Source organism: Microcebus murinus, chromosome 12, assembly GCF_040939455.1.
Source record: "Microcebus murinus isolate Inina chromosome 12, M.murinus_Inina_mat1.0, whole genome shotgun sequence".
Classification (NCBI taxonomy): Eukaryota; Metazoa; Chordata; class Mammalia; order Primates; family Cheirogaleidae; genus Microcebus; species Microcebus murinus.
This window is the reverse complement of record NC_134115.1, coordinates 72965031-73103540: the sequence shown is the minus strand read 5'-3', so window position 1 is coordinate 73103540 and position 138510 is coordinate 72965031. Positions and strand designations below refer to the sequence as shown.

Below are 138510 nucleotides of genomic sequence, written 5' to 3'. Positions count from 1 at the left end.
TTGCAGTGAGCTCTGATGATGCCACGGCACTCTAGCCTAGGTAACAGAGCAAGAGCCTGTTCCTACCCACCCCCTACCAAAAAATAATGATAAAAGAAAAAAAAAAAGATTAGGCTATGAGGGCTCCTCCCTCAGTAATGGGATTAAGGTCCTTATAAATGAGGTCACCACGAGTTCTGTAGCTTGCTCTTCTATTCTCTCTCTGGTCCATTTACCTTCTGTGCCATGTGAGAATGCAGTAAGATGCCCCCACCAGATGCTGGAGCCTTGATCTTGGACTTCTTAGCTTTCAGAACTGTGAGGAAATCAATTTCTGTTCTTTATAAATGAGCCAAAGCTGTGTGTGGTGGTGCACCCTTGTAGTCCCAGCTACTCGAGAAGCTGAGGCAGGAGGATCACTTGAGCCCAGGAGTTTCAGGCTGCAGTGAGCTATGATCCTGCCTGTGAGTAGCCACTGCACTCCAGCCTGGGCAACATAGCAAGATCCCGTCTCCTAAAAGTAAGTAAATAAATGACCCAGTCCCTGGTATTCTTTTTTTTTTTTTTTTTTTTTTGAGACAGAGTCTTGCTTTGTTGCCCAGGCTAGAGTGAGTGCCGTGGCGTCAGCCTAGCTCACAGCAACCTCAAACTCCTGGGCTCAAGCAATCCTGCTGCCTCAGCCTCCTGAGTAGCTGGGACTACAGGCATGTGCCACCATGCCCAGCTAATTATATATATATATTAGTTGGCCAATTAATTTATTTCTATTTACAGTAGAGACAGGGTCTCGCTCTTGCTCAGGCTGGTTTCGACCAGCCTGCTCCTGACCTTGAGCAATCCGCCCGCCTCGGCCTCCCAGAGTGCTAGGATTACAGGCGTGAGCCACCTCGCCTGGCCAGTCCCTGGTATTCTTTACAGCAGCACAGAACAGACTAAGATAGTGATCTCTCCATTTACCATTCTTTTTTTTTTTTTTTTTTTTTTGAGACAGAGTCTCACTTTGTTGTCCAGGCTAGAGTGAGTGCCGTGGCGTCAGCCTAGCTCACAGCAACCTCAAACTCCTGGGCTCAAGCGATCCTCCTGCCTCAGCCTCCCGAGTAGCTGGGACTACAGGCACGAGCCACCATGCCCGGCTGATTTTTTATATATATATCAGTTGGCCAATTAATTTCTTTCTATTTATAGTAGAGACGGGGTCTCGCTCTTGCTCAGGCTGGTTTTGAACTCCTGACCTTGAGCAATCCGCCCGCCTCGGCCTCCCAGAGAGCTAGGATTACAGGCGTGAGCCACAGCGCCCAGCCTCCATTTACCATTCTTGCCTGCTCCTTCCACCTCCCCTGCTCGGCTGGATTTTCCTACCAGCCTTTTACACATGCATAATCCCCAGTGCTCCTTTGCTTACTTCTCTATTTCTCCTCTTACCCCTTCCAAAGGAAATTATCGAACTTCCAAAGAGAATTATCTTTGTGTCTTTATCTTCCTACCTTCATCAAAGCCCCTCTTTTTTGGCCATGTTGTAGCAACTCAAAATCAGAACTTGCTATAATATAAAATGTCCCCTTAAAACAGAAGACACTTACTTTGCATTTGCAGTAGGAATTGTGGCACATATGGCACCAAATATACAATCCATATAATACTCTTTGGCTGACAAATCTGTGCTGAGCGCCCCCTTGGTCTGGCAGCTTGCTCAGATGCTTTCTCATGCCATATTCTCCACATGCATTTTAGTCTCTGGGTTTTTTTTAGAAAAGAGAGTTTTTTTAAAAAAAAATAAAATCAGGTCAGGCACAGTGGCTTACATCTGTAATCCTAGCCTCCAAGCGGTCAAGGTGGGAGGTTCACTCAAGGCCAGGAGTTCAAGACCAGCCTTAGCAAGAGCAAGACCCTGTCTCTACAAAAATAGAAAAAAATTAGCCAGGTGTGGTGGCACGCACCTGTAGTCCCAGCTATTTGGGAGGCTGAGGCAGGAGAATGATTTGAGCCCAGGAGTTTGAGGTTGCTGTGAGCTATAATGACACTACTATACTCTAGCCCAGACAATAGAGCAAGACTCTGTCTCAAAAAGAATAAAGGATAAAAATAAATAAATAAAAACATTTTTTATGTTTTTCCCATTTTGAGCTTCTGATATGTGTCTTCCCCACCTCCCTAGTTGAGAATCACTGATCTCAAGGTAGTAAATGTTTAGGGAAACAGTATTCCCTCTTTCTCCTCAGTAGACTGTGGATCCAGCCTTTGCACCAGTGGCAATGACATCCCCAGGAAGTACAGATGATTAGAATGCAAACACAGCCTTGCCATTAGGACTTCTCAATGCCAGGTGACCTTTTCTCTCACAGTGGAAATGTCATTGTCATGTTTCCCTTTTAATTTGTGACTAAGAATGAATGTCATCACCCACAATCTCTTTCTCTTCTGATTACCAGCCACTATATAAATAACACAGCAACATGTAATTGAATTTCCAAAGACTTCAGACTTATTTAAAGGGAGGCGAGTCTTTATTTAAGGAATAGTGGAGATAACACCTGGAGAGGTGACGACTTTTGCATGACCAAGGCACTTCCACCACAAGTATCTTCAGAATGAAAAGAATTTGAAGATAACTCCTGGTAAACACAGGAAATTATTGGTCATTCGTTCATTACATAGAACTTTATTTTTTCAGACTCAAAACTGGCACAGAATACACAGAACTTTCATGTGTGCTATGGTCACAAAGTCAGTAACATAAGGCTCCTGTGCCCTAGTTAGTGGGAGAAAGATAACTAAGCAGGCACTTATTACGCATTGTAAGAGAGGAGTTTAGAAAACACTAGAGGAGGCCAGGCATGGTGGCTTACCCCTGTAATCCCAGCATGTTGGAAGGCTGAGGCAGGAATTGCTTTAGTCCAGGAGTTCAAGACAAGCCTGAGCAACATAGTGAGATCCCATCTCTACAAAGGAAAATAGAAAAAGCAGCTGGGTGTCATAGTGCGTGCCTACAAGGCCCAGCTACTTGGGAGGCTGAGGCAGGAGGATCATTCAAGCCCAGGAGTTGGAAGATGCAGTGAGCTACCATGATGCCACTGCATTCTGGCCAGGACCACAGAGACAGACCCTATCTCAAAAACAAAAACAAAATTTAAAAAACACAAAAGGCGCACAAGGGATGGGGAAGAAGCCAGAGTGAAGTCTGGACAGGATCTTGAATGATATCTTAGTCAGAAGAGTCTAGGTGATGCTGTGGTAACAGATAAGTGTGAAAATCCACAGCTTATCATGGAGGAAAGTTCATTTCTTTGGGTTGGGTGACAACCCTCTACCTTGTGGCTGTACCATCTAAAAGACACAGCCTAGCTCACAGCAACATCAAACTCCTGGGCTCAAGTGATCCTTCTACCTCAGCCTCCTGAGTAGCTGGGACTGTAGGCACGTGTCACCACGCCTGGCTAATTTTTTCTATTTTTAGTAGAGATGGAGTCTCACTCTTGCTCAGGCTGGTCTCAAACTCCTGACCTTAAGCAATCCTCCCATCTTGGCCTCCCAGAAATAGGCATGAGCCACCACAATGGTTCTTAAATACCCCAGTTTTTAAATACCATGTCTGAGAAGTGGCATATGTCACCTTTGCTCATGGTCCCCTGGCCAGAATTATATGGCCCTAACCTAATTGCTAGGGAGGCTGGGGGAGGTGGGAGAATAGACCACTCACTCTGAGCAGATGATAAGTTGGAATTCACCTGGAAGAGAAGCGGAGGGAAGAAACACAATACGCCAAGGAAGAAGATTAAGGACTTGGGAGGTTTGAGGGCAGCAGTGAATAGCTGCTAGACAGGAGGCAAGAGAAGGACTGGGCCTCAGAGGGGTGAGGACTGCCAGCGCAATGGCAGACTCAGGAATTAGGACCTCGCCTCCTGGAACTGCGGGACCACTACCACGCAGTGATGTAGCTTTCATCTGGGCCCCTCCCAGTCCCATTCCTGACACGAAGTCCCCATAGACCAGCAAGACACATTTTGAGCCACCCCCCACCTCCAGGCCCTGGTGCTGTCTCTGAGAATTGTCACAGCAGGGTGGTTGCAAGCATGGAGTCTGGGCTTTGGCTGCTCAGGTTTGAATGCTGCTTCTGCTGCTTACCAGTGAGACTTTGGCTAAGTTACTTTCCCTCTCTGTCACTTTGTTTACTCATCTGTAAGATCAGAATAATATTAATAGTAGCTACTATTAGGTGGTTGTACAGATTAAATGAGTTAAAATGAGTAAGGTGCTAAGAAAAGTGCCCAGCATAGAGAAAGTACTATGTAACTTTTAGTGGTTTTCCTTATTTCAGCATTTGCCATCTTCTTTCCTTCAGAGCCTCATTTTCTTTTTTTTTTTTTTTTTTCTTTTTTTTTTTTTTGAGACAGAGTCTCGCTTTGTTGCCCAGGCTAGAGTGAGTGCCGTGGCGTCAGCCTAGCTCACAGCAACCTCAAACTCCTGGGCTCGAGCGATCCTTCTGTCTCAGCCTCCCAAGTAGCTGGGACTACAGGCATGCGCCACCATGCCCGGCTAATTTTTTATATATATATCAGTTGGCCAATTAGTTTCTTTCTATTTATAGTAGAGACGGGGTCTCGCTCTTGCTCAGGCTGGTTTTGAACTCCTGACCTTGAGCAATCCGCCCGCCTCGGCCTCCCAGAGAGCTAGGATTACAGGCGTGAGCCACCGCGCCCGGCCCAGAGCCTCATTTTCTATACAGCCTGTGAGATCAAATGTGCAACTAATGGCAAAACAAAAACTTCATTCTCTGTTAATAAAATTTTAGGCCAGAATCTCAGCAGCTGTGGAGTATGCTTGGAAGACCTTTTGCATCTTCTTGAAACTCTAGCATAGATAAAACTCCTCTTGGCATGATGAATTGAGCTGGAATTAATGTTGTCAGATAAAATAGAGAATGCCCAGTTAAATTTGCGATTCAGATAAACAATAATATTTTAGTATTGGTATATCCCATGGAGTATTTGTTACAAATGGTTATAATATTGTATGGAATATACTGATGCTAAAATATTATTGGTTGCTTATCTGAATTCCAAATTTAAGTGGGCATTCTGGACTTTTGTTTGGTAAAGCTGTCACTAGTTAAGGAAAGGTTTCCAATATTTTAGGAATGGTTGCCACCCTCAGCAGCAGAGATGGGTGGGTGCTGGGCATCAACCTGACATTTCCAGGTGCACAGTTATCAAAGGCACTCAGAGTTCTTTCTGGGGTGTAGGTTCCCAGACAAAGCAGAAACCTGGCAGTGGCCAGAAGGCCACAGGTATTATGGAAATGTGGGGCTGCTGATATGGCCGGGAGAGCTCTCTCTGCACTGACCGTCCCTCAGGAGCCCTTTCCCAAGGCCAGAGCCTTCCATGCACCTGGCCTGGAAGCCCAACTGGGCTTCTAGGGTCACAGCTAGTCCCACCTGGGCAGTTGCAGGAAGAAAGAGGAGTCCTTCTGGGCACTGTGTCTGTCTGAATGTATTGGTGGCCAGCAAATCTGAAGAGGGGCACAAAATGAGGCATGTTCTACTCTGGGACTGTTCTATCTTCACAAACTACCATAAGAGGCACGAGGGACCATCTCCCCAGCGCCAGTATTCAAGTTCAGCACTCAAAGCACCAGAGCATGGCATGGTTAAGAGCACACTCCGCAAATCTGCCCCTACATTTGCAGAGCTTGGGGCAGGAGTAAATGAAACATATTGTGCATTGGAAAATACATCTTCATAAACACAAAACTGAAAAATACGTGAAAAGCTCTGACTATTATATGGCTAAAAGTTGGCAGGCTATTAAAGATGACTGAATTTAATGATTGCACAAGTCTGGGCTTTCTGTTGAGAAGTCAGTGCTGTTTGTATGAGTAATAAAATACATACATGTTTATAAAATATATGTGTATATTCCATGAAATTCATTTTTCTTGTATTCATTTCTGCAGAAAATTTGTTGCTATGTTAAAGATTTTTACATAGTTTGTATTTTATTGGATGTAATCATCTAAAGCAGATGTTGGCAAGCTTTTCTATAAAGGACCAGATAGTAAAAATTTTAGATTTTGTGAGCCATATGGTTTCTGTGAAAGCTACTCAATTCTGTCACTGTAACATGCAAACATTTATAGACAATATGTAAATGAATGAGTCGTGTGGCTACTTTCCAATAAAACTTTATTTACACACACAAAAATCTGGTGGGCCAGATATGGTCTGTAGGATTAAACATAAAATGTGGTTATTTCACAGGGTACAAAATTTGAAAACATTTTATCAAAATATGTAAGTTAAGATAAAATGAAAAAATTAAATTATTTTAATACATTTTCAATAAATTATCTTTTAAAATACTCAAAATCACATAAATTGTGATTAATGAATATAAATCAAATCACAACTTCATTTAAAATCAAAATCATTTAAATAAAGCTGACTTTAATTCTATAAATATTTAAATCTTATTAAGTAATTTTATAAAAACTATTTATAAAACTATTTATATAAACTATTCACAATTCTAGCCTTTAATATTTATTTAGTTGCTAATGTGAAGAACTGGTATGATGCTTCATAAGCATTATATCTAGAGCGACATAGTCACAGTTTAAGAGTAATATGAGGCTGGACATAGTGGCTCCTGCCTGTAATCTGAGCACTTTTGGAGGCCAACGCATGCTCGAGCCCAGGAGTTCTAGACTAGCTTGGGCAACAGAGTGAGTCCCCGTTTCCATAAAAAATAAAAAATTAGCTGAGTGTGGTGGCACATGCCTATAGCCCTAGCTACTTGGGAGGCTGAGGCAGGAGGATTACCTGAGCCCAGGAATTCAAGGCTGCAGTGAGCTATGATCATGCCACCGTAGTCCAGCCTGGGCAACACAGCAAGATCCTGTCTCAAAAACAAGAAAAAAAAAAGAGTAATATGAATTGTTAATGTTGCACAATGTTCCTCAGCTGTTCTGAGCAATTGTTGCAAATACTGTGAAAATTTGTGACTACCTCTGGAGTCATGAATTAGATAGAACATGAAGAAAAACAAGAACATCAGCACTACTAGGAAATAATACTTCATCATGCAACAATGTGTTCCATTCTGTGCTATGTCAGAGGAGGGATTACTTCCACTTAATAAATTAATTAATCTCACTTTTCTCTTTTTAAATGTACTTCACTTCTCCATCCTCCCTATACTTTAAGTATCTATCTCTGATGTTGGCAATGATCCAATGAGAAACTTTTTGGGAGTTTGGAAGCTGTCACCTTTTGTTTCAAAAATGTGGGGCAAGAGATGTGGAGTCAAGATGGGTCAAGATGGAGTTTGTCGTGAGGGTGACAGTTCACAGTTGCAGGTTGTTTATGCCAATACTAATGGGATTCTGAGTGACAGGGCACTCATGTGATTTTTGATAAATTAATTTTTTATGTTCATAATTATTCATTTTCTTCTGTAACATTTTTCTTTACTAAAATGTTTCATAATTCACTTGCATGGCTTTACAATCAGATGATGAACCTAAAAGTGCTATTATGTGCATTAATAAGTTTATTTTAAAAAATATATCTGTAATATACAAGGCCCTCTAAAATGCATAGTTCAGGGTGGGGCTCCTCTTGCCAGATTTTAAGAGCATCCTGGCTTGGAGACCTTTCCTGGGACAAGGTTTTGGGAACATAGAGGCTTGGGGGTGAGCACAACAAGATTTTCCCTTTTAGCTTCCTTTTAATTCCTGACTTTTTTCTCTGAGTGTCCATTGCAAATCAGATACCTCTATCCTCTAGCAAATATCTTCACGTGCAGTTGTTTCAGAAAAAAGCCCCCCCCTTTTTTTTCTATCTTATATTCTTTTGGGGGTCTCCATTTTTACCTATTGAAAACCTACTCATCCTTTAGGGTCTAACTTGAGAGCCTCCTCCTTAATGATATCTCCCAGATCTTGGCAGGTGGAAGGATCTTTCTCTTTTCTGAGGCCCCATAGGCCTTTTGTGGTGTGATACAGGAAAGTTTCTAAAAAAACTAGATTGATCTAGAAGCCATAATCCTTTGTATATCTTCCTGTATCACCAGGAACTGGTGGGACAGTGAGCTGGTAATTAATTAATGAACTACAAACATCTGCCCCCATTTTCTGTTTTGGAAGTGGCTAGTTGTAAATTATTTCCCCAAGTGAAAAATTTAAGTGAAGCTTATTGCTTACCAAATAAGATGAGATTGTGAAACAAGAGGCTGCCAGAGAAGGGGCTGGGGCCAGAGAAAGTAGCCAGTGGCCCAGCCCAGGTTTGCTACGGCAGCCAAGAGGGAGGCCTGAAGTGCACCCCCTCCCTCACCCCCACCATCTGCCTTGTGCAAACTTTGTTGCTGGAACCACCACGGTAACCCAATCTCTATTCACTCCTAAGAAAGCTGGGATTCTCACCAGGCCTGGGGAAATACAGCCAAACTAACAATTCTAAACAGATGAGACCCTCATGTAGAAATAAGAAAAGCAAAAATCATGAAACAGTTGAGGAAAACCAGCAGAAGAGTAATCACACTCAACAAGTAAATGAACAACTTCCTGATGAAACAGAAGTTATCACAACTGCAGAAATAAAAACCAGTATATAAATAGAAGCAGAGCACTTGGAAATTAAAAGCATGATTGCTGCTATAAAAAATATTTCAACAGATGAATTGGGCCGGGTGCCGTGGCTCACGCCTGTAATCCTAGCACTTGGGAGGCCGAGGTGGGCGGATTGCTCGAGGTCAGGAGTTCGAAACCAGCCTGAGCAAGAGCAAGACCCCATCTCTACTATAAGTAGAAAGAAAATTAATTGGCCAACTAATATATATAGAAAAAATTAGCCAGGCATGGTGGCACATGCCTGTAGTCCCAGCTACTCGGGAGGCTGAGGCAGGAGGATCGCTTGAGCCCAGGAGTTTGAGGTTGCTGTGAGTTAGGCTGACGTCAGGGCACTCACTCTAGCTTGGGCAACAAAGCGAGACTCTGTCTCAAAAAAAACAAAAAACAGTTGAATTGAAGAGTAGAATTGCATGGATAAATGTCAAACTTGTGAACAGGACATTCAGTCAATGATTTAGGGCAGTCTCCCTTATTCAATACATACAGGCAAAGAAAGTGAACAGTATTAAGAAAAATACTAACAGTCATAGAAGCTAGAGGCAAATTTCTTTCTTTTTTTAGAGATGAGGCCTCTGTCACCTGGGCTGGAGTACAGTGGCAGGGTCATAGTTCACTGTAGCCTCTAACTCCTGGTTGCAAGTGATCCTCCTGCCTCGGCCTCCTGAAGTGCTGGGATTACAGGCGTGAGCCACCTTGACAGGCCTAGAGACAAGTTTTTTAAAATTGTTTACCATAAATTCTAGAAGGGACAAATAGAAAGAATTGAGGGAATGAGATAATCAAAGACTTAATAGAAAAAAACATGTTTCTCCTGTAGAAAGTCTCAAGACTATAAACTGAAAGGGCCCAACGAGTGCCAGACAACAGTAATGAAACACTGTATCTTTTTTTTTTTTTTTTGAGACAGAGTCTCTCTTTGTTGCCCAGGCTAGAGTGAGTGCCATGGCGTCAGCCTAGCTCACAGCAACCTCAAACTCCTGGGCTCAGGCAATCCTGCTGCCTCAGCCTCCCAAGTAGCTGGGACTACAGGCATGCGCCACCATGCCCGGCTAATTTGTTCTATATATATTAGTTGGCCAATTAATTTCTTTCTATTTATAGTAGAGATGGGGTCTCACTCTTGCTCAGGCTGGTTTCGAACTCCTGACCTCGAGCAATCCGCCCGCCTCGGCCTCCCAGAGTGCTAGGATTACAGGCATGAGCCACCGCGCCCGGCCTGAAACACTGTATCTTCATGCTTTCTGAATTTCTAGGATAAAGAGAAAATCCCAAAAGCTTCTCAGGGGTGGTTGTGGGGGCAGCACATCACCTGGAAGAGATTGATAACCAAATTATTAATAGCATAGGATTCTCTATCATCTACAACATTAATGCTAGAAGATAAAATTCTGAGGAAAAATTATTTTGAATCTAGAATTCTAGACCCCATTAACATATCACTTAATTATTATTATCATTATTTTTTAAATAGAGACAGGAGTCTTACACCATCACCCAGGCTGGAGTGCAGTGGTGCAATCACAGCTCACTGCAACCTCGAACTCCTGGGCTCAAGCGATCCTCCTGCTTCAGCCTCCCAACAGCTGGGACTACAGGTGTGCACCACCATGCCTGGCTAATATTTTCTCTCTTTTTGTAGAGACAGGGTCTCACTATGTTGCCCAGGCTGGTCTTGAACTCCTGGGTGATACTCCTGCCTCAGCCTCCCAAGTAGTTGGGATTACAGGCATGTGCCACCATGCCCCACCACTTAATTGTTTTGAATCCAGAATTCTATACTCAGTTAATCTATAATTAAATTATGATGGCAAAATCAACATGTATTTGGACATGTAAAGATTCAGAAAGTTAACTGCTCAGGAACCCTTTCTGAAAGAGATACTTGAAGGTATCTCTTCGAGTATCTTCAAGAACATGGAGGAGGAGAGGGAGGAGAAGAGGAAGGAGGAAGACACAGGGCACAAAAAACTGGTGAGCAAAGAAACCAATAAAGCCTGTAGCTAAGTCCTTTGCAAAACAATTGAGTAAAGTCTTTATATATTGAAGACTGTACTATTTGCCAAGGTCAGTGATATGGGACTTCTCTGTCAGCTGGTGTTGATCAGCGGAGGTCCAGCACGTCAGCCCCCACAGCTGTCGTGGCTTCCCCAGCAGTCTTGCTGGTCACGCTGTTTCCCCGGCTGGCTGCCTGGCCTTCCTCTCCTCAGGGCCTTGGTGGCTGCCAGCCTCCTCGGGCTGATCCCGAGGCCGGAAACGGACTGCCAGCAGGCTTCCTTTCAGGGTTTGTGGAACAAACCACAGACAGCTGAGCCCTCTTCAAGTGAGGCAGGTGACACTGTGTACATGCGTGACACAGAGACAGAGAGTTTGGCTGACAGAGCCTCACTCTCATTTGGCGTTGTCCCCACCAGCCCAACCACCTGAGGTCAGGGGGAGGACAGGTGACTACTATGCCAGCCACTCCCTGAGCTTCTCTTGGAGTGTCTCAAGTTGGCTCCCAAATCCAACCCACATCTTCCTGCTGCCCCAGCTTCTGCGGTGGGACCCCAGGGGGTCCGAGTCCATTAGCATGTACTTCCGGTGTCAATAAAGTGAGGAGAGAGGGCACTACTGTAAAAATAGGGAATCTAGGAGACTTGCCTGCTATGCTGAGCCGAACCTTCCCGACCATGCTTGTTTCGCTTTTCTGAGAATGCTGGTGTTTTGGGTGGGGTACACATCACTGTATCCCTGAGACAGTCACATGCAGTAGCCAATAGTGCATTTGCTGCCCAAGGCCCACAGACTGACTCTAGGAAGGGTGTTTGATGTGTGTGTCTGGGGAGGCCGGGGTGAGTTGGAGAAGGCAGAGTAATCCTACTGTTTCTCGAGTGGCAACAAAGTGTCTGCGAGTCATTGAGCTTCCAAAAATGAGAAGTCTGTCTTTGTTTGACTTAGAGATAGTCATCAGCAGGGTATTTTTCCAGAGGGACGGGTGGCTGTGACCAGCTCTTACAAACCTGCTGGAGATGATGACTTCATTCTGGGAGAGGCAACGTGGCTCCTTTCAAGATGGCCTTGGAGTGTTCTGAGATGCAGAGCCAGCTCAGGATGGATGTGTGTGTGGGCGGACTGGACTGCTACACAGGGACTGTTACTTTTATCTGTTTCAAACACGCAAGTTTCCAGCCAATATAATTCAAAAGCTTCAAATATTTAAATCATTCCTGTTAATGCAAGCTTCAAGCAATAAGTGCAACGCGAGTATATCAGACTCATTACAGTTAGATATTCAAGCCATTCCTGAAATTCCCACAAATAAACAATTTCTTTATAATTTGCAAGCCTGCTAGTGGCCTTCCCAAAGCAGCCTCTGGGAAAAGCAGTACTGTGCATCATTTCTGGTCAGGAGCGTGGGAACCAAGCAATGGATTTTTCCAGGAGTGTCCCAGGATATTTGCCCCTTTCTCCTTCTGGCCTTATACTAAGATAGGCATCCACTGGACAAACCCCAAACTTTACAGTGGGAGCCGACACTGAGAAGGGCAGCTTGGCTTCCCACAGCCCACTTAAGGCTGTCCTGGGATCCCCTCCACTTATGCTTTAGGGATTGGGGGATTGGGCTTTCCAAAGAAATCTTTCCTATAAATCTCATCTTTCTTATAAATCTGATCCTGGCAGGATCCAAAATTGATTTGGAAATTTATACATACATTTATGTCCAGAATGTATCCAGCCACTTTTATTTTATTTTTTATTTTTTAAACTTTTTTTGAGACAGAGTCTTGCTTTGTTGCCCAGGCGTCAGCCTCGCTCACAGCAACCTCGAACTCCTGGGCTCAAGCGATCCTCCTGCCTCAGCCTCCCGAGTAGCTGGGACTACAGGCATGTGCCACCATGCCCAGCTAATTTTATATATATATATATATATATACATATATATATATTAGTTGGCTAATTAATTTCTTTCTATTTATAGTTTCTTTCTATTTATAGAGACCGGTCTCGCTCTTGCTCAGGCTGGTTTTGAACCCCTGACCTCAAGCAATCCACCCGCCTTGGCCTCCCAGAGTGCTAGGATTACAGGTGTGAGCCACTGCACCCGGCCTCCAGCCACTTTTAATATAAGGAGAATGGTTTGCATGACAACGGTGAAACCTGGCAGCCAAGGCGAGTGGACTGGAATGCGCGTGCGTGAACAATGACGCCGGCACTCTACTAGTCCTAGGGGCGTAGACTGTTGAGTGAGCATGTGTACTGTGTGGCCATGGCGTTCAAAATGACTAAGCAAGTACAGCAAAGAGGCTGCATCGCATTTTGCTTTAAGCTTGAACATTCCTCTGCTGAAACTATTTGGATGACTCAAAAGGCTTTCAGGGACGATGCAATGAGTGCAGAGCAAATAAAAGTGTGGCACAAATGCTTCAAAGATGGTCGAGAATCTGTTGAAAGTGATCCATGTTCTGGAAGGCCTGCAACAAGCAGAACACCTGAGAATGTGTGCCGGTTGGGTGAAGAGATGCTGGGAGAACTGTGTGAGGTTCCAGGGTGCCTACTTTGAAGGGGACTGAAGCATCATTGTCCTACGTATGATGTTTCTTGTATATTCAATAAATGTCTCTGTTTTTCACATTACATGGCTGGATGCTTTCTGGACAGACCTTGCATATGTATATTTTTTAGAAGGCAGAGTCTCGCTCTGCCACCCACGCCAGAGTGCAGTGGCCAGATCATGGCTCACCGCAGCCTCAAACTTCTGGGCTCGAGCAATCCTCTCACCTCAGGCTCCCAAGTAGTTAGGACTATAGGTGTGTGCCACCACTCCCTGCTAATTTTTTTTAAAAAATTGTAGAGATGAGGGTCTCACTATGTTTCCCAGTCTGGTCTTGAACTCCTGATCTCAAGTGAACTTCCTATCTCAGCCTTCCAAAGTGCTGGGATCACAGGCATGGGACACTGCACCTGGCCTGAAAGTCCTATATGTTAGTGCCTGTCTGATAAAATAAAAATTGGTATGTAAATTTTTTTGTCTTTACTATTTTAAGCATTTTTAAGTTTATGCCTCAGTATTAGGTTCATTCACATTGTTTGTTGTACATCCATCACCACCCTCCATCCACGGAGCTTTTTTCATCTTGCAAAACTGAAACTATATACCCATTAAATCCTAATTCCCATTCCTCTTTCCTCTCAGTCCCTGGCAATACCATTCTACTTTCTGTCTCTATGGGTTTGCCTACTCTAGGTACCCCATATAAGTGCAATCACAAAAGTCTTTGTCCTTTTGTAACTGGCTTCTTTCACTTAGCTTAATGTCCTCAAGGTTCATCCACATTGTAGCATGTGTCTTCCTTTTTGAGGCTGAATAATATTCCTTTGTATGGATATACCACATTTTGCTTATCCATTCATCTGTCAATAAACACAGGGCTGCTTATACCTTTTGGCTACTGTAAATAATGCTGTTATGAACATGGGTGTACAAATACCTTTTATGTCACTGAATATTTTGATGATGTAGCAAGATGCATTAAGATAGACCTGTAAATATTTGTGCGTGTAAGTTTTGGTAATTTTAACTTTTTATGATAGATTTGTATACATTATATGGTAGCACATAATAAATAGACTACTATCTAGACATATATTTTATGCATTCATGACATACCTTTTTCTTAATTTTTTTGATATTTCTAGGCTATGACATATCTTTTTCTTAATTTTTTTGATATTTCTAGGCTATGAGATTCATTTGCAAGATTTTTCAAATTGTCACAAATCTTCAAAAAATACTCCCAAATGTTTATTTTAAAAAGTCTGCATATAAGTGGACATAGGCAGTTCAAACCTGTGTTGTTTAAGGGTCAACTGCATTTCTTATTATACCACTTTGTATCTTTGGCCAGTTCACCAGGATTTGGGGAGGAGGGAGAGAGAAATGTCAGGGTTTAGGATGCCATCTTGAAACCAAAAGTCAAAATTCTAGATGCCATAGAAGAAAGAGCTTCCTCCAAATTCTGTCTCAGAAAATGCTGGTGTAGGCCAGCCATGGTGGCTCGCGCCTCTAATCCTAGCATTCTGGGAGGCTGAGGAGGAAGGATCGCTTGAGGTCAGGAGTTTTAGACTAGCCTGAGCAAGAGCGAGACCCTATCTCTACTATAAATAGAAAGAAATTAATTGGCCAACTAAAAATATATAGAAAAAATTAGCTGGGCATGGTGGTACATGCCTGTAGTCCCAGCTATTTGGGAGACTGAGGCAGGAGGATGGCTTGAGCCTAGGAGTTTGAGGTTGCTGTGAGCTAGGCTGATGCCATGGCACTCCTGGGCAATAGAGTGAGACTCTGTCTCAAAAAAAAAAAAAAAGAAAGAAAAGAAAAAAGAGAGAAAGTAAATGCTGCTATATTAGCCATGCACTCTTAAAGAAGAACTTTTTATTTTTGAGACAGTGTCTCACTCTATTGCCCGGGCTGGAGTGCTGTGGTGTCAGCCTAGCTCACAGCAACCTCAAACTCCTGGGCCCAAGTGATCCTTCTGCCTCAGCCTCCCAAGTAACTGGGAAAAGAAGAACATATTTCTTAAGCCAAATATTTTCTCAGCCATAATCTCACTGCTCCAGATTTAACACTGGTTCAATATTCTATTTTAATTCTTTGACAAATACTGATGGATGAGGGGACAGTTTTTCATTCAGTGATCCAATGAACTCACTGTTGAGTAACAAGTAATTTTTTTTTACAAAATATATTTGAAAGCAAAAAAGGAGTCAATAAAAATAATTGATGAAAGTCACACAATCTAATGTAGAATATAGAGTAATGTGGATTGTGCTAAGGCAAATTTTTGAAAAATTAAAAATACAACTCATACAAATATAAAGTCCAAATCTAAGAGTCTATTAAAGTAATTAATTAATGAGGGACTCAGCAAGATGTTGACTTCAAAGGAGAACTATTAAGATATTAAAGTTCATAGGAAAATTTGAAGTCAGAAATGATAAAATGAATTTGCTAATAGATGCCAAACTGGCTAACTAGTTAATATCATATAGGATAAAATGCAATTATTGGGTTTATCTTATTTTTACTTGGCAGAAAAGAATTAATCATCTTTATTTCTATTGGAAAACATTCATTTTCATTGGTGTGGGCAAGAATCTTTTGCATTATCACCAGTTGTCTAGAAGTTATAATATCTTCTACCCCTGTAGTGCTGTAAAATAGCTGAGTCAATGGGAAGTCCAATGAAGGTACACAACACTATCGAATCAGATAAATGTCCTGAAGGTCTACTCCACATCACTCCACTGAAAAGATATCCTGTAATTTTTTTTTGTCCATTTATAAGTTTTGGACACTTTTCCCTGATATTACCAATTTTAAAAATATATGTATATATTGTTGGGGTTCAGAAAACAATATCCCAAAATAAAGGCCTCACAAGTAGCCTCAGAAACAAAAGTTTTTCTCTAACCTTGTTCTGCCCTCCCATCTTCCATTTTCCCAGAGGCTAGCCATAGAAACTAGGATCCCTCTTCCCTAAGGTGGGTCCTAGAAACCAGAATCCCTTTTCCCCAAAGCCAGCCGTAAAACCTAAAAGTTCTACTCTAACTTTCCCTTCACCTTTTTGTGTAAAAAGTGGCCATAAGGAAATTATCTGACCTATCTCATTTGACTATAGGTCATAAGACCCCCATTCCAGAGAGGGCCCTGCCTCATACCCAGGAGGAGGGCCGGCATGCTCAGAGAAGCCAAGAAGACAGGCCTTGCTGGGTTTCCCTATTCAGTCTAGTAACTTCAGGTCATAACTTTTCTGTCCAATCATATTTCTACATCACTTTCCACACTATGTTGAACCTAAGTATAAAAATAGAGAGTTTCCTCTATATCCTTGGGTCTTCATTCTTAGGGCTCCTGTGTATACACATGAAATAAATTTGTGCACATTTTCTCTAGTTAACCTTTTGCAAGTTGCTTTTTCAGAGACCATTTAGAGTGCCAAGGGGAACTTTTCCCTACAGTTTGGCCCCTACAATGTACACAAATATATATATATATAATATATATATAATTTATATACATATATAAATTTATTTATTTTGCAAGGGGATGTGGTGGAGATGGAGAGATATAGGTTGGTTAAAAATGCCTTAAATGGCCGGGCGCGGTGGCTCACGCCTGTAATCCTAGCTCTTGGGAGGCCGAGGCGGGCGGATTGCTCAAGGTCAGGAGTTCAAAACCAGCCTGAGCAAGAGCGAGACCCCGTCTCTACTATAAATAGAAAGAAATTAATTGGCCAACTGATATATATAAAAAAAAAAAAATAGCCGGGCATGGTGGCGCATGCCTGTAGTCCCAGCTACTCGGGAGGCTGAGGCAGAAGGATCGCTTGAGCCCACGAGATTGAGGTTGCTGTGAGCTAGGCTGACGCCACGGCACTCACTCTAGCCTGGACAACAAAGCGAGACTCTGTCTCAAAAAAAAAAAAAAAAAAAAAATGCCTTAAATGAATGGTATATTTGTTGAAACAGTGACATGATTTCAAAGATCATGGAGAGCTGGGCTTAACAAAACATGTGTCTAAAGACTAGAAACTGCAGCACCCACACTGCAGGCCCCAAAGCAGGCCCCTATCTTGGTTGAACAAAAACATTTTGCAAGAAAGCCTGCTACAAAAGAGCCTAGGAAGTTGATTTTTAACTACTTTTTAAGGGTGCACAACAAGTTTAGCCCTTATATGGGTGTGTTCACATGTGGTTAGATTTAGGTCAGGCTCTGGGTGGCTGGCGAGAGGAAGCAAGTGAAGATTGGGGTGAAGGGGGGGGGCATGTGTGCCGGACAGCCCCGCAGGCAGCGCCAGCTCAGAGCCTTCACACTGGATCTCATTCCTCTTCCTGCTCCCCCACATTCCGGTAGTCATAAAGTCCAGGGACCCTACCCCTAGACACGCCCTCCCCTCCTCCTCGTGCCCGCGTGCCAGTGCCCTGCTCCGGGACTCGCCTCTCTCGCCTGACTCTGGCGGCAGCTCGGGGCTGGGCTCGGCAGTCCCAATCCCACGGAGCAGACAGAGAATCCTCCCCGGCGAAGTCACTCCCGGCTTCAAACCCTGCTACAGCTTCTCAGCAACTTTACTTCGTTTAAGGGACTTATTTACCTTTGCAGCTTAGTGTCTCCCTCCAACCATCTGTTCCCGCCCCGAGGAGGTCTCGCTCTCCATTTCTGGGACAGCCGCGGCACTGTGGCACTGTCGCTGTCACGCTTCCTCACCCACGCCCTTCTCGCCCTGCAGGCCTTGGTTTACTGCCTCCCTGACGCCCTGAGCTGCGTGTCCTCGGGGCAGCGGGGACTCCTGCCAGCCGCTCCCGCCACCACAGCTCTCCTTTCTTAAGCTCTTGTCACCCGGTCAAGTCTGTCGCCCGTGGTGGCCTGGGCCCGAGGCTTCCTGCCCTCTCACGTCCCCTCGGAGGTGCAGCCACCCCCTCCAGCTCTCCTTCACATCCTCCAAGATGCCCACCCCTCCGGCCCCATCCGTCCTCCTTCACCCTCCCGAGCCCCCGACGGGCTCGGAGCCCCGTGCGCCACACGCGCGGCGCATGTCCTCCCCGGCACAGCCCGGCCTCTCAGTTCAGCCGTGTCGCTATCCGATCCCGGTCTGTCCCCCCGCTGGAAAGTCAGCGGCCACAGGGCCGACCCGGGTCTGCGCGCCCGCTGCGCGCCGGGCACGCGGCCGGGCTCGGAGCAGGGAACGAGCGGGCGCACCCCGGGCGCCCGGGCCGGCGGGAGGGAGGGGGCTCCGGCCCGGGGACCCCGCGGCGCCCTCCGCTGCCCGCGCGGCGCCGGAAGCGGCCGGGCCGGTCCCCTCCCCGCGGCACCCGCCGCCTTATCTCCGCGCCTCGAGGGCCGCAGGAGGAGTCGCGGGCGCGCCGGGAGGGACGCGGGGCGGCATGGGCCCGGGGCCCTGGGGCGCTGGCCGCCCCCCTGGCCGCCTGCTGCCGCTCCTGCTGCTGCTCGGCCTGGCCCGGGGCGCGCTCGGAGCGCCGCGCGCCGACGGTGAGTGCGGGCGGGCACGGGCGCGGCGCGGGTGCCCTGCGGGGTCCCCGCTGGATCCCCAGGCTGGGCCCTCGAGGACGCGGGGCGCACCCTGCCGCTTCCCCGCCCCTGGGCAGGGCCGGCGCGGAGCCGGGCGTGGAGCGCAGGTGCGGCCCCTCCGGCCCTTCGGGATCGGGAAGGCGGAGCTCAAGGCAGCGGGAGGTTCCCCGCCCGGGCTTCCCCGCCCCGGCCCGGCCCCGGGATCGCGGCGGACGCCCGTTTCAAGGCGGCCTTGCCCGCGCCCCTGGGACCTGCCGCTGCCCGGGAGACGCGTGGCAGGTGGGGGCTGGGCGCCGGCGCGGGCTCGGGCAGCAGCGCCGGCGGGGCGGGGCGGGGAAGGGCGTTCCGCGGCGCTGTCACGCTTCCGGCTCTGCGGTCGGTTGGCCACGACAAACTCTGGACCCGAAGCAATTTTCTTTCTACTTTTAATTTTTTCACTATGATGAAGAACTGGATGTTAAACATGGTGGGGGAGAAAGAAGTGTAAGGAAGTTTACAAGAGTAAAGAGTTCATTCATTCACTCATTCATTCAGCAGGCGGCTCTTGACCAGCTTCCCTGTGCAGGATGAGAGCGGGCTGTGCTGGCTCTCCCGGGCTCAGTATGCAGGAGACAGATAAGCCAGTGACCCATTTGCAGACAATTGGGGTAGTTGCTGCTTTCTTTCTCCTCTGCAAAACAGTGTTGAGCGTGGTAGGAGTTACACAGAGGATTCAGACAAGTACGGGAGGTGACATTCACCCAAATAACTAATAAAAGCAGAATGCCATAAGTGCTCTGAGAAGGTGTGGGGCGTGGGGGTGGGGGTGGGGGAGGAGATTGCTTCCAGCTGGGGGAGTCGGGTGGTGTAATGGATAAGGTGACCCTTGAGCTGGGTGGTCAAGGATTGGTTATATTTGGATATGGAAGATGAGGAAAAGGCACCCCAGCTCATAGCAGAAGGCACAGTCAGCTTTCCGCAAATGCCTGTAGAATGAATGAATTCCAGACAGGGGACGACATGAGGAAGCACATGGAGGCCCCAAAGGCAGCGGTCAGAGTGCCTCGATTGGCAACCCAAGGAGTTTGCACTAGCTGTTCCTGGGTAGTGGGAAGCCACTGGAAGTCACGGCAGGTTTTTGTACAGGGAGTGATATGACAAGTGGGTCTGAGGAACTTCCCAGCTTCCTAAATAAAGCCAAACACTGATCCTGAAGTGGAAGGGCATTTCCATGTGAGGACATATGGGGGGACTTTGCTGTTCAGATTCCTGCCCCCTGTAAATTCTCTTTGCTTTGGGCCTTTTACCATCTCTTGATGGCTCAACCTTCTGGAGGGGCCATTTTTGTAACATCAGATGATCTGGTTGGGCTTCTTTCCTTGACTCGGTCTCCCCCGGCAGTGTGCACAAGCGCTTGTAACAGCAGCTTGGAGCCTATTTCAAGATCTTTGCCGTAGACTCTGTAGGGTAGGAAACCGTCCACTGTGGTCCCATCGAATCACTAGGCCAAGATGGCTGAACACAGCTATTAGCTGCCTAAGGTTATCTGCAACTACTGAAAGGCTGTGGGGTGAATTTTGGAAACTAGCAGTCAGGGCTGCCTGAACCTCTTCTCCTTATGTAGACATTCTCCCTTCGTTTTCAACCTTGGAAAATCTAGTTTTATGAAGGGCAGATTCCCTGACAGTGAGGAATGTAGGGAAAGATAGGAGGCTTTGAGCCCATTGAGAAGGTTGTTGCAATAGTTGGCCTAGAAGTTCTGAGGACTGGGCCCACAGTAATGACAGCTGAGGAGGACTGAACGTGGATGATAAAGTGGAAGTGAACTGGTGGAAGAACTTTACAGACATGAAGGTGCAAGGGAATAGAAGAGGAAAGATAATAGTAAGCTTTGGGGACTGGGTGGCTTGGATATATGATTTCACAGGAGGAGAAAAAAAAATTGGGAAGAAATGTGATTAATTGTTTTGGACATCCTGAATTTGAAGTACTGTTATGGCTTTTGGAGAGATGAAATCAATAGGGAGTTAGGGCTGTGAACAATAGGCAACGTAGACTTCATGGTCATTGGAAACTTTGAGGTTGACAAGATAAAGAGAACGAAGGACAGATTATTGGGGAAGACCAAGTTTAGATGGTAGATGCAAGTGGAGGAGAAAGAAGCAGCAGCCAGCTAGGCAGGAGGAAGACAGGGCTAGTAGCGTTAAGGAAACCAGGGAGGGGGAAGCTGGGGTGGCGCTGGGGGAGAGATTGAAACAAAGGCTTTGGATTTGATGGCTCTGGTCCCTGGTGATCCAGAGATAGTGGAGCGGTGACAGGGTGAGACCCAGATGTGAGGGCTCTAGAATGGGGACAGACATCTTGGCAACAGAGAGAGTAGTTACTCTTTAAAGAAGTCAAAAGGAGGCTGGGCATGGTGGCTCACAGCTGTAATCCTAGCACTCTGGGAGGCTAAGGTGGGAGGATTAATTTAGCTCAGGAGTTCGAGACCAGCCTGAGCAAGAGTGAGACCCTGTCTCTACCAAAAATAGAAATAATTAGCTGGATATGGTGGCGTGTATTTGTAGTCCTAGCTACTCGGGAGGCTGAGGCAGGAGGATCGCTTGAGCCCAGGAGTTTGATGTTACAGTGAACTATGATGACGCCACTGCACTCTACCCAGGGTGACAGAGCAAAACTGTCTCAGAAAAAAAAAAAAGTCAAAAGGAAAATGAAGGTAGCATTCAGTCAGGCTGGCCAGGTTAGTATAGGAGTTTTGCAGGGAGCAAAGCAGACTCAAGCTGTTTAAACTGAGGGATGTCATTCACTAGAGAGGGAAAATCTGCAAAAGCAAAAAGAAATGAGATGTTTAATGAATAGAGCAGATCAAAAATTAATGTTGGGCTACAGGTGGGAGAGGTCAGTCTCTGGCTTGCTGTAGCAAGGGAGTCAGCCGCCATGCCACCATCACTCATGTTTGGCAGAGGCTCAAAGGCAAGCAGGGGGTTGGGAAAGCTTTATTGTGAAAAAAGAGGGTAAATATGCCCAGCTTGGGGAAGCTGGGGGCAAGGCAGGCTTACTAGCAGCAGGGGTCCTATGCAACTGATTGGGAGGGGCACATTTCGCTTTTTCTCATTGGTTCTACCTTGGAAGTGGCGGCAAAAATGAGGGAAGCTGGTAGTTATTGACGGAGTCCTGACCATTTGGGGCTGATTGCTACAGAGTTCCTGAACTGGTTGCTGCAGGTTGTGGTTGGGAGTTCTGTTTTCATGTGTGGTCTGGCCGTTGTCGGTTTGTATATTCAGTCTTTCCCCTGGCAACGTAGGCAGAATTACATTAATTGGTGTTGAAGGAGTTTTGGAGGAATAGAGCCAAGTCAGATGGCCAGGGTCTGAGGAGAGTGTGAGGCGCATAATTGGTAGAGCAGGAGGGTGTTGGGGCTGGGTGGGGTGCTGGGCTGGGAGAATGGAGAAGTAGGAAAAGGCAGGAGGGTAGAACCAGTCAGTCCTGTTTCCTAACCTTTCTCTGGCATTGCTTGAGTCGGGGAGTGGCTGTGGGACTTGTTGGCTCAGGCCTGGCTGGGGGTTGGGGAGGTCAGAGGGAGGATGAGCAGAGAACTTGAAAATCATGCAGGCAATGGTGGAGATAGTTGGGGAAGTTGTTCTCACTGTATAAAGTGCATCTGGCTTCACTGATTGTTCATTTCCTAGGCTTGGTCTTCACTCTGTCTTCATAAATCACACTAGCATATTCACCATTCAGCATGGGGAAGAGGAAGAAAGAAGAGAAATGGAGAGAATTAATAATTTTTTTTTTTTTTTTTTTTGGAGATAGTCTCACTCTGTTGCCCAGGCTGGAGTGCGGTGGTGTGATCATAGCTCACTGCAACCTCAAACTTCTAAATCCTGGGCACAAAGGATCCTCTCACCTCAGTCTCTGAGTAGCTGGGACTCTAGGCATGAGCCACCACATCCAGCTATTTTGTTTTAATTTTTTATAGAGATGGGGTCTTGTTATGTTGCCCAGGCTGGTCTTGAACTCCTGGCCTCAAGCCATCTTCCTGCATCAGCCTCCCAAAGTGCTGGGATTACGGGCAGGAGCCACTATGCCCTGCTGACAGTGGATTGTTCTGGAGTGATTTAAAGTTGCTTAGAATAAGGGAGCAGGATTAGAGTTGAAGATTCCCCACCATGGCTTGTCTTACACCTCCAGGAACTCGGCCCTGGGGTATCCTTAGTTTTCTGGTCAAATCCTAAAAAGGGATCCTAGCAGCTCAAAGCAGCAAATGGTCTGTTGGCCTCAGCTCTGTGGAGGAGAGAGGGGAAATGAATTGCATGGATTAAAAAGAAAGTGTAAGGCCTGCTTGGGAATGAGTCAGGTGTGAGACAATGTGTGAAAAGAATGGGTGGGGGTTAAGTGGCTGACAGCCAGGTGTGAACCCTGGGGTGTGGCCTAAATTAATGGCTGTTTCATTCAAGACTCAGCATTGAGACTGGGGCACTCAGGGGCACTCAGTGTGGGTTGGTTTCTGGTCTGGAGGCCAGGTATGGGGGCTCCCACTGCCTGTTGATCCTGGTCACACAAGAAAGTGAACAGAAGAACCTATGAAGCATTTAATACAAGGAAATGTCAAGCCTTCTTGGTGTGCAGTGTCAGTCCTGGCTCTGGGTGGGGGTAGGAAATATATAATGGTTCCCATTGCCCTATAGGGATGACATTGCTGGAGAGGGTAGAGTGGGCTCTTGTTTGGAGGATTTTAAAGCAGAAGCTATGCTTTTGTTTGTGGAGAAAAGAGACTATGAGGTTTCTCGGGGTCCTTCTATCTCTGGAAGTTGATTGAGTCTCTTAAGAGCAGTGCAATTTCACGTAGTGTTAGAGATGACTTGAGAATGCTTTTTATTCCTGAGTTTTGGACCTTCTTAGCTTATTTCTTCAGGTCATTCAATCTGTCTGCACGAGTTTGAGAGACAAAATCGCATGAAGGTTGTATAGTGATTTGTTTGGTCTGTGAAAGGTTGGGGATTAGGTGGAAACATTTAAATTCAGGCACTGCCTTCTTCCCTTGACTGTTAAAATCCATCAGTTATTGTCTCAGAAGTGCCTTTAAGTTTTTGCTCAAGAACTGATATAAAGAGTGAGAGTAGCTTGTGGGGCTGGTGGCTTCCAGCGGCTCCTGAGTTCCAGCTCTCCTTGGTTGCTGTGGAGAGGAGGGGCAAGGTGAGCAGGGCTGGACAGGTGAGGAAGTGAACTTTCAACTTCTGAGTCAGGCATTACCCAGAAGGCTGGGAGGGTGTGGGGAAGGCGGGGAGTGATTATGCAAATTTGGATATTATGGTTTCTAGACCATCAGCGCCACGAATAGGTAGGCATCTGTCCACACAGAGATACACTTTGACTTTTGGTATCAATGCTTTTCTCCATCACTCTTCCCGATAGTATAATTTGGGAGTTGGCCAGCCATCTGTCCGTGGTAGTGTCCTTGTTTGTTCATTAACAAAGAGTTATTATAACGAACGTCTAACATATTCTAATTACTTTATGCGTATTAACTCACTCTTTACTCCTCACAACCACCATATGAAGGTTTGCTATTATCCTCATTTTACAGATTTATGGGAAGCTGAGGCACAGAGATTATCAAGGATTACACAGGTAGTAAGTGGCAGAGCTAGGATTATAAACCAAGTACTCTTTTTTTTGTTTTTGTTTCAGCACATTATGGGGGTACAATTGTTTTTTTTTTTGTTGTTGTTTTTGAGACAGAGTTTCACTTTGTTGCCCAGGCTAGAGTGAGTGCCGTGGCGTCAGCCTAACTCACAGCAACCTCAATCTCCTGGGCTCAAGTAATACTACTGCCTCAGTCTCCCAAGTAGCTGGGACTACAGGCATGCACCACCATGCCAGCTAATTTTTTCTATATATATTAGTTGGCCAATTAATTTCTTTCTATTTATAGTAGAGACGAGGGTCTCACTCTTGCTCAGGCTGGTTTTGAACTCCTGACCTCAAGCAATCCGCTCACCTCGGGCTCCCAGAGTGCTAGGATTACAGGCATGAGCCACCTCGCCCAGCCTATGGGGGTACAATTGTTAAGGTTACATATATTGCTCCTCGAGTCAGAGCTTCAAGCGTGACCACCCCCAGACAGTGCACATCTCACTCATTATGTATGTATATACCCATCCCCTCCTCCCCCCTCCCACCTGCCTGACACCGGATGAATGTTACTCCTATATGTCCACTTATATGTTGATCAGTTAATAACAATTTGCTGGTGAGTACATGCGGTGCTTGTTTTTCCATTCTTGAGATACTTCACTTAGTAGAAAGGGTTCCAGCTCTGTCCGGGAATATATAAGAGGTGCTATATCACCATTGTTTCTTAAAGCTGAATAGTACTTCATGGTATCCATATACCACATTTTATTAATCCACTCCTATTGATGGGCACTTGGGTTGTTTCCACATCTTTGCAATTGTGAATTGTGCTGTTATAAACATTCGAGTGCAGGTGTCTTTTTTGTAGAGTGTCATTTGATCTTTTGGGTAGATGCCCAATAGTGGGATTGCTGGATCAAATGGTAGATCTACTTGTATCACTTTAAGGTATCTCCATATTGCTTTCCACAGAGTATTGTTAACCACCATGCCAAATACCAGGCACTGCATCTTGCAGACTGTTTCTAACAAGAATAACAAGATCTATGGAAATAGACATGAATATTCATGTAAATTATCTCTCACACTTGCATAGCACTTTAGCATTCATGCAGCATTTATATTTCTCATTTAATCTTTTAATTTTTAAATTTTTTAAATTTATTTTTATTTTTTGAGACAGAGTCTTGCTTTGTTGCCCAGGCTAGAGTGAGTGGTGTGGCGTCAGCCTAGCTCACCAGCAACCTCAATCTCCTGGGCTCAAGCAATCGTCCTGCCTCAGCCTCCCAAGTAGCTGGGACTACAGGCATGTGCCACCATGCCAGCTAATTTTTTCTATATATATTAGTTGGCCAATTAATTTGTTTCTATTTATAGTAGAGATGGGGTCTTCCTCTTGCTCAGGCTGGTTTCGAACTCCTGACCTCGAGCAATCCTCCCACTTCGGCCTCCCAGAGTGCTAGGATTACAGGTGTGAGCCACTGTGCCCAGCCCTCTCATTTAATCTTGATCACATGATCTCCATCTCACAGATTAAAACTGAAGAACTGATAGTTTAACTTGCCTAAAATCACATAACCAGGGAGCAAGAGGAAAAACTCCAATCCTGGCTGAGACGCCAAAACCTGTCTCATCGTCTCTGGTTTTAGCTGGCTTAGTCACTGCAGAGCTGCGAAGAGAAGTGAACCCAAGTTGCAGCCTTAGCTGGAGGATTTCATGAGAGTAACAAAGAATACTTGTTAGGCTTTCCCTCCTTCTAGATTTTGGGCTCTCCAATTCTCCGGTTTCTCTGCCAGCCATTCTAGGTGTCCCTGGGGGCCCTCGCCCCTGCAGTAGTCCCCCAGTTACTACCTGCTCTCTGCTTTCAGGTATGGAGTCTGCTGATGACAGAGCTAAAGCCATCCTTGACGCGGATGCCAAGCTCCCCTGACACAGCTCTCCCAGGGGTCATAGCAAAGTCCTAGCCATCTTTCTATTGGCCTGGAGAATTCCTCTCCTTTGGGTTACTCTGTCACATGGGTCCCATTGCTGTGCTATGCATCAGTCTAGACTTAGTGGAAGATTTCTTTCAGTATTGCCTTTTCTCTCCCTAGGATTCTGACCCAAGTCCTTGAAGTTGAACTAGACTTGCTACTCAGGGTGAGGTCCACCTGGGAGTGGCTTAGAAATGCACGTTTTCAGGCCCCACCCCCTCACCTACTGAATCAGAATCTCTGGGGAGTCTGCGTTTTAACAGGCTCTCTGAGAAGGTAACTGACTTTGTTTTCACTGAGTTGACAGGTTCCCAGGGACATGGGACTTTTTATAATAAAACCAGGACAAGTTGGTCACTCTATCTTCAGGTGATTTTTTTTTGGAGACAGAGTCTCACTGTGTTGCTCAGGCTAGAGTGCTGTGGCATCAGACTAGCTCACAGCAACCTCAAACTCCTGGGCTCAAGTGATCCTTCTGCCTCAGCCTCCAGAGTAGCTGGGACTACAGGCATGCGCCACCATGCCCGGCTAATTTTTTCTATTTTTGGTAGAGACAGAGATCTCACTCTTGCTCAGGCTGGTCTTGAACTCCTGAGGTCAAACAATCCTTCAGCCTCAGCCTCCCAGAGTGCTAGGATTATAGGTGTGAACCGTGGTGCCCGGCCTTCCAGGTGATTCTTAGCTGCAGGCTATTGAACAATGCACTCTGTTCTGTGGTCAGAAGCAGTCCCCTTGGCAGTCTTTTGGCTGAGGTTATGCTCCCTGCCTCTCTCTTTAGGATAAGTTTCTTCCTCCGGGAGGCTACTTGGTCTCTCAAGCTGTTAGAATTTAGAAAGCTGTCCTTCAAAGCCCAGCAGAATAGGCTAATCATGGCTGAATAAAAAGCTTCAACTGAGGTACCTCCTTCCCCCACTCCCTACCTTTCTATGGGAACCACTTTCTCTTCTGCAGGCAGTCTAGCCTTTGGTAGCCTGGAACCCTGTCTTTTTTTTCCAGTATGGGAAACAAAGATTTATTGAGCCAAATTCTACTGCATGCCAGGTACTGTCCTTGGAGTTATACTTATGCTAAATTATTCTTAATAGATCATTAAAGCAAGTACTTTAAGGAGGAAATGTCAGAACTTTAGGGAGAAAGTACTTTAAAGGGCCGTGTAACCCCTGCTACTCAAAATGTCTACCTCTGAGCTTATTAGAAATGCAAAATATAGGGCCCCACTCCAGACCAACTGAACCAGAGCCTACAGTAGGGATCTTAACAAAATTAAGATCCCTAGGTAGTTTGAATACATCTTAAAAGTTGCGAAGCTCAGGCTGGACAGCCAGGTGGCTCATGCCTGTAATCCTAGCACTCTGGGAGGCTGAGGAGGGCGGATTGCTTGAGGTCAGGAGTTTGAAACCAGCCTGAGCAAGAGCGAGACCCCGTCTCTATTATAAATAGAAATAAATTAATTGGCCAACTAATATATATAGAAAAAATTAGCCGGGCATGGTGGCACATGCCTGTAGTCCCAGCTACTCGGGAGGCTGAGGCAGAAGGATCGCTTGAGCCCAGGAGTTTGAGGTTGCTGTGAGCTAGGCTGATGCCACGGCACTCACTCTAGCCTGGGCAACAAAGTGAGACTCTGTCTCAAAAAAAAAAAAAAAAAAAAACCCCCCGAGACCCAGAAAGGTTAAGTGATTTGTTCAAGGTCACACATGAATTAGACTCAGCTAGATTTAGGATCCAGTTCTGAATAGCTTTCAAGTCCAATGCTTTTCCCCTATATCTGGCTGCCTTCCTATAAGGCCATATATAGAACAGTTTATATTCTACCCATCACTAATTAGGACTGGACTTCCTTTACCTAATTGAGTTGCACCTCTTTGCAATTTTTTTGCGTTTATTATTAATAGATTTACTCAAAAATTACCTGAAATAGTCATTTTCCAGTTTCCAGTTTCCATTTACAAGTTTCTGTAAATGGATCTATATAACTGCTGCATCTTTATAAAGACAAGTATTTCATATAAGAAAAAAGTAACCGTTTTCCCATTTGTCAACCTATAATAATGAGATTTAGAAAATATGATTCAGTATAGAGTTTATTTGAGTGCAAAGCTTTGAGGATGGGCACCTGGAAACACCAACTCCAGACTAATGGGGCCAGCATTTCAAAGTGGAGAAGTTAAGGTTTCACTTATACAGAAGTTTTAGCAGGATTACATTTTCCATACAAGACCAGTATATATGCCACAATGATTTGATTATAGATTGCTACATTCCAAGGAAGTTTATTTGATTATTCTGTGAGGAAGGGTAGTGATCTGAGGGGGTCTTATCTCTGGTGCCATTTGGTCTTAACTATATACAGGAGAAAAAAGACAAAAGTTGCAGCTACATGCCATATGACTCATGCTGCATAGCCACATTCCTTTCAAGGCTCAGAATAATTTCAAATTCTAACAGCTTTAATTCCAACAGTTTGAATTATTTTAAGTTCGAATTATTTAATTTAACACGTTTTATTGTTTTTCAATAGTATAGTGTTAATATCTATTATTTTACTACACTCATATTTGTGTGTGATTTCAGTGTCTATTTATGTTTCTTAGCTTTTGGACAGTGTGTTCATGTTGTCTGTCCATTGGCGAATTATCTTATAACAGGACTGTTTGGTTTTTAGTGCAGGAGTCTTGTAGGCTTGGGTTATTTTAGTTACTTGTTCTCTGAAGCTGTTATCTGCAGTCTCTCAGTGGCATCATGAGAAATTTGTGATCCAGAACAAAATGATTTCCCTATAAAGATTTGGGTTTCCCTCCTCTCCTCCTTTTTTCAATTATAGATTTAATTATATTAGTCCACAAATGAAAACAACCCAAATGTTTATCAACAGATGAATGGATAAACAAATCATATATTCACATATTCTGTATCTTGATTGAGGCAGTTATTTCATGATTATATACATTTGTTAAAACACATGAATTGTATACTTAACATGAATTGTATACTTAAACATGGGGGCATTTTATTGTTTGCATATTATTAATATATCTCAATAAAGTTGATTTTAAAAGCAAAAATGTAATTTGTTTATCAATTTTTTTTTTTTTTTTTGAGACAGAGTCTCCCTTTGTTGTCCAGGCTAGAGTGAGTGCCATGGCGTCAGCCTAGCTCACAGCAACCTCAAACTCCTGGGCTCCAGCGATCCTTCTGCCTCAGCCTCCCGAGTAGCTGGGACTACAGGCATGCGCCACCATGCCCGGCTAATTTTTTATATATATATCAATTGGCCAATTAATTTCTTTCTATTTATAGTAGAGACGGGGTCTCGCTCTTGCTCAGGCTGGTTTTGAACTCCTGACCTTGAGCAATCCGCCCGCCTCGGCCTCCCAAGAGCTAGGATTACAGGCGTGAGCCACAGCGCCCGGCCTGTTTATCTTTTTATTATTGTGGTAAAAAATAAAATTTTACCATTTTTTTTTTGAGACAGAGTCTCACTGTGTTGTCCAGGCTAGGGTGCTGTGGCATCAGCCTAGCTCACAGCAACCTCAAACTCCTGGGCGCAAGCGATCCTTCTGCCTCAGCCTCCCGAGTAGCTGGGACTACAGGGACATGCCACCATGCCCGGCTAATTCATTTTTTCTATTATTTTTAGTTGACCAATTAATTTCTTTCTATTTTTAGTAGAGGCAGGGTCTTGCTATTGCTCAGGCTGGTTTCGAATTCCTGCCCTTGAGCGATCCGCCTGCCTCGGCCTCCCAGAGTGCTAGGATTACTGGCGTGAGCCATCGTGCCCGGCCTCATTTTAGCTATTTTGAAGTGTACCATTGAGAGGCATCAAGTACATTCACAATGTGGTGCAACCATTGTCACCATCCATCTCCAGAACTTTTTCATCATCCCAAACCGAAACTCTGTACCCAAGATGTGGGACTTTTAATAGGATTGCGTTCATCCGTGAAATTAAATTGGGTAGAATGTTTGTCATTGTGTGGTTTGATCACAACTGGGCTTTTGGACTTGACCCAGGATCCATTATTTAAGAAATAGTTACAAGATTTTGGCTGCATATCATTATGAATTTACCATATCTTTATGGCACTGTTTTAAAATGTTGTGTGTTAAAATGGTTAAATATATTTGACACATATTGATGGAAATTTAGGTGTGGGGACTCATTCTGACTTCAACTTGGCCTGCTGTCCTTCTAATCTGGAGCCTTTCTGGTTCATTTCCCCAGGTTGTACAACTTTACCTTGTGCCAGCATCAGCGAGAGAATCTGGGCATCTATCTCTTCCTTGTAGATATTTTCAACCTGTTCCTTGAACTTGCATTCCTATCTCTTAGGCCTGTCTTCCAGGGTACTCAGTGACTCTGATTCCTGGGCCTTTCTGGACTTGGCTTTTAGTTCTTCCTCTCTGCTAAGATAATTACCATATGTCCATCTCTTTCCCATCATCTGAGATATTGTTAGCATCTTTCATCAGCTATCATCTTCTCTCCCAGGTTTTATCCTTGTCTAGTCCTTTATGTATTTTGGGGGGTGTGCTGTGGTTTGGGTGGATATTAACTCTGCAGTGTTTAACTGGAAGTCTTTGTAATTAAAAACAATTTTTTGTATATTTTTTGTTATAAACCCTTTCTTCCTAACATTGTATGTTTGTGCATGCTTTCACTTTTAAAACAATTTATTTATTTTTGTCAAACAGTTTTAGGAACTGCTTTAACTTTTTTCTTCACTAGGCTTAACTTGAGTTTTGGCTACTTTACTAGGTTTTTACAATGCACTGACTTTAGAGAAAGTTTTTTTTTTTTAATGGATTTGACGGTATTTTCTAATTCTTTAACATCTTTTTTTTTTTTTTTAATCTCTACTATGTCCTAAATCCCCATTTTCTTTTATCCTTTTCAAGCTTGTAGCATTAAAGTTCTCAGTTATTTTTCCTGGCTGCCTGTTTTTTCTTTTTGTTTTGTTTTGTTTTCTCTCACTTTTAAAGTATAAAAACACATAAAACTCAAATTTCCTGGAGTATTTGTTTTCATACCTAGTGTTAAACATTTTGATATCCTCTTTGTCTCAAGAATTATTTAGAAGAATGTTCTGTGGGGTTTGCAAGTAGGTTTTTTTCTTTTTTTCAAAACCCATCTTGCTGCGCACTGAGCATGTATATAGGTTTCTTTTGGGGATGCTACTCTTTTGTTTTATAGGTTTAGCATACCATTTCATGGTGGTCAGATAATGCATCCTATACAATTTTTACTTTTTTGAAATTTGTTGCATTTTTCTTTATGGGCTGAGATACGATCAATTTTATAAATATCCCATGGTTAATTTGGTATTATTTAGTGATGACTAGTGGTTTGTCTCATTTTTGTGTTATCTTTCATTTAAAACTACAACAGCAACAAAACAACAAGTGTGGTTAACAGTATTTAGAAACCTCCCAGGCTCAGTTGGTTTCCTGCCTGCAGCAGCCTAAGGGCTTGGCTGCATTACTTAGGTAATAATGGGGCCAAGACTAAACTGAAATTCAATGCTGGGAAGGTTTTCTTTACTAGGCCACTCCTGAAATTACAAAGACACCGAGAGTGAAACACAATATACCACACAGCCTTGGGTAGGAATTCTTATTTGATCTTGAGCCATATATCACCATCTGGTACATTTGGATGTTTTAGGAGTTTTAGCCTCAAACACTTCTGCTGTTTATCTAAATAATTGGGATGTGGTCATCCTGCTGGGACTTGGCTGTTATCTCATTATTATCTTAAACACATTCACTTTTTCCCTAAAAGAAAAATGGTTAGAGTGATAGCAGATGCGTTCCTCTCCCCTCCACTTGCTTTTTGAGATGTAGTAAGTAGGATTTCAGATTTCTCTATCTATGCGGTCAATAAAGAGATATTGTCTTGTCCTGAGTCAGAATGACTTATGGGCAAATGACATCATCCCTGTTCTCGATTGGCTCATTCATAATATCGAGCTGGGAAGACAGAGCTGGAATCAAATATAATGACAGGTTGTCATGATTTATATGGGAATGTACAAGTGTCAGGGGAGCACAGAGGAAGATGCATTCAATTTTCCTTAAAAGTATGGAGGAATGGGGAAGAACCCTGGGAGAATGTGACATTTAAGCTGGGTCTCGAAATACGAACAGGTGCTAGCTGGGTAGAGAAGGAGGCAGAGGCATTTTAAGCAAAGAGGCATCAAGACTGTGGCGTGCAAGTCTGACTACAGACAGTCCTTTAGGGAAAGAGTAGTTGGCCTCTTTTGCCTGGAGGGTGCTGTGTGTGTTTGGGGTAGACCGTTAAGAGCATTGATTATCACACAGAGAAATTAGCACTTTCTTCTGTGGGTAAAAAATAGCCATCGAAGGTTTTAAAGGATGAGATTGGATCTGTCCTGTTTTATTTTGGTATTCAAATTTTGGTTCTCCTTTGTAAATGTCCACTAACTAAATGTATCTCATCTTGCGTTTTTTTTCTTCTCTGAAATATATGCCATATGATTCAGGTTTAGATGTCTGTGCCACTTGCCATGAACATGCTACCTGCCAGCAAAGGGAAGGGAGGAGGATCTGTATTTGCAACTATGGATTTGTGGGCAACGGGAGGACGCAGTGTGTTGGTAAGTTCTGAATCCTAAATTGAGAAGTTGAATCAAGAAACAAGATTCTACAATGTTAAAGAGTTGTCCTTGGGGAGAAACATTGTTATTTTGTTCACATGTTTTTATTACAAGAAGTTTTGTCAATGATAATAAGTCTTCTAGTGTTTGGATATGTCCTTTTTCTAGTGTTTCCAAGGAAGTACCCTCAGGTTAGAGGTCATTGAACTTGGCTCTCTAGAGACTTCTCTGATATAACACAAATTTGAAATCTGTTTTAAGTCTTGGGTTTAAGTTAACAACTCGAGTGAATATTGCATTTCTTAATTTCTCTGGTTATTTTTTTCTTTTTAAAAATTCTTTTTCTCATTGTATTTGGCACAAATCTCTGGTTATTTTGATATAAAACTATTTATATGACTACCATGAGGAAAAACAAAACACAATTTCCTATTGGATTTTTTTTTTTGTTAATTGGTGAAATATTTTTGCTTTGGGTCTTATGTCTATCAGAATTCATTTTCCAAATTTTTTTGTAGTTGTAATCCTTTGAGGATGCATCTGAGATTGTTCTTTGCTTCCTGGCATCCACCATACCATGGCAGTCAGACAACATCCAGGTTCTAAGCCTCTTCAAAGAGAGGGAGAGAGTTTTACAACAAATTTAGAATAGTAGATTGTTACAATAATCTCCCAGTTTCCTCCCAGCAACCTTGTTACATACAGTAAAAATCTTCATAGTTTTGTCTTGCTGATGTGGACAGACAGTGCGTACGGCCTTGCTGTGATATCATTGTGTGCTTTTTCTTCCTCCCTAAAGAAAAATAATAATTCAGTCTTATGTTCAAAAAGTCATATTCCACTTCACAGATACAAGCTTTTACAGTCGCACAGTATTCTGCAGGCTGGGGTTGTGCCTTCTTTGACCTTTGCTTTTTTAGGATTCTACCCATGAGAAGTATGGCTGCTCTGAAGTCTGAGGTTCCTGATGAAGTTTCTCCTACCCATCCTCCATCCCTTACCCCCACTTGTTAGCAGTGGCATGGAAATGAAATTGGAGTTGAGGAGACAAACTTTTCTGTCCCCTCCCCAAATGAATTCTTCCTCTCATGGATGCTAACTGCATTCTTGTTTGCCCTTTGACTTTTAAACATCAGAAACTTCTCTTAAGTTTTTTTTTGAGACAGTCTTACTCTGTTGCCTGAGCCAGAGTGTTGTGGCATCAGCCTAGCTCGCAGCAACCTCAAACTCCTGGGCTCAAGCAATCCTTCTGCCTCAGCCTCCCAAGTAGCTGGGACTACAGGCATGCACCACCAAACCCGGCTAATTTTTTCTATATATTTTTAGTTGTCCAGCTAATTTCTTTCTATTTTTAGTAGAGATGGGGTCTCACAAAGTTCAGGAATATCACATTTTATGGACAGCTGGACTTGTGTCTGAAACCACTGTGTTCTGTAATCTGGGCTGGACTCTTGGGCTAGCTATGGCCCGAGGGCCTGTTCTGTCTCTCTAAGCTCTCATGCAGATCTTACCACAGATAAGTTTTAATATGAATTATGTTCCAGGGTCAGTTAAATTTTAAAAAGTTAATACAATCATGTGCCACATAGTGACACTTTCGTCAATGATAGACCACATATGTGACCCTGATCCCATGGAGCTGAAAATTCCTATCACCTAGTGATGTCATAGCTGTCATAATGTTGTAGTGCAAAACATTAGCCACGTTTGTGGTGATGCAGGTGTAAACACACTTACTGTGCTACCAGTTGTATAAAAGCATAGCACATACAATTATGTACAGTATGAATACTTGATAATGATAAAAAAACTATATTACTGGTATATGTATTTACTATATGGTTTTTTTTGTTTGTTTTTTTTTTTGAGACAGAGTCTCACTTTGTTGCCCAAGCTACAGTGGGTGCCGTGGCGTCAGCCTAGCTCACCAACCTCAAACTCCTGGGCTCAAGCAATCCTACTGCCTCAGCCTCCCAAGTAGCTGGGACTACAGGCATGCGCCACCACGCCCCGCTAATTTTTTCTATATATATTAGTTGGCCAATTAATTTCTTTCTATTTATAGTAGAGACAGGGTCCCGCTCTTGTTCAGGCTGGTTTCGAACTCCTGACCTTGAGCAACCCGCCCACCTTGGCCTCCCAAAGTGCTAGGATTATAAGCGTGAGCCACCTCGCCTGGCCTACTATATGTTTAATCATTATTTTAGAGTGTATTCCTTTTGCTTATAAAAGGAATTTAATTGTAAAACAGCGTCAGGCAGGTCCTTCAGGGGGTATTCCAGAAAAAGGCACTGTTACCATAGGAGACGACAGCTCCATGGGTGTTATTGCCCCTGAAGACCTTCCAGTGGGACAAGGTGTGGAGTTGGAAGACAGTGATATTGATGATCCTGACCCTGTGTAGTTCTAGACTAATGTGTGTGTTTGTGTCTTAGTTTTTAATAAAAAAGTTTAAAAAGTAAACATTTTTAAAAATAATTTTTTTTTTACCTTAAGATCTGCTTTATTAGAATTTTCCAGTGCCTCAACCAGTAGGTCTCAATAAATCCACCAGAAATATGTTTGTTCTGTCAGCCAGGCATGGCGGCGAAAAAATAAAAAAATGTAAAATAGAAAATATAGAATAAGGATATAAAGAAAGAGTATTTTTGTATAGCCGTACAACATGTATGAAAGCTAATGTGTTTCAACCTAAGTGTTATTACTAACGAGACAAAAGTTAAAACAAATTAAAAGCTTATTAAGTAAAAAAGTCATGGTAAGCTAATTTTTTTTTTTTGAAACAGAATCTTGCTCTGTTGCTTGGACTAGAGTGTGGTTGTGCAGGCATAGGTCACTGCAGCCTCAAACTCCTGGGCTCAAGCAATCCTTCTGCCTCAGCTACCCAAGTAGCTAGGACTACTGGCGAACACTGCCATGCCTGGCTAATTTTTTTTTATTTTTTGGTAGAGATGGGGTCTTGCTCTTGCTCAGGCTGGTCTCGAACTCCTGAGCTCAAGCAATCCTCCTGCCTTGGCCTCCCGGATGGCTAGGATTACAGGTGCGAGCTCACCTGGCCTATTTTAAAAATAAATTTAGTGTAGCCTAAGTGTGTAGTGTTTTTCAAGTCTACAGTAGTGTACAGGATTGTCCTAGGCCTTCACGTTTACTCACCACTCACTGACTGACTCCTCCAGAGCAACTTCCAGTCCTGTAAGCTCCATTCATGGTAAGTGCCCTAGACAGATTACAAGTCTACCTTTTTAAAATCTTTCATACTTTATTTTTACTATACCTTTCTATGTTTGGATACACAAATACATGCCATTGTGCTACAGTTACCTACAGTATTGTGCGCAGTAACACGCTCTACAGCTTTGCAGCCTAGGAGCAAAAGGCTATGCTGTATAGACTAGTCGTGTAGCAGGCTGTACCATGTGGGTTTGCGTGGGTACACTTTGTGATGTTCGCACAATGGTGAAATTGCCTAATGACAGATTTCCCAGTAAATATTTCTGCTAAGTGACACATAGCTATAAAAGAAAAATGAAAAAAACCAAAACTTAGATTTTTTGAGGGGCACTTTTGAGTTAGTGGGAGTTGAGGGCAATGGTGAGAGTCTATTAAATTGATTTGAGGAACCAATGGTGAAATAAAACACTAAAATAACAAACAAGCTACCAGTTTATAATTTTTCCCCCTCAAAAAACTAGCTGGGTAGATCAACTCTAAAAGGATGCATAAGCAATTGGTCATTGGAGTTTCCTCTGAAGTTAGAGGCTTGGGCAGGGTCAGCAAACTGTGGCCCGTGGGCCAAATTCAACCCACTGCCTGTTTTTGGACGTGGGTTTTGTTGGAATGAAGCGTCGATCATTAGGTTACCCATTATCTGTGGCTGCCTTCATGCTCCAAAGGCACAGGGGAGTCCTTGCACCAGAGACTCTGAGAAAAAGTTTGCTGACCCCTGAGCTAGAGGACAGAGATGAGAAGGGAGATTTGCTTTTATTTTACATCTTTCAATTTCAAATTAGTTAATGAAAAATGCTCAGGGCAGGCTTCTGTGGACTCACCAAGCATCCACGTTCCAGCCTCTCCTCCCTGGGTGACTCACATTTTTCACACGGGTCACTGGCGATTAGCATGAGCTGTTCCTGCTGCAGTATTAGCCCTGCTCCCGGATGGGGCTTTGGCACTAATTCCATTGTGTTTCCTGGTAGCTCAGAAGGAACAAATTTTCCAGTTAATCACTGGATGTAACATTGTCCTGCTCTGGCTTTCGTGAAAACCCTGGGATTGTGCAGGGTTTGTTTCCCCAGGCCTCTGACAAGATCTCTTTAAGCGTGGAAAAGTTCAAAAAGAATCCCCTCTCCCAATCTTTGGATCAGACTGAGATGTTAGGGTTCCCTTGAGGTTTCCTAGACTCCCGGCATGCAACTACAAGGGCCAGCGCCCGCTAGTCTGGGGGGCGGAGTGAAGAGGAAAAAGGCCGGGAAATAGGTCATTAAGCTGTTACCTCAGAACTTTGGTTCCGGGAGTCCACGGCAGGGGAGGACAGCCTGGTTGTTGAACGTGGTGTGGACTGAGAGCCTGTCAATGCCTTGTCTCAATATGTCAACAGATAAAAACGAGTGCCAGTTTGGAGCCACTGTGGTCTGTGGGAACCACACATCTTGCCATAACACACCCGGGGGCTTCTATTGCATTTGCCTAGAAGGATACCGAGCCACGAACAACAACAAGACGTTCATTCCCAACGACGGCACCTTTTGTACAGGTACTCGAGAAGGGGGCTGTGACCTTGGCACTTTGGTAATGGCAGGACGGTATCTGGGCTGTGGAGCCAGGAGAGGGTAGGGCCGGCACAGGTGTGATTTAAGGGAGGGACTCTCCTTTAACAGCAAATGTGAGGGAAATATGAACATGGGCCGTGTATGTGTTAATATTAGGGAGTTAACGTTAATTTTGTTAATGTGTGATAATGGTATTGTCGTATATAGGGTAATATTCCTATTTGGGGAGATGCATGCTGAAGTATCTAGGGTTGTTATTATGCAGTATCTTGTATTATGTTAGTCTGTAAGCTACTTAAAATGACAAAATGTAACGACTATTGTATTAAATCTTTTTTTTTTTTCTTTATTTTTTGAGACAGAGTCTCACTTTGTTGCCCAGGCTAGAGTGAGTGCCATGGCATTAGCCTAGCTCACAGCGACCTCAAACTCCTGGGCTCAAGCAATCCTCCTGCCTCAGCCTCCTGAGTAGCTGGAACTACAGGCATGCGCCACCATGCCCGGCTAATTTTTTGTATATATATTTTTAGTTGGTCAATTAATTTCTTTCTATTTTTAGTAGAGATGAGGTCTTGCTCAGGCTAGTTTTGAACTCCCTACCTAGAGCAATCCGCCCTCCTTGGCCTCCCAGAATGCTAGGATTACAGGTGTGAGCCACCGCGCCCGGCCTGTATTGAATCTTGAGGGGTTTGTCGGTCTATGGGAATGCATTGTAATATTCTCTTTCCAGTTCTGTGTGATTGAACTTTTTCTTTTAGAGACAGAGTCTTGCTCTGTTGCCCCAACTAGAGTGCAGTGGAGACATCATAGCTCACGGCAACCTCAAACTCCTGAGCTTGAGCAATCCTCCTGCCTCAGCCTCCCAAGTAGCTGGGACTACAGGAGCGTAATTGAACATTTTATAATGAACAATGTGACGGGACTTTCTGGACATGCAGGTTTCTGTAACTGCAGGTGGGGTGTCCTTGGAGTGAATGGCACTCGCCAGCTCTGAGCACACTACCCCTAAGGGCCTGGGGATGTGGACAGTGCTGTTGGCCTACAGGAAGTCAGACTGCTGTCCTGGGACAGACACGGGCTTACATCCTACCTGAACAGGCTGAGTGAGGAGTGGACCTCAGTAGCTTTGTGGGTCAGATTTCTAGGCATCTGGTGATTCAATTCAAGGGGTGGATAAGACCCTCCTAATTTTCAGTGGCCCCTCTATCATCCGAACTCTTTTTACAGCAAGTCATAATCATATAGCTTTTTGGCTTTCCAGGAAAATCTTTGAACAGTAATGTAGGGGAAAGGCAGGAAAAGACTCCTGGTTCTGAAATGGTTTTGCCTAGACTTAATGACTCTGCTTAAAAGCTTTGTGATATTTAAAGGTTTTCAGGGAAAAGAAAAGGAGATGAGAACATGTTTTATCTTCTCACCTACCAGGAACCACAGGTTCTGATGCTCTCATTCATCCTCCCTCTTGCCTTGTGCCCAGGTAGAATCTTTTAAAGGGTATGTTTGGATTATTCTTGGCTTGAATGAACATAGTCCCTCAAAATCCTGTTGTTTTAGGTAGCAAATTATTGGCTGCATGGTTGCAGAAGTGCAATGTTGCAGTATTAAATTAGACACACGTAAGAGAAAAGATACTGATTTTATTTTTATTTATTTATTTATTTTAGAGGCAGGGTCTTGCTCTGTCACCCACGCTGGAGTGCAGTGGTGTGATCATAGCTCCCTGCAGCATCCAACTGCTAGACGCAAGCGAGCCTCCTGCCTCAGCCTCCCAAGGAGCTAGGATTACAGTCATGCACCACCCTGCCCAGCAAATTTTTTTAATTTTTTGCAGAAATGGGGTCTTGCTATGTTGCTGGTCTCCAACTCCTGGGTACAAGCGATCCTCCCATCTCAGCCACCAAAGTGCTGGGATTACATGTGTGAGCTACTGTGCTCGGCCTAAAAGATACTTTAAAAAAAGAACCTTATAAGATAATGATCTAGTGTTCAGTTCATTCAATACATATTCTTAAGCATTTCTTACATGCCAAGGCTGTGCTAGTGGGAGGTGACAGGCAGACAGGTAATTTCAGTATAAAGTGTTAGTCATAGGTAAGCAAAGGCATTTATTAGAATCTAGGGGGTCACTTTTCTTGGCAGTGGGGGAGGGATCAGGGGAACTTTCTGGAGGATGTGATATCTGAAATTGTGCTTGTAAGGCTGTGGGAGTTTGCCAGGAAAACTTATAACTATACATTTATCCGCATATTTTTCAGTTCAGTTCTGAGGAATGCATTCAACTTTTAAAAGTTAGGAAGAAGGAGGAGGAGGATGTAGGAGGGGAAGTGGAAGGGGTGGTGGGAGGAGAAGGAAAAGGGAGGAGAAGAAAATATTTTATGCCAGGGCCAAACAGGTGTCAGCCACACAAGAGCCAATCTGCCTGGAACAAAATCTTGATCTAGGCTCTGCTTCTGTGTATTCTACTTCTTGCAATTATTTAGTGATCTTCCCTTATTTTTTTAAAAAAGAAAAAAGATTGAAGTGTAATTTATATATTATAAAATTCATCCTTTTGAAGTGTACAATTCAGTGGTTTTTAGTCTATTCACAAAGTTGTGCCACCATCACTACTATTTCATTTTAGAGCATTTCCATCACCCCAAAGTGGAGCCTCTGATGCATTGGCAGTCCTTCCTGTGACTTTTCCTTTTTTCTGAGACAGGGTCTTGCTTTGTTATCCAGGCTAGAGTGTCACGGCATGATCATAGCTCACTGTAGCCTTGAACTCCTGGCTTAAGGGATCTTCCTATCTCAGCCACCTGAGTAGCTAGGACTACAAGGCCATACTGCCATACTTGGCTTATTTTTAAAATTTTTATTTTTTAATATTTTGTAGAGATAGGGTCTTGCTATGTTGCCCAGGCTCATCTTGAACTCCTGGCCTCAAGGGATCCTCCACATCGGCCTCCCAGAGTTCTGGGATTACAGGCACGAGCCACTGCACCCAATCTAGTTTTCCTTTTGAGGTCTCCAGTTTCACTTTGTGAAAGCTGATGGACCACTTTTCTTGATGATACTGTTTATTTCTGAATCATAGTTGCCAGAGAAACATCCCTGGACTTCAGCTGAGGCAGAGCTTAGCAAATTTGGGGTGTCAGCATTTAGTCAGGGTTTTCCTGAAACCACAGGGTGCAGTCTGCAGGTGTTTTTTGTCCTTTGCAGAGTTGAAGACAGGTAGGCCTCTCTGGATGGCACCAGTGATAGAGGAGGAATGAGTTGCCGGGGTTCTAGTGTGGGACGATACCAGCCAGTCCTGGAGAACCGGCCGATGTTCTAGCCCCCAGATCTGACCCCGAATGACTCCTGGGAATCATGGAAACTTTGCCCTGAGTCACAGTCCAGGGGAAGAAGCTCTGTGACACTTCCCGTGTGAGGGTGATTTGACTTGGGTAGGCGGGGAGTGGGTGGAGAGAAATGGGACTGACGTGGGCGCGAGGCCGGGCTGTCATCTCCCCACCAACATGGCTCCAGGTGGGCACAGCCCTAGGAGGGTCTGCCAGAAAACATGAAATGACTTTTCTGTGGCTTTCAATTCTGCAAGTCTTGGGAACCCATCCCGACTCTGATGGCAGTGGCCATCTTCTTTTTCATAAGTTCATTTCCTGCAGTCTCAGGGCCTGATGCCATTTCTTCTGGAGAAATGTAACAGTATGTCATCCTTGGCCAAGAAGTAAGATAAAGGCAAAACAAAAACAAAAACAAACCCAAACACAAAACAACTACCACCAACAAAAAAACCCCAAACAAACCTTGAAGGAGTGCATGTTTTTTGCCATTCTTCAGTTCCTGGAACCTCCTGCCCAAAGCTTGTCTCCTCTAGGTCTGCCTGTGGTCAAGTAAACGCCTTCATTCCTGGGTGTGTAAGTCCTTACTCCTACCAGGCTAGCTTTAGTCTGTTGGTTTCTCTCCCAGGTCAGGAGCCTCATCCCCCACGTGAGCCATTGCCCACAAGCTTCTCAGCCGCCCTGCGGTCTTGGGCTCTGAAGCAGCCTGCCGTGGCCTCAGACACGAATGTCTAGTCCCAGCGTGATTCTGCCTGCTCCCTGCGGGGTGTCGTACCATAGCCCGTGGCTGTCCTGAGGTTTCTCCAGGTGCTTTCTCCAGATGGAGCTGTGCTCTCCAATTCCCGGGCCTTTGTTTTAACTGGATTTTATTCTTAGAGAGTCAGGTTTCTTGGCTCTGAAAGAAAGAAGCAAAGAAAGACTAATCCAAGGAAGACACACTGGGAGGAGTTGTTCCCTGCTGCCCAGAGCAGCGCTCAACACCACTTAGGAGCTCCTTGCCCACCTCCCTGGGGAGTCCCCTGACTCCTGCTTAGGTCTCCAACTGTGGTCGGTGAAGGTGTCAGACCCCTGCACTGCCCCAGCTCCTGGGAAAGAGAGAGGGGCCAAAGATTCTCAATCAAAGGATGGTTAAACCAGAGCTCTGTCCCACCAAATGCCAGAGGCCTTGACGAAGGCGCTGCTGCTCCTCTTTGGGAGTTGGGGGGAGATGCCTGAGCTCCCCCTGCAGGTTGACACCTCCCACTCTTGCCTCATATTACTTGCTCAAGCCCCAGAATGCGTGGCTCCTTCAGCAATTGAATAGAATTACTGGTTCCCCAGTAATAAGCAGTGTGAATGATGTTCATTGGTCCAACAACAATAACAAAAAAAGAGTGAATTTTTATAAAATTACATTAAACAAAATCAGAAGAAATTTTAGATGATTTTCTTCTTTCGTTTGGGGGCTAAAATGTCCTTTCTTTTAAGAAATGATGATGTTAGTAGTTTTTCAGTTTTTTGGAGGTTTTTTTGGTTTGTTTGTTTAGAGATGGGATCTTGCTATGTTGCCCAGGTTGGCCTAGAAATCCTGGACTCAAGTGATCCTCCCACCTTAGCCTCCTGAGTAGCTGGGACTCCAGGCGGATACCACTATGCTCAGCTGATGGGATTGTTAAAGTTTAAAAATCAGTTATGGGGGAGGAAAACTGCTGTTAGAGAGATTTCTTCTCCAGCCTCTGAATTATTTTGCAGTTTTTACCTTGTACCCATTATCTCTGGCAATCTCCAGTCAAGTGGAGAAGTCTGCAAAGGGGCATGTCTTGTCCTTGAAGGCTGTTTTAAAGCCCTTCTAATCTTGATAAATTTACCAAGACCCTTTTTAATTGAATTACCCCCTTACTACCTGACTCATCATCGTGTGCTCATGAGCTAGAAAGCTGTCAGTTCCCGGCATTTTCACTCTTATGTAAACTGTTTTACATTTGGAGCTCTACTTTAGATATTTTAATATGAGGCTGGGACCATTCTTATTTTATAGTAATTGTATACTTTTTAACATACTTTTTTGAGTCCATTTTGCTGGGAGTCAGGGAGCTGGTGATGGTTCCTGGTTTTTGTCAATTCCCAGAACACACTGACAAGTGTTAATTGAACACTTCCTATGTTTTCAGTGCCTATAAGGTGAGGGATTTAGGAGAAGAACCCATAAGGCATAAAATAAAATTCATGATAGATTGCAAACAAGTGCAACCATTTATAAGGGTGGATTGAGGATGTGAAAAAATGGCTGTTACAATGTCCCACCTTTTTTTCCTTTTTCTGTTTTTTTCTTCTTTACTTGTATTTGGGATGGGCTGCAAGACATAGATGAGTGTGCGGTTTCTGACCTGTGCGGGCACGGAGGGCGGTGTGCGAACACGCATGGGAGCTTTGAATGTTACTGTCTGGACGGGTACTTGCCACAGAATGGGCCTGAACCCTTCCACCCAACCAGAGATGCCACGTCGTGCACAGGTGGGTTTCTGCCAAAGAATGAAGCATCTCAAGGTGAGATTCTGTTGATGGTGATTTTCTCCCACTCTGAGCCTGTGTTTGTAGGTCTTTGTTGGGGACGCGGGTAGAGATGATCTGAATCTTTGCACGTTTGTACAACCGTGCAAATAAAGCAAATAGTGTAATTAGGATAGAAAGGGCCATGTTAAAAAAAAAGCTAAAATTGTTAAACTTTAAGGAATTTTTAGCAGGCAATAAATATTCTGATATTAACTACTATGTTAGATAGTAAACACTGCTGATCTGATAAGGACCCAGGATTTCAAAAGTGACCCTGAGAATTATAAAGGTACACATATCTTAAGGTATTTTTTTGCAATTCAATTTTTTTTAGTTCATTCGACTAGGCCTCTCTTTAGTTAGTATGAATTAGCAAGGGTTGCTTGCTAAATTCAATCAGCTTTGTGCATGGATAGCTGCTACTGCTGATGGAAGGCCAGAAGACTGAATAAGGACAATCACTGGAAACGTGCCCACAAGTCATGTGGAAATGAACCAGTGTACTTAAAATATGGCTTGGGGGTGTGTGTGAGAAATGGGGAAGAGGTAGAGAGAGTTTATGAATTTTGAAAATTTGTATTCACATAATAATGAATTTGACATTAATTTATTTTCAGAAATAGACTGTGGCAACCCTCCTGAGGTTCCAGATGGCTACATTGTGGGAAATTATACCTCTAGGCTGGGCAGCCAGGTTCGTTACGCTTGCAAAGAAGGATTTTTCAGTGTCCCAGAAGATGCAGTGTCCAGCTGCACGGTCCTGGGCACATGGGAGTCCCCAAAATTGTATTGCCGAGGTGAGTTTTCAAAAGGTTCAAGTTTGCAGCTCACACCATCTTGAGATTGTTGTCATTTTTCTCTCTAAATTTCACTTTGGGGTAGTGAATGAGTTAAATCTAATAAATTCTTATTTGTTTCTAATAGGTTTTCAGTTGATTCTCTTGGCATTTCCAGTATCTTATTATCTGCAAATAATGATAATTCCATGTTTTATTTTTCTATATTTTATAAAAGTTATATTTTTCTCCTGGCTGGTATTTTCAGAACAACTTAAACAGTAGTGTTAACTTTCAATATTATTTTTTGATTCCCAACTTTCATGGAAATGGTTTGGGCGTTTCATCATTCATGGTCTTGGCTTTTTGATGTTATGTATATCCAATTATGTACACGAATGTAGCGCTATATGCCAAGTACTGTTCTAAGCACTTTATACACAAAGACAGGCCATACGTACAATGGTGGTCCCATAAGATTATAACAGAGCTGAAAAATTCATATCGCCCAGTGAAGTCGTAGCTGTTGTAGCGTTGTAGTGCAACACGTCACTTTCATGTTTGTGGCAATGCTGGTGTAAACAAACCTATTCCGCTGCTGGTCGTGTAAAAGTGTACAGTAATGTTCTAGGCCTCCACATTCACTCACCACCCACTCACTGACTCACCCAGAGCAACTTCTAGTTCTGCAAGCTCCACTCATGGTAAGACCCCCTATACAGTGATACCATTTTTTATTTTATGCTGTATTTTTACTGTACTATCTATTTATTTTTTTATTTGAGACAGAGTCTCACTCTGTTGCCCAGGCTAGAGTGACATAGCATCAGCTTAGCTCACTGCAACCTCAAACTCCTGGGCTCAAGCGATCTTCCTGCCTCAGCCTCCCCAGTAGCTGGGACTACAGGGGTGCACCACCATGCTCAGCCAATTTTTTGTATTTTTAGTAGAGATTGAGTCTCGCTCTTACTCAGGCTGGTCTTGAACTCCTGAGCTCAAAGTGATCCTCCTGCCTCGGCTTCCCAGAGTGCTAGGATTACAGGTGTGAGCCACAGTGCCCAGCCCTTTTTCTATGTTCACATACGCAAATACTTACCATTGTGTTAGGTTGCCTACAGTATTCAGTGCAGTAACATGCTATAGAGGTTTGTAACCCAGGAGCAATAGGCTATACTGTATAGCCTAGGTGTGTAGTAGGCTATAGCGTTTAGATCTGTGTGAGTATGCTCTATGATGTTCAGAGAACAGAGAAATTGCCCAGTGACCAATTTCTCATACACATCCCCATTGTTAAGTGACACATGACTTGTTTGTTTAAGGTCATACAACTAGTGGTAGAGCTGAAACTGGAACCCAGGAATTCTAGTTTCAGAAGTTGTATTTTCAATCACTGTATCATACATACTGCTTCTGTTTTTATGATGATGTTGGCTTTTGGTTTGTTTTTCACTTTTGGCTTTCTCTCTATCTTCAAATATTACCATTTTACCAGTTTTTGGAAATATATATATAATCTTAAGGAAACAACCCTCTATTCCCATTTTACTAGTTTTTTAAAATTAGAAATGAGTTATTTGTATCATGTCTTTTATGCAAGTATGAAAGTTATTATATATTTTTTCTTCTTTTAAAGAGTAATGTGTGGATTACATGAGATTTCCTGATAATGATCAGTACAATTACTGGAATGAATTATTCTGGGTCTTTGGTGTTTTATTATTTTAATCTGGATTATATTTGCTAAATTTTACTTAGAATTCTCACATTGATGTTCATGAATGAGATTGGTGTGTTTTCTTTTCCTGGGCTGTCTTTGTTGGGTTTGGCATCAACATTATTCTGAATTTTAAAAAAAAGAATGTACAAATATTTCCTTCTTTATTCTCTGGAAGACTATAAATAGAATTTTTAAAGATTTGGGAGATTTCACCTGAAAAATCATCCTGATGTGGCACTATTGGAGAGGTAGCCCTTGGACTATTTTCAAAAAGTCTTCTTATACTTACTGGTATGTGTAAGTTTTCTTTCCCTTTTAGAATCAATTTTGGTAATTTATGTATTCCTAGAAAATCATCTATTTCATCCAGATTTTCAAATATATTTGTAGAGAGAAGTGTCAAGGATTCATAACTTCTAATTTTCTGTAGTTATATTAACTTTTTGTTTGTAACTTTATAATAGTGAAATACTGGAAACAATCCCAAATGTCTATCAACAGAAGATTGCTTAAATAAATCACAGCACATCCATAAAATGAAATACTATGTAGCCAATAAAAATTATGTTAGAAAAGAATATTTACCAACATAGGTAAGTATTAACAGTATATTTCTGAATTACAAACTCTATGAATAACACAATCTCAAATTGAAAGTTCCTATGTATAGATAAGCTTGGCAAAAAGTTTAGAAGGCTATACATCAAAATGTTAATGGTGAAAGTTTCCACTGGGGTATATCCTGGATGATTTTTATATTTTATATACTTTCTGTAGCAAAAGAACTTTTTTTTTTAATGGAACGCTTCATGAATTTGCATGTCATCCTTGTGCAGGGGCCATGCTTATCCTGGTATCATTCCGATTTTAGTATATATGCTGCCAAAGCAAGCATGAAGGAATTTTTTTACATATTAGACAAAGTAACAAGCTGTTTTCATTTTGGAAAAAAGGAAAAAACCAATTTTCATTGAATTCATTGCATAGCTAAGAAACCCCAGTGATGGTGCTTAGCTAAATTAATCCTTTTCGTATTCTGATTTGCTGTTCAGGCTCTAAACACATTTTGATAGTTGACTATCATCTTTGTGGGGTTAAGAAATTCTAAAGGTACATTTTAGTTCTAAGATTATCTTTCAATGGATCAATTAAAATGCAGAACTTAGATTAAAATATGCCATAATAGGCTGGGCACAGTGGCTCCGTCCTGTAATCCCAGCACGTTGGGAGGCCAGGGTGAGAGGATCACTTGAGCCCAGGAGTTCAAGACCAGCCTGGACAACACAGTGAGACCCCATCTCTACAAAAAGTAAGAAAAATTAGCTGGGCATGGTGGCATGTGCCTATAGTCCCAGCTGGGGAGGCTGAGGCAGGAGGATCGCTTAAGCCCAGAAGTTTGAGGCTGTAGTGAGCTATGATTACAACACTGCACTCTAGCCTGGGTGACAGAACAAGACCTTGTCTCCAAAAAAAAAAAAAAAAGTTCCATAATGCCTATCAAAGAACCCTCTAAGGATTTATATGGGAAACTCCATGTAAGCAATTTATATTACTTTGAAAATTAGCAGTCATCTGCATTATTGGACTGAGAATGTAGGAAGTTAATTTAGAGGAGAGTGCTTGCTATGTTCTCCCGAAGAACTGTTATTTAAAAGCTCTTTGCCTCTGTTTTCTTCCTCTAATAACTGCTCCCTCTGCCTGCTGACACCTTCCTCCTCCCCCTCCCCCGTGTCACCACATGGCTGTGGCTGGTTTCTCACTGCTGTGCCTGCTCCTCTCTGAGCACACTCTCCCCTTCTTATTTACCCTTCAGCCTTCTCTGGGACTCCAGAAGCTGGGCCATGTGCCAGCTGACATTGTGTTTTTAGCTCAGAGTTATAAAGCCACAGGAATTGGGGATCCCATTAAAAACACCAGCAAACTGTGAACTCGGGTGCCGCTGGCGAGCAGGGTGTTTGTGAAGGGGACAGCTTTTTCGGCTGATGATGGGCTTCCCCTGCCAGAGAAGGTCCAGGTGGGGGGTCCTGTTGCCTGCTTTCTCCCAGGCCCTGTGTCCCCAGAGGCTCTGCTGCCTTGGCAGAGGTGCCTGTGACCCAGCCCCCCATCCCAGTGGGCCTCAGAGGTGGGGGCTGGAAGTGAGGCCTGAAAGCTGCCACCGGCAGGTGCCCTCCATGACCCCTCTTCCTGTTTAGGTTGGAATGCACTGAAATGGCAGTCATACCTTTCCACCAACTCGCTGGAAAAGATAGACTCTCTACGTTGCATTTCCAATACGTTTATTGGATTTTTAATTTCCAGAGAAGATGCAAGCTGACAGTGGCAGCTTGAAGAACTTAAATTTTTGAATTTCAACCAAGCCAGGAGCAAGGTGAGGGAAGCGTTTTAACTGTGTTGTCATTAACAACAGATCCAGAGCCCAGGCCTGACGCTCTGTATGCTAGAACCAGGATCGAGGAAGTCTGGAGTCTGGGAGGAGAGAAGAGATGGGTGAGAGCCCAAGCGTTATGTGAGAAGAATGGGTAAAAGACTGAGAGGTCCCAGGGGGAAATGGGCTGGTCACACGCAACAGGCTACTCTTGTACAAAGGCATTTGCCTACCTGCAGACGAGTCCAGTGAGGAGTGGTTTCCAGTGTTGGCAGCCCAGTTGGATGGTTCTGGGAGCTTCTGTCTTCCAGACACGCTTCCCTACCTTATGGGGAATTCTTGTCCTTTCAGGCTGGAATTCTCACCATCCGTGTGTCTGGCACTGAACAATCCCTTTAAGATTCTACTTTTATGCTTGAAGTATAAATTAGATTATCCTCTTTCCTTGCCTAAAACTTTGCCAGAAGCATTGCCCTTGCATGTGGAATAGCATCCTGTGCTTGGCCTCTGACACCAACAGGGGTTTGGCCCTTTTGGCTTCTCTTTCTCTCCAGGTGGCATCTCTCATCGCTCTCCCCCAACCAGCACATCAAGCTCTTACCAACTGCAGGGCCTTTGTCCTGGCATTTGCCTCTACTTGAAATGCTTGCCTCCCTGCTTTAAAAAAATTTTTTTTGTATTGTGGTAAAATATATATAATATAACATTTACCATTTAACCATATATAAGTGGACAATGTCATGGCATTAAGTCTTAATACATTCACAATGTTGTGCAACCATCTCCACTACCCACTTCTGGAACTTTTTTATCATCCCAAACAGAAACTGTACCCATTAATTAATTAAACATTAATGTCTCGTTCCCCCTTCCCTGCAGTTTCTAGTAGTCTCTATTCTACTTTCTGCCCCTATGAATTTGCCTACTCTGGGCACCTCATATATATGGAATCATATAATATTTGTCTTTTTTTTTTTTTTTGTCTACTTTTTGAGACAAGGTCTTGCTCTATTGCCTGGGCTAGAGTGCAGTGGCATCATTGTAGCTCACTGCAACCTCAAACCCCAGGGCTCAAATGATCCTCCTGCCTCAGCCTTCCCAGTAGCTGGGACTATAGGTGTGTGCCACCACCTCCTGCTAATTTTTTAAATTTTTTGTTTAGTTGGGTCTTGATACATTGCCCAGGCTGTTCTGGAACCCTTAGCCTCAAGCAATCCTCTTGACTCAGCCTCCCAAAGTGCTAGGATTACAAGTGTGAGCTACTATGCCCAGCCAGTATTTGTCTTTTTACATCTGTCTTCTTTCACTTAGCATAATGTTTTCAAGGTTTACTCATGTTGTAGCATGTGTCCGAACTTGACTCCGTTGTTTTGGTAATGAATAATATTCCACTGTATAGATAGATCACATTTTATTTATCTATTCATCTATTGTTGGAGCCTCCCTGCTTTTTGCTCAGCGAGCTCCTTTTCGTCTTTTAAGTTTCAGCTTAAATGTCACCTCTGACATGATTCTCTTTCTTAGTACCCAATATGTAAGTATATTATTTCTGATTATTTTTATGGTTTTTGTTAGTGTCCTCTACCGGACTATAAATCTGAGAGCTCAGCGCCCATATAGCCTTCTTCAGCACGATCCTCCAGCACCTGACACAGTGCCCGGCATATCTAAGGCCTGTGGAAGTGCCTAGAAGCCCCTTCAAAAGGTGCAGCAAACAATGGCAGGCAATGGAATTGGCTCCTGAACAGCCATCCCGGGCTCGTCCTGTGGCTAAGCCTTGTTAAAATCTTGGCCTCCTCTTTGGTTTCACCCTCAAGCTTCATGTACTTTCCTGATTCTGTTCCTTCTTGCCTGGTCTTCTGGACTTGCGCACTTGCTTCTCGCGTGGCGTGATGTCGCCATGCTTTGATAAAGCAGGAGCCGTGGGGCTGAGTCCTGCTTCCCCCGTGTCTGTGCAGATGCCCTTACACTCTGCAGTCTTGCCCGGTGGTGACTGCAGAGGCAGATTTCTCCTTTGAGTTGGTCAACAAGGATGGGACATGGTTTCTACAGTCCACTAATACAGAGCTGACCAGCCCTGGAGAATCAGGCTCTGCAAAGGTGTAAACAGATCGGTGTTATTTCCCTTTTCACAGAGGAGTTTGAGAGCCAGGGTGAGGCAGTGTCTTACCTTATGTCACTAGCTTATGCACCAAGATGGAAACCCGAAGCACTTTTCTAGAAGGGAGATTCCATGTAAAGGGAGCCCTAGTGCACCCTGGAGGTGGGAGGCCAGGGTGAAAGGGCTGGAGGGAAAGGGACACTGGGGCAAGCATACCTTCATGCTTCTGGTGTGGTCTAGGACCCAGCTAGAAGGGTACTGCTGCCGAGTCAACTCTTCATCTTTTGAGATTTTCTTAGTGGAGCCCAATCTGTCTCTACAAAGGTGGAAAAGGTTTGAAAAAACTCTGACATAAATCGGGACACAAATTAGGGCGTTGAGGTGAGGGGTGGCAGGTAAGTTCCATTGCCTGACTGCCTCGATTTTTAGTACTGGTATGGAAAGGATTCCGAGAGCGCTGTGACTGACTAGTGATGCCACCGTGGGTGAGGGAGGGCGGAGCAGGGGCACATTTACCTTGTGTCATCTGTGTTCCAGGTGATGGGACATTTGCTTATTTGAAATACATTTTCTGGTGCCTCACTCAATACCGATCTTTTAACACATTTTAAAAAAACCTGTATTTGCTGTATGTGACAAATCTCTTGGGTTACCCTTTTGCTAAATAAATGCCATTAATATATGTCTCCATATTTGTAAGTGGTCAATGTCATTTTAGTGTGCAGAATGAGCAGTGATGTCGGTTATGAGACTGCCACAGAGTGGGGAAGCAGAAATTTTAGAATCCAAAGACCTGTGTGAGTCTTGCTTGGGCCGCTTACTAGTTGTGTAACTTCTCTGAACACCACTTTCCTTCTGTAGATGGAAATAAAATGGTGTTCATCCCTGAGAGTTATTGAGAAGATTTAATGAGATGACGAATAAAGCACTTGGCACTGTGCCTGATGCTGAGAGCTCTGGGATCAATGCTACTATCGTAAATAAGGGGCCATTCTCCAGTGGGGAGTGGCAAATAGACCTTTAACAAAAATTTAAGACCTTTCTGAAACTTCATACCATAAAACAGGAAAATCTAAAATTCTTCAGTTTTCACTTTACCTTGTTTGTTTTCGATTCAAATATTCTATTTACAACTAGAACATTAACATGCAGAGTTTTAATATCTTTTGAAATAATAAATATTCATATGCAGCTCAAAACATCAAAAACCATTATCACCTCTACAAATAGAAAGATCCTTATAAGAGATAGGCTGATAAACCCTTTTTTTCTCCTAACACTCAGGCTTTTACCCACCCTATCACCTCCTCTGCAGTTTCTGAAGTGTTCAGATTCTAGCTGCTTCCATACTAGGCACTATTTATTGACAATAAGTGTTGTTATGTGAAATGGAAAATTCTTTTTGCCTCCAAATGAGCTTTCTCTATGAATACAGTCTGAAAAAAAATATATTGTTAATCAAGGCTAACGTTCATGGAAGACATTAGAATACAAAATACATCAAAAAGTAATTTTTAAAATTTCTACTGCCTTAAGGGCAAGTAGACTTTTGGGTACTAATGAGCTCATTAGTTAGAGAGCAGTTAATAAGCCACTCTTGAGAATGTGCTTCATGGCATACTGTAACCCTCCCATTTTCCTTTGATGGTTATAATAACATTTTCGAAGTTTAACTTGCCACATATTGAGACATTAGATTCTAACCCCCGACATCAATGATATATGTAATTTAGTGCCCAAATGATCCTGGAATGAGGGCCTAACTATATATGTAGCCAAATTCAGAACATGCTGCAAAATGCATGGAACCCTGTCAATAGGTTATACTTTCCAGTCCTTTTTTTTTTTTTTTTTTTTTTTTTTGAGACAGAGTCTCACTTTGTTGCCCAGGCTAGAGTGCCATGGCATCAACCTATCTCACAGCAACCTCAAACTCCTGGGCTCAAGCAATCCTGTTGCCTCAGCCTCCTGAGTAGCTGGGACTACAGGGATGCGCCACCATGCCTGGCTGATTTTTTTCTATATATATTCGTTGGCCAATTAATTTCTTTCTATTTATAGTAGAGATGGGGTCTCGCTCTTGCTCAGGCTTGTTTCGAACTCCTGACCTCGAGCAATCCACCCGCCTAGGCCTCCCAGAGTGCTAGGATTACAGGCGTGAGCCACCGCGCCCAGCCCTCCAGCCCATTTATTTAGGTCATATGACGTATATGTGACTATCACAAAGATCAATGTTCATAATAATGTTTACAATTCACATGATTGCAGGGGATATTTTAAAAATATAGGATATAGGCATAGCCCATAAAGAGCTTGTTATTTAGTGGTGCAGAGAACACTTTCACAACTGAAACAAATGAAGAAAGTGTTAAGTATTGTGCTGAATTGTCTATTTCAGAACAGGAGTATAGTGTAGAGTGACAGAGTCCTCAAACTTTTTAAACAGGGGGCCGGTTCACTGTCCCTCAGACTGTTAGAGAGCCAGACTATAGTTTAAAAAAAACTATGAACAAATTCCTATGCACATTGCACATATCTTATTTTGAAGTAAAAAAACAAACGGGCAAAACCACCTGCATGTGGCCCGTGGGCTGTAGTTTGAGGACGCCTGGTGTAGACCCTGGCGTCTACATCAGGACACCTGGTCTAGGCCGTTTGGGCCCTCACAACCCACCACATTTCATTAATTGCTGGGTGATATCTTCACTACCTGATTTGATTCTATAGCGTGATAGAGATTTATTTCTCTTACTGTTGGGTAACGATGAAAACTGACTTGAATGTGATTTTCTTCAGCCTTCACACTTGTTTCTGCTCTTTTGCAGAGATTTACATCTCGTACTTGTTTATTTTTCTGGGACGATATTATTTTTGGGTCAATATCAATAAGTGGGATAGGTCTATCATTCATTTTCCTGGCAGGTGGCAGAATGTCAGCTGCAATTTATAGGCATTGTGGGTCATTGTTTTTTCCTTTTTCAGCTTGTTATTTATTGATCTCTAGAACAGCCTTAGATGAAGGCTTATATTACCAAGTTATTTCTGTCACCACCCTGTGTTATTGTGCTGATGTTTATGATAAACAGCAGCCAATGTGTGTGACATTTGCGAAACATTCGGTTGTTGATTAGATGCTATAAATTGTCTATACCTTTCATCAAACAAATTTCCTTTTGGAATATTTTCTTGGGCAGAATATTAAAGCTAGCAGTGTGGAGAAACATTTTTATCTCCGAGATATGAGATAAAGTTACATTATAAACTTGGCCCTTGAAACCAGCACAACACATTTTACCCCCAGGGAGGCCTATTTTGAAGTTGATTATTTGAATAAAATCACAGACAATGGGAGAGTAAGGAAAAATTCCCAGCCATGCTCATAATTAGCTGACTGTATTTCTGTTGCAGATTCAAACGTGGTTACTTAATAATGTAATTAGCCGGAAAAACATGTGCTTTAATGAACACCCCTATGCATATGCAATGCAAATTTATGCTGCTTAGTTTTTCCTTTCCTCTGGGTATAAACTGTTTTTAAAGTTTATTTCCTTGCAATAGTAAGAGTTCTGGGGGTTTTTTCACATAAAATTATATTCTTATTACCCACTGTGGCCTCTGTTGGATTTATTTTTGGAGTCTTAGTAGGAACTACCTACTTGCTCGGGTACCATTCGGTCTGAGAAGTGGTGGCGGCTAGGAATATCTGTGACAGGGTCGTGTTCCAGGCAAGACCCAGGCCAGACCCTCATATCATGCAAAGGGTTAAACATTAGTTCTAGGAAGGTTTCATGGGGTCCCACAGCTAGAGAGAGGAGTCTGTTTCCAGCAGTTCCCTTGCTCTGGGAAAGTTCTTGCAGACAAGATTGAGCAAGGTTGTCATAGAACCCTTCCAGACTGATGTGAATGAATCTTCCATCATGCAACCTTTTCTCCTCAGATTTTAGCTAACCTATAAGGTTATATGACCTAGTCAGGGTCTAGATGGACCCCTTCATTGTGAGGCTGTCCAGATTTATCAGAGCCAGATTTTGGGGTCACACAAACCACAGTTTGAATACTGGCTCAATCTTTTATTAGTTGTATGACTTTCGAATGTGACTTAAGCTCTTCCTTAAGAGAAAAACCCATCTACCTTGCAGGGGGTTTTGTTTTGTTTTGTTTTTTTGAGACAGAGTCTCACTCTGTTGCCTGGGCTAGAGTGTGGTGGCATCAACTTAACTCACAGCAACCTCAAACTCCTGGGCTCAAGTGATCCTTCTGCCTCAGCCTCCCGAGTAGCTGGGACTACAAGCATGCGCCACCATGCCCAGCTACTTTTTTCTATATATTTTTAGTTGTCGGGCTAATTTCTTTCTATTTTTAGTAGAGACGGGGTCTTGCTCTTGCTCAGGCTGGTCTCGAACTCCTGACCTAGAGCGATCCTTCCTCCGTGGCTTCACAGAGTGCTAGGATTACAGGCGTGAGCCACCACGCCCGGCCACCTTGCAGGGTTTTCTGTGAGAAATAAATAAGATTGTGTATACCTAGTAGACTTCCTTATGTTTAGTAAAATTTCAATGAGTGCTATTATTATTAAAATTACTGAGGCCTGAATAAGTTTCTTAGAATTCTCTGGTATAAGATTGATATTCGTTTTTTGATATTCGTTTTGAGGGGTTTTTCTCAGCTCTCGTCTATTTGATGTTTGATAGGTGTGAGTTGCCTGTCTTGGATAATACATATAGAAGTAATGACTGTCTTTTTATTTGGACTTAAAATGCACTGATGTCTGTTTCCTCAGGGACTATCATCATAACATAGTAGCATTTATTGTATCTCAAACAATAGTAAAGTAGTAGCAAGCTTTCAATTAACGGCTATGTAAAACATGCTATTTAAAATGGGCATTGTGGGGGTATAAGAATTATGAGACAAAGATTTTGTCCTTTAGGAACTGCCCATATATTTAGGAAGACAGACTATGTTCACAAAAAGACACTAAATCCTCAAGACAGGAAATAAAGGTGAAATGAATAGTACAGATAATACTTGTGTAAGTAAAGATAATATTTTATACTTACATCTGTAAGTATGTTAGTACTTATTCTTGATTCTACCCCCTTTCTCACCCTCATATCCAATCCATCACCAAGAACGTTCATTTCTGCTTCCAGAAAACATCTCAAATCTGTCCTTTTCCCATCTCCACCATCACCTCCATCCAGGTCCATCCAAGACCTCGTCACCTGTTAGACTGCTGCTGTGGACCTGGACTGATCTCTCTCCTTTTATTCCTGTTCTTCTTTCATCCATTCTCCACCCACCAGTTAAAGTGGGTTTAGTCTTAAAAACCTAAACCAGACTATTTTGATCCCTTACTTAAAACCTACCAGGAGCCTTCGGTTGCTTTAAAAATAAAATCCAAGATTTGCAAGGCCCTGTGTGATTCAGCTCTGCTTTTTTCTCCACTTTCATCTCATGCCAGTCTCCCTCTCACTCACTATGCTCCAGCCACACACGTCACTTTTCTTTTTCTGGAACACGAAGAGCTTCCTCACCTCAGGGTCTTTGCATTGGCTATTTCATTCTATTGAAATGTCCTTCCTCTGGTCCTAAACATGGCTGGCTCAGTATCCTGCTTCAGGCCCTAACTCATGTATTACCTCTCTGGAAAGGGATCAAACCATTCTGACCACTCTATGTAACAGAACTCCTGCCTCAGCCTCCTGGGTAACCGGGACTACAGGCATGCATCACCATGCCCAGTTGGTGTTAATTTAAATAAATCTTGTGGACCCAACTAAAGCTATCATGCATTCTATTATTCTTGGACATGCCCAGGATGGAAGCCAATCTAGTTACCTTCCATACTCCCATCCCTTTTGTATCTGTGCTTCTATCCTAATCTAACTACCTGTTGCTGGGTTCCCTCCCAAACCTGTCCACCAGGCTTTTTAGAATTCCAGCTTCAAGGCACACAAACCTACCCAATAAACCTATACCTTTGACCTCTTTACTGATGTTCCCTCTACTTCCTGCTGTAACTGAACCCTGGCTTAAACTAAATGTTTTAGACGTCAACAATGACTGGGCAGTCTTATGAAACATTAACCATCTGTTTGGTTGGTTGCTCATGTACACATAAATATATTCGTGTCTTGGGATGCCTTGGACCATTAAATATGTGTAAAGGTTTGATGTTGGCAAAACATGAGGGCCAAGGGGGTCCTGTGTCTCGTAAACATGTATGGAAAAGGAATGAAGTCTGTGAGCAAACGTGGGACATGAGAGGTAGATAGGGTTGGAGATTTGTGAAATGACTACCTCATTCTGGTCTCCTAACTGCTCTTGACTTGAGCTGTACTGACCAGAAGCTTTTTTTTTTTAAAGATCTCAGAGCCAAATGACTGGCCAGGTGGGTTGGGCTGTTGTATTAAGGGTCTTACAATAACTCCAGTGCCAACAGATGAGACCCCACTCTGGGAAACCTCCTTTAGGGAAATAACTCTGGGGTCCTGCAATAGACCAAGCATTCATAACGGGATGGAGAAGAGTGCGTGCCCATGGCATCCATTAATTCTGTATCTGAGGCTCATTTAAGAGAAGCCACCTATTCATAGGGCCAAGAATGGTTGATGGGAAGATGGGAACAGATTATACCATTTTCTCCATTTTGAATGCTATATCTCAATAAATGGACTTCTGTTTTGAAAGCCTGGAAGTCAGGAGCACTAAATTGTCTTTGTTTTCACATTGGGGAGAAAAATAAAAATCAGAATGAATGCCAAAAATTGTTTTTTTCTTTCTGTTTTTAGGTATAACTGAAACTATTAGATACATTTAGAATTATTTATATTATGGGTATTCTTTCTATTATATTTTCTATTCTATTATACTTTCTTAAGTAACATTATATCTATGAGCTTCCCATGATTGCATAATATGAAAACTGTACCTTTTTTACTTCTTCCCCTCACCTCACTGCTCTGGTTTTATTGAAATAATGTGGAATTTTATTTTTAAAAAAAATATTTTCAGCTTTGTTTCTAGAATTCTATACTGGTAGTTACATCAAAATCTACAATCACATTTAAATGATTATGGAGACTTACTCATACAGGTTGTCAATTTTATTGCTTTATTAGTGTTTCTTCTAAAACTTGTCTTCCCTCCGCTCCTTTTCTTAGGATATTTATTCTGATTCATTTTTTTTTGTTGCACAGGAGTTATTTTTGAATTTTTTCAGAAAAGATTTACATATGGATTTTTAAAAATTCTGAAGTATCTGAAAATGGCTTATTTGGGCTCGTAAGTGAAGTATAGTTTGGCTGGGTCTAGAATGGTAATGTTGTAATCTTTCACCTTCATATAGTTCTCTATAAACTTTCCTTTGTCTTTTAGTAGTCAGAGTTGTAGAGAAGAAATTTTATGTCAATTTTCTAATTCCAGGTTTGTTTCCCTCTATGCAACTTTTCTTTGAAAGGTACATATAAATTGAGTGTTTAGAAGATAAATACTTTATCTGTTAATTTGCTTTAAAAAGTTCAGGGATTTTACATATATTTCATTTAATATTCAATTGGCAATAATTGCTACAATTGCATTATCATCTACTCAGGAGTTACGATAAGGTACCAGAAAATTTTAATATTTAAAAGAACCCTAAGACATTATTTCATAGACAAAGAATTTTTTATATAATCTCATAATTTGGCTATTCTCTATGTGTACGTGTTTAGAAATTTCATTAAATTCAGATATGCCTATTTTCTGTATATCTGAACAACCTTATTTTATATACCTACATTTGGATTAGTTGATGGGCTTAGTGTTTTGTTCTCTTTTTCCACATGAGTGGCCTCTATCCTTATTACATGTTTATTTTTAAAATACTGATTGTGGGGTTTGAAGCTGGAGCTCATACCCAGTGACGTGTTCCTTCCCGTTGCAGAGATTGACTGCGGCCGCCCTCCGGAAGTGCCACATGCCACCTTGGTGGGGAATCACAGCTCCAGGCTGGGCGGTGTGGCTCACTATGTCTGTCAAGAGGGCTTTGAGAGCCCTGGAGGAAAGATCACTTCCATTTGCACAGAGAAAGGCACCTGGAGAGAAAGCACTTTAACATGCACAGGTACAGATTCTGTTCTGCTGGGCTCCTGTCCCCTGGGAACGAAACAGCCCGCAGGAGCCTGGGGCATAAAACCATCTAATTGCTGCCTTACTCAGTGTACCGTGCCTGGCTCTGTCATTTACCTGAGTGGGCACCTGGCTTTATACTTGTCAGCTAAATCCTGAAGATTTAGAGGGTGGATTGGGAAAATAAACTGAATAGAAAATATTTTGCATCCATCTTTTGAAATTCACCTTAAAATCGCACTGATTCCTATCTCCTCTGCTTGGCTGGCTGAGATATTTTTCTTTATGAACCGTGTTCTCAGAAGAGCATACTCCTAACTTGACATGTTGACAGCTTTTCAGAGAAAATGTAGTGTAACAAAAAATAGTTTTTCAGTGTTTATGTCTATTAATTGTGGTAAAACACACAAAACATAAAATCTACCATCTTATCTATTTTTAGGTATACAGTTCAATAGTGTTATATGTATTCATATTGTTGCACAACCAATCTCTAGAACTTTTTCATCTTGCGAAACTGAAACTTCATACCCATAGAAGAACAACTCCCCACCTTTCTTCTCCACAGCTCTGGGAACCCCAGCATTCTTCTTTCTGTGTCTTATAAATTTGATATAAGTATATTAAGTACAATCATATGATATTTGTCTTTTGAGACTGACTTATTTCACTAAGTATAATGTCTTCAAGGTACAGCCATGTTGTAGCATGTGTCAGAATTTCTTTCCTTTTTAGAGCTGAATTACGTTTCATTGTATGGATATACTACATTTTTTTTTTTTTTTTTTTTGAGACAGAGTCTCACTTTGTTGCCCAGGCTAGAGTGAGTGCCATGGCGTCAGCCTAGCTCACAGCAACCTCAATCTCTGGGGCTCAGCGATCCTCCTGCCTCAGCCTCCCGAGTAGCTGGGACTACAGGCATGTGCCACCATGCCCGGCTAATTTTTTCTATATATATTTTTAGTTGGTCAATTAATTTATTTCTATTTTTGGTAGAGACGGGGTCTCACTCAGGCTGGTTTCGAACTCCTGACCTTGAGCAATCCGCCCGCCTCAGCCTCCCAAAGTGCTAGGATTACAGGCGTGAGCCACCGCGCCCGGCTACATTTTGTTTTTATATTCATCTGTTGATGGACACAGATTTATATATGGATGTAAAACATCATATGTGTACATGTATGTGCAGGTCTTTGAGGAAAAGGTCTGTTTTCCCTAGTATACTGTAACTTCCAAGAGGGTAGTGCCAACAAGGTCCCTCACACATAGTGCACACAAAATAGATACCTAGTGAGTGAATGGATAGATCTCATCAAATGCCTGTCCCCAAAATGGTTATGAGACATTGCTCTGTAGATAAATAATCACCAGAGGTGATTGCTCCTACCTTTTGGCTATTGTGAATAATGTTGCTATGAACATGGGTATACAAATATCGCTTTGAGACCCTGTTTTCAATTCTTTCTTTTTTAATTAAAACAAAATTTTTTTGTATTTTATTTTAGAGACAGGGTCTCATTCTGTTGCCCAGGCTAGAGTGCAGTGGCATCATCACAGGTCACTGTAACCTCAAGCTCCTGGGTTTAAGCAATCCTCCTGCCTCAGCCTCCTGAGTAGCTAGGACTACAGGCTATGCCATCACACCCAGCTATTTTTTAATTTTTTTTCTAGAGACAAGGTCTTGCTATTGCCCAGGCTGGTCTGGAACTCATGGCCTCAAGCGATCCTCCTGCCTTGGCCTCCCAAAGCACTGGGATTACAGGTGTGAGTCACCACATCTGGCCCTCTATTCTTTCAGATATTTATCCAGAAGTGGAATTGCTGGTGAACAGGGGTTTTGAGACTTCACATTCTGGCAGTGCCATCAGGCTAGGCACCATGAACCCCAGTTTCCTCATCTATACAAGGGGGAAAGTAAAGTCTGCCTTTCCTACTTCCAAGAGTGATGAGAGAGGGTGAAATGAGATAATCGACGGGGAAGATTTTGGAAAGTTTAAAGGACCATGCACATGTTAGTCTTTTTCCTGTAATTATTAGCCTCACGTGAAAATCTTCTCATGAATCAGAAGTGTACCTATGCTTCACTTCATACCTCTGCCTTCAAGAGACAAGGTGGGAAAATGCAATGATTCTTCCCATTTGTGATGGTTGATCAGGGATGTGTGACAAATGGTTGTCACATGGTCTCTGGGAATATATTTCTGGATGTTGACTTGCTTGACTCTGAAGACAGATCTCTGCAGAGTGGAATCTCCAGGTAGCTTTGGCCTGGGTCTCTGGTGTGACTAGCAGCAGAATTATGGTGGAATGTCTTGGATCTTGCTCATCAACATTTTCCTCGGTGTATTTTGTTTTGCCAGAGGAAGCAAAACATATGCCCTCTGGTGATTATTTGTCTACAGAGCAATGTTTCATAACCATTTTGGGGACAGGCATTTGATGAGATCTATCCATTCATTCAATAGATATCTATTTTGTGTGCACTATGTGTGAGGGACCTTGTTGGCACTGCCCTCTTGGAAATTACAGTATACTAGGGAAAACAGACCTTTTCCTCAAAGATAATGCACATACATGTATACATATGATGTTTAACAAATAAATTCAAAGCATTCATGGACCTCTGAAGTCCTTGGGTAAAGCAGTTTTAGAGCAGGTGGAAAACTCAGCTCTGCTACTGAGGCCTTGTCTGTGCCATGCAATTTTTTTTTTTTTTTTTGGAGACACAGTCTTGCTCTGTTGCCTGGGCTAGAGTGCCGTGGCATCAGCCTAGCTCACAACAACCTCAAGCTTCTGGGCTTGAACAGTCCTTCTCCCTCAGCCTCCCAAGTAGCTGGGACTAGAGGCATGCGCCAGCATGCCTGGCTAATTTTTTCTATATATTTTTAGTTATCCAGCTAATTTCCTTCTATTCCTAAAGCAATCCTCCCGCCTCAGCCTCCCAGAGTGCTAGGATTATAGGCATAAGCCACTGAGCCTGGCCATGTGCCATGCAATTTTTACATTCAGTTATCTCCAGTACAAACTCAAGGGGTTGTAGGCAAGAGACTGCCGTGGATAAACAAAGAAGGGTAGACCTGGGTGAGAACCCAGAGATCTAATTCAACCTTCTCTTAGAGAGGTCGCATTGATTTGCCCAACTTGCACAGGAAAGCAAGAGCAAACTGGAACTACACCCTAGACTCCACGGTCGCAGTCTTAATGATTGGGGAAATTGAGAAGAGCTAATGCCAGACTGAACTAGACTGATGGCCACTCCAACCTATCATTGCATCCCTAATAGCACCTCCGAGAGTTATTTGGAGGAGGCGAGGCAGCTGCCTCCTGGGGTACTGACTTCAGCATTTGGAGAAGTGTCCCCAACACAGGGCTACCTATGGAGTCACTGGATAAGATGGCTGGACGTAGCTTCTGGACCCTCAGCCGTTTGCTTCATTACTCAAGCTACTCTGCTGCCACCATTCAGATTTCAATGGGGGTACAAGGATTAGTCACCGCAGGAAAAACCAGTATCTCTGCATGGGGCATAGTAAGCTATTAATTAGCTGATGCTTGTAGAGCACTTTGAAGAACAAACATGTTATGTAACTGCTAATTATAATTACTGTCCTCAGCCTGCTACCTTTCACAAAGTCTGTGGCTCCAGCTGCAGCTGTTTCCATGGGTTTATGCAAGCTTTGATTTAAGGAAAGAAAAGGCATTCTCCCTGAGAGCTGTGATCTTTCTGTGAGGAGGCCTCTATGCCCTCAATCAGGATTGGCAGCTAAATTCAATTTCCGCAGATAAAGGGGGTGATTTACATGCTGATTAATTCATAGCCCAGTGCAGATGATCTCTGGGCGGGTAGGTAGGAGAGGCTTCTGGAAATGGTGTGAGAGCTGCTCATTACCATGGCTCTTGCTCGGCTGCCTCCTTCTTTCCTCTTTTTCCTGTTTTTTTCACCCATTTCTTTAGACCCCCCCCCCTCATCCCAGCTCCCTCGGTGTATTTTGTATTTATCTTCCTCCATGTTCACTTTTGGTTTCCCCTCTATTGTTTTCTCCTTTTCTGCTACTCCCTGACTGTGCCTCTACCTCTGTTCTCTGTTTTAACTCCATCCATTTACCCCTCTTTCTCTACTTGGACATTTAGTTTCAAACTGGGTATCTTTATTTTACCTGGGTTGTTTTTAATTACCATAAGAATATTTTTGGAGCCTTTAATCCTTTGGATTAGTAGCAGAGATCTGTGTATGTTTTTAATGGAGTGTGAATGCTACTGAGGTGGTGGGACTTTTTTTTTTTCTCCTTAAGGCCAGTTTGAACTGGAAACTCCAGACAGCTGGGAATTAGGCAACCACTTCAGTGTCTGGAAAAACCCCAGGTGGAAGCTTGATGTTAATGAGTCAGTTTACCTCCAGATCAAAGAGGCTGATTCATTCTTGATAAGACTTTCCCTGGCTTCCACTCTGCACAGGTCATTTGGCTTTTTATGTTTAGAATCTGAGTTAATAATTATAAGGTTAACGTTCACTCACTCCGTGCTCTCAGAAGGGAAGCATCTCTGTGGGAACACAGGCGGTTTAGCTGCCAGGGTCCTTTCTGTGTCCCTAACCTGCCCCAGGCACTGCCCAGATACCTGCAGGACTCCTGTCGGCCTCTGTTCCTTCTGTTTGCTTGTGGACCCTCCTGTCCAGCTCAGCGGGTGCTCACTTGCAGCTACACACATTTCAGAGGGAACAGAAAGGTCAGCGGGAATAAATGGACACATTTATATGAATAGCCACATGGCTGGGATGTATCTGGATATGTGTATAATGTTTGGACCATAAAGCACTATAGCTACCACTGACTGAACACCAACACACATGCCTGGGGCTCTGCTAGGGGCCTTAATGCTTGGTTGTGTAGTAAGTATTATTTTCATTTCATAGATGAGTAATCTACGACTCATAAAGGTTAAGCAACTTTCACAGGGTCATTCAGTAACCAGCAAATGATAGAGTCAGGATTTGAACTCTAAGGTCTGTAATCCTTGAAAGTCCACATTGTCTCTTGTATGCCAGTGTCTCCCAAGCTTGAATTATTAATATTTTTGTACCCCACCCTGACAATGTTTGCTATAATAAAAGTATTATTTACTTAGTATATTTCTTTTTTTTTTTTTTTTTTTTTGAGACAGAGTCTCACTTTTGTTGTCCAGGCTAGAGTGAGTGCCATGGCGTCAGCCTAGCTCACAGCAACCTCAAACTCCTGGGCTCAAGCGATTCTCCTGCCTCAGCCTCCCAAGTAGCTGGGACTACAGGCATGCACCACCATGCCCAGCTAATTTTTTGTATATATATTTTTAGTTGGTCAATTAATTTCTTTCTATTTTTAGTAGAGACGGGGTCTCGCTCAGGATGGTTTCGAACTCCCAACCTCGAGCAATCCGCCCGCCTCGGCCTCCCAGAGTGCTAGGATTACAGGCGTGAGCCACCGCGCCCGGCCTACTTAGTATATTTCTTAAAACAACTTAAATTTATAATTTAAATTTACTGATTAGGGATAACTTGTCCTATATGTGATATCATGAGTTTGATGAACTAGGTGTATTTTTCCTAATATACACAAAGCAATACATAGTGAACATATAAAAATTTATTCATGTGCCACCAAAAATCATCCTAAAGGGTATAATACATTTTAGAAAAGCCCTGTTCTAAGCCAGGCTATGTCTACGTATTTTATGTGGCTCTAAATTAGCCTTAAAGTAAAGAAAGGATACATGTTAGAACCTTTATAGCCAAACATGCATTTATTCAAAGTAGTCACCTTTAGAAGCCATGACTTGATTTCAGTATTGCTGCCATTGTCACAATGTGTTTGCTCTGGAATCCCCGTTTGGGAATGGCCTTTGGAGGGAGTTTGTGAATTGTATTGGAAGATCTGTCATGTTACTTTTGAAGTCAGATGCTATTTGACTAGAAGTGACACTGAGTGACCATCTCCTTGGGTCACCTGAATTTATTCTCTGTGACCTTTTACTGTTTCCAAACATAAAGAAAAAGGATATAAAGTTGGAAATGAAGAGAGTACATTAAACCAGCCCCTGTCCTTGCACAGTGGGACTTCTGAAAGTGTAATCTGTGCTCACTGTCTGGATTCCCTCCCTCCTTTCTCTTCCCTCCCTCCTTTCTCTTCTCAGCCTACGGAAGGGGGATCAGGCGTCCAACACCCCCTGGGGCTCTCTTGCCAAGGTCACAGTGACCACCTAACTGCCAACTTCATGCCCTGGTTTCAGTCCTCATCCCTCTTACCCTGTCCACGGCAGTTGGCATTGTTGATCACTTACCTCTCCATTCGCCCATCCATTCAAACAAGCGCACAGATAATGAATATTTGTTGAGTATCTATGTCTCAAGCACTGTACCAGGGCCTGGGAATAGAGAGATAAACATGGTCTTTGCCATCATAAAGTTGCATTCGGGAGAAGTAGTTATTAAATAACTAATTACAGCATTATTTAATCACAAATGTGATAAGTACCACACACAGAGTGATACTAGATGCTAACAGAATACCAAAATACATAACATTATATATGCACATGTACATTTGTGCATGTGTACACACACAGGCACACAGAGCAAAGCAAAACGAAGGTACTTGCTTTATCACCCATTAAGGCTTTGTGGCCCCGAATCCAGCGAGAGTTCAACTGGGTAGTGTAGGAACTCCTTGTTTTAAGCCAGAGAGGCCCAAGTGTTCTATAGCGGGACAGGCCAAAGACCTGCTCTACCTACCTCTACCCACAGCAAGCCTCGGATCTGACCAGGACTGTGTGGGCGCTCCATGAGGAGGGCAGAGCCATCGGAGAGGAGAGAGGGATGGAGTTGCCCCCATGCCTGGGTGACCTGCTCCAGGCCCTTCTTGGGTGGGGGGTGAGGAGGTCATGGGGGGCATTGGTGGGAAAGAAGGGAGATAACTTTCAAGGAAGAGACACTCTTCAGATCCTTTCTCTCCTCCATTCCTAGACATCTCTTTGCCAGCCTCCTACCTCTCTGCTGCAAAGCCCTTTCTCCTCTGGGTTCCTTTGGGTTGTTTCCCGGTGTTCTGCCCTTGCGCTACTCACTCCCTGTGTCCTCCTTGGATGTCTCACCTGCACCCATGCCTTCAACTTCCATCCCTATATCCATGGCTTTCAAGACTCTTTTTTCCTGATCAGTCAGTAGGTAACTCACATTTAGCATATGGCCAACTCAGGCCAGCAGTCTCTTTCTCACCAACCTGTTCTGCGTCCACCTGTATTTCTTAGCACAGCGGTGGAGACTCTCAGGCTCAGAGGCTGCCAGTCAGCCTGGACTCCTTGCCATTCCTTCTCCCTCACCTCCTATTGTTTCTCCTTCAGAATCGTCTCTTGTTTTGTTACACAGCAATCTGACTTCATGTCTTCACCTCTTCAGTGCAAAGGCGCTTAGCTGTGGAGTCTGACACATCTAGTTCTGAATCCCGACTTGACTGCATAGGAGCTGTGTGACCTTTGAGAGGTTACTTAATATCTCTGAGCTCAGGTTTATAACATAGTCATATTTAATATATTAAGTATCTAGCTCATGGGGGTTATTTTGAAGATTAAATGAAATGATACACTTAAAGTACTGCACATACTATCTGGTCCATCATAATAACTCAATGAATGTTTACTCCTCTTATTGTGCCCATCATTATTGCTTACGACTGCTGGGGAGATGAGCTCGAGTCTGGAAAGAGCCATCCCTGTCTGACATATAGTAATCGCAGAGTATATGGTGCTGTGTTCTTTCCTTGTGACCTCTGGTTCTTCGATATTCTAGTGGCTCCTTCAAAATAAACCAGACTGTTCCTATCATTTTCATGCGTTCAGCTCTCTGTGCTTGTAGGAGTCAGTCTGCACTTACTCCAGCCAGCAGGGCCTTTCCCAGTCTGTCCCTGTCCTCCCTCCTGGCCAGGCTCAGTTCCCATCTTTCCTCTTCCTTGGTCACGTGACCTCCCTTTCTCTCACCGTGCTGACTGTGCCACAGCCTCTTACTGTCCCAGGCATTGAACCTGCTGTCCTGCCTGCTTACTTGTCTTCCCCACTCTTCAGCCATTTATCCATTAAGTTCACGCCCTCCATAAAGCTGGCCTTCCAGGGCCCTCCAGTGAGAGTTGCTGTCTTCCTTATAGCCTGTGATATGTGGCTGTAGCTTTGTGATAATTTGTAACTTATTGAGTTGTAATTTTCCCACTTACCTGTTTGCTCCCTTTATTAGACAACTTGCTCCTTGAGGGAAGGACTGATGTTCTGAGCATGCTCACAGCCCAGCGCCTGGCATGGTAGGAGGTGTGGCATTTGATAGCCACACCAGCCGATCAGTTAGTGGTGAGGAGTGAATGGAAGAGCCCTGGAGACAGTTCCAAAGAAGACTTTTAGAAATGTTTTCAGTTGTTATCAGTACTATTGGAATTGGGGCCTATCACCCCAAGCCATCTCTTTTAAAAGGGCAGCATTAATGTAGATGTTCAATATCTGATATGTTTATAAAGAAACCAACTGATTTGTTGACACCTAGAGGGAAATGCAACCAAACTTAAATTTCTTCTTGGGATGAAATATCTGACATCTTTATAATTGGATCTGAATCCCATCTGTGTAGAGAGCATGGCACAGGCTGGAGGCAGATGGCATCTCTGAGATGCCATTTACAGTTGTCATAGTGAATGAACAAAAAGGAAGGACAAGAAAGAAAACTCCTTTCTAATCTCTGCTTGGGTGACAAAGGGACGAAGAGTAAGAGGAAAATTTGCTTTACTGGCAACTCGGAGAGAAGGTGAGGGGTGGGATGTTTCCTTTTCCTTCTGGACTAGGTGCTGGGTCAGCAGCAGAGGAATGTGTGAGTGAGCAGAGGCGTCAAGAGCTTTGGAGCTTCGAAGGGCAGTGCAGAGAGAAAGGGCTGGGAACATTTGGGGCTTGTTCAGGCTGATAAAAGACCGGGGCCAGCATCATCTTTGTGTTCTCCAAGAGGGTGAACTGATAAGGCCATTGCATCTCCTAGGGAACCCATGGCCAAGACTGGAATCATCTGTGATCTGGGGAGAAATATTGATATAGAGCTCCTGGAATGCTTTGGACAGCGATAGATGACCTGCTATCCTTGTAGGAATTGCCTATTTTCCTCTCTCTGCCTCCTTTGATCCTCCTAGGTCATGTGGGGCATAGAATCTAGGTAGTGCTGCTGATTCAGTAAAGATGTAAAATCTTCTATGGGCAGAGAGACCAGTAGGCCAGGGTCAATTCAAAGCTGGTGTTGGTTCCGAGTATAGGAGAAATGCGTTGACCCTACAGGTGCCTATGGTTCAGGCTTCCTTTCCCACTGGGAGGCTGAGAAGAGATTTACTAGGAGGGAGGGACAGGAGCTGAGTTGAGGAGAGTCATTTTCTGAGATGGGAGAGTTATCTTTCTCACTCTTCTTGATGGAAATCTTGCCTTGGGTTTCCCAGAAAACAGAGCCTGGGGAAGGGGGCTTATATTTATTATGCAACAGGGAATAAAACCCCAGGAAGCAGGAGTAGTGGGGGCCAAAGGCAGAAAGCAGAGAAGGAAGGAGAGCCAGTATAAGGACGCCTCGTTGTACTGGTCTCCACTGAGGACAGGGACTGCTCTGCTTTGTGACAGCGTCCTGAGAGGCTGTAGAAATGAAGTCCTTGTAGGACTGCCCTTCAGGGGACAGAAGGGAGAAGGACTTATCCTCTAGATCTCCCTGTGGGGCTCTAACTCCCCTGCACTTCCAGGTTGCGTGTGCAAGGGTGTGGGAGCCACAGCAGGGAAGCCCAGAATGGAGGCAAGACATGGGCATGTTGTCAAAGCCCATGCGGGACTGGAGCAGTGAGCAGGTGAGCCCGAGAGAGTTCAGAGAATTCGTAAGAGGTGTCTGCTTCGGTGGGAATGCCTGGAGCATCCCTGTCTGGTGACATGGAGATTCCCTTCTCCAGGGATGACAGTATGGTGGCTTCCATCTGCAGGGAATTTTGTTCTTTTGGATGCCACTGTAAATGAAATTGTTTTCTTAATTCCATTTTCTGAGTGTTCATTGCTAGCGTGTAGAAACTCAATAGATTTTTGTACATTAACTTTATTTCCTGCATTTCACTACACTCCTTTCTTAGCTTTAGTAGGTTTGTGTGTGTGTGTGTGTGTGTGTGTGTGTGTGTGTTGATTCCTTAAGAGTTTTCTTTTTTTTTTTTTTTTAAGAGTTTTCTATATACAAAATAGTATCACTTGAAAATAGAGATAGTCTTATTTTTCTGTAGGGAATTTCATTTTAAAGAAATAAAAAGCTAGATCCCCCACCCATTTCTGTCTGAATAGCCACTTAGGTGGTTCACTGGGTCCATTGGAAGCTGTGTTGTCTCAGGGAACCAAGGCCCTAGTAGGGTAGCCCACATTGCTAAATTCATTGCATGGAATTTATGCAGAATATTTAAAAGAAGCAGAGCAACCCAGAGAAGTCAGTGGCTTCCTGATAGACCAGGATTAAACAGCTTCCGTTAGAGGAGTCCCACAAGTGTGTAGGGACCTTGTGGAGAATTCCTTTAGCTTCCCCCGAGCTGCTCCTGAGGAGTGGTCTGGTGTGGTGAAACATGCCATCTTCCTCCTTGGGAATAAGAGCACCCCACCCCCTGGATGGGAGGGGAAAGGTGGAAGCAGGTCTCACCTGTGCTTTGTAGGGAAGAGTCATCCCAGGGCTCCGCGCTGGGCCTCGTTCCAGATGCCAGTGACATCCATGGCCTGTCAGGCTAGTCGCAGGTTGGAAGTTTTAACCATACTCGAGCAGGAATCTTTCCTTTTCTTCCAAGTCAGGTAATGTGCCAGGCTCATTCCTGACGAAGGGAGGTTGGGTGAATGGCCTGGGACAGCTTGAGCTGCCTGACTTGGTATCCGAACCGCGGCATGAACCATGGAGACACCAGCTGTGCAGACAAACTCATCTCCACTTGGATTTTCCCAAAGCCCATTGATACATTCTGTGAGTCAACTCTCTTTTTCTATTGTAGAAATAATGACAGAAATTCATGATGTCTCGGTGTTTAATAACACCTGTCTGAGATGGCAAATAAACCCAGGAAGAATAAACTCCAAGATCCTGTACGTGGTAAGTAAAGTGGTCTCCTTGTCCCTGCTAGGGCAGCGGTGGTAACTCATGGGGCTTTGAGTCAGAGGGACATGCTTCCATTAGAGTGTCTCAATCTAATTGCTTTCTAATCCCACTGGCATTTAAAAAAGGAGTGGGTAGAATTTTTAAGATATCTGGGCTATTTTGTTATTTTACACTTTGTGTTTAACGTATATGTTGCTTGACAGGGTATGTATGTGGGGGGTGTGTTTATATTTGGCATCCTCATTATTGCTTGTTTCCAAGCACTTGTGTTCACTCCCCCGGAGCAAGCCTGGAAGCACCTGCTGACTTAGTGACAGATGCAGTGAGCAGTCCTCGTGTGGTGACTGCCTCCTTTCGGGGTTGACCGTTTGTGTGCAGGACAGCACTTCCTAGAGAGACGCCTCATTGATGTCACTTCTCAGGGTTTGCTGATCACTGGGATGATCAGACTTGACCGCCAGATACCCGACAGCAGAGGTTTCCCTTGCTTATCGTCCCTGGGTGAGCAGTGCAGTGTGACATGGCAGAATAGGATCCAGCGCCACAAAGCCTCAGTTGTGTTGACGAGAGTCACGGTGGGCCCTCTTGTCTATTCCTCTCACAAAGGTCTCTATAAAAGGACAACGGTTGGACCCGATGGGATCAGTTCATGAGGAGACAGTCAACCTGACCACGGAGAGCAAGAGCCCAGAAGTGTGCCTAGACCTGTACCAAGGCGCCAACTACACCGTGAGCATATCCACCGCCCCTCCCAGGCGCTCCGTGCCAGCCGTCATTGCTTTCCAGACAGCTGGTAGGTGGAAGTGAAGTCTCATTTCCTCCTGGAAAATGCCACGCACAGGCTGTGGGGAAACATTTTTCAGAATCAGATGGGCAGGAAAGTTCACACTTGCTTTCTGAGATTTGTACTCAGCAGAGATGTAGTTGCTCCGGGGTCAGAATCATGGCGGGTCTAGTAGGGGAGATTCTTGTCCCAGTGGCTCCAGTTTCAATGGACTGTGATGTGCTGTTTCTCAGCTGAGTCCTCTGGTAGAGGTAGAAGGTAATAAAAAGGCATTTAAAAGAGGAAAATGGGCCGGCTGTGGTAGCTCACACCTGTAATCCTAGCACTCTGGGAGGCTGAGGCAGGAGGATCACTGGAGGCCAGGAGTTCCAGACCAGCCTGAGCAAGAGTGAGACCCCATCTCTACCAAAAATAGAAAAGTTAGCTGGGCATGGTGGTGTGAGCCTGTAGTCCCAGCTACTCAGGAGGCTGAGGCAGGCGGATCACTTGAGCCCAGGAGTTGGAGGTTATTGTAGTGAGCTATGACCACGCCACTGTACTGTGGCCCAGGCAATAGAGTGAGAGCCTGTCTCAAAAAATAAAAAATAAAATAAAAGAGGAAAACTTTAGGTGGTGGTGTAGTCCCCTCTCAGGTATCCAAGGCAATAGATAGTAGCCATGTGGCTTATTTTTGGTGGCAAATTCAAGTCATTTCTTGCCCTTGCCTGGGAGAGAGGAAGAGCCATGCAGCAGTTTTAGGTCTAGGATGAGAGCTGACCCCACGACTGACTTGGGTCAGGAATCAAATTGAGAGTGGGTGAGAGGACAGGGGAGGTGGTGGTGGGGTGCAGGAGGGTAGATGTTGATTGAAAAGAGGAGTGTATAGGAAGGAACTTCAAGAAGTAGGAATAAATTTTATTGCATATGATTGTCATGTGAATTTTTTAACAACCTTGTGACAATTACAGTCAATTTTTTAAAAAGAAATATAATTCTGGTTATGGAGTGTGAGGATGAATTAAATACCTCCTAGATAAAACTTGAGAAGACATTGATGGCATTTATTATTTTGGGGGAGTAGATGTAGTTCTTAATTAGCTGTTTGCTGTCCTACTTAAGACAATTACCTCAATCCTCAGATATTGCTGCCACTAGGTACCGGGAAGTGACACAGATTCAGGAGAAATAATTGAAAAGTCTGCCAATCTTAGCAATATAAAACCAACTATGAAATTATACAAATTGGTCCTCTCAGTACTTGTATATAAATAAAACAAAAGTGTTTCTTTCTAAATAAATAATATTCAGGCAAAGGTATTATAAAATTACTACGGTGACCAATTAGAGAAACTTTACAAAATTAATAATAAACTACTATGGACTTAGAGGGATATATCTTCTTTAAGAGATCATCTCAGGACTTGAAACTCATCTGTCACTGTTCAGTGGGGATGACAGGTTGCTGTTCAGTGTCAGCTGTTTCTACTAATATCTGATTACCTCTTCCAGTTACTTTCCACTGGGAAAATCATGGTCTTTGGAGGCAGGCAAGTCTGGTTTTGCATTTTAACTTTGTGTTGGAGAGTTGGGTAATGAGTTATTTAATGTCTCTGGACTGCTTTCCTCTGTCTGAAATTTTAAATGGAATTGGATTAAATTTGCAAGTTAATCTAGTGAGAATTAGGATTTATATTGAGTCATCCCAACTGGAAGTGAGGTATGTTTCTACATTTACTCAGTATCTACTCGTCTTTCTCTATTTAGCACTGCGGTAAAGATTTGTCATTCTCTTCCTCTAGATCCTGCGCATTCCGTTGTCTGATTTCATTATCAGGGTTATGCTAGTTCCCTTAAAATGACTTGGGAAGTTTTCTATACTTTTTTTGCTCTGGAACAGTTTATAATACCCTTTGGAATTATTCCCTTCCTTTAAAGTTTGCTCATAAGATCATTTAAGTTTCACCCCTTTAGGGAGATGCTTCTTTAACAACTTTGTCAATTTCTTCTTTGATTTGAGTTCTGTTTAAGTTTCTTACATTTACTTGAGTCAAATTTTATAATTTACATTGTTCTCAAAAATGTCCATTTGGTTGACATTTTAAATACATCGGCAGAAGTGTGACATGGTATATTTGCTTACAATTCCTCTGGGGCTATAGGCTATATATATTTACAGCTTATTCTGACTGGAAATTTTGGTTTTTCTCTCTCTTTTTAAAAGTTGATTAGCTTGTCTGTTGTATTACTGTTTCCTTTTCCCAAAGAATGAACTCTTGGGTTTTTAAAATTTCTTCTTTCTAACTCATTAATTTCTCTTCATATTGTATTTTTTTTTTTTTTTGAGACAGAGTCTCACTCTATTGCCCGGGCTAGAGTGAGTGCCGTGGCATCAGCCTAGCTCACAGCAACCTCAAGCTCCTGGGCTCAAACAATCCTGCTGCCTCAGCCTCCCAAGTAGCTGGGACTACAGGCATGTGCCACCATGCCTGGCTAATTTTTTGTATATATATTTTTAGTTGGTCAATTAATTTCTTTCTATTTTTAGTAGAGATGAGGTCTCGCTCAGGCTGGTTTTGAACTCCCAACCTAGAGCAATCCGTCTGCCTCGGCCTCCCAGAGTGTTAGGATTACAGACGTGAGCCCCCACGCCCGATCTCCCTCATATCTTTGTTACATACTTCTCCATGTATCTCTTAAATTGGTTATATTGTTCTGTTTCTAAATTCTTGAGCTGAATGCATTAAAAAAATTCAACTTATTTCCATTCTTTTGTTTGATAATAAAGGTTTTTAATGCTTCTTTTTCCCTTTCAGATTTGAGCTTTTACATAATTCCTTAGGCATTGATAAGCATTTTCTTTACTTTCAAGTCATGATATAATTGCTATTCTGCTTTTTCCTTTGATTACAAAATTATTTATGAGTGTTTCAATGTATGTTCTCTTTTTTTTTTTTTTTTTTTTTTATTTATGCAGTCCGCTGTTTCTGAATAATGTATGTTCTCTTTACCCTTACTTTCAAAGCATTATATAATTGCTACTTGGATTTCCCCTTTGATTGAAGAATTAATTATAAGTGTTTTATACAAGTAGTTTTTTTCCTTTGTAACATTTAGAACATTTTTTTTTTTGAGACAGTCTCGCTTTGTTGCCCAGGCTAGAGTGAGTGCCGTGGCGTCAGCCTAGCTCACAGCAACCTCAAACTCCTGGGCTCAAGCAATCCTTCTGCCTCAGCCTTATGAGTAGCTGGGACTACAGGCATGTGCCACTATGCCCGGCTAATTTTTTCTATATATATTATTTGGCCAATTAATTTCTTTCTATTTATAGTAGAGATGGAGTCTCGCTCTTGCTCAGGCTGGTTTCGAACTCCTGACCTCGAGCAATCTGCCTGCCTCGGCCTCCCAGAGTGTTAGGATTACAGGCGTGAGCCACCGGGCCGGGCCTAGAACACTTATACTTCCTTGTCGATTTCTAGTTTTATTACATTTTGTTATGCTTGGGGGCATTTGTTGACATTTTCTTGGGCCTTACTACTTGGCTAAGTTTGTTAATTTCAATAGATGCTGGATAATAAGGTAGAGTGTTTGCTAGTAGGTGGAGTAAGATCTAGTCTTAAATCAACTTTATAAATGAGGCTATTCAGGATTCCTTGTTTTTGTTTGTTTTGCTTACTTGGATTGCCATTTTTCTCAATTTCTCTTAGGGGTTCTAATTGGTTTGTTTTACACATTTTGATGTTGTGATATTAATGTTCATGACTGCTATCTTCATTATAGATTCTTTCATTAGTACCAAATAGCTCACCTTAGCCTGTTAATATATTTTTTGCCTCAAACTATACTTTGATAATAATATTGGTTTTGTTTTTATTTCTTTGTGCTTGTATTTGCATGATATGCCTTTGTCTACTTTTTCTTCTTAAAAGCTATCTGGATAACATTACTATAATTGCTCTAGGAGACAGCTTATGTTGAGAACCTTTCTGGGACAAGTTTTATTTTTGAATAGATAGATTCTCCAGCTTACATTTTTTTTGTGTGTGATATGATTTTCCTTTCTTCTGTCATTTTATTGTTTCTCTTTTTTTATACTACTTTGCTATATCTTTTGTTTTCTTTTTGCTATACATCTTGTTTTTATTCTATAATATAAGTGATCACATTAAAAAACAAACTCTATTTGGGTGTGTATTTCTTTTATTTCCAGTGTTAAGAATGAAATGTTAACTTCTCCCTGAATAAGATAAGGAAGTTAGCATTCTTTACTTCCTTTTATTCCTTCCCCTTTCTCTTCCCTTATATTATTGGTTTAATATGGCATTTCATTGTCAGCTCCTCATTTTTTGTAAGTTTTTTTTTGGAGAGAAGATCTCACTCTGTCACCCAGGCTGGAGTGCAGTGGTATGATCATAGCTCACTGCAGAACTCCTGGTCTCAAGTGATCCTCTTGCCCTATGAGCTTCCTGCGTAGCTGAGACTATAGGCACGTGCTTCCCACATATGGCTAATTGTTCTTATTTTTTTGTAGAGATGGGGTCTCACTGTGTTACCCAGGCTGATCTCGAACTCCTGGCCTCAAGAGATCCTCCTGCCTCGGCCTCCCAAAGCTCTGGGATTATAGGTGTGAGCCACTGCACCTAGCCTATTGCTTTTTTTAAAGTTTGTTTTTGGCTCTTCAGATACCTGTATTCCACATTGCTTTTCAATTTTTCCCTTTTTATGTCCATATCTTTTCCCTCTGCCTTCTGTATGTAACAAGTTTGTTATCTATATGCATTTACACATATCTGCATTTATGCATTTACATGTCCAGTTTTTACCATTTCTGATGCACTTTAAATACTGTTGTTGCACTTTCATTTCCTTTTCTTTGGGTCCCATCTAGTTCCCTTTTTATTTCTGCCTCTCTCAACCAGTTTCCTCTCTGCTGTCACATTCTCTTATTATCTCTCTTGTTTGAATCCATTTTTTAAAGTTTTTATTGAAAATACAAAACAGATGCTGCCTAATTTTACCAATACTTTGCTCAAGATTTTGTTTTTCAAAATATGCTCATTCTTTGTATTTTAAGCACAATTTCCCTTTCTACTCCTCTCCTTTATAAAATCATTTTATAGGCTTTTTTTTGTGTGTGGCTTCTAATTTACTTATTCTTGGAAGATAAAAGTTCTGTCTAGGTCTGATATTTTTCTCATAATAAAATTGGATGATATTCCCTTTGATCTTACTTTTGGTTGGATAATGTTAGGGTGCTTATCTCAGATCTCATCGTGAAGGCTTTGCTGCGGGTTGGGTGAGCCAGTGTCCTTCGGGCAGCAGCTGGGAGAAAGCCCCCCACACCCCCTTAGCTGTATTTCCGAGCACTTTGCTATCTTGATTGGTGAAGCTGTTGGCCTTGGACCTGGCTTCCTTATGCTGCTACATCTTACTGAGGCAAGAAAGAGGCAGGTCCCTTCCTCTGCTAAACCAGGTTCTCTGTCAGGTGGGACCTGCACATCCCTAGGTCTCTACTTTGAAGTCCTCCCCTGTTACTGGTGTGTGCTGAGGAAGGACTATTATTATTATCATTATTATTTGCAGTAACAGCAATAGTATTATTAGTATATATACTTTACTCTGTTGCCTATCAGAATTGCCTGTTAAACTTTTTAAAAAAAATACAGATGTCCAAGCATGACTTCCAGTCTGCTGTTTGTGGCTGATTCTGAAATGCAGCTGGATTTGAGAGCCACTGGGTTACATGGGCCCAGATGGAGCGTTCATCACTGAGCGGTCCCATGGCCTGTGTCTTGCTTCCTCCGAGGGTGCCAGTTCTCCTCCAGCTCTTTCCTTGGAAACTTCGAGACCATGTTCCTTCACTTGCAAGGCAGGTTGCTCAGTAGCTCTCAGTGTCTTTCTTTCGCCTGGTCCCTTCTACACTGTGCGGAGCAGAAATGTCTTTATGTTTCTGCCTCGCGTATGGCAACCGACCCTTCTTTCCAACCCAGATGCAAATTTTGACCCATTTTTACTTATTCTCAGTCACTCTGTCAGGACTGGGCGTGGGAAGTGGGAGCCAGATGCCTGTGTTCACATTGCCATCTTCTCCTGAATTCCGACTGTAGCGGCTATCTTATGTGAAAACGAAAACGCGGAAACATTGCAGACTGCACTCTGCCTGTGTTCTGTTAATGCACAGACATATGCTCTATGGGGTATTTCTTAATATATACATTTGGTGCTCCTGAAAATCATATGCATACATGTGGCAATTTTCATTTCTGATGTCCTTATGAAATCTTTAAAAATTGTGGCGATAAAGGAGAGCACATATGATAGGTCTCCAAATTCTCTCTCATAAGTATATTTCTACATTTTCCAATTATAGCCAGAAATATTTGATTCTCCCAGCTAATTGCCTTGGCCTGCAAATGTCAATGACAGTGAAAATGCTGGAAACAGTTCTGATTTTGACTAGAATAATTTATTGTGATCATTATTACTTCTTAGGTAGCAGAGACTCCCATGGGAGAAATACACATTAAAGATAGTTATAAAATAGCTTCTTTCTGGTAGACATTTAACTTTTTCTCATTGGTAGTGACCATGCAGGCTTATTTGTTAGGAAATTTGCTTTTCCTTGAAAATTACCCGTATTACTCCTGGACTTTTTGTGATTTATTTAATTCATTAGTAACCAAACTCTCCTTTATAACTACATTAAGAAAATAAAATATTGTAGGAATGAATTAGACTGCAGGAGGTGTGAAATGACTTTTTTTCCATACAATGGTTGAAACAGTCTGCTTTCTGATTATTTTTTTGCCTTAGGATTCAGCTGAGTAGCTCTTGAAATACTGTCTGCTGTGAAAGCATATTTCCTCTTGCCTGGTCATGTACTTTCTGGTCATTTTTTTAGTTTGGAAAGCATTTGCCCTGAGAATTTTAACTCATAGCCTTTGATTTTTATTCACCTTTTTCCTTATTCTCAGACTTTCCAGCTACTCGTACGCTTACCTTCATGACATTTTATTATGGACTATCCAGGTGATAGGATTAACTTTCTAAAAATATCACAGCTTTATTAATTTACAGTCATTTAAAAGTATTTCATTTGATTCTCTCCATGACAGCCTGTGGCATAAGAAAAGCAAGCTGAGTTACTTGATTTCACAAATGAGGAAACTGAAGTTCAGGGGGTTCAGTGACTGAGCTGAGGTCATTAAAAGTAAGAAGTTGCAGAGCTAGGACTTGAAGCTAGGTCTGCTGATGCCAGATATAATGCTCTTCCTGTTAAATACCCAACTGGTTCTCTTAAGGTGTCAGAGTTTCACGTGTACTTAACCATGATGTGTTTTGCTAAGAGGATGCAACCTATCTATATGTTCTTTCTTTTCTTTTAGAAGATGATCTCTTAGAAGATGATGGAATTTTCAATATTTCAATATTTAATGAAACTTGTTTGAAATTGAACAGGCATTCTAGGAAAGTTGGATCAGAACGAATATACCAAGTAAGAAGATCTCGTATGCTATCTGTCGAAGATTGTGTCACTTAACAGTTTGGGTGATCTCCAAGTGAGGATCCAAAGTATTTAAAAATGAATGAACTCTAGACAGTTTGTGACTGTTGTTTCTAGAGCATATGTGAGGTGTGAGATGGATATGAGGGAACTAAATTGAAGAAAGACACTATATTTGGTGTTATGCTATCATTTTCCCTGCCTGGTATTTCACACTTATATTTTATTTTAGTGCATTTAATAATTGCAATTTATTTTGCCATCAAATTCACATTTGAGCATGGATTTTTAGGAAATTTGTTGCATGGCTATTGGCCCTCAATTTAATTTTTTTTTTAACATCAGAAGTAAAATTATATAAGTAAATTCAGGTGGAATTATTCAAGTACCGAAATAATTGTCATATATGAGAAAGGCGATTTTTCAAATCAGTAGAGAAAGGAAGGTTTTATTCAATAGATGATTCTAGGGCCACTAATTGACAACTTGGTTAAGAAAACAAATAATTCTCACTTCATAACCTATACAGGAATGATTAAAGAGTAAAATTGAAAAAATATTGCTTTTTAAAGTATGTTAGACAAAGATTAATTTATGTAACATGAGAAGCACTCTTAAATCCATTGGGAAAAAAGTGAACATTCAAAAGCAGTTTACAAGAGAGAAAATACGTATTCCCCAAATGCATGGGAACACGTGGTATGCCTCCCTAGTAAGTGGTCCAGAAGAATAGGGGACTGCTGCAAGATCCTGGGGGAGCAACTCCGCTGATGACACAGCCTAGAATGTGGCCATAGATGTGGGGGGCTGGAGTGGAGTGGAGGAAGTTCATTGCATCGAGCTCAAGGAGCTGTGAAGCTGAGTTTTGATGGCTCATCTATAAGGATCTTCAAGTTATCCAAGAGAATTCGAAAAGTTTGGGAGAGAGGAATCCCTGTGAACTAGGTGTCAAGGTCTCGGACAGCCGGGGAAGACTGATGGGGAAGAGTCAGTGATTGACAGTGATGAGGAGGGAGAGATGGTGGGATAGCCAATGACACTGGCATCCATGGAGACACTAAACACATGGGCATCTCCACCAGCTAAAACATGCTGACTGATCAAGGGCTGATCAGTGGAAGCTTCGCAAGAATTTTTCCCTATAATTCCCTATAGCTGCTGCTTGAGACGGCAATGGATAGAGTGTGATTGGGTGACAGGTGTGTTTGATGACTCTGTAGATCACAAGCTGTTTTCTCTAGAGCTCTAATAGGAAGGATCCAGTGAAGTACCACTGCACAGTTGCTTTAAATGCATCAGCTGGGGAAATCCTCATAAAGTTTAAGTACTCTCTTCTATGAGGCTTGTCCATAGATTCTTTACAATGAAAAGAAATTAAAAGAACTTTGCCCAATAGCCCCAGTTCAATTTCTTTCACTTGGGTGGGCTCTAAGGATTACTTTAGAATAGCCTGACATTTTATTCATCTGAGATATAGCCACACATTTTAAACTTAGCCTTATATCTGGTTATGAGGGAAATCCAATAGGATAGGTAAGGTATCTTTGTAAAGTCTTCCTCAGTTTAGCTTGTTAGTGTAGGAAAAATAACTCTGAGTGGGTAGGGTTAAATAGAAGGAACTTTCTTGCTTTGACTCTGTTTTGCTTGCAGTCTAAACATCTGCAAGCCGAAGGAAAATTTAATGCAATGCTTTTAATCTCGTGACAGTTTAAAGTTCTGGGTCGAAGGTGGTATCTGGATAACTTTTATCACGCAACATCCTTTAACTTCACAACGAGGGGACGAGCTCCAGTGGTGTGTCTGGATCTGTACCCGACAACTGATTATACAGTGACTATCACCCTGCGGGGATCTGCTGAGGAACACACAGCGAGAGTGGTGATAACAACAGCACCAGCTGGTAGGTGTAGACGCCTTTCTGTTTTGTACCTCAGGACAATAAGTTAAATATGTGTACTGAGCTGTACAATGTTAGGGAGCATAAATAATGCTAGTTGGGGAGTCAGGAGACTTGGGCTGTCGTTCTAATCTGACAAACTGTGTTAGATTTGTCTGGGGTTCAAGATACCTGAATCTTCTCACTTACCACTTCCCCACAGGGTTCTGGCACATAGAGGATATAGACCAAGCGTGGAAGGCTTTATTCAGAGCTCTCTGGGAATCCTAGATTGAGAATTCAGTGTTTTATTTCTCACCCACAATTTAAGACAACCGAGCCCTTAGGGTATTCATTAGGGGCAACTAGAACCAACTTCCAGGAGACCAGAAGTGTGAGCCACACTGTGTTGGGCACCGGCAGGACAAAGAGGCCTTGTGACTGGGCAGTATATAAGCGCATTAACTTGACATATAGAACGACAGTCTAATTATGGTTGGGCTCTTTAGAAACTCTTCCTTTGTGGCCTTTTGAGGAAGCCATATATTATAGAAGCCAGCTGTATTAACTCCACAGCGCCCCCTAGTGGGAAGGGATAAATACATCACTGTAGTTTCTTTTGTTCTTTAATCCTTTGGGTTTAACAGACAAATTTATGGGCAACCAGGAGAAGAGGCTGCCTCTTTGAAGGAAAACAGCAGAATAGGGTAGGTCCTACTCCTACCTCTCTGAGGCCTCTCTCTCATCTTCACTGCTGCCCTTTTTGTGTTCACCTCTGGGTGGACAGTTTAGAAGATTCTGAAATGCCTTGGATGCTAATGAGGGGCCCTAAGGCTGAAAATTTACTTTTTATTCTGTTTTTCATCTAAAATCGTGCCTGGCTGTCTTGCCCTATCTGTATCAGCAGAGGTTGCACAACAAGCACCTCATGACATCATAAACCTAACCCCCAAATGCATTTCCAGCTGCATAATAATGCTTGTAATTTAAATATGAATTCCCTCAAATTATTAAATTATTGGAGAAATTAAAATGTAGAAATAAAATCTACCTCCTTTTGCAAACTAAACCATAAATGCATTGGAGTTCCAAATTATTTCCTCCCCAATGTCTTCTCTACTGAGTCTCAGCCAGAGCGGTCCTACTGGAATGGAGAGTGTGTTTATCTGTTGCATCCTAGAAATCTTGTTTGTAATAGATGTTGCTCCTTCCATGTACAGGGGGAATGGCAAGTGCCAAAGTCCTGAGGCAGGTGTGTCCTTGGCATGTTTTAGGAATGTGAAGGAAGTCAGTGTGGCTGGAGCAGAGCGAGCTGGAGACAGTGGTGGGAGATGAGGTCTAAACTCTAGGTTGAGTATGAGGGAGGTGTCAAGTTCAGAAAGAAGTCTGTCATTACCTTCTCCTTCGCAATGTGGACCCTAAATTATTACTATTAAGTAAACCTAGCATGTCATAGTTCAGCCTCTATAGGTTACCAAACAGTCTGGCACCTACCACCTGTCAATTTAAATTTCGTTTGGGAACTCTCTTCTCATTAGGTTAGTTGGATTCATTCTGACATTATGCTTCCCATGTGTTTTTGCAATGGTGCCTCCAAGTCTTTCTTGATGCCTGTTTCAAGTATTTAGAACCGTTTCATTTTCGTTTCTCTCTTGAGCTCTATGTCTACCCGCCCTTTGCCATTGCTGAAGGTCTGTGTCTGCTTAGTGAAAGAACCTCTTTGTTTCTGGGCGGGGTACCCCACATTTATAGCAGGAAACTGTTCAAGTGAAATGCATCGTCTTACATGTCTCCTTCGCAATCTCAATTTCCTGCTCTTTTCTCTGAATTTCTCTATCCCTAGAAAGATCCAAGAATTGTTTTAGTTCTGAACTCCATAGGCTTCTATTATTGAGCGTCTGCCTCTGAGCCCTGATTCGTGGTTAGTAGGTTTCACTTTTATCTCCCGTGGAGAATTACCTTCAGCTGGTCTTTGAGCTGCTGTTGGGTTACTGGAACCTATATGTCCACGGGTCTGAGGTCCACAGAATCCCCTGGGTTAGTGGCTTTTCACCCAAGCCCCACCTTTCCTTAGAATTGAATTTCTAAGACTTAAAGCATCTGCACTTCTTTGATGGGAACTGAAACATTCCTTCCTGCCAATGTTTCCCTTTCTGCATCAGAGATAAGTCCCCAATGTTTCCAGCTCCTTCTGAGTATTCCTACTGTTCCAGCAGGTCCAGCTGAGCTTTAAGTCTTTATAACCTTCCGTCTAAGTTGCTTCTGTTCCTTGTTTATCCCCAGCAAGAGCTTAATACCTTTTGCTAGGTGTTAGTACTTTCTTTCCCTATATTTGCTTTTTGTTTTCAGAATTAGAATTTTGTTCTCCTAACATATTACTTTAGAATTTGCCTGTGAGTTGGCCATAGAGAGAGAATGATGCCAGAGAATTCTGGATCTGCCACAAACATCCGGTATTCAAATAAATTCTGCCCACCTTCACTTTTTTTTTTTTTTTTTGAGACAGAGTCTCGCTTTGTTGTCCAGGCTAGAATGAGTGCCATGGCGTCAGCCTAGCTCACAGCAACCTCAAACTCCTGGGCTCGAGCGATCCTTCTGCCTCAGCCTCCCGAGTAGCTGGCATGTGCCACCATGCCCGGCTAATTTTTTATATATATATATCAGTTGGCCAATTAATTTCTTTCTATTTATAGTAGAGACGGGGTCTTGCTCTTGCTCAGGCTGGTTTTGAACTCCTGACCTTGAGCAATCTGCCCGCCTCGGCCTCCCAAGAGCTAGGATTACAGGCGTGAGCCACCGCGCCCGGCCCACCTTCACTTTTATTAGGAGGTATTTATTTCTATTCAGTTCAGCCTAGAGCCCAACGCTGGGCTTGAACAATTGTCATCTTCCATGGACCACCCCCCTTCCAACTCCCTACATTTCCCAGGCAGGTGCCCTGATAGCCTGTGTCCCTCAACATGGCTCATTATATTATGGCACAATTCGGCATAGGGTGGGCAAGGAAAGATGCATGAGAAATGCCTACTCTCTGCTGATCTGGTTTGATTCAGGGGTAAGTTTTGGTTATTTAACTATTTGGAGGCATGACTGGAGTCCATTTCTTTCAAGTAATGTTTCCTAAATGTTGTTTTTCTCAACTGAGATTTGATGACTGTCCAGTGTCATTGAGCTTGAGAATGTTCTTTCTTGTAAGTACCCAGGGGGCAGTTGTTCTGTGTTGCCAGTTGAATAACAAGGACTTGTACCTGCATGGAAGGCTGCCTGTCTCTGCTGGAAGGTTGAGCCCAGGGAACTGAGCCAAGGGAATTGTTTCAATCTGTTCTGCCAATGAATGGGTGATTGAACCCTCAAAACTCTTCTCTATATAATACAGTCACAGACAGTTAGCCTGAAAAATTTCTTGGTAATTGTAACCAGATACCAAATTTGTCTAAAGAAAAATCTCAAAAAAATAACAGCTCTCAGCTTAGAACAACGTTATATCTTATTGTTCTCTCTAAGATAAACTGCTCACAAGGTATGCATCAAGGATAACTAAAATGATATCACTATTTATAGAGCTGTTAGGAAAATAGTAACTTTGCTTTCAGAATAGTTGATTTATAGCTATTCTGTCTGATGATATTTAGCTTGCGAAGCCAACTGTCTATTTAGGCTACTTCTAATTAGAGAGTTTAAAACCATATCATTTATATATGAAAGAATGTTTATTATTCAGTTCTTTAACAGAGGATTGCATGCATTTAGATATTTCTAAAATAGTGTTGGTAGACTTTTAAAAAATTAAAAGAAGAGGGAACAGGACATTTTTACCAGGGAATAAAGTCCTGGTAGAAAACCTTAACTCTGAAGGTGTCTTTATGACACAGGTTTTTTAACAGCGGGCATAATTTGAGATCTATGTTGACCTTATGAAACTTCCCCCATAACTGATTCTTGTTCACAGAATGAAAGTCCAAACAAAAGATGATAAAAACCATCAATAATTTAACATTGTTTCTGATGTTTTTCCACAAAATGATAAATATTATAGTAGTAGTCTGTGGTGGAAGAATTGTGTCTGAAGTCTACCTGCTTTTCTTATAAACCATTAGCCTGAGAAACCCACACTGGCAGTTGGGAATGTCAGAAATTGGCATATATTTTACATGGAATATCTAATCATCCAAATATGCCAAATATGGGGAGAGTAAATGGTTGTTCTTTTTAAAGGTAAGATAATGACCTTGTAGATCCAGCGAGGTGGGACCATATCCATTATCTTTACTCATAAAGATGAATAAGTTATTTAGCATTGGAGCCCTCCACTCCTAAATGGGCCCTAAATGGCTCTGAAGGCAATAGGTTCATCTTATTCTTTTCAGGACCTCCGTATTCTAATCATGTGTACAGACAAAGAGGCTCCAAGACTGTTCTCTCCTAGGCTGAAATCAGAGAAAAGATCGCTAACTTCTTAGTCTGAAATATTCATTAATACCATACAAAGGAAAGCTACCTGCAAGATATTCTTCTTTATATACTTGTAACTTTTAAATTTAATATAATTTAAAATTTCTCCCTTTCTTGCTCATGCATGTGCTCCCTCTCTCTTCCTGAAACATATGCCACTTGGTCATGGTGTTATTATTTTCTTATGGGGTGTTGGATGCTGTTCACTAATAGTTTCTGTAGTATTTTTGTACCAGTATTGACAAGTGACGCTGATCTATAATTTTCTCTCTTTTTATTGGCATTATCTTTATCAGGTTTAGGTACCAGTATTTTCATTGCTTTATAAAAAGAATTGGAAAAGTTTTTTCATTATTTATACCCTTGGGCAATTCATGTAGCATTGGACTATCTGCTTTGGGATGGTTTGGTAGAATTCATCAAATTCTATGAAATAATCTGGGGATAGGGATTTTCTGTGGATTGTTCCTTGATAACTTCTCAATTTTTCTTTTCTTTCTTTCTTTGTTTTTTTTTTTTTTTTTTTGAGACAGAATCTCACTCTGTTGCCCGGGCTAGAGTGCCATGGCATCAACCTAGCTCACAGCAACCTCAAACTCCTGGGCTCAAGCAATCCTCCTGCCTCAACCTCCCAAGTAGCTGGGACTACAGGCATGTGCCACCATGCCCAGCTAATTTTTTCTATATATATTAGTTGTCCAATTAATTTGTTTCTATTTTTAGTAGAGAAGTGGTCTCCCTCTTGCTCAGGCTGGTTTCAAACCCCTGACCTTGAGCAATCCACCGGCCTCGTCCTCCCAGAGTGCTAGGACTACAGGTGTGAGCCACCGCACCTGGCCAACTTCTCAATTTTTTCAATGAAAATGTTGTTCTGTTTAAGCTTTTTATGTCTAATGGTGTTAATTTTGGTAAACTGTATTTTCCTAGGAATTACTTTTTTTTTTTTTAGATAGTCTCGCTGTGCTGTCCTGGCTAGAGTGCAGTGGTGTTATCATAGCTCACTGCAACCTCAAACTCCTGGGCTCAAGTGATCCTCCTGCCTCAGCCTCTGAGTAGCTGGAACTACAGACATGCACCATCATGCTTGGCTAATTTTTTCTATTTTTAGTAGAGATGAATCTCGCTCTTGCTTGGTCTGGTCTTGAACTCATGAGCTCAAGCAGTTCTCCCACCATGGCCTCCCAAAGTGCTAGGATTACAGGTGTGAGCCACCATACCCAACTAATTTTTAAATTTTTTGTAGATATGGGGGTCTCACTATTACCCAGCCTGGTCTTGAACTCCTGACTTCAAGTGATCCTCCTACCTCTGCTCCCCAAGGTGCCCATCTAAGTTTTAAAATTTATTTGTATACTTGTCTACAAAGTAGTTTTGTTTAATTTTTTGAACTTTCTTCTGTCTCAGTGATAGTTCTCCCTTTATTTTCATTTTCTTCCCTTTTTCTACATTAAGTTAGCTAGTGATTTGTTTATTTTATTAGTATTTCTAAGATTTTGGTTTATTCATTGTATCTACTTTTTTTTTGTTTTCCTCTCACCATCAGGGATTAGCAGACTATGGCCTACAGGCCAAATCTGGTCTGCCACCTGTTTTCATAAATAAAATTTTACTGGGACAAAGGCAGAGTGCAATAGTTGTGACAGAACTGTCTGGCCTGGAAAAAACTTAAACAATGTACTTATCTGGCCCTTTGTAAAAAAAAAAAAAATTCACGGATTCTTGCTCTCCATCATTAATTTCTGCTTTCATAGTTATTATATCCTTTCTCATGCTTTCTTTTTCTTTAGAAAGGTGGTTGCATTATATTTTCATTGTAAACTGTGGCTTTTAGCATTAAAAAATGTTCTTCTTTGCCATATTTAATGCTTTTAGACTTGAATTCTTCTTTGATCGTGGCCCCTATTTTCTTATGATTTCCATTTGTCTGGTATACTATTGTCTGTCATTTTAGCCTTTCTGAATCATTTTGTTTTAGGTGTGCCTTTTGTATATGGCGTATAGTTGGATCTTCCATTGCAAGACAGATTGAAAATCTATCTTTTAATAGGCAATTTATGCCCATTTACAGTCATTGACAGGAGTGATATGTTTAAAAAGCCATGTCCCATTATTTTATGTTATTGCAACTTATATATATTTTCTGCATTTCTCTATGTGATTTTTTTGCTGTCCTACTTTTATTTATTCATTTTAAAGGAAGATTTATAAATATTTTTTCTGGTGGCTGCCTTTTTAAAATGCCCTGTCTCTTGCTTTCTTGTTTAACTTTTTATCATCTGGTTTGTCAGTTTTTAATAGCATACTTTAGCAATCACTTACTGCTTTCACGACATTTAATGAGTTTATTTTGTTTTTGTTTTTCTCTGTCACTTCCCCTCTTGATTTTTTAGTTGTGTTATTTGGACTTTATAGCATTTATATATCACTCCTCCACCTTGCCCCACATTTATTTTAGTCTTAGAGCTACAAATCAACACATTAAATGCTTACCCTCAGCTCTTTTACTGAACTTTCCCCAGTTGTATCTTGAATGAAACCCATCTTCTAGTACATTCCTTGAAAGCACAGTATCCCCTGAGTTCTTGCATGTTTAGTATTATTCCTTTATAGCCTTGATACTTGAAAGATAGCTTGGCTGGTTATAAAAATCTTAGTTCACATTTTCTTGATTTGAGTTCTTAAAAAGATTCAGTTCTTTGGTTGCCCTGATTTTTATGTAACTATCGAAAACTCTGTTGCAGCCTAATTCTTTTGCCCTTGGGTTGGTCGTTTTTTTGAGTGGAGACCCTGAAGATTTTTTTTTCTTCTTCTTCTTTAAAGTCTAATAGTTTTACTTAGATAAGTTTTGGGAATGATTGTTCTGGGTCAGCCTTCTGAGGTACCTGGTGTACCCTTTTAGTATTTCTATTCATGTCTTTTTATTTTTGTAATGTTATCTTGGATTATAGTTTTAAATATTAATTCTGTTTCAATGTTTTGTTTTTCGTCTTCAGAGACTTTAATTATACATATGTTGGATCTTTACCTATATTCCATTTCAACCACTTTATTTTTTTTCCTTTTTACTTCTTTTTAATCTAATTTTTATTCTTTTTGGTTGTGTTTCTGTACTTTTTAATGTCCCATATTAAATTTCATTCTAATCGATTCTTCTTCAGGCACTGTGACATTTAGTCCTTATTTCTGAATGATTTTGTATTTTCATTTCTTTCCTAAATTCAATAACTTCTGTTTAACTTCCTCTCTGTTTTTTGTTCATTTCTGTTGTTAATTTTTAAATTTTTGATTCAAGGTGTTTCCTTCATACCTCCGAATGCTTGTTTGAGGATATTTGTTTTGGTTTATTGCATGACAGGTTTTTTCCCCCTAATTTATGAGTCTTTTAAAAAATGTAGAGCTTTTCACAGGCTGAAATATTTTGATTATTTTTTTATTGTTTTTAAATGAAGACTGCCTTTGTCTATTAACTCCATGTACAGAATTGCTGGTGTAAGATGGTTAACAAGATTTCTAGGTTAAGAGTGCCCTCTTCTGTCATTGAGTGAAGCACAGTTTCTTTAAAGGATTTCTTTTGCTTTGTTTTTTGGTAAGGATGGTGGGCATGAGTTGTGTATTCTCCTGGTTTTAGATTCTCTTTTGCCTTGTAGGATCTTACATTTTCCTGTTGCTTTTTTTTGCCCCTTACCACTTAGTCTCCAAAGGGCACCTATTGCTTCCTCTCCATCCTCTTCTTTCCCGGAAGCAATCAGTGCCTTTCTCTTACCACCACCTGCCACCTCATGGGCCTTTTATCCTTTCCTTGCAGTCAGTGCTCTGACCGTACTGGGTCTCTTTTTCAGTATTTTCACAGTGAAGGTGGAATTTCTCTTTCTGGGCGTGCATCTAGCTCACTCTAGGGCCTTTTGCTTCTCTCTTGCACACAGTCCTTTGAGAGCCCTGACTCTCCGTAAGGATTTGTGGGAGATGGAGGGATCCCTTTGCTGGCATTTAGTTTTCTACTTACTGATAATTTAAATTTGTAGCGTTCTCTGTTTTCCAGTTATGATGACAGCATATGTTTTATGTTGCCTTATTTGCTCTTCTTGCTGATCTGAAGAATATTTTGGAAGATGTGGAGGGATTTAGATTTAAGGGCCAACGATTATCCTTGATAATTAGAACTCTGATCGATAATATATTCTTTTCGTTGTTGTTTGAGACAGGGTCTCAGTGTGTTGCCTAGGCTGGTCTTGAAACTCCTGGGCACAAGTGATCCTCCTGCCTCAGCCTGCTGGGTAGCTGGGATTACAGGTGTACATCACCTATAATATACTCTTAAGTGCTAACTTTTCCACCTCCATGTCTTTGTTCGTGCCATTTCTTCTATCTGGAACCCCCTCCCTTTTCTTCGGTTCATATATTTCCTCCTTTCATGATCTCCACTTTCCCTCCCAAGATGATAGTAAGTTTTCTTCTTTCTGAATTCCCATATTCTATTTCAGGAGAAAGTATAAGTAGTCGTTTGGTATGGTTCCTCTGGAGTCACACTATCTAAATTCAAATCTCAGATCTGCCACTTACTATCTCTGTGCCTTTGGATGAGTTACTTCACCTCTATGTGCCTCAGTTGCCTTATCTATGAAACTGGGAACAAGAATACCTATTAGTACGCCATGTATGTATTGTAAAGACTGAATGAATTAATTCATATGGAGAACCAGCATAATACCTAACATATAATAAGTGTCTATCAAATGTTAACTATCACTTAAAGTCACCCTATGACATTTATTATATACTTCCTTGGATTTTTGTTATGCTTACATAGGGTGTGACTCCTTTCCTAGAGTGAATGCATGTTATGGGCAGAAACCATGTCTTATTCAGAGTACTTATATTCCAATGGATTAATACAGTACCAGTTGCTTAGCTTTCTTCTTATTGCTGATTATTTACATTTAAACAATCAAGCATGCTGTGCCTGCCATTGTCCTAGACACTGGGAACACAGAGATGAGGAACATGTCTCTCCCCACAAAGGGCTTTGAATTCAATGTGGGTGGTAGACAAGATCAATAATAAAATCATAAAGTGTAATTGAGTTATTTGCAGGAAACTACAGAGAAGAGAAGAAATATTGATTTTTCCCAGAGTTGCTTCCTAACATTAATGAAGCAGAAACAAAGGCTCAAGGAATTTGATGAACTGGGAGCCAGTTTTTCTCTTTTCTGAGACATTCTTGCAGGTCTGGTTTTTCAACTTTGGGATTCTAGGTTAGATTGGCCCAGTGGGTGGGGAAAAAAGAAAGAGAGAAGGCAGAGTGGCCATTAAAAATGAATAAGAGGCCGGGGGTGGTGGCTCACGCCTGTAATCCTAGCACTCTGGGAGGCTGAGGCCGGCGGATTGCTGGATTTCAGGAGTTCGAAACCACCCTGAGCGAGACCCCGTCTCTACTAAAAATAGAAAGAAATTAATTGACCAACTAAAAATATATATACAAAAAATTAGCCGGGCATGGTGGTGCATGCCTGTAGTCCCAGCTACTTGGGGGGCTGAAGCAGGAGGATCACTTGAGCCCAGAAGATTGAGGTTGCTGTGAGCTAGGCTGACGCCAGGGCACTCACTCTAGCCTGAGCAACAGAGTGAGACTCTGTCTCAAAAAAAAAAAAAAAAAAAAAAAAAGAATAAGAGAAAGAAGATAAAATGGAATTATTATATATGTACCATTCTTCATTTTTTTTTTTTTTTTTTTTTTGAGGCAGTGTCTCACTCTGTGGCCCAGGTTGCAGTGCATGGCACAATCATAGCTGACTGTAACCTCGAACTCCGGGGCTCAGGTGATCCTTCTGCCTCAGCCTCCCGAGTAGCTGGGACTACAGGCACGCGCCACCATGCCCGGCTAATTTTTTCTCTATATATTTTTAGTTGGCCAATTAATTTCTTCTATTTTTAGTAGAGACAGGGTCTTGCTCTTGCTCAGGCTGGTTTCGAACTCTTGACTTTGAGCCATCCTCTGGCCTTGGCCTCCCAGAGTGCTAGGATTACAGGCATGAACCCCCATGCCCAGCTTATATATTATATTGTATTGATTCTCAGAGGCATATTTTTTCACATTTTGATATATGTGAAATCTTACAACTGTTATACAGTCAGTCAGGTGGCTGCCATGGACATAATTGTCATTGCCCTTGTGTGGATCAAATTGGTCATAGTTACTTATAGCATTGTCACTTCTTTTTAGTTATGGACATTAGTGGTACTATGTAGGTCCTTAATTTAATTGCCTATTAAAACTTTCTCAAAAAGGTTACACTATGATTTGACATGGAGACAAAAAGTTACTATGTATTTAGAAAACTGTGGGAATAATATAGCAAGGTGTAAGATCAAATCTCAGCAGCAGAATAGGTGTCAGTAGCTTGCAAATAAATTCTGGAGAAAACAGAGCACTTTTTTTTTTCCTGGGACTACACATGCACGCCACCATGCCTGGCTAATTAAACAATAATTCAGGATAATCTATCTTAATCTCTTTTGCAAAGGCCTTCTGCCAGTAAGTAATGTATGCACAGGTTCCAGGGACTAGGATGTGGACATCATGGGGGCCATTATTCGCCTACCATACTTGTTCTTGCAGATACATGGAAAACTATCATGTATGTTCTCATATTTGGGTGCACTTTGCCAAACTCCTATTGTTTTGTATTTGTTTTTCCATTGTTGTCAAATAATTTCATATTTGGTTTCCAGTTGATTCTCTTAGATTTGCTGGCAGTTACATCATTTTTTCCTTTCTTTCTGGTAAATACCAGAATAGGTATTTATAGCTCATTTTTTTTTCTTGCCCTTTTTCTGCATTGTCTAGAATCTCCAGGCCAATGCTCAGTAATAGCTTTGAGGCCAGGCATCCTTGTATTGTTCTTAACTTTACTAGAAATTGCTTCATTGTGTTACTACTGAGTATGGTGGTTTCTAATAAACACTATTAAATTAAGGAGTGTTTATCAAACAAAGCTCTCGCTTACTAAGATTTAAATCAGGAAGGTATATTAGATGTATTAACAATTATGATTATAAAAGTAATCACACGGTTTCTCTCTTTTAGCTTATTAACAGTGTTTCCAATATTGATCCTCTCTGTAGTCCAGGAATAAATCTTCTTGGTCATAGTGTATTGTTCTTTGAGTGTACTGCTGACTTCTTTTTGCTAATGTTTTATTTTGGATTTTTGTATTTATATTAACAAATGAGTTTAGCATAGTTTGTTCAGTGATTGGTTTTGCTATCCTTGTAACAGCTTGGACATTGTGGATTATCTAGTCATATGGAATGAATTAGGGAACCTTCCACCTTTTGTATAATCTGGAACTGTTTGTTTATTGATTGATTGATTGATTGAGACGGCATCTCACTCTGTTGCCAGGGCTAGAGTGCCGTGGCGTCATCATAGCTCACTGCAACCTCAAACTCCTGGGCTCAAGTGATCCTGCTCCCTCAGCCTTCCAAGTAGCTGGGACTACAGGTGTGTGCCACCATGCCTGGCTAATTTTCCTGTTTTTAGTAGAGACCAGGTCTTGCTCTTGTTCAGGCTGGTCTTGAACTGCTGACCTAGAGCAATCCTTCCGCCTTGGTCTCTCAAAGTTCTAGGATTATACTCGTGAGCCACTGCACCCGGCCTGGAACTGTTTATAATACTGGAGTTATTTGTGTTTTGGAAGTTTCAGAAATGCGAGGTTCCTTGGACCACTACAACTAATTTCTAAAACCATCTTCTGTATCTACCAGCAGGATTGCATTGCCCTGAATCATCTGTACTTCTTCTGTTCCTTACCCCCTGTTCACCCTTAGCTGCTGTTCCTTTCCTGCTCTGTGTTGCAACATTTGAAGTATAGCTTGGGACCTGTGGAACGGGTTTTCTCTGTAAAGCTGCCCATTCCATAGAGACAGGTCATGTCCATCAGCTTGGCTTCATTCATAGGAACCTGTCAGGCCAGGGCATTACACAACTGCAGCCTTGCCTGCCATGGGACTTTCTTTTTTTAAGGTAATTTGGGAGTTGTCTTTATCACTCACAGGTCATCACAGTGTTCCTGTGAAACTTCTTAGCAAGCTTGCTATATCATTTCCAGTTTAGAGACACAGATCATTGTTGAAGAAAGTAACCTCTGATGTCGGAGTTTTGAATAAGTAGTCTTTATTGACTATTTGGGGATGTGTCCCTCTACATTAAACTATATCAGATCTGAGCTATATTTTAGATTGATTATCATGAAACTGAGCAGAGGTCAGGAAATGCTTGCTTGATCATAAGAGGTGAGGAAGTCCAAACCAAGAGAACCCATCCTCCCATCCTTTTCATCATGAAAAGCCTAATTACTCGGGAGAGCTTTTTTCAATTCTTCAAGGAGCAATTCTCTGCTGAGATGTTTCTCTCAACTCAGAATTTCAAACTGATGCTTATTTGCATAAATGAGGATATTCAAGGCTAAGGACAATGAATTACAGTTTTAGGTTAGTAAACCAAGGAAGTTTGCAGCAAACAGACAATTTTTAAGAGCTTTGATTAAGTATCTTTGAATCTTAACTCAGGACTGAGTTTACCTAAACATAAAAGTGGTATTTCTTTGAGATTGCTACCACTAATTTCTCAATTAAAATATTGCTGAAGTCATCCTGTGTATATGTTTAATCTTGGAAAATGGCTCAATTAAAAGGTAGTATTTTTTGTATAGGGTATAAATTGATTTCGCATTTCTTCCTCCTTGCAGTAAAACAGATCATCAGTAATATTTCAGGATTTAATGAAACCTGCTTGAAATGGAGAAGCATGAAGACAGCTGATACAGAGGAGATGTATTTAGTAAGTTACTAAAATTTACTGTATTTATGGATGTTTGTCTTATGTGGGAGGTTTAAAAAATATCCACAGACCTAAATATCTATGTCTACAGATATTTATCTATAGACATTATCAATAGAACATTTCATTTCAATAGAACCGTTATCAATAGAACATTTGCCATTATCAATAGAACATTTACAATTGTGACAATTGCAACAAGAAGTAAGAAAATGGTGACTTCTACTGCATATTTGAAGACAGAAATCCTGGGGAGAGATGACGAAGCCGTGAGAGTTTCTTTGTGCACACATCTTGGTGCAGTTGATGCTCAGACACTATCAATGGGCATAACCCAATGGCTTATGCATGTGTGTCTCTGTCCTTTCTAGTGTGCTGAGCAGGGTCTAGATATGTTGCCTAGAGAGTAAAGGGGAACTTTACATAAATAAATATAAAAATATATTTATATGTAAATACATGTTTTGTTTTTTTTTCTTTTCTTTTTTTTTTTTTCGAGACAGAGTCTCACTGTGTTGCCTGGGCTAGAGTGCCGTGGCATCAGCCTTGCTCACAGCAACCTCAAACTCCTGGGCTCAAGCGATCCTCCTGCCTCAGCCTCCCGAGTAGCTGGGACTATAGGCCCATGCCACCATGCCCGGCTAATTTTTTTCTATTTTTAGTTGTTTGGCTAATTTCTTTCTATTTTATAGTAGAGACGGGGTCTGGTCTCACTCTTGCTCAGGCTGGTCTCAAACTCCTGAGCTCAAGCAATCCTCCTGCCTTGGCCTCCCAGAGTGCTAGGATTACAGGGGTGCGCCACTGTGCCTGGCCATATATATAAACAAATTTTTATATAAGTAAATATATGTGTGTGTGTGTATATGTGTGTGTGTGTGTGTGTGTGTATATATGTGTATATATATATATATATATATTTTTTTTTTAAGACAGCGTCTTGCTCTGTCACCCAGGCTAGAGTGCAGTGGTGCTATCATAGCTCACTGCGACCTCAAACTCCTGGGCTCAAGTGATCCTCCGGCCTCAGCCTCCAAAAGTGCTGGGATTATAGGCAGGAGAACTTTTGAAGCTAGATGTGGTTGTGAGTAAGACAAAGAAAGCCCATGGGATGAGCTGCTACTAGAAGAAATTAGTAGAAAGAAAAGGGTGTCTCTTGCTGAAATGTTACAGGAAAGTGCAGGGGAAAAGTGGAGGAGAAAAATCCTTTCCAGGTTTTATACCAGACCAGCTAAGGGAGTATCCTGGTTCAGGTCCTGCTTAGTTTAGATTCTTGATTCTCTTTCTAGGAAAACGTCCTTTGGCCTTGCTCCTGCAGTTTTGTCAGCAGGCCGTTTTGCATTTGGCAGGTGCGTGCTATACACGAGGACAAGAAAGAGAAAGTTACCAGTGTCAGGGCCTCTGCCTTTTGTGCATTTTTATTTAAAGATATATTTATCATATAATAATATTCTACGTACAATATTTATGGTATTATAACTCTAATATTTGCTTATGGATGCCTTTCACTTTTGGAAGAAACATTAGCACGAAGAGGGAGAAAAGAAGAAGGCTCACGACAAAGGGCAGATGTCAAGGCGTTCGCAGCTGTTCAAGCCAGCAGTTCACCCATGAGCTCTTTTATGTTTCAGTTCCACGTTTGGGGCCGGAGATGGTATCAGAAGGAATTTGCCCAGGAAATGGTCTTTAATATCACTACCAGCAGCCAGAATCCCGAAGTGTGCTTGGACCTGCGTCCGGGCACCAACTACAGTGTCAGTCTCCAGGCTTTGTCGTCTGCGCTTCCTGTGGCCGTCTCCCTGACAACCCAGATAGCAGGTACATCTTGAATATCAGCATTTGGATGAACAAAGTCACCACAGAGCCCTGAACACTGTTGCTTTCTATCATTAGATAATGGACTTGAAGAGAGTGAGCAGAAAGGTATGGAAGTGGAGAGGCGCTAAGGGGTGTGACTGTGACTGTAATGTTTTATTGCTTAAAAAGGTACCTGAAACAGACATCGATTGAATCTGGGTAGTGTGTACACGAGTGTTGGTTACAGTCCTTCCGGATGTTTAAAACATTTAGAATATTTCATACTTTAAGAAAAAAAAGATTTCCTGTTTTTCTTTCTCAGTAACATATTAATATTTAATCTGCATTCTGTTGCAAGTGCTTAAGAATAGGTTATATCAGGGGATGAGGAAAGGCAGTCCACTATAGACCCTGGAAAATTCACTTTCTACTCGTTTCCTTTTCCTTCTTCAAATCTGTGATACCCCAACACACACTCCGAGCAAATACTGAGTCTTAGCTTCTTGATTCTTACTGCACTGAGATATTAGAAGTAATCCAGTGAGGACTTCCCACGCCCAGATCTCCCATTCCTCCACATATTTCACTGTCCCCTGTCCTTGCTCCTGTGTAAGGCTGCCATCCCCACAGCATGTTCACTGATCCCATCCCTTCTTGCCTAATCCTCACCTCCCCAATGTAGAATTATTCCCAGCACTGTCGAGCATGTTGCTGAAAAGAAAGAAAGAAAGAAAAATACATAGACCTTCTTTGAGTCCATATTCCCCTTCAGCTACTTTGTCTTCTCTCAGCACCCCGTTCATTAAAAAAATTCCTTGAAAGAAATGTCTGTTCTGTTAGCTCCACATCCTGACCTCCTGTTCACTCATTCTATTTGGGAAGCATTTGTCTTCACTGCTTTAGTGAAAGGGTCTCCATTCACGCTTCGTCTTGCCAAATCCAGTGACCAGTTTCATTCTTACCTGATTTTCCCTGTAGCATTGACCCTCCCTCCTTCTCAAAAAACCCCTTCCTTCAGTTTTGGTTCCTTCTACTTTCCTGGCTGTTCCTTCTCAGTCTTCGCTAGCTCCATCTACTTTTATTGACCCGTTTTCAGCCTCCTTTTCGTTCTTTTTCTTCATTATCTGCACTTTCTGCTTAGGTGATCTCTACCAATCCCGTGGCTATAAATATTACCTATATGCAGAGGGTTTCCAAATACGTATTTCTAGTCCCAAGCTCTTCTCTGAGCTCCAGACTCTCATACCCACCCGTCTTCATATCCTACAGAGCACCTGGCAGGCAAATCAAACAGAACTTTTCTACCTGGGCTTCTCTAGCTCAGTTATTGGCATTCCTGTTCACCCAGTGGCTCAGGCCAAAAAGGAGTCCTAATTGATCCTAATCCATACTCAAATTTCTAACCCACCAACAGGCCCTGTCGTTTTGCTGTCTGAAGTATATTCAGAATTCAGCCACTTCTCCCACCTTTGCCTCTGCCACCACCAACCCCATCGAAGCCAGCAACCTCTTGCCTGGACTCCTGCAGTAGCTTTCTAACTGGTTTCCCTGCTTTTACTCTGGCCTGTCACCACCACCCTCCCGCCTTCCCCAGCACCACCTCAGTCTTAGTCTTCACCATAACTTTAAAAAGATCACTCAAGCTGTGTTTGGTGGCTATTTGGGGGGCTAAGGTGGGAGCCCAGGAGTTCAAGTTCAGCCTAAGCAACATAGCAAGACCCTGTGTCTTAGAAAAAGAATCACTCAGCAGCTACAGTGCTCTTCTAAAAATGCAAATGAAATCCTAGCACTCCGGAAGGCTAAGGTGGGGGAAGATTGCTTGAGGTCAGGACTCTGAGACCAGCCTGAGCAAGAGCGAGACCACGTCTCTACAAAAAATAGAACAATTAGCCAGACGTGGTGGCATACACCTGTAGTCTCAGCTACTGGAGAGGCTGAGGCAGGAGGATCATTTGAGCCCAGGAGTTTGAGGCTGCAGTAAGCTACGATGACACCACTGCACTCTAGCCCCGGGTGACAGAGTAAGACTCTGTCTTAAAAAAAAAAAAAATGTGAGAACATGTCAGCACCAGCTCAAAACTCTGCAGTGAGTTATCATTCAAGTTAGAATGGAATCCAAGTTCCTCAGTACAGAACATGTAATCTGGTCCCTGCCTGCCTTATAGAATTCATCTCCCCCTGCTCTATTCCTTTCTCAGTAAGCATCAGCGGTGTCCCTGGCCTTGTTATTCCTAAGATGGGTCAAACTTGTTCCTACATCCAGGCCTTTTCACCTGCTCTTCAATATCCCTGAGACGCTCTCTCCACATGGCTCCTCCATAATCATCCAGGTGCCTACTCAATGCCATTGCCCTAGAGAGGCCCTGACCACCCTTTCAAAACTATCCTCCCCAATCTCTTTTCTATTCCTCTCTATCCACTTACGCTGTTTGAATTTCTTCATAGAACTTCTTTTCTGAACAATTTGTTTATTTTCTTTCTCACTTACTAAAATAGGAGCTCCTTGGAGGTAGAGGTTTTTTGCCTGTGTGTTTTCTACATTGAATCCCCAGCGTGTGAGAACAATACTGACACACAACATGACAGTCGAATGGCCAGTGGGAGGTATAGGTGTTGGGGTGATGCTTGGTTAGTCAATAAAGATTTTATACCAAAAAAAGGAATTCATCCCATTTAGGGCTAGAGAGACAAGTATTATTCAATTTGGGCATTCCTTCCCATGGCGATTTATTAACATGAACAGCTATTCTGTCTCCAACTCTTTTGTGCTTGTCATATTTGGATGGCTTGCATTTCTAATTTGCATTAACATTTCATAGTTTTTGAGTAGGGGATAGGGGGGTTTCCCTTGATTCTGCCACTAAGCAGAGCCCTAGTGGCTCTAATACTGTCTGTGCTCATAGCCACCAGGGGACACTGTTGAGCTGTTTAAGTTCACTGTGACCAAGACTATTTTCTAATTTTACGCTACTATAAAAAGCCAATTAAAAAAAAAAAAAACAACCATGACAATTCAAGTTGTTAAGATCTTATGAAAGATTAAAAAAAAACTCAACCATTTTCTTTTACAAAAGGGGGAATAAAGAGAACCTTATATGTGGATGTGAAGAGTTACTCCTGGTTGCCTAAGACCTTGTGTGTGGCTTTGTTTCAGTCAAATTGAGAACTTATGAATTTTTGCCAGAAATAGTAGACTAAGAATTTTGGCCTGGAAAACGCAGCAACCTTTTTCCCAGAAGAGAAGTGAGTGGAATTTCCCTTCTGAGTATCTTACTTAAACCAAATCTGATTGATGGGAACAGGATGGAAACACGTGCTTGAAAAACACTGCTGACGTTGGAGGACAGTGAAGGTTCTAGGAAAGCTGAGGAGCAGAGGCAAGCGCCTCGGTGACAGCAGGGCCGAGGGTGCTGGTTAGCGGTGGCTGAGATGGAGACGCCGCCTCAGTGCTCCTGACTCCTGGCTGGCGGCTTCCCCCGTGCCTTCTTGAATTCCTCAGAATAGCCCCACCATCCATCCTCCCTTTAGGACAGGGTGAGGAACAAACTGTCACCCTTGATGGAGACCCCAAAGGGTCAGAAGAGTGCTCACACATTGGTTATACTGTTTTCTTGCCAAGTCTGAAAGCTTGTAGGCCAAATTTTCTTCTCATAGGGAGAGTGAAGAAACCAGATAGGGAAGAGTGGCAGAGTTGGGGTAGGGGAGTTAGATTGAGAGAGAGAGAGAGAGAGAGAGAGAGAGAGAAAGAGAGAGAGAGAGAGAGAGAGAATGCATGCATAAATGTGACGATAAACCAGACCGCTTGTACTACACAACATGGTGATCATTTGAGGTCGAATGTTTATTATGAAACCTGAGAATGCTGAAGGAGAAAAGGGAAGAAAAGATGGAAAGACAATCATTTCTTCCCACGTCTACCTTCCGTACCAAGCCTGGCAGCTTCTCTCCTGTTGTGTTCATAAGAAGAAGAAGAGCAAGTTAGGAAATTCTGCAGGTGGTTAGGAAAATGACTGAAAACACAGGTGTGTCCCAAGTGTTTCTCAGACCGTTATTTTATCAGAGAGGTCCAGCCAGGACTGCCCTGGGTCTCCTGCCTCCTGGCCCCTGACGCTGCTCTCTCACCTCTGGGTGTCCTTGGGGAGGACCACGCAGGACCGGGAAGGACTCAGTCCCTTGAGTTGTTCTGCCACAGGCTTCTCTTCCGTGGTTGGCTACTCATGAAGCATCTAAGAACTCTGCACGCCTCTGTCCTTAGTGAGAACCCCGTCTTCTCTGGCTGGTTCCAAACGGCTGAAGCTGCACCAGAGGTTGGGAGAGGCACTGGCCTTCATGCCAACTGTTTTCCTTTCAAAGTCGTCTGTGGACACAGGCTCTTTGATGTCTGGAGACCTAATGTTATAGGTCGCTCCAGAGGGAGTATGTTTGCTCTTCCATGCTTCCACGGTTCACTGATTTCTCTCATTTCCAGAAATCTCCCAGCCACTTTCCAGCTTCAAATCAAATCCCAACTCCCCAAGTAAATGTTTGCGTGGGGATGGGTGTCTCCTAGCTCCTCCGCTGGTATCTGGATCCCAGCTCAGTCCCCGATGGGACGAGATGATCTATCATAGAAGAAAAATGGCTGGATGGGTTATTTTTTTGTATTAACTTTAGCTTTTATAAAATGTGAACGGGAAGGTTTCCTTAGAAGATCAGAAGCCTAGAAACCAGGGCTTTTGTGCGTGGCGGGAGCCGGGCAGGGACATGCTGCGCTGTAACAATTTAATTCATCAGATGCTTATTGATTACCTACAAAGACCTGTGCTACCTGCTGAGGGGGACCCAAAGATGAAAAGAGACTGGTTTCTCCTCTCTGGGAGGTCAAATCCTATAACTTTATTGATAGGAAGGTCTATTCAGCTGGTGACTTATGGTGGAAGCTACAAATTTTTTTGCCATCAATTTCAATCTATCATTCCTGGGGTGGCATAATGTATCTGGAGAGGTGCCCAAAAGTTATTTTCTGTCTACTTTTTTGTTACAGAAATTTCAGAAAAGTTGTATTGTACCAGATTCTCAGGCAGTGGAGTTGTGTTTTAATTCAATTGTTCGTGTTTACTTGAAGTTTATAGAATGGAGTTGGGGCTTTTGCTTAGTTCTGGTGCAGATAAAGTTTTCTTCTGTTTTTTGCTTTTTGTTCATTTTGGTCGGTTTTACACTGAGGAATTATAACATATTTGCATTTATATTACCTCCTTTCTTTTTGTTGACTTAATGGTTTGCCTACATTAATGACATTAATCTTTTGTTATACCTACTACAAATTCCTACCCCAAGGCTATTTACTGTTTAATTTTCTTTTCAATATTTTTTTGACATTTAGACATTTAAAATTTTCCTGTAATCAATTCTACTGATGCTTTATAGTTTTTTGCCTCTGGTTATGCCAAGAAAAGCCTTTCTTACCCTGAAATCTGATCAATTCTTATTCTCTAGTAGTTTCTTATGCGTCTTAATAGTTTTGCATTTAAAACACAGGCCCATTTGAAATTTTTTTTTTTTTTTTGAAACGGAGTCTTGCTCTGCTGCCTGGGCTAGAGCGCAGTGGCATCAGCCTAGCTCGCAGCAACCTCAAACTGGAATTTGTTTTGATGTACAATATGAGACTAAATTTACATGGTAATCCCCCCCCCCGAACTGATAAGCCAGTTCCCTGTCCATGTCACACAGAATATTCTCATATCTATTTGGTTCTGTTTCTACACTGTTTGACTTTTTTCCTTGCTTTGCCTATCTTGTGCTTATACCTTGCTATTTCAATTATTGTAATTTTATATTACATTTAATATTTTGCAGGCAATGTTCTCCTTCGTTACTTTCCTCCTTACTCTTCAAAGTGTTCTCGCATGGTGGCCCCTGTATTTTCTCTTGTCATGTGCTTCTAGCAGGGATGGATGCTGCCGACTCCCAGGAATGGGGGTGAAGGTCTCCTTTCTGGCTCCTCTCCCATCTCATATGCCCAGGGTGAAGGGAATGCATTTTCCAACCCAGGCAGGACCTCGCCTTGGGTCTGATTTGGTCTAAGTCAGCAACAAGGGTGATGAAAGGGGAGCAGATCTGCCCGGGGCAGCGGTTTGCGAGACAAGGAACAGCACCTTTGAAAATATGGCTAGAAGTCAAGGTTAGTTAACCTTGAAATGTGGCTGAGAACCAGCCTGATGAAGTTCAGGCTTCCCAACTAGAGAGAAAAAGTAGACTGTTTGGAATCTAAGGTGGGGAAGGCCTTAGGCAAGCAGAGCAGAAAACAGTCTAGAAGTCACACGTTGATTGAAGCAACCAGGTGAGAGTAGCACCTTTAAAGCTGCGAGAACATTACTAGTCTGAGAGAGAGCATCGTGCAGTTGGACCAAGCAGGGGACAGCCTTCCTACCTGGTCCGCTGTCTGCCTTCTCCAGACTGAGTGAGCACTTTGTCCTGCTGTTACCCAGTGGTTTAAAAAGGTTAGCCAAGAGATTAGAGGAACTAGAGTTAGTAATCTTGGAGACGGACTAACAGAGAAATAACTTAAAAGGGCCCGAGGCGGGTTCTCATGCAGAAAAGAGGTGACAGGTTAATCTCCTTGTGGGTTGAAAACAGGAAAATGTGTGATAAAAAACTTACTTTACCGTGACAACAAAACCTCACAACTGGAAGGGCATTTTGATGATAGCATAAAGCCCTGAAGGTGGTGATTCTCACACTGGACGGGCTTGTTCCCCTGGTGGACATGGTAGGGGCTTTGCCTGTCTCCCCCATATCTGCTGCAGGAGCCCAGCGGTTGTCTTCGTCAGGTTGCCACATGGAATCTCTTTCTGGACTCCTCATGCGAGGAGCTGAGGGGTCGCGTGAGGCCCTGACTGTAAGCAGAGGCTGTTCCAGGTGACCTCTTAGGGTTCCTGGCAATCCCACAGGTTTATGAAAAACGTGATCTACGCTGCCATGTCTGGGTGACTTTGGAAGAAATTCTAGATTGAACACTAGCTCCTAAAAGCTAGAGGGCTCTCTCACTCTTCCACCTGGTCTTAATGCCTGGGATTCCTAGGGGTCTGCCCTTGGCCCTCATCTCTCTGTGGACACCTTCAGGCTGTCCCCCTGGGTGGGCACGCCCTCTCCTACTCCAGAGCTGACTCCACTTTGCCACCATGGAGTTTGCTCCTAGGCTCTGGGGCTGCATTTCTGACAGCCTGCTGGGCAGTTCCTCATGCTCTTCAGCCTGAACAGATCTAGAATGAGCAGCTTCTGGACTTTTCCTCCAGACCTGATGAGTGACATCGCCACTGACTCAGTTGCCAAAACCAAAGGCCAAATTCCTCCCCTTGCCTCTCTTCCACCGCATTCTGTTCCGCCTCTCCCCACATACCCCTTCCGTCTGTCCCCTCTTCTCGGTTCTCAGTGCCCTCGCTTGCTTCGGACAACAGTCGGGTCCTTCCTACCTAGGTTCTTGGACCACCTGTGCGTCTGCCCTTTTCCGATTCATCCTTCAGTCAGCGCTCTAAGTTGTATTTCTGAAGGACAAATCTGCTGAACATCTTAGAATGGCTTCTCATGGTTTCCAGGACCTCAGCTCCGATCTACCCCACCCTTCTAATATCGTCACCAGCCTCTAGCATGCCGGACCTCGAGCTGTCAGCCAGGAGCTCCCCACCCCCAACCCCTCATGGCTGTGCCTGCATCTGTCTCTGTATTTGATGGACTCCCCTCCCTGCCTTTGGTCAGGTGTTCCTCCTCCCAGCTCACAGTCCCCTGTGCATCTCTGTCATAGCTCTGAGCTCCCCCTGTTTACAAAATCCTCTTTACCATCACACCCTGAGCTCCCGGAGGCAGAAACCATATTTTCTATGGCACGGGGCCTGGTGCAGAGGTTGCTGTACCAGGTGTGTGTTGAATGTGGATGTATGAAGGACACATTTGAAAGAGCTTTTGAAACTGTAAAGGTCCAGGCAGGGTCTAAGTTTTTATTTATTATAATTTGAGATTGAGGATTTATACCCCAAAGCTATTTTCTAATTTGGTAAATAGAGTCATGAGAGTCTGTTTTGGCCTCTGACTCCTTAATTGCACTGTGGCAGGGTTTAGGGCTGGGGTGGGGTGGCGACAGGGAGGCACTCATATTTTCTCTCTCTCTTTCTCTCTCCCTCTCTCTCTTACCCTTCCTCCCTCCCCTTGCTGAGCTGATGCAATGATAGACTATGAAAAAGGGGGATGGTTTAGTCCAGGGTCTAATTAAGGCAGTTCTTCCTCCTGTCTTCATTGTCTCCACCACCCAGCTGGCTTGGGATATGCCTGGGATTCACAGCAATTCTTCTCACACAAACGCATAAGACCTGCTTTCCTACTGTGTCCCTTTGGCCTGTCACCAGACTTCCCTCAAGCACTTAGCTGGGTGTTCTGCCTTTCTGCAGAATATCAGGGTGCCGGATGCACTCTATCATTAGGGCTCTTTTGGTTGCAAGTGACAGAAACCCAACTCAAACCAGCTTAAGCACGTGGAATTTGTAGGGTCATAGCACCAGGAAGGCCAGACACACATGGCCTCACCAGAGCCCCGTTCCTCTCTCAGGGACGCAGCCCTCTCTGTACCCAGCTCTTTCAGACAGACCTGGGAGGATGGGCATTGTACTGCTGGCCTGCCTGGTACTTACAGCTACAATCCAAGAGGAAAAATAAGACCCTCCAGTCTCACAAAGTGAAACAGATTGTTCTTTTCAACCAATCCTTTGACTGGGGAATGGCAACCCCTGACCACCAGGGCCTGGGCCAGAGGGGGTTTGGAAAGTGGGATGCCCACCCCATAAGAACTGTACGGGAAGGAGAGGGGCTGCTTCCCACAGAAAAAGGGACACTGAGCACATAAAACCAATATATACAGTATACGACATATGAGAAGACGACATATGCGGATATGGGGAATCGCATGCGCAAGGGGTCCCATCTTCTGGGAGTTTTGCAGTGATACGTTTGCTGCTTTCCTTGGTCTCTTCCAGGTTTATTTTCTTTCGGCCTCCTCTTCATTCAGCAGAACCCTTCTCCAGCCCTGATTTGGGGACACCACCTCTTCCACGTCTGGCTTGTGTGCTGCCCCTGGTCCTGTGGGGAACCCTTTGCTGTATTACAGACACTGACTCAGTCACGGTCTCCTGAATGACATTTCCTGTGTGCCCGAGCTGGGGAGGAGCTAACCTGTCCAATGGCCTCCCTCCTGGAGTCAGTCCCCACTTCTCTTTTCTACTCATCCCTTCCCTTTGAACACCTGCTGATCGAGAGATCCTTGGTGTTTGCCAGCCCCAGGCCCCTCAGTGTCTGTCCCTCATGATCTCAGGCTGGGAATGGCACAGGGGCCCCTCATTCCTTCAGGGATTTGTAGTTCTAGGCCATAGCTTCTAGGTTTCTACTTCTAGGCCATAGTTTAATCTCAGGCCAGGTGAACACAAGCATTGTCATTGCGTAGTGTGGTGGCGGAGTTGACTTTGGAGTCAAATTACCCTGGGCTCGGCCTGCCTGTCTTCTAGTGGTGAGACTCAACCTGCCTGGGCCTTGATTTCCTCCTAGATAAAACAGAGATGACTGTCACGCAGAGCTGCTGTGAGGGTTTGATGAAGCAGCAGAGGCAGAGTCCCAGCATAGAATTGGCACCCAGGAGGTGTAGCTTGAATATTATCAAAACAGCTGTCATGCCCTGACTGCTGTTGTATTCCAGGCACTGTCCTAGTCTTGTTACCTGTGTTGACTCGTTAACTATTATTGTTAATTGTTATTAATTGGCTCATTGATTCCCTCAGTAGTCCTACGAGGTAGACATTATTTTTACTCGCATTTTACAGATGGGGCAGTCGGAGGCATAGTGGTAGAAACAGGATATGAACCCAGGGCCCGTGGTCTTACCCACTGCGTTATAGGGATTATTTCTGCAGCTTAACTGTGGTCTGGCTTCTCTGATGTGAGCCTCACTGGGTAGACATCTAACTCCACAGCAATTGTGGCAAATGGATTCTTTTCCTGGAGTTGATGTGTTTGTAAAGTCTTTGTGGATTCAGTGTTTTAAAAGTGGATTTTATTAGTTCAGTCAAAGGTGATGTAAACCAGCTGGATCAATTTGGTGGAGCCGAACACTCAAGAGACCCCAAGGTGAACGAGAGAGGTGTGTAGCAGAGCATGCCTTCAAATTCTGGCTCTGCTACTTGCTCTTGGGCAAGTCACTTAATCGCTTCACATGTCAGTTTCCTCATCTATGAAATGGGATTTTTCTAAGATAATAACCACACTTATTCCAGCTCTGAGTTTAGAAAACGTGAAAAATATACACAAGGGTGAGATAGAGATCAACGGATCAGTTGTATTGCTGGTAAAACTGGCTTGGGTCTGAGGTCAAAACGAAGCTTCCTGGAACTTCCTCCCATACCTAAACTTTGTACCACCCCTATGGGGAAGTTGAATCTATCTAGACCTGGCTTCATGCTTACCTTGACTCAGGTTTGCCTAGTGAGAGGATGGGAGCAGGAGGTGGGAAAACACCTGTCCTGCATTTGGGTGTCACCTGTGCTCCACTTCCCTCCGAAACAGAAAGGAAAAATAAATAAATAAATGTGGAGCCCCATGGAAACAACCACCAAACTCTAGCCGTCTCTCAAATCACAGGGATAGAGAGACGGATGGACAGTTCTTTTCCTAACACTTTGGAGAGGGAAGAAGTTCTTACTTCATGGGCCAAGATGGGAACCATAAGAGAGGGAGAAGCTGATTGCTTCTTTAAATATCATGCACTCGGTAGCATTGTTGAGAAGATTAAATGAGATGAGGCATACACAGAACACATCAAGTGTGCATGGTTAGTGCTCAGTGTGTCTGACCCACAAGGCGGAATGGCAGCTGGCACATTTATGACATTAATGTAACTACCAGTGAATGCAAGAACACTGGTGTCAGCCACTCACTGTATTTTCCTCCTAGTGGAAAACTTATTTGGGAAATCTGGTTGCTGAGGAGGGCACATAAGGACCAAGAGCTCTGTGATTATAGAGGATACAGAAGTCTGATATGCTGGTCTTCTGTACCAAGTAGGGTCTACCCACCAAGCATACTGTAATGCCCACCACATCCATCCCCTGTCAGTGCCAGGGAATGCTCATCAGTTTCTTTTAATGTGCCAAAATATATATAATAGAAAATAGGCCGGGCGCAGTGACTCATGCCTGTAATCCTAGCACTGTGGGAGGCTGAGGCGGGAGGATCGCTTAAGGTCAGGAGTTCAGAACCAGCCTGAGCAAGAGCGAGACCCCGTCTCTACTAAAAATAGAAAGAAATTAATTGGCCAACTAAAAATATATAGATTAACACTGGGGCTCTTATCAAAAAAAAAAAAAAAAAGGCCGGGCGCGGTGGCTCACGCTTGTAATCCTAGCACTCTGGGAGGCCGAGGCAGGCGGATTGCTCAAGGTCAGGAGTTCAAAACCAGCCTGAGCGAGACCCCGTCTCTACTATAAAAAATAGAAAGAAATTAATTGGCCAACTAATATATATATATAAATTAGCCGGGCATGGTGGCTCGTGCCTGTAGTCCCAGCAACTCGGGAGGCTGAGGCAGTAGGATTGCTTAAGCCCAGGAGTTTGAGGTTGCTATGAGCTAGGCTGACGCCATGGCACTCACTCTAACCTAGGCAAGAAAGCGAGACTCTGTCTCAAAAAAAAAAAAATATATATAGAAAAAATTAGCCGGGCATGGTGGCGCATGCCTGTAGTCCCAGCTACTTGGGAGGCTGAGGCAGGAGGATTGCTTGAGCCCAGGAGTTGGAGGTTGCTGTGAGCTAGGCTGATGCCACGGCACTCTAGCCCAGACAACACAGCGAGACTCTGTCTCTACAAACAAAACAAAACAAAATATACCACTTTTAACCATCTTTAAGCATACAGTTCATCGGCATTAAGCACATTCGCAGTGTTGTGCCACCTTCGCATCTATTTCCAAATCTATTTCATCACCCCCAATAGAACCTCTGTGACCATAAGCAATAAGTTCCCTTTCCCTACCCAACCCCTTCACCCCTAGCAGCCTCTAAGCTATCCTGCCTATTTTAGATATTTCGTATAAATAAAACTGGACAATATTTGTCCTTTTGTGTCTGGCTTATTTCACTTCGCATGGTGTGTTCAAGGTTCATCCACGTTGCAGCCTGCGTCAGAGTAAGCTCATCACTTCCTACGCTAAAACTCTCCTTTTCATGGCCCTCACGAGGACCTTTTCTGCCAGCTTTTTATGTGTTCTGATCGTACCCTTTCTCTTCTTTTCACCACGTTTTCAGAGCCTCCCCTTCCTGAAGTGGAATTTTTTGCCGTGCATGGAGGGCCTCTCCCACGTCTCAGGCTGAGGAAAGCCAAGGAGAAAAATGGACCGATCAGGTCAGTAGCCATCCTTTCTCCACGGTTGCCCAGTGGTCTTTGGAGACTTTGGTTTGGGCGAGGAGAAGACATGTATGGGCGGGTGGCTGCACTCAGGTAGTTGGGGCAGTGCGGCCAGGGCCTCTTCTTTCGCTTCCTTAGGTACAGACTAGGCCTTTAATGCCAACCAACATCTTTTAAATGAACAGAGAGACATCCAAGGGGCCAGAGGCAAGCATTTGGGCAGCTTAGCTCAAGAAATGAAATCTGTTCGTTTGGTGTCACTGCACAAACATTGGTCGAGTGCCATTGGGCACTGTCGTTTGCACTCACATCTACCTCATGGTACATCCTGTAGTGATGGCGGGCCAGAGCACCATGTCATTTAGCAAAGACAGGATATGTTTCCCTTTATGTATGGCTGATCTTGGGGTGTTCGGAGTGGTTTCCGAAAGGGTCATTTGGATAATTCTTTTTATCTATTCATGCATTGCATTATGGGCAAGACACTGTGTGGTTAATGACACTTCTGGGATTCCAGATGGTATTAGGATGGAATTAATTCACCCCAGTTGGAGAACTACACTGTGTGCATGCAGCTAAGCGTTTTATTTGCAAAGGTCAGGATAGAATTAGGAAAGCAGAGTCGGTCTGTTTTCTAGAGAGGAAAGTTGAGGTTGCTCAGAGACATGAACAGTTTGCTCACAGTACCAGGTCAAGGAGATGACAGTGTACTAACCTACATGCCTTATGTCTCTCTCTCTTGACCCTTCAGTATAATCAAGGTAAAAAAAAAAAAAGAGAGAGAGATATTATAAAATTCTGAAAAAGTCTGGAGATATTATCTGTGTGTCCATTTATAATGAAACTTAGGATTTTCCTGTTTTTATATTAGTTTAAATTCAGTGAATGCCCAAAGATCTTTCCAGGGATGGGCATTGCATAAATCGTTCTGTTTCTTGGTTCTTGACGAGTTACTGAAAGGCATTGCACTTCTGTTGCTGTAAGGAGAACAGAAGCTGTGACGTCACTCCCTGAGAGAATTTGCAAGAACAAATGTGGTATTTAAGCCAAATAATTACGTAAGGCAGAAAGAAAAGCCAAATGACAGTCTGCCCCTGTGACTGTGTGCTGGCCAGTGCCTCCAAAACAGGAAATGGAGACCTGTGAGTCATTCATTCTGGGAGTGTGGCAATGGGGGGAAAAGTCCTTCCAGAACAGCCGTGCTCCAACCAGCCGCAGCTGCTTCCCTCACGTCAGCCGGGCTAATCAGCAGCAGGCAGGCAGGTGGGGCGGTTTCCTCAGCCTGACTACCTGACTTGAGCGGGGGGTGGCAGCTTTGCCAGTGTGTGACACGGGCCTGTGTCTGCCCTGAGCGTTGTTCAGGGGTAGTGCCTTGGGGCACGCAGTGGAGCAAGGGCCCTGGGACCAAGTCTCCCTTCCTGAGCTTCTGGTCTCAGGCAGGTGATGACGTCTCCCTAATGCTAGTGTCTCCCACGCTTAGCAGATTATAGGAATCACCTGGGGTGCTTTATCAGCACCACAAATTCCCAGATCCTACTCGGGGAGATTTTGATTCACTAGGCATAGCATAGAAGCTAGGAATTTGTGTAATTACCAAGCAACTCAGGTGGTTACGCTGAGGCTAATTGGGGAGCCTCTTCATTCCCTGTAATGATGCCTCTATGGGCATCATATAGAACCACCTGGGTGCAGGTGAGCCTTGACCTTGCACTTCAGCACTACCACCTAACACAGAGAGATGAGAGGCGTTGGCAGATGTGCTTATGGACAGCATGGAGCTGCTGCAACATTCCTTTCTCACCTGCAGCCATGTTTCACAGGGATGTCTTCTAGTCCCCAAGAAAGCTGCTTGTCCCACGTGTTCCCTGTAGGCAGTGAATGCTTAGTACATGTTTACTGATGGAGACAACTTATTGCCTTGCAGGTTTGACTTTTTGTGGAAAGCCCTTGGCTGAAAGCAAGCTCAGGCTTTGAGGAAATCTGGGCCCTGAGGACACCCAGGATGTTCGGGCACCTGTTGGGGCAGGCTTTTCCAATCGAACACCTACATGGAGGAGGGCTGCCTCTTCTTAATCTAGTCATTCCTGGACTTTTAGGAAGCAGGAGATGGGGCATTAGGAATGTAAAGCAGGAAGTGCAAATTTACTGGTAAAGTAGAATTAGGTGTCCTAATGAGTTTGGGAAATTACCCTAATCATATTTGGCGCTAATGTATGCTTTTCCTCTATACTGAAATTACAACTCAAGACACATTAACGAGGCGTCGATCATAGCTAAAGAACTGTGCAAGGATTTGCGAGGATTCAAGAGTGAGTCTTTCAAATCCCTGCTATCAAGTCCGGTAGAGACAGCAGACGTTCACACACTGTGCTAGGGCGACAGGAATGGAAAGACAGGCATGAGGCATTCTCGGTGCGTTTTTATGCTTACACTTCTTTCACTGACAGGTTTTCTATTGTGTGGGATACATAGTAATAAAATGTGTGACAAAATGACACCTGATTGTTAGTGTGTTTTTAGGTCCACGTTTAGGGAGCAGTGTCGCAATGTACATGTGACACTGTACTTTTCTGGCCTTTTCACAATATTGTCAGACTAGATTAACCGGGGGCGACTCTGCACTCCTGGCTTCTCCTTTATTTCACATGAACTTTGGTGTCGGCCTGTGAAGTGGAGGGAATGTAAATCACATGAGTTCCGTCTGAGGTTGCCACATGATTGTCTGCAGCCTTTTTTTCAGAGTTGGTACATTAACTCTTCTGGGCACTTGTTCTCCATGTGACTGCTAAACCCTTTCCAACGTTGGGCTTTAGCTGCCCACGTGAAAATCACTGCCTGGGTGAACTTTATGACACATGCACAGGGCAGTGACACATGCAACAACTTCTTGCAACTCAAGAGGATGTACTTGGCATCCCTCCACAGCTGAAGCTTGGAGAGGTCCCTTTCCCATGTCGTCTGGCATTGACACTGTAGGTTCGAACTGGAGTTCCATGACAGTTGGAGCTGTCAGACTGTAGATCCCACGTGGGCTGGGAGTTCTTCTTGTCCAGTGTCGTGTTCTTGGTGCCTAGAAAAAGCATTTATTTCCTAGCAGGTGCTCAATAAATATGAATAAATGAATGAGTGAATCCCCCAAGCAAGGGTCTGATAGACACTTTCTTCTTTCTTCCAGTTCCTATCAGGTGTTAGTGCTTCCCTTGGCCTTTCAAAGCACGTTTGCTTGTGATTCTGAAAGGGCTGCCTCATTCTTTAGCAACACCTCTGATGCTGATGGATATGTGGCCGCAGAAATCCTGGCCAAAGATGTTCCAGATGATGCCATGGAGATATCTATTGGAGACAGACTATACTATGGGAAATACTATAACGCACCCTTGAAAATAGGGAACGATTACTGCATTATATTACGAATCACAAGTGAATGGAATAAGGTATATTTCTTTAAAAACTCTTGTCAATGCTGTATTTTCTTCTTCACATGAAATTTAAATGTTTGAACATTTGTTTTTCCAGGATCTGAGATAGACACCGCATGTAAATAACTATAAAATGTGTTTGAATACTTTGCTTTTATAAAGGATGGGCAGGTGAAACCCTTATAGATAATAGATATCTGACTATTACTGTAATCTATTGTGCGATATGCGATTCGCAAATATTTTCTTCCATTTTGTGGGGTGCATTTTTACTGTTGATAATGTCCTCTGATGTCCCAAAGTTTTTAATTTTGATGAAGTTTGATTTGTCTATTTTTTTCATTTGTTGCCTGTGCCTTGGGATCAAAGCCAAGAAATCATTGACAAATCCAGTTTCATGAAGCTTCTCCTCTATGTTATCTTCTAAGAGTTTTTGATATATACATACATACATATAAACATATATATGTAAGAGACAAGGTCTTGCTCTGTTGCCTATGTTAGAGTGCAGTGGTGTGATCATAGCTCACTGTAGCCTCAAACTCCTGGGCTCAAGTGATCCTCCTGTCTCGGCCTCCTGAATTGCTGGGACTACAGGTGCTACCCATCATGCCCAGCTAATTTATTTATTTATTTATTTTTTCTTTTAAATTTTTTTCTTATTTCATTAATTAAATTTTTACTCTTTTTTTTTCTTTTATCCAATAAAGTGCTAGTAACCAGAATCTATGATTTATTTTTTTTTAAAGACTAGGGTTTCACTATATTGCCAAGGCTGATCCCATATCTTGGCCTCAAACAATCCTCCCACCTCAGCCTCCCAAGTCTCTGGGTTTACAGGAGTTTTATAGTTTTATAGTTGTTATAGTTTAGGTCTTATATTTATTTAGGTCTTTGATCTATTTTGACTTAATTTTTGTACATGCTGTTAAGTAAGAGTCCAACTTCATTCTTCCGCATGTAGATATCCAGTTTTCCCAGCACCATTTGTTGAAAAGACTGTCTTTTCCCCATTGGATGGTCTTGGCACCCCTGTTAAAAATCATTTGACATACATGCAAGGGTTAACTTCTGGGCTCTCTATTCTATTCCATCAGTCCATATGTCTGTCTTTATGTCAGTCCACACTGTTTCAGTTACTGTAGCTTTGTAGCAAATTTTGAAATCAGGAAATATGAGTCTTTGAACTCCCCTATCTTGTTTTTCCTTTTGTATATCTGTCCTGATAAATAGCATTGCCATGCCTCCAGTTGCTAAGACAGAAACCTGGGGATAATTCTCGTCACCTCCTGCTTTCTTACCTTCTTATCTGGCTATCGGCATATCATGGCAATTTTATCACCTTGGTGCTGTTGAAAATCATTCTTTCCTCTCCTTCTTAATCTGCACTGCTTAGACTTTATCATCTCTTGTCTGAATGTCAATTTTCTAACTCATTTTCCTGTCTCTTCTTCTACCCATCTCCTTGTTCCCTACTGCTGCCAGATGAGTTTTACAAAATGCAGATGTGATCAAGACACTCCAGCTTAATGAACTCCATTTCTCACCTGGCCCCTGCCAGTTCCTCTCCTTTGATATACTCCGCTCCCTAGGAACTGCCTTGCTATTCGAGGTCCCTTTGATTCTCCAGTGTCTTGTAATATGTCCTTCACTGGTTATTCTTGCACATTATCTTCCCATTTCTAATCTCTGCACTTAGCATCAAGGCAAAATTTAGTCACATTCAAACTCTTATGGCTATTTAAAGCTTTTTCGAAAAATTTTCAGCTTGAATTTTTTTTTCAATGTTTAATAAAATAAAAATCAGAATTCCCAAGTTACCACTTGAAAGAGAATCTCCTGATGACATTAGAGGAATCGTTCTCTAACTCTCACTATTCAGCTTCCTCTGGGGAATATTTTGCTGAGTCTTGTACACAGCAATCCCAGCATTTTTTACAGATAAATATGCATGTAATAATGACAGGGGAGAGGAGAAGGTGCTTCATTCCAATGAGTCTGTAGGTTTCTTCTACCATGGTTGGGCTTGCATACATGTTCCTGTTGCTTTCTTCTTGACTTTTGGATATATTTTGGGTAACTGAGGTTGTCAATTGTCATCCAGATGGGTGAAATATTATTATATATCAGGACTTCTCGTAGTTTTGCCTATAACCATGAATTACTACTTCCTACTGAACCTGCATATGGCTTCAGAATCCTTTTCAACACAGTTCTGCAGGCAATCAGTGCCAGTTGCTCAGAGCTGGCCAGAGGGATGAACCTTTTTGCCACTCCTGTTGTTTGCCCATAGTGTGTGCTTTCTGAGACCTATTAGAAACTTACAGAAGTGATCTTTAGGGTCACTTCTGTCCCTGTAACCCATGCCAGTCCCTTGGACACTGGGTGATAGATTTCTGAATCATAAGATATTAGACATAGATGTGACTTTAAAGATCTTCTAGTTCAAATTAAGAGATAAAAAAGCTGAAACTCAGAGTGCTTCAGCTTCCGAACTATATTATTTAAGCTGACATTGAGTGCCACCCAGTTAAATGTGTTACTATGTTTTCCTTTTCCTTTTTAGGTCAAAAGATGCTCCTGTGCAGTTTGGGCTCAGGTGAAAGGTAAGATCATTTTCTGCCTCTGAATGCTGTCCTTATTTCTCTTCTGTGCAATCTGCTGCATCAAGTTTATGTTAATGGAGATTGCTTTTTAAAATTGTCACAGGTGACAGAAACCTAGCTCCTACTAGCTTAAGTAAAAAGCCATAATTGAAAAGAATGGGGGGAAGGGTGGGTAAGTGGGGACTTATGGACTTAAACAAAGAGCTTTACCGCTAGGACTCCAAGAACTGAGCCTTGGGACTCAATCCCATGAGTGGGACTCCCCTTTCTGTCCATCTCTTGTTTCTAAGTGTGAGTTGGCCTCATTTTTTCCTCCTATAGGCCGTGTGATGGGGAGGGATGGCAAGCTGCCCCAGTTTAGCAATTTTAGTGGGAACAGCAAGTTTTTCAGCTCAGGGAAAAACTCTTTCTAATGGGTAGTTAAGTGACTATCCATTAATCACTTAACCTCATCACTGTTAATAAGAGATGGGGTACTAGGATGGGCCTACCTTGGGTTTTGTGCTTGCTCATGGCTGGTTAGGGGCAGTGCAGTGTGATCAATAGCTCTACTAGGGCTGCACTGAGAGGGGGACAAGATCTCCATTAAGAAAAGGGGCAGGCCGGGCGCTGTGGCTCACGCCTGTAATCCTAGCTCTTGGGAGGCCGAGGCGGGCGGATTGCTCAAGGTCAGGAGTTCAAAACCAGCCTGAGCAAGAGCGAGACCCCGTCTCTACTATAAAATAGAAAGAAATTAATTGGCCAACTGATATATATATAAAAAAATTAGCCGGGCATGGTGGCGCATGCCTGTAGTCCCAGCTACTCGGGAGGCTGAGGCAGGAGGATTGCTTGAGCCCAGGAGTTTGAGGTTGCTGTGAGGTAGGCTGACGCCACGGCACTCACTCTAGCCTGGACAACAAAGTGAGACTCTGTCTCAAAAAAAAAAAAAAAAAAAAAAAAAAAAAAAAAAAAAAAAAGAAAAGGGGCATAGGAAAACATGCTGGCAGATCAAAACAAAAGCTACAATGATTTGCTACCTCCTACCATGTGGCTGTGAGGCATATGCACACACATGTATTAATAATATTAAGAAAGATATCCTCCATTAGCAAAATGGAACTATCCCTAGGTACAGTCCAAAACAGAACCCTCCTGGAAGACAGCTCAAAGGTGGGGGTGTTATTGCATCTGGCTCCAAGACCAGGAATCTTTGATCAAGTCCAGATGTGCTTCCCATGCTCTGTATAAGCAGTCTGTGACTAAACGGCAAATTTAACCGTCCTCAAACCACAGTATATATAATATGAAAGGGAAAACTGGATAACCACAATAAATACTCTCATTTAGAAAGGAGAAAAAGATCAAGCAATGGACAGTGGTCAGGGTTGGGGGGGTCTATAACAATGATCCCCTCTTGCTGGACAGGAAACGCAGACATCCCCTGCCCCGGCAGCAGAATGGGTCACTTGGTCCTTGAGTTTGGGCCTGCTTGATGGAGAGTGCTCCTTGTCCATTTCCTCCAAAGCCTTTCCCAAGAGACGCAGTGGGAAGGCTCTTGCATCTCCTTCCCTTGGCAGAGTTTATCCAGGCGGGGGAAGTGCCTCAGGGTTGGAGCAGTCACAGGTCTTTGTTTGCCAGGTTTGGGATTTCCCTGGCAGTACAATACATATCTTTAAAACCAACAGGCAGCCAGCCAGTGGATTTGAGTCCCAGGAATTCCATTAGTTTGTAGCTAATACCAGAAATCTTGTCAAGTTTATGACCTTCGAATCTGGACCTCTTCCTTGTGGTTTATGAGTTGGAGCAACAGGCCGAGAAATTCTGCCCTCAGCCTGGAGCATCAGTTTAACCCCTTACATCCTGTTCCCTACCTCAGAGCGGCAGAAGACAATAGGCTGGTGTGGTGAGAAAGCGCTGGTATAACTTATAACTTCGCTTTTAGGAGGAGTCCAGGGGATGGCACTTTACAATGGGGGATTCGTTATCCTGTCAGTAGAGGGTACTTTGCAGGAAATATTTCAGAGGGCTTCCTGGGCTTCCTCCATTCGTCTGTTTCTCCTCTAATCTTATTTCCCATCCTTTTTCACTCTCCTTAAACCAACTTACACAAGGGTAGAGGACTTTGCGTTTCAGCCAGGCAAGGCGGGTTACCTGCCCGTCAGCCATCTTGGACTGCTGTGCTGTTCTGTTTCTGTGTGCAGATGGGCCGCACTCCCTTTCTTGTAGGGATTAATGAAGGCCATGAGAAGCAACCACACATTCCAACATTCAGAAAATTCTTTGCCACTCCGTCCCCGAAAGCTCTAGGGGCGGGAATGGCGTTCTCACAAGGAAAAAGAGGTGCCTGTATCAAAAGAATCAAGATGTGCAAGCTTCCAGACACAGAAACGATAGCTTCCAGAATCCACTCCACTCAGCAACTGTTTGGTATGATTGGAAAACACTCAAACTGGGTAGAAGAAATAGCCAAAGAGCCGGCTGCAGCCATTCTGCTATGATTAAGTTAACAGGAAAGATTTTGCTTTGGAAATACCTAAATGGCTTTTGGCAGTGCTGTCTTGTCTCCCCTCAGCTTGAGAACCGATGTTGAGAGTTTGAGCCTTTGAACTGAAACCACTGGAAAGCTCTGGAAGATAATAGAAAACCCACTGTTCTGTCGAAATTCTGAAGGCCATTCTAGCATACGTTTACCTATGTCAATGGAAAAAAGCCAAACTCTGTAAAATAATTTTAAAGAGATTTATTCTGAGCCAAATTTGAGGACCATGACCCGGAGCCACTGCCAAGAGGCCTTGGGCAAGTGGACTCGCCGTGGCTGGGTTACAGTTTAGTTTTATACATTTTCAGAGAAACAGGGGTTACAGCCAAAGTCACAAATCAATACATGAGAAGCATACATTGGTTTGGCCCAAAAAGGTGGGACATCTCCAAGCGGGGGTGGGTTTAAAGATTTCTTGGCTGGCAATTGGCTGAGAGAGTTAGACTTTATCTAGAAGACCAGAAAGGATGTGCTTATTTTAAGATAAGGGTGTGAGCACTCTGGGAGGTCCAGACAGGAGGAAATTTTAAATTTATGATAGGTGCCTGCTAGGATGCTTTAAGATGCTTTAAATTTACGAATAGGCATCTGCTAGGATGCTTGAGTTATGATAGGGGCCTCTTATCTTTTAGGTGATGTTAATGCCATACCAGAATCAGGTTGGGAAGTAAACCACTGCTTTATTTGGTTAACAAAAACCGCTTAGTGGGAATTTATCGTTTGTCAGCCTGACCCAGCTGGCCTCCTTAGGAAGGAGTTTTTAGCAAAAGAAAAAGATCAGAGTTTAGTCCTCACCTATGTGTAAAATTTACCTGTGTTGTGTACTCATCTCAGGCGGTCAACTTTTTCAAAATATTTTGGAGACTGCCATTTTGGAAAGTAATTCGGAGAGAGCTGGAATGCAAATTAGTCCTGAAATTGTTCCAAATCACCTGTGCCAAGCCTCAGTCAGCCCCATTCTGGCCTTTGCCCAGAGACAAATCATGCTATTTACCTTTTGGATATAGCCTCTAAAAAAGCTTTGTGTTGATTACCAGGAAAGCAGCAGTTGGTTTGATGGAAGATGCAGGGGCCTGGGCTTACTTGCCCGAGTCCTGCTACTAATCAGCCGAATGTCTTTGAAATGATATTTAACTTGGCCGGTTCTCAATCCCCTCTTTCCGGGATGTCTGAGATCACTTCCAGCCACAAGGTACTACGAGTCTGTGATTTCTTGAGTCACAAAGCAAAGTCATTTGATATATGTGAGATGATAATAAGCTGTAATCCGGGAACATTCTCCAGTCGTAGCATGAAACCTCTGAGTCATTCGTGATGACTCCCCTTTCTCTTTTAGCTCACATCTCGCACCCTGATTTTTATTTCTGTGTTCACTCCCTGAACATAGGCCTTCATACCTGCAGCATGGATGACTGGGAAAATTCTCCCTTCTCATCTCCTATCAAAAGAGCTCAGGATTTTCCTCTTCAGCCTACATACCACCACCTGACTCATTTCTAAACTGCAGCACTGATTTTATTACTTTTCTCTGATTTTTCCATGGGTTCCCCATTATTTTTCAGCCTGGCTTCCAAGGCCTTCTTTTGACACCAACATACTCTTCTAATTGCATCTCTCACTCTTTTCATTCAAACTGACCTGCCAGCTGTTCTCTGGAAGTGGCCCATACTTTTCCTCCTAATGTCTTTGCATGTATGATTACTTCTACCTGGGTTGCCTTTCACCTGCTTGTGAATCTCTGCTTATTACAAACTCCACCTGTTCTTCAAGATTAGAATCAAATGCCCTTTCCTCCCTGAAGCTTTTCTTATTTCCTCAACAGGACGGGATCTCCCTCTCTTTGGCCATTCTGCCATGCTTTAACAGGGGTCCTCAAACTTTTTAAACAGGGGACCAGTTCACTGTCCCTCAGACCGTTGGAGGGCCGTTGGAGAGTGCAGCTCACATTCCACACATGTGCACTGTGGCCCCGGGGTGAGTTGGCTGCTAAGCAGGACAGGCAGCGGCGGCAAAAACACTGGGCAGGCTGGATAAATGTCCTCAGCGGGCCGCAGTTTGAAGACCCTTGCTTTAGAGCAACTGGTATGCACTTGTTCTGTCTTTTCCTGTTAGATTCCAAACCCTCGAGACAGAAAGCCTTTAAAGAGCAGGAACAGAGGCTGGCATGCGTTAGGTCCTCAATCAGAATGTTCTGAATTTGGCTGAATGATTTTGGGGCAGCAGCAGTTAGTTTTATGGGAAATGAAGCATAGTAGGTGAAATGCTTATCAGATAAAATATGCTAGTGAAGATTTACATCAATATATAAACCTAGTCTATATGTATACATATGTGCATTATATGTATATGCACACACGCACAGTCATTTTAAACTCTACAGTTGTGGTGGGCAGAGTACTAAGATGGCTTCCCAAATTCCTGGTCTCTGGTTACACCTACCTTCTCTTAGTTATTCATGCAAAGACTATTCTAGTTGTTGCTGTGAAGGGATTTTGAAGATGTAATTAAGATCTAAAATAAGGCGATTATCCAAATGGGCCTTACATAATCACAGGAGCCCTTTAAATGTATCTAGAGTCAGAGATAGGGGAAGTTGAAGATTCAGAGGTTGAGATGGATTTGACACAGGGAAATTCTCCAGCTGGCTAGAAGATGGATGGCTCACGTGGCCAGGAATGCAGGTGGCCTGTAGGAACTGAGAGTAGCCTCTGGCTGACAGCCAGTAAGAAAATAGGGACCTTAGTTTTATAACTGCAAGTGTCTTAGTCCATTATTGTGTTGCTGTAACAGAATACCAGAGGCTGGGTAATTTATAAAGAAAAAATTATTTAGCTCTTGATTCTGCAGGCTGGAAAGTTCAAGAGCATAGTGCTGCATCTGTCCTGCTTCTGATGAGGGCCACATGCTGGGTCAAAACAATGGTGGAGAAGTGGAAAAGTCAGTGGATATGTGCAAGGAGATTACATGGTGAGAGAGGATGCAAGAGAGAGTCTAGGAAGTTGAACTCACTTTTATAACAACCCACTCCCCAGGAATCTAGTCCCTCCAGGGTGAGAACTTACTTCCTCATGAGGGCATTAATCTATTCATGAGGGCTCTGCCTCCAGGACCCAAATACCTCCCACTAGGCCCCACCTCCCAAGCCCACCACATTAGGGATCAAGTTTCAAATGAGTTTTGAAGGGTACAGACTTAAACCATAGCAGCAAGGAAATGAATTTAGCCAACAACCTGAATGAGCTTGAAAGAATATTCTTCTCCAGTCTCGAGAAGGAAATGCAATCCACCTGAGACCTTGATTTCAGACCCTGAGCAGAGAACTAGTCATGATGTACCTTAACTTCTAACCCACAAAATTGTGAGCTAATAAATGGGATATAGGTACCTAAGTTTATGTAATTTGTTAAGCTGCAATAAAAATGGAATACAATAGTGTTGCTGATTTATCAAGTATTACTTATCTCCAAAATAATTTTCTACTTTGATCTCCTTTACCATCTCTTGCTTTGAAGGGAACTCAAGTGAAAAGACCTTAGAATAGCAAAGAGAAATTTAACACACTAAATATAAGCCACTGGGCTAATTATTTGTACCATTTGGAGAACAGAATTGTTGCTTTCAGGAAATGACCATGCCTGTGTGAAATCTTAAAATAATGTCCACAATTCATACGAAGTCCTCAAGCTGTTACAAAGTCTGAGAGTAGGAATAGGATCTTTCTAACTTCCTCTTCAGCACCTGTGATATCCCCATCAGTGAAAGGGTTAAAGATAAGCCCAAAGAGGCCCCATCACTCCTCCGGAGCACTAGCTTTATGGAGCCACCGTAAAGAGAATGGTGGAGTTTAGTCCTAATAGACTCCTTTTCTCTGAGAATGAGTAACTGATCTGGGATATAACACATGATTCACTCAGTTGGGTTTCTGAAGACTATTATACAAGTGATTCAGAAGAAAGACAAACATGATTCCATGGCATGAGACCACAGAAGGGCAGGTAACCAGAGGATGGCGTGGCTATAAAAAATACAATTCCTTTGGCCACTCGTAAATTCTCTTAGTAAGGAATTAATGACAGAAGTCCCTCAAGAAGGCTGTGTGGCTACACCCATGAGAACATTTGATTAGATTGACTCAGATTTTCAGAGTACACATGCAAAGCAGACAAAAAGACGTGTAACCAGGAACTGTTCTACCAGCAAGAATCATGCCTGGAGCCAAAACCCAAATTGTGCTATGCAGAATAAATAAAGATAATTTTCTCAATACTATGTGCAAAATAAAGAATAATTCCACCCACCGTTTAGGGTGGATCCTGCTGATTGATCGTCAAGAGAAAGTCAAGTTCCTCACCTCCTGCGTTGCTTCTGTCCTATTGGTTTGTGAGTGGGTATTTGCAGGCAAGGGAAGAGCTAACTACCCTACATAGCTTCAAGTCTTCCAACCTGGCTGAAGCACATTCTAGCAGGTTCATATAATTTTCGAATGAGGTGGACAAACCATTACCAGTGATCTTTGAGAGATCTTGAAGAAAAGCAGAGATGTAAGAAGACTAGAGATGAGCAAAGAACAGGGAACTTTGTATTAGTACACAGGAAGAGCCACCAGAAGTACACGCGATGATAACTTTAAGTCAAGGCCAGACAAGGTCTTCACGTGAAACTTGTGTTTCCCTGGTAGAAACAGCAGAAGCTCCCGGGGAGCTCTAAGAGCATATTAGGTTGGATTTCTTTCCTTCTTTTTTTTTTTTTTAATTTTTAAAAATTGCAGCATATTATGGGGGTACAAATGTTTAGATTACATATATTGCCTTTGCTCCAGCTGAGTCAGAGCTTCAAACATGTCCATCCCCCAGATGGTGCACCCATTAGGTGTGTATATACCCATCCCCTCCACTACCCTCCCACTTGCCCAACACCCGGTGAATGTTATTACTATATGTGCACTTAAGTGTTGATCAGTTAATACCAATTTGATGGTGAGTACATGTGCTTGCTTTTCCATTCTTGTGAATACTTCACTTACTGTGTTTCCCTGAAAATAAGACATGGTCTTATATTTATTTTTCCTCAAGAAGACACTCTAGGGCTTATTTTCAGGGGATGTGTTATTTTTTTTAAGTACGGTAAAACAATGTACATTTATTCAAATAAGTTAAGTCGTCTTCTTGAATATCATCATACCTCTCCAAACTCCGAATTCCATCCTGATTTTCTTGTGACTCTACTTCCTTTAGAACCATTGGCCCCAGTCTCTCATGTTGAGCAATAGAGCTCTCATTAAAGGAGTAGGGCTGGCTTATTTATCAGAGATCCAGGGAGCACTGGGTCCAATCTGCACAGTGGAGCAGAAATGATCTTTCTGGGCTCAGTAGGAGACTGCTTGCTGAAGCTTTCCCCCTATTCCCTGGTGTTTGTGGGGGGTAAGAGAGGCCCACAGTGCTGAGTAAAATGGCAGCCACAGCTTTCCTTCTTCCCCCTGGGGACACACAATACCTAAAGCGGAGAGTCTTGCTCCTCGCTTCACTAAGGAGACTTTCCCCTCAAAGCCTCAGCTTGTAGCACACACAGGATGGCCGGGACCTGACAAGGGGAGCCCACCTTGGTGGGGCTGCCCGCACATTTCCAGTCACCTCTGGGATAGTAGCTGTCACGATGGGGCAGATGAGAAGGGCTGCTCATCTTCTTTACCGCTCTGTGATGAAATGCATAGGTTGTGCAGATAGGCTGTGTAGCCACGCCCGTCACTAGGTCTTATTTTTGGAGTAGGGCTTATATTGCGCAAATGCTTAGAAATCCTGCTAGGGCTTATTTTATGGGTGGGTCTTATTTTTGGGGAAACACGGTAATAGAATGGGCTCCAGCTCTATCTGCATAATGCTCTTTCCTTTTCTTCTTGTACAGAGTCAGTAATTGGTCAGAAAAATATGGCAGACATAATGTATTTTGACTTCAGCAAACATTTAACAATGCTCTTGTGGATAATGTGGGGACATGAGGGCTGTGTGTAGGCTTAGAAACAAGCTGTTTGAGTATGCATGGTTGATATCAACTCATTAATAGTTATTAATAACTTAATGAGTTGATATGAAATCCAAGAATATGCATGACATGGATCTCTGTCCACCGTCATCTTCAGTTCAACATTTTCATCAATCAATGATTAAAATATATGCAGAATATAGAGGGGAAAATATAGAGAAAAAAGTAATGATAAAAGTTGGGAGGAATATTAGGTAGAGTGGATGGAAGTCTCGGAGAGTATCAGCTCCTCCACCATCTCCAATGCTGTTTTCTCTTAAAAAACCACAAACTAAACTAGATAATTTAGTGCACAAAAATGGCGTATCAGTGTTTTAATTTACATTTTCATTACTTAGAAGAGAGAATTTGATCAAAGGTTTATCCATCATTTGCAATCATGTTTTATATGTGATTTGCCTTTTCATAGAATTTGCTCATTTTACTATTGGGGCATTTGTCTTCTCTTTATTAATCTGTACCATTATTTGTATGTTAACCCCTTACCTATTATTCCAAATATTTTATCCAGTTTGCCATTTGTCTTTTAATGTTGCTTATTTGGCATAGTTTTTGTTATAAAAAATGTATGCTTTTTAATGTGGCTAAGTTCCTCATTCTCTAATTTTAAGGTTTCTGTGTTAATGAATATGCTTAGAAAATTCTTACCTCCTTTAATATTAGATAAATATTCATTAACATTTTCTAATTCTTTCAGGTTTCAATGTAAGTCTTTAATCCATCTGGATTTTATTTTGGTGTATGGTATAAGCTCTATCGATTGAAATTATTTTATTCTAAATGGTTAGCCAATTTTCTCAACACTAGTTATGAATAATTTATCATTTCCCCAATGACTTGAACCAGTATCAAAACAACACTAGCAACAAAGATTAACAAGATCTAACATTTGCTTATTGCTTACTCTGAGCCAGGCACTGTTCTAACATGTATTAACTCATTTATTTCTCAGAACAACCCTGTAAGGTAGATATTGTTATTATCACTCCTATGCTATGATAACATCCCTCAGTGTGGAAACTGAGGCACAGAATGGCTGAATAACTTGCTTAAAGTCACATAGTTAGGGAGTGGTGATGTTCAGATAAAGACTTGGACAGCTGACTCCAGTATTCAAGCTTTGAAATTATTTGATACACTTGGCTCTGTTTCTAGGCTTTCTATTTTGTTCCAATGCATTCATTTCTGTATTGATACTGTGCTATTTCAATATTTAACATGTCACTCCTCATGTCTTTCTTTACTATTAATAATTTCTAATTTAATTACTGTACCGCCTTCCATTTTATAATCTAGCTTCTTAAAGTGTCAAGACCATTTTCATATGAATATGAAAAGCAAGCAAGCAATATATCCATGTTTTTCTAGAAAGTCTCTTGACAGCCTTTTTTGAGGTAATGGATGTTACAGGGCTGTTTGGCAAGAAGTGAATTCCACGCTGCTCTTGCTGGCTCAGGGCGCTCTGTGGAGTTTCCAATAGCGTCGTAGAGCTCTGAGCTCTGCTCAACACTCCATGCCTTGGTTCCTCATGTGTAAAAAGGCAATAATAATAGCACCCCACTGTAAACAGCGGTTAGGAGACTAAATGAGTTAATATTTGTGAGGTGCTTAGAACAGTGTCTGGCACATCGTAAGTGCTAAATAAGTGTTTGCAAATTAAAATGAAACTTTGCCCTAGTCTAGAACATGATGCTCTGATTCAGTCACTTGGCCCAAATGGGCAACTCAATTGTGGGAGTTTTTAGTTTATAAACAGGGAACTTCTGGACTTGGCATGTGATGATTCCCGATAGGAAGTATGTCTTTCAAAGTGCTTTTACATCAATTTTCTTATTTTATCCTCGTGGCAACCTGCTAAGCAGAGCAGGGTGGTATGATCCTTGTTGAAGTATAGAGACAATGACTTTATTTAACAGAGGATATTTGTTGGCTATGTTTGACCACTGGAGCTAATTATCATTTTTGGAACCAAAATTCATTTTCTTTCTTTCTTTTTTTTTTTAATCTGCTTTGATCTTGGGTGGAACCAAAATTCAAATGATGTCAGAATGACTTCTTCCTCCATGCAGAGATTCCTCCATAGAAATCTATCAAGTGTAATTGACTTGAGAGAGGACCACAGAAAAGCAGCATGTTGTGTGGTATTGTTTTGCGCAACAGCATCAGTTTTTTTCTTCCCTGTAACTTTAGTAGGCTCTGGTTTTACATTTCCTTTTCAGAAATACCCTGGAATTGTGGTTTCCTGAGCCCCCACATCCGCAGGGCCAACTCGGGGCATGAAGGCACTCTGGGCATTCTTGGGATTCTTCTTCGCTGTGTGGGGCCCAGCCCTGGGTTCAGATGGAAGGAGCACAGTCGGGTCTGCGCCTCCCGGGAGGGCTGCAGGGCGGTGCACTCTGGGCTCAGCCTGTGGTTTTGTCCCACAGATTCGTCACTCACGGTGCAGCAGATGGTGGGTGTTGGACTGGGCTCCATGGCTGTCGTGATCGTGCTCACATTCCTCTCCTTCTCAGCAGTGTGGTATGTGAGGCTGTCGTTTGTCAGAAATGAGTGGAATGGAGGGGAGGGTGGGTTGGAGTCATGAACAACAGCTGGGGAGGATGGGAGGCAAAGGGGGTGTGGGCGGCGGGTGTCCTGGGCTCCACGGAGCACACTCAGCAGGTGGAGGCATGACTGACCCTGTCCTCCTCTCCTGGCCCAGGAAGAGCGTGGGGACAGTGATGACTGTCCTGGCCACACACAGAGGGGCGGCTGATGTTCCATGCTCGCCCCCTCCCATGAGCGTGTGTGTGAGCTGTACGCCGGGCTGCACAGTGGGAAAACCAGGGTGTTCATTATTTGTCTCTTCTTTTTTCCTCCTCCATGTCTAGACTGCAGATGGGCGCTGTATGGGAAAGCAGCACCGCCACTGGGACAGGTGTTCCAACAGCTTCTCAGGCCCCTGCACAGAGAGACCCTGTGTGACTTCCACCCAAGGGGGTGTGTGGGCCTGCAACTTTCTTCACTCCCAGCTTGGCCCCACTCCTGGATTCAAGATGGTGGCTATCCCTATGGATGCCCCCCAAAGGGATAACACTCAGCAATTGCTGACATCTTCCCTGCCACACGGCCAGTTCTGTGTCTGTGAACTTGAGCCCCTTGATGTACAATGTGACATGGACCACAGCCTACAGATCTCATGGGTCTGGGCTGGGACTTGCTCTGAGTGATGTCTGAGAATCAGCTCTTCTGGACACGGAATGCAGGAGTCTCTGCATTCTGCTTTATACCGCACCTCTGTTCATTAATTCAGAATCCATTCTTTCACGGTACGCAATGAGATGGGCTTAAGTTTGGGCTAGAGTTTGACTTCATGAAGGAGGCCATTGAAAAGGTTAGAGAACAGTGACATGGGCAAACATTCCAAGGTCTTTAGTAGCAGCCCTTTCCCTACAATTAGCTGGTACTCTAATTAGAAAATATACTAGCCCGGCCACGCCTATAAGTTCCCTGTCGTGTCTGTTAGGCAGTATTGCTTTGATACAATTCCCATTGTCCTATATATTCAAAAGTAAAAATATCCTATAATTAAGATTGTTCTTCCCTTGGTTAATTTTTTTTATTATTATTATTATTGAGCATCTCCTAAATGTGCTCTGTCCTTCCTTTACAAATTGGGATTCAGTGGTAGTATAGTATTAAATAACAATGGGTTAAAACAGCACTGAGCCCATGGCCAGCCCAGGGTCCACGTGTATTGCAAGGGAGGGGCCGCGATGGGGGTGACATCCCTTTTATCTACAACTGCAGTAACCCTGACTGTTACTATGTCACGAATCATGAACCATCGGAGGTGAGCAGTGCCGGGCCTGCTGTTCACATGCTGAGTCTACAGATGGAGTGTATTAGATTTGACTTTTAAGGCCGGAATCAATATTCTTTAACTTTCCTCTCTGACAGTTTAACTCCAAGGCTCAGTAAGAGACTAATGGAGAAGAAAGAGGCTTGCGGCATCTCGCCACCTTCCTCGCTTGCCAGACCTAGAGAAGAAAAGCCACGTGAGAGGGGACAGGGGAACAGTTAGTGTTGCACAACCTCAGGGTACAGCACATACGAATGCAGTCCTGAGAAAAAGAGACACTCTTTGCAATGTGCTGGGTGGGTGTGTTCTGTGCCCGCCTGCTGGGCGTGGGTGGGGGATGAGTCTGAGTAGCCTGGGCTTGTGGGCAGCTGAGGAGACAATAGAAATCAGTGGAAATTGCCCAGGAAGCTGCTCTACCCTGGGCAGGGGCAGCCCAAAGAGTATCCACTTAATTGGGAAGAGTTGGAGGGAGGGAGGAAATATCCTGACCCCTGAGTGTCCAATGCCAGCTGTCAGCCCCTGGCCCCTCCCTGTACTAGGCAGTACCAGGAATGACTGACCTCTGACCTCTCAGGTACTACCTCCCAGACTACAACTTAGGATCAACCTTTGAAACCCTTCCTGCTCTCATCTTAGGAGAGTTAATAGAGCAGAGATCTCAATAGACTAATACAGTGCTCTCAATTTTTAACTAATACACTGCTCTCAATTTTTAATTTTGGCATACAACGATTCACACTCATACTGTTTTCACAGCTCCAGAACTAGATTTGGAATCATTACAAATTATTGTGGTTAGTTTAGGGCAGGGCCTCGGACAAGTAAGGATTTTCCCTCAAAGCCCATCTCTATCAGAAGAGAATCTGAGCCTCTCCCTCTTATTTTATTTTATTTTTACCAGTTCTGTAAATGGCATATGTTTCTATAGCCCCTTAATGTCCAGCTCTAGAATCAACTGCTAAAGATGCAGTTGTCCATGCACAATGAAGCATAATTGTCATAGAAAGGAAGAAATCCCATTTGCTTAGTATCCAAAAATTTCTGGCTAAAATAACTGACTAAATATTGAGTAAAATATCAACTTCTGGGTACAGTGCAGAAAAGTAAAAGCAGTTCATGTAAAATTACTAAAATAGCAAAAGTGTCAAGTTTTTTATTTCTTCTAACTATTTGAAATGGCTCAGTGTTAATACTTGAATTGTGGGGCTGTCTTCTGACTGTAAGTCTGGTTCTCTTTCCTGGCATTTCATAGCCCTCGAGCTAGCCACTGAGCTGATCTGTGAATAGCCTTTTTGGTTCCTGGGAAAGTCTGACCTTTAAATTTTACGTATGTACATATATAAACTGTTGCTTTTATTATAGCACATGTGTCTTCTTATGTGTATCTTTTCACTGTAATGTACCTCCACCCATCCTTTCTAGAAGGAGCCACAAATAATCAAGCCAATAGATGAGGTTAATTAGGGGGAATAGGTGATAGTCTATTCTCTGACTCAAGACATGAAATTGCAGCTGGGCACTTAATGTGAGACCAGAGCGGAAGTGATGATCTTGAAATTCCACATTAGCTTGGAATAAAGTTAATATTTAAATTGATTTTGAAGGAAGTAAGAATTCTCAGTGTTCCCTATTTATTGCTAACCTCACATTCTGAATTTGTAAACCTTCTGGTTTTCCATTCTATTTTTCTAAGAGAAAACCAGTGATCAGCAGTCAATCAAATAGCATTGTAAGGACCTACCGCATCCACTGTTGGCTAAACTGAAGTGCCTGCTTTTGGAGGGGAAGGAGGGTGTGCCCCAGTTTGTGGGCAAGTGATACAGTGAAGCAAGTCACTTAAAACAGCAGTGTGTGCTCTTGTTTCAGAGAGAGCGAATCATTTTGGTGTGGTATGTGTATGTGTGTATGTCCATATCTGTACATTTGGGGCATAACTCAGGGCTACCAAAGAGGAGTAAAACGACACGTGGTTTTGTAACATGATTCTTTTACTCGTCAACATTTCCTCGATGCATATTTTTCATGTCAATAATGACTGCCTTATAAATTTGCACCATAATTTATTGAATACTCTGTCATGCATTGTGCATTTTCAGTGTTTCTAGATGTTTATTAGTCTTATACAAGTCTGTATAAATGTATGCAATTATCACTTAGGCTAAATTCCTAGAAGTGAAATTGCTGGAATGGAAACTATACACATTTGACATTGTACTACATATTGCTGGAGGATTTTCACAGAAAAGTTTATGCCAGTTTACGCTCTCACCAGCAGGAAGCCTCACCACCATTGAGCATTGTTGATGTTATTAATCTTGATTAATGTAGTAGGTGAAGAATTATGTTTCAATGTTTTGTTTGCATCTCTCTATGTTGATTGGCTGTTTGTAATTCTGTCTTTGTGAACTGCCTTTTTTCTCAGTACTTGGCCATTCGTCTTTTGTTGATTTATATCTTTATATCATAGCAATTTCAGTGCTTAGCTGTCATATTTTGTAAACAATTTTTCTAGTTTATCATTTCTAGAGACAATAACCTTGTTTTTTTAACCTTGTTTTAACCTTGTTTGTGTTATATTTTGCTATACCGAAATTTTAAATGTATATAGTCCAATTTATCAGTCTTTTTCCTTATGTGGGACCTTCCAATGTCAAGGTACTAAATATAATCTAGCATTTTAAAAAAACACTTAAATCTTTAGTTGATCTGAAATTTATTTTAGTATAGAGAGTGAGATTGCAGGGTGGGTGGGGGGAGAGGGTGTGTCTTTTTAAAATTCTTGCTAAATGGTTAGCTAGTTGTCTTATTCATTGACATTTTCCCCCTGGTGATTTGAAATCATATAATGAATCATATACTAAAGTCTATTTCTGAACTTTCTCTTTTCTACTGATTTATTTTTATGTCAATACCACCTACCTACTATAACTTAAAAATAGGTTTTTAAAAATACCAAGCGAGAGTAAGTTCTATTTTTCTGTTAATTCTCAGAGTGTTCTCAGGTTTTATTACATATTTATTCATGTGTACATATTTATTATACATAAACTAAAGAAATATTTGGCCAAGGTTTCCCTCTCAACACTCCCCCCCCCAACACCAAATCTTAGTATTTTGGGGAGGGATGTGTTAAATAAAGAGTGCTCCTGTCACAGAACATGGTATGTGTCTCTTGCCTAGAATATTCTGGTTTCCAACTTACAACGTAATTCATACGAATCTTTTGTATGTCTAGCTATTTTATGTCTGGTTATCCTGACCTCTTGGGTTGCTTCCTCAGCTCCTGCCCCTGAAAGTGCAGGCCATAGCCTCTTACTGCTGCATCATTGCAGTTCTTTTGCTCTGGCAGTCTGCCTTCTTGGGGAAAAGTCACATCAAAATGGCTCCTCAAGCATAATTACTTTCCAGGGTATGTACTTGACCCACAAAAACTCACGGATCCTTGGCATACCAGTGGAGGACTGCCCTGCCATCATGGGTAGCTCCAGCCACAGACTTTAATTTTCTTACCTGTTAGATCCTTTGTCCTCCGGCTAGTGGAAATGTAGGTTGCTTCTATTTGTTTTGGCCTGCCACTAGGCCTATAGCCTCAGTCTCTTGACCTTTGGGTTTCTTGTCCTTGGAATCAGATGCTAGGCCACTGTGCCCTCTGATGCTTTAGGGGACACAAGCCAAAGTCTGAGTGGAGGGCTCCTGGAAGCTCCTCTGTCCAGGCTGTGCTGAGGGACCCCCTGCCCTCCACCACTGTGGTGTGGAGAGCAAGTGGGCACACCCCAGCAGCTCGCTGCGAAGAACTTCTTTCTTTGTACCTTTTAAAATTTGAACCACTTTGTATTCTTGAATAGGTATTGGGCTAAGGGTCACAAGATAATTTGGAAATCCTCATTTTACAATATGGGAGTACTCGGGAACCAAGTACCTCTCCGTTTTTTGGGACTCTGTTTAAAACAAAACAAAAAGAGCCCAATGTGGAGGTCAAAGGATATGAAAATATGCTTCAAAGAATAAGAAACACACCTTCACCTTTGCCGTATTCTATTGGTTAGAAGCAAATCCGACTCAAGAGGAAGCGATTATATACAGGCTCTGAACACCAGGGGGCATTGATTGTGAGGGTCATTTTAGAACTCTGCTTGTATGTTACTAAAGAAAAAAAAATCAACTGTAAACTTTAAATTCAACCACAGTATTTCCTGGGTCCTACTGGCAGAGCTAATTGACTTCATAGCAAAAGCCTGGGGCATGAGTCTCTTCTTTCTAGGGAGAGGTGCAAAAGCTGCCTGGGATAGAGGTGACCAATAGCCATTGCACACTGGGTCTGCCAGTTTTTTCTCATCTTTGACCACATGCATTCACTTAGATGGCACAGAGATTTGGGAGAGAGAAAGGCACAATTTTGGGGGGTCCATAGGCATGTGTCCCATCCCCTAGACTTTGGCTTAGCAGGATTCAGGGTTTGTGAGCTTGGCTGCAAAAGCCCAGCTTTAACAAATGGGGAGAGCCTAGCATGTGGATAAGAAGGGTTAGCTCCATGCTGTAGTCTCTGGGAGTGGCCATCTTGAGTCTTGATGGGCTTGGCAGGTAAGGCAACGTTGAGCAGATGCAGAGCTTCCAGAGGGTGGTGAGAACTCTGGGGACTGGTGCTAGAGAGCACAAACATCCTCCTCAGTCCTCAGACCCTGGGACCCTCCCTAGCCAAGGCCTTGGCAGCAGCCATGTGCAGCAGAGATGAGCTGTGGCTGGGGGTGTTGTGACTCCCTCTGTCCAAGGACACTGTGCCTTTCAGTGAGTCTGACTTGGTTTCCTGTGATCTGCATTCATGGGCATTCTTAACAGATTTTTTGTGGACAATGAATGCCTAGTCATCTGGCCTGAATGTCAGTCTGAGTTTGGTGCCTCTGAAACAGTTCCCTGGATTAGACGGAGACTGAAGGAAAACCACCAAGGCAAAAGGAGCGGTCTCCATCCTGACCTCTAGAGACCATAGCTTGTGGCCTCCACCTGTAACACACGCTGCTGGCAGCCACTTCCCTCCACTTCCCCTCGTGTCTGCAGACACTGCCCTCCTTCCTCTCCTTGAGCCTGCAGGCTGCTGCTGCCCTGCCCCGGCCCCTCACAGTCTTCTGCAGAGACGCCACTCAGACAGGGGTGGAGCTAGATGCACAGCTGGAACCCATCCAGGAGATCTGGCTCCGAGGGCATGTGAATCTTAGCAAGAGCCGGGCATAGGAAGACCAAGGCTTGTCACTGGATGACATAAAAAAACGAAGAGCCACTTCTGGAGGGAATGAGGCAGTGCACCTTTGTTGGAGAGATACATATTGCTGAACAGCCTTGGGCAGTTGACCGTGTGCCTTGGGGGTCTGACCATGGTTACTCCACCCTTGGCCCATGACTATGGTCTGTATTGATTGTACTGTACACTTAGCTTTCTAAGGCTGACCAGGTCATTGTCCTCAGCTCCTGCTTGCAACTGGGTTGCCCATTGGCCCTTTATTGACCACCCAGCTTGGTCAGCTTGTCCTCAATCACTGAGGCATAACCAGTTTCCCAAAAAGATATGGTTGATACTATTAATACCCCTGGTTTGCTGCTGTGCATTACACTGACTTAGGGAGACTCTAATAAAAATGCTTCAAACTGATTTACCATTTTTACTATTAATATATGACTTCTGCTTTGCATAATTGCTTGCTTGGTCAACCACCATGCTATTAATACTTTCTGGTAAACTGGTAGAGGAAAAGAAATTGTCTAAACCAAGCAACAGGAAGGAACAACTTTCAAGCAGGTACTTTCCAAATGAAATTAGAGCCTGAGACTGAGTCAAAAGGAGAAGGTGCCTGGCTATACTGAACTTTCAAGTGTTTTCCAGCTCAGAAGCTCCCAAATTCTCTGATCTTAGTGAATTTCCAATTTAATTCTGATGCGATTCCTCGGGAACACCAATGCAAGGGTAGTGATAGAGCCATTTATTTCTGTTTATAAAGATGTATAAGGAGTGTGTATAATGAAAGGACACTTGGTTTTTAATCATCTGTAACACAAAGACATGGAATCTGATGCACAGTGACAGAAATCATAGCTGAAGTTAGTCTGAGTTATACTGTATTTTGGAAATGTTCCAAACTCAACGTTTTTGCCATGTACTCTGAGACCAACATATGGAGATTATTTTTCCATTATTCCTAGAAATAAGGTTGCTAAATCACTACAGTTTTCATTTTTTTAAAAAACTACTAGGTTCCTGAATGTTGTTGTCTTACCGACGTGCAGTTATTCTGGGTCTACCCTTGAGCCCACTCTTAGCGCCTGTCACTTAGAGAAGTACAAGTCCTCCCTGCTAAGAATAAAGCCTTGGTGGCAATTTCAAATGAACGGGAAATGATGGATTATTAGGGAAGCATGGGAATCAATGTCTAGCCATTTGGGGAAAACTGTTTGCAATACATATGCTTAACAAAGAGTTAATAGGCTTACTATGTAATAGCACACATCAATCAGAAAAACTGTAAGATCCTCTTGCAGGGGGAAAATGATTAGATACTTCATAGCAAATCTGCTGATATTTTTATCTGGAAGTCACTCTTGTATTTTTTTTTAATTTCCATTCAAATGGTTTTATATTTTTTGTCCTGCTTTATTGAGGTATGATTGACAAATAAAACTTGTATATATTCAAGGTGTATAATGTGATGATTGGATATATGTATACATTGTGACATAATTACCAATCAAGCTAATTAACATATCCACCACCTCACATTGTGTGTGTGTGTCAAACGTGATAACAACTGCACTACAGAAACGTGTGTGTAATGAGAACACTTGATCTACTCTCATAGCAAATTTCAAGTATACAATACATTATTATTAAGTATAGTCAGTCACCTTGCTGTACATTAGATCTCTAGAACTTATTCATCTTATAACTAGAAGTTTATACTCTTTGACCAATATTTCCCCAGCCCCTGGTAACCACCCTTCTATGGCTTCTAGTGAGTTCAACATTTTTAGATTTCATCAACAAGTGAGATCATGCAGTATTTGTCTTTCTGTGTCTGGCTTATTTCACTTAGAATAATGTCCATCCATGGTGTCACAAATGGCAGGATTTCCTTCTGTTTTTTAAGGCTAAAAAATATTCACATATATGTACATGATATATATATATATATATACAGTTTCTTTATCCATTAATTCATTGATGGACACTTAGGTTGTTTCCATTATCTTGGCTGTTGTGAGTAATGCTGCAATAAATATGGGAGTGCAGTATTTTTTCAACATTCTGATTTCATTTTCCTTGGTTATAGATTCAGAAGTTGGATTGCTGGATCATATGGTAGTTCTATTTTTAATTTTTTGAGAGACCTCTATACTGCTTTAGATAATGGCTGCACCAATTTACATTCCCATCAACAGCGTGCAAGTCTTTCTTTTTTTGTTTTTTTTGAGACAGAGTCTCACTTTGTTGCCCAGGCTAGAGTGAGTGCCGTGGCCTCAGCCTGGCTCACAGCAACCTCAAACTCCTGGGCTCAAGCAATCCTTCTGCCTCAGCCTCCCAAGTAGCTGGGACTACAGGCATGCATCACCATGCCTGGCTAATTTTATATATATATATATATATATATATATATATATATATATATATATATATATATATTACTTGCCCAATTAATTTCTTCCTATTTATAGTAGAGACGGGGTCTTGCTCTTGCACAGGTTAGTTTCACTCTTGCACAGGTTAGTTTTGAACTTCGGAGCTCAAACGATCTGCCCGCCTCAGCCTCCCAGAGAGCTAGGATTACAGGCATGAGCCACCGCGCCCGGCCTAGGCTTTCTTTTTCCCCATATCCTCACCAACACTTGTTTTTTCAACTTTTTTTTTTTTTTTTTTTTTTTTGAGACAGAGTCTCGCTTTGTTGCCCAGGCTAGAGTGAGTGCCGTGGCGTCAGCCTAGCTCACAGCAACCTCAAACTCCTGGGCTCGAGTGATCCTCCTGCCTCAGCCTCCCAAGTAGCTGGGACTACAGGCATGCGCCACCATGCCCGGCTAATTTTTTATATATATATCAGTTGGCCAATTAATTTCTTTCTATTTATAGTAGAGACGGGGTCTCGCTCTTGCTCAGGCTGGTTTTTTGAACTCCTGACCTTGAGCAATCCGCCCGCCTCGGCCTCCCAAGAGCTAGGATTACAGGCGTGAGCCACAGCGCCCGGCCGTTTTTTCAACTTTTTATCATACCTATGCTAGTAAGTGTGAAATGATATCTCATTGTGGTTTTGATTTGCATTTCCCTCATTATTAGTGATGTTGTACATCTTTTCATATACCTGTTGGTCATTTGTATGTCTTTGTAAAAATATCTATTAAGGTCCTTTGCCCATTTAAAAAGTCATGTTATTTGCTTTTTTTTTTTTTTTTACTATATAGAATTGCATGAATTCCTTATATATTATTTTGGATATTAACCCTTTATCAATATATGGTTCATAAATATTTCTTCCATTCTGTAGGTTGCTTTTCCATTTTGTTGATTATTTCCTTTGCTGTGAAGAAACTTTCTAGTTTGATGTAATTTCATCTGTCTATTTTTGCTTTTGTTGCCTGTGCTTTTGGTGTCATACCTGTATTTTCATTTTCTCACACCAGAGAAAATGAAGCAACAAATGAAGAACATGAGAACACTGGGGTAGAAAATTCCAATGCAGACATCAGACAGCTGACCAAAATTTTCACTATCAAAAGGACAGGTGTGATGTTCATCCTAGCTCATGGAGCATGCATCGTCAACCTTTCTATTACCAGGTGCTATTTTTTTTTCTTTTTTTGCCTAATTTTCCTGTTCTCTAATGAATGGCCTCCAATTGATCACATCTCTTTGAGTCATATTTCTTAAACCCAAAGGAAGACTAGATCTGTGTTCTCTTTACTGAGTGTACCCAGGTTTCAAAGGAATGAGACTGGAAGTATAAAATTCAGTTCTTTCTGTTGTTAATTTAACATTCATTATTAGCAAATTGAACTTTTACTCAACTGAAGTGAACTGATGTCATTTGCTTTAATTTTCACCCCGAATTTCCTCTGTGACTGAGAAATCAGCCCAACCTTCATTTCACGACACCCAGCAACAAACACCTTCCTCAGCTCTTTCAGTGATGGAGTTTTTACACTTCACAGAGTAACAAGAGTAACAACTGAGAAGATGCATGCAGGAGGCCTGCAGAGGCCACACAGGTGGAGTTGGAGCTGACCTTGAAGGATTAGAAGGGTTTTGTCAAGCAGAGAATAGGAGGAGGGAAATTCCAGCAATCCCCATGTGCATGAATGTGTGTGCAAGAAGGTGAACAAAAGCATGAAACTGCAAGAAGAGCTACCTTAAAGACTGAGCTGGGGGTCTAGAGGAGAAGGATGTAATGTAAGGAAGACATTATCAAAGTAAAAATGAAGAAATTGGTGGTGAATTGGATGGGCTGAGTGTTGAGGGGTACAGGGAGGTGGGTAAAGGATGGGCAAGATTTGCTTATTAAGCCTTTCAAAATAACTTTTCTTTTTTGGAATTAACCTTTTAAAAAAAAATTTCAGCATATGACGGGGGTACAAATGTTTAGGTTACATAGATTGCCTTTGTTCCACCTGAGTCAGAGCTTCAAGCATGTTCAGCCCCCAGACTGTGTGCACCCATTAGGTGTGACTATGCCCACCCCTCCGCCCCCCACAACCTGCCTGACACCCAATGAATGTTACCACTATATGTGCACTTAAGTGTTGGTCAGTTAAGTCAGTAAATAACAATTTGATGGTGAGTACATGTGATGTTTGATTTTCCCTTCTTGGGATACTTAGTAGAATGGGCTCCAGCTCTATCCAGGATAATGCAAGAGATAAAAAGAAAACATCTTCTAGACAAATTATGACTCTAAAGAGACTTCCTTGAAACATACTAGATATTCATCTAAATTATGTTTGTCCTTCCAAGTAGTTACTTTGAAAGACTAAACATTTATTCCAGTGATACTAATAGTGTTTAAAAAAAATCTTCAGTGGTCACCTTCGGGAATTGCCTTTAGAGTGGTATTTACAAGCTACTGAAGAACATCGATTGGTCTTGTTATCTCACCGTTTTCTATATCTCTACATCCCTAAATAAGTAAAAACATTATATATGCATATAAAATATATACAATTAAAATTTATCCAGCTGGACATTTCTTTTTTTTTTTTTAATTTTTAAAATAAACTGGAGTAAGTGGCAAATGGCTTTTATCTATTTCTAAAACTCAAATACAATCTAAAAAGGATTTCATTTGCAGACTCAGAATACCAAAAAAATGTGCTGCGGGCTATGATGCAATCTTCAAAGAGGAATTCCAACCATATTTGGAGCAGCCACAGCATTGTTGTCCTGCGAAGTCCCCACCCCACCAGTGACTGTTGACAGCAGGGGCCGTATTCTGTGCATATCTGCATTCTGGGGCTTCCTTGTTTCTGTGGCTGGAAAAGCTGTTGTAGGACAGTTTATGGTCTGCAGTAGTGTCTGGCTGGTGGCCTTCAATGCAGCCCCTCAGAATAAGAACCTGTCTCTCAATTACCGGCGAAGACCGGACAAAATTGGTGAGGGGAGGAGGAGTTTTCTAATACCCTCAACGACTAAGACAGGTGACCTAACGACAGAGAGGGACTGGACATCAGGTATGCACATAGCAGACCCTGACTTTGTTTCACAAAAACAGAGCCCCTGTGCAAAGGGAGGGAAGGCCTTTCCTATGACTTGAACTAGAAAATAGGCTTCCGTGTGACTCTACGTACAGAGTCCACCCGGGTGGGCAGGAAGAACATGCCTCCACCATGACTGTAGTATTCACAAGCATTATTCTGGATCCAGATGGAACGCAAAGCTTAGAGCTGAGCAGCACAGTGAGGAGGTACAGGCTACACGCACACAGGCCTGCAAAAAATTGCCCAAGCTGTGTGTGTGTGAGAGTTGAGTGTGTTGTGAATGTGTTGTGTGTATATGTTGCATGTTTGTGTGTGAAGGATTTTGACTAGAAATATGATTATTTTCTAGATTATGTTGGAAGAATTCATATTTTACTCTGTACTAAATATTTCTCTTCACTCATAAGGTATGTCTTTTCACTTGGTGACATATTTTTATTTCTTGGGAAATATCTGTGCTTTTTTTTTCAAATAATTAAAATTTATTTGTATGCATTTTATACTTTCACAAATAGATTAATTTTGGATTATATTTTTAAAACGTTATAAGACTTTCAATTTTTGAATATTTATATTATATCCTGAAAACTTTCTGAACTATCTTTTACTCTTTTACGTTTCAGTAGTATTAGTCTGTTAGACTTACGTTTCAGTAGTATTAGTCTGTTAGACTTTCTATTATCTGCAAGTTTTGTTTTCTTCATGCCAATATTTAAACCTATTATTTTGTTCTCTTGTCTAATTGCAATGTCTGTCACGGAATAGCAATATCATACCACGGAGATTATACATGCTTCAGCACTAAGCATGATATCAGCTTTTGGTTTAAGATTTGTTTTGCTGTTAAGGAAATATTCACCTAATCCCATTTCACGAAGAGTATTTATCAGGAATGGACACCAAATTGTATGAAATATTTTGTTGATACCTACCAATACAATCATCTGCTTCTATCCTCCTTTCATCCACATGAATAGATTACTTAATATTTAGCCACCTCTCCATTCTTGGAATAAACAGTTGTAGTCATGGCGTATTGAGATTCTATTTGCTAATACTTTATTAAGAACTTTTTAAAAACCAATTTTGAGATATCTCTAGTTTTCTCTTAGGTATTATGTATATAAAAGAACAATATATTGGTTTTTGCTAATTGGCAAGAATTTCCTTTTTCTCTGCTCTCGAACGGTTTAAATAGCATAGGAATTATCTGTCTTATCCCATCTGGTTTTCCAACCGTACCAGCATGGGATTGTTCAACGTTTCCTGTGATTGTGAAGTAGACTTTGCTTCCAGACACTGCTCCAATCTGATAGAAAATGATGATGAAGAAGAAATGGCATGCTTGGCAGGACAGTATCTCTTGCAACACCACATTCCTTAGTCATCATGATGGGTCAATGTGCCCAAAGGCGGCCCCAGCGGTTTGCCCAGGCTCCTAGCATGCACACGGTATTGGTGGGATCCTTTGGAATTCTTACACTTAGGACCTGGCACACTGCACCGTGCTCATGAACTAGAGATTTGTATAGGTCATGGCCTCTCTTAATTTGTTCAAATTGACATTATATCTGACTGAATTCTTCAGAGTGTATAGTACTATGTTGAGGCCTTTCCTTGCTACAGTATAAAGTTCTTTTCTTTATTTTCAGTTTTTTTTTTTGTTGTTGTTTTTGTTTTTTGAGACAGAGTCTCACTCTGTTGCCTGGGCTAGAGTGCCGTGGCGTCAGCCTAGCTCACAGCAACCTCAAACTCCTGGGCTCAAGCAATCCTTCTGCCTCAGTCTCCTGAGTAGCTGGGACTACAGGCATGCGCCACCATGCCCGGCTAATTTTTTCTATATATTTTTTTAGTTGTCTAGCTAATTTCTTTTTATTTATTTATTTTTTAGTAGAGATGGGGTCTTGCTCTTGCTCAGGCTAGCCTCGAACTCCTGAGCCCAAACAATTCGCCTACCCTGGCCTCCCAGAGTGCTAGGATTACAGGCATGAGCCACTGTGCCCGGCCTATTTTCAGTT

General features: G+C 42.6%; 1 protein-coding gene and 1 non-coding gene across 3 annotated transcripts; one reads left to right on the top strand and one right to left on the bottom strand.

Moving 5' to 3' along the window:
* The first annotated feature begins 18411 nt into the window (after positions 1–18411).
* On the top strand, positions 18412–128927 carry SUSD1 (sushi domain containing 1). 2 transcript variants are annotated; one of them, XM_076008927.1, is made up of 17 exons: positions 18412–18628; positions 32760–32873; positions 37471–37626; positions 43306–43458; positions 44115–44294; positions 58387–58566; positions 69602–69699; positions 70312–70498; positions 77851–77960; positions 79677–79869; positions 93045–93136; positions 94765–94951; positions 107245–107341; positions 110520–110778; positions 113330–113369; positions 115578–124070; positions 124356–124440. In XM_076008927.1, exons 1-16 carry the CDS (start codon positions 18523–18525, stop codon positions 115847–115849), a joined length of 2424 nt encoding a protein of 807 aa, XP_075865042.1. In that variant the 5' UTR covers positions 18412–18522; the 3' UTR covers positions 115850–124070; positions 124356–124440. The 2 variants fall into 2 exon arrangements, with proteins under 2 accessions (XP_075865042.1, XP_012624382.2); XM_012768928.2 differs by lacking the exon at positions 115578–124070 and adding an exon at positions 124800–128927 and having other exon boundaries at positions 18429–18628; positions 124356–124449.
* LOC142874664 (U6 spliceosomal RNA) lies at positions 46782–46885 on the bottom strand. The gene has a single exon (XR_012922320.1). It is a non-coding gene; the product is annotated as a U6 spliceosomal RNA (small nuclear RNA).
* Positions 128928–138510: the final 9583 nt, after the last annotated feature.

What these genes read in the sequence shown, in the direction of transcription:
- SUSD1 (XM_076008927.1), top strand. Translation starts at nt 18,523, where the DNA reads ATGGGCCCGGGGCCCTGGGGCGCTGGCCGCCCCCCTGGCCGCCTGCTG. An exon ending in CGGAGCGCCGCGCGCCGACG is followed by an intron (nt 18,629 to 32,759) that starts GTGAGTGCGGGC and finishes CATATGATTCAG; the next exon opens with GTTTAGATGTCTGTGCCACT. An exon ending in CCTGACAACCCAGATAGCAG is followed by an intron (nt 94,952 to 107,244) that starts GTACATCTTGAA and finishes CCACGTTTTCAG; the next exon opens with AGCCTCCCCTTCCTGAAGTG.